The sequence below is a fragment of the Scyliorhinus torazame genome, chromosome 1 (assembly GCF_047496885.1).
Source record: "Scyliorhinus torazame isolate Kashiwa2021f chromosome 1, sScyTor2.1, whole genome shotgun sequence".
Classification (NCBI taxonomy): Eukaryota; Metazoa; Chordata; class Chondrichthyes; order Carcharhiniformes; family Scyliorhinidae; genus Scyliorhinus; species Scyliorhinus torazame.
In genome coordinates, this window is record NC_092707.1 from 21,147,351 (window position 1) to 21,291,529 (window position 144,179).

At 50.2% G+C, this 144,179-nt stretch overlaps 2 protein-coding genes across 2 annotated transcripts; both read left to right on the forward strand.

Annotated features, from left to right (window-relative positions):
- The first annotated feature begins 778 nt into the window (after positions 1-778).
- LOC140429328 (uncharacterized) lies at positions 779-72,896 on the forward strand. The gene is made up of 5 exons (XM_072516177.1): positions 779-849; positions 31,468-31,571; positions 42,330-42,431; positions 45,148-45,903; positions 71,685-72,896. Exons 3-5 carry the CDS (start codon positions 42,378-42,380, stop codon positions 72,141-72,143), a joined length of 1,269 nt encoding a protein of 422 aa, XP_072372278.1. The 5' UTR covers positions 779-849; positions 31,468-31,571; positions 42,330-42,377; the 3' UTR covers positions 72,144-72,896.
- A 26,058-nt stretch (positions 72,897-98,954) lies between these two features.
- On the forward strand, positions 98,955-106,250 carry sdf2l1 (stromal cell-derived factor 2-like 1). The gene is made up of 3 exons (XM_072475282.1): positions 98,955-99,189; positions 104,938-105,134; positions 105,669-106,250. The coding sequence occupies exons 1-3, from the start codon at positions 99,009-99,011 to the stop codon at positions 105,945-105,947; spliced, it is 657 nt and encodes a 218-aa protein (XP_072331383.1). The 5' UTR covers positions 98,955-99,008; the 3' UTR covers positions 105,948-106,250.
- The last annotated feature ends 37,929 nt before the right edge of the window (positions 106,251-144,179 follow it).

Below are 144,179 nucleotides of genomic sequence, written 5' to 3' on the forward strand. Positions count from 1 at the left end.
TCCTTTCCACTGGGGAGGTCCACAGAATGGAGGGGGGGTTCCAGCCAGGTCCTGTGTCCCTTTTGTGGGGATTCTCTCTGTCCATTGGGAGTGGTGCATCTTTGTCCATGGATGTTGATGGGGTGGTGGTGGTTGGGGTGGGGGGTGGGGGGGGGGGCAATGGCGGGTACTTGTTTCAATTTTATTCTTGTTAGATTGGGGCACCCTGATCTCCTGAAGGCTGGCGTCCTTTAGAGCGTTGTGATCCAGCATTTCTTGAACTAAGTTTCTGAAAATATGGCGGGAAAATCCGGCATTGGAGCCGACGTGGGCGATGCTTTCCCTGCCTGAGTTGACACTTTGTTATAAAAGCGGAAAATTCCACCCCACGTTTTTCCCTATCATCGACTTAGCCAAGATCAGTGTTTGGACCTGCGATCTCCTTTGTCTGCGTGGCCCAATTCAATGCTAGACCGTTAGACCAACAACCTATGTTGTGACGATGGAAAGGGGCAGAGAAGGATTAAGATTGATTGCAATGGCACGAATGCAGGACTCAAGAGAGCCATATTCATGGAAACACTTGATTGATGAAGTTAGAGGTTGAAGGGAGTCACAATGTGTAAAATACCTGTTGATTTGAGTTCTAATTGTGATGCAATTTAACACTGGTGATTTGACGGATTGGTCATAATGCTATGACATCAGCTGATGCCATTTTTGGATTTTGATTGGGTGGTTTGTTAGGCATGTTTTGTGTTGAAGAATCTCCAATGCGAAACGAATGACCTGTATCTGGTTTACACCGATCACCTGATCCTCCTTCTGTCTTGGGGTTGGCTGACTATGACATCATAAGAACCGAAAAAGGTAAGGAGAGGAAGAACTTGCATTGATATAGAACCTTTCACGTCCTCCGTGTTCCAAAGCATCCCACAACCCATGGATTACTCTAGAATTGTTGCCGCTGTTGTTATCGAGGCAAATGCAAGCTATACTCAGCAAGGTCCCAAACAGCAAATTAAATGGATAACAAGATAAACTGTTTTGGTGGCATTGGTTGAGATAACTGTTTGCCATTGCACCAGTAGGAACACGCTTGTATTTTCCCAATAAGCGTTATGGAACCTTATGTCCATCTGAACAGGCGAGTGAAGATCACAGCTTAACGTATCATCCTTGAGATGACACCTCCAACAATGCAGCATTCCCTGCCCTGGACTTGGATTTGTTTATTGTCACGTGTACCGAGGTACAGTGAAAAGTATTTTTCTGCGAGCAGCTCAACAGATCATTAAGTACATGTAAAGAAAAGGAAATAAAAGAAAATACATAATAGGGCAACACAGGGTACACAATGTAACTACATAAACACCGGCATCGGGTGAAGCATACAGGGGTGTAGTGTTAATGAGGTCAGTCCATAAGAGGGTCATTTAGGAGTCTGGTAACAGCGGGGAAGAAGTTGTTTTTGAGTCTGTTCGTGCGTGTTCTCAGACTTTTGTATCTCCTGCCCGATGGAAGAAGTTGGAAGAGTGAGTAAGCCGGGCGGGAGGGGTCTTTGATTATGCTGCCCGCTTTCCCCAGGCAGCGGGAGGTGTAGATGGAGTCAATGGATAGGAGGCAGATTTGCATGATAGACTGGGCTGTGTTCACGACTCTCTGAAGTTTCTGCGATCCTGGGCCGAGCAGTTGCCATACCAGGCTGTGATGCAGCCGGATAGGATGCTTTCTATGGTGCATCTGTAAAAGTTGGTCAGTGTTAATGTGGACATGCTGAATTTCCTTAGTTTCCTGAGGAAGTATAGGCGCTGTTTGCTTTCTTGGTGGTAGCGTCGGCGTGGGTGGACCAGGACAGATTTTTGGAGATGTGCACCCCTAGGAATTTGAAACTGCTAACCATCTCTACCTCGGCCCACTTGATGCTGACAGGGGTGTGCACAGTACTTTGCTTCCTGAAGTCAATGTCCAGCTCTTTAGTTTTGCTGGCATTGAGGGAGAGATTGTTGTCGCTGCACCACTCCACTAGGTTCTCTATCTCTAACTAAACGCTGAAGGATTTAAATTTCCCACCGTAGTTTCTAAACGGAGGCACTTTTGTTTCGGGGACTGTAACTCCGAGGGGAGAGAGTCCCACCTTCCGGTTCGATCTTCAGGAAGGCGTTCAATTAAGAACCCACCTGCGGAACGGTCATCCAGTTAGGGACAGGGAGAGGGGTAGGTTGAAGAAGCAGAAGAGTGATTCAGTGCACTCTATTGAGAGGGTGGCCAGCAACCATCGCTGTGGCTGCACTAAGAGTGCTGCTGAGAGGGATGACACAGAAGAGAGTTGAGTGAAATGGATGTGAGACAAGGTTGAACGCAGCAGCGGTTATTTCTCCACCCCGCGGTATCCGTGACAGCAGTCTCCAAGACATTCTCCTGCAAAGGCCACGAGTGACCTCAGTCTTGTTCTGTCACATACAGATGCTCAGATTGCTTGTCACTTCTGATTTGTTATGTTGTAGGTGTAACATAAGCGGCTTCCTTGTGGTGCACTTGACAAAGGAAGGTTCAGACGTGGAGATAACTTCAACACGTTTATTAAACTATTTACACTTCTATTACTCGGGTTCGACACTACTGCTAATCCTACTATAGCTACCCAGACTGACTAACCAGTTGCTGCAATCCACGTGGTGGGAGTGATATTGAATCAACCCTGTGTCTGTACTCACTGACTGTCTCCACTGGAACAAGGCAGACCATGTGTGTGGTGTCCTTTATATATGGGTTGGTATATGGGTTGGTGTAATGCCCTCCTGTGGTGGTGTCACCCCTGCGTGTATCGTGAATGTCCATTGGTCATGTCCTATCTAACTGATCTATTGGTTGAGTGTGTGTGTGATGTTTCTGGTGCTCCTTTTAGTGTCTAGCTAGCCTACATGTATTTACATTGATAAACATCACCACATCCCCCCCTTTTTTATATGTTACATATTTTCTGCACACTTTGAGAAAATTGAACAAAAAACAGGTAGATAGGTTAAGGTATATACAAGTCATGGAACAGTGATTAAACAATAAGTCCAAATCATTCGTGTGAGCCTAAAAACCATCAATCATCATGGTCAAATGTCTCTCTTGGTTATGAACGCCATCAACGTCCCTGTGCCACAGGAACCAAGAAGTGGTCAAATCACTTCGCTGTCTGATTTGGAGTCCCTTTCTTTTTCGATGTTTATGATGGTGGTGTCGGATGGCATCTTGTAGCTGATAAGGTGTTGACGTTGAAGAGGTACCATCAACAGTATCATTCGAGGTCATGGATGTGCCATATGTTGAAGTTGGATAAGACTGTACATACTGGTTCTGGCCACGTGCTGTGCAGGAAGGGTGATCCTGCTGAGAACCGTTGAAGCTTGTCGAATTGGAAACAGAATTGCTGCTCGCATAAATACCTGGTGATTGTGTGAAATTAGAACCTTGCATCTGATAGGAATATGCTGTCTGGCCAGGCTGGGGTGCAGCAAATCCTGGGCTGTAACTAAGGCATCCAGTCTGTAGTGCAGATTGTGCTTGCGGTAGTTCTCCTTCGGTCTTGATTCCATTAGTGGGCAATCCGTAGTGCTGGCCTGTTTGAGAATATGCTGCATAGACTGCTGGATGCTGCATGCGTGAATACTGGGTTTGTCCAGCATGAGCTGTCATTGGCTGCACTGCTGGTGTGGAAAAAGTGTGTGGATATAGCTGTGGTGAATATTGGTGTATTCCTCTTGGACGGTAGCCGCTGCTTGTTATTACTGACCCAGTGTGATTGTTAAGTGATCCATCTTCTGTCATTGTGGCATCTGCTGTCACCCTGAGCATGCCATCACTGAGGTTGCGGCACTCCCTGTCTGGAGTAAAGTCCGGCTTACGTGAATCAGAGACGGCGTTTGGTTGCTCCCCATCTGGAGTCTGGTCTGTTTTAACTGAGTCAGTGTTGGTTTGTTGATGCTCCCCGTCCGGAGTCTTAGCAGGTTCACTGGAGTCAGCTGAGATTTCTTGAAGCTGCACGTCTGGAGTTGGAACATGCAGGAATGCATTGACTTGTGGAGAGGTTCGAGCGAATGAGGGTGGAAATATCGTGGTGTCACCGGAGTCACCAGTGGTCTCACAGTGGTCGTCGAGTGCCTCTGTACACCAGCTGAGGTCTGTCACTTTGCACATCTTGCATGGGAAGTGGGATGCCGTCGTCACTCGTCTCACATACCGTGGGTAGATCCTCAGTAGCTGCTTGTTGTTCACTTGGGTTGGGTAAATTGTCAGAGTCTTCATCTGGTGGTGCAACCAATGTGGGTGGACTGTCATTGTCTTGCTGTTGTCCTTCATTTGGGCTTGGACTGTCATCGTCGCTTTGTTCTTCACTGTAGCATGATAGACCGTCATGGTCGTCCTGCTGTGCACTGCAGCATGGTAGACTCGTAGTCTTCTTGCTGTTTACTTGAGCATGGCAGACTTGCATCATCTGCCGCTAGTTGGTCAGAGGAGGTTGCTAGACCCTCATGGTTTTGTTCCTGCAAGGACTGCACGCCAGAGTCTTGCGTTGCTTCTATCGTGGAGTCTGTCCACGAGCTCGCTGCGGAGGCTTGTGACACTGGAATCACGTCTTGTGTGTGCAAGGACTGCGCTCTGGAGTCTTGCGTTTCTGCAATTGTGGAGTCTGTCCACAAGCTCGCTGTGGAGGCTTGTGACACTGGAGTCACTTCTTGTTCATGCAAGGACTGCGGTGTGGAGTCTTGCGTGTCTTCTTTCGTAGAGTCGGGAACCCTGAGCGGTGCTTGGACCATGCTCTGTGTGGCAGCAGGCCACTCTCTGTGGGCTTCTACCGCTCTCTGTCTCTTGGTTTCAGGCCGCAGCATAATCCTGCACTCAGGGGTCGGGATGTCATATCTGCTGGGCTGAAGATCCTCAAATCCGAAGAACTCGTCGTCGGGATCGTCAATGTGCAATACGTCTAGTTGCGGATCGGATTTGGTACTGGGGTAGCCTCCCAAAGTGAAAGGTTCATCTGAGTCATTGTCTTCTAGGGCCATATCATTACTGTTTGCGTCGGAGCTGGCATTGGGCTCGCGAGGTTCAGAGAAAATGTAAAGGTCGGTATCGAAGTATTCAAGGTCGGAATCATCGGTTTAGGCGTAGGTAACTGCTTGTTTCAGGGTTCTTCGCAGGTTAATTTCATTTCCTGGTTCAATTTGAGGCATTGGGCTGTCATTCCAGGTGAAGGAAGGTTGTTTTACGGCTTTAAAAGATTTTTTCTTTGATTTGGGATGTTTCCCTTTTAAATGGGCGTTGTCCGGGGCGGGGCCTCTGACGCCATGAGGCATGTGACATCATACGTAGGAAGCATTTGCACATGCACAAATCGCTGTTCCTGTACTGGGGGCTGTTTTCGTGATTGCGCATGCGTGGCGTCTCGCAAGTGCAGTCCCTTTAGAAAGATGGCCGCCGATCAAAACTGTTCTCTGCTCCGGGATCTCGGCCTCGAGGTGAGTACCGGCGCTTCTCTTACCTTTTCTTGCTGGTTGGAGTGTGTTTTCCTCACAGTATTTGACAAATTTGTCCAGGACTGCCTGGAAGTCACTCCTGTTTTGCCCTTTGGAGAACTTGAATTTTTACAAGATTTCTTCTGCTCTGGCACCGGCGATGGTGAGGAGAAGCTCTGTCTTTTCAGCATCGGCCACGTCTTCTAGTTCGGCTGCTACCAGGAAGATTTCAAACATTTGCCGGAATACCCGCCAGTTTTCGCGGAGATCACTGTGGCACTGGAGCTGCTGCGGAAGCCGGATCTCGAACATCTTGCCTGGGTATTGTTGCTGGTTGTCACTGTACGCTGAGGTCTGGCTATCTGGATTGAAACAGTTCACTCTGGTACCATGATTTGTTATGTTGTAGGTGTAACATAAGCGGCTTCCTTTTGGTGCACTTGACAAAGGAAGGTTCAGACGTGGAGATAACTTCAACATGTTTATTAAACTATTTACACTTCTATTACTCGGGTTCGACACTACTGCTAATCCTACTATAGCTACCCAGACTGACTAACCAGTTGCTGCAATCCACGTGGTGGGTGTAATATTGAATCAACCCTGTGTCTGTACTCAATGACTGTCTCCACTGTAAAGAGGCAGACCATGTGTGTGGTGTCCTTTATATATGGGTTGGTGTAATGCCCTCTTGTGGTGGTGTCACCTCTGTGTGTATCGTGAATGTCCATTGGTCATGTCCTATCTAACTGATCTATTGGTTCAGTGTGTGTGTGTGTGATGTTTCTGGTGCTCCCTCTAGTGTCTAGCTAGCCTACATGTATTTACATTGATGCACATCACCACAACTTTCATGCTGCTCGGGTCTCCCGCTGGGCGCTCAGCTCTCAAGCACTGACCGATTGCAGCCACTGAGTGGAATTTAATCTCTCCCTCAGGTCTGGAGGAAAGGGCATTTAATTGGAAGAGTTAGAATCATAGAATCCCTCGAGTGCAGAAGGAGGAAATTCGGCCCATCGAGTCTGCACCAGCCCTTGGAAAGAGCACACTACTTAAGCTCACGCCTCGACCCTATCCCCGTAACCCAGTAACCCCACCTAATCTTTTTGACACTAAGGGCAATTTATCATGGCCAATCCACCTAACCTGCACATCTTTAGACTGTGGGAGGAAACCGGAGTGCCCGGAGGAAACCCACGCAGGCACGGGGAGAACGCGCAGACTCCGCACAGACTGTGACCCGAGGCCGGAATTGAACCCGGGTCCCTGGAGCTGGGAGGCAGCAGTGCTAACCACTGTGCCACTGTGCCACCCCATGTGGGTGGGAACCCCACCGTCTTCCCACCCCTGCCCCCATTAAGCCTGGGGCCGGGCATGTTGACGGCCTTCCCACCCCAGTGCCAAATGATGCCCACAGCTGGGCACCAAATGCGCGCTTGAGGGCCTCATCCCTCTGCAGCAGGGAGGACATGTCGCCAGGTAGGGACCACAATTAAATCCTATTGGGTTGTCTTGCAGACTCTCGAGTTGGGTCCCTTACTCAAAGGTACTCAGTGCCTTATCTTTTTTTAAAAAAATGTTTTTATTAAGAATTTTTCAATAACAATATTTTCTACCTTACAAACAAACCCCCCCCCCCACCGTAACAAATAAAAGAAAAACGAACTCGCGTGGCAAGTCATGAACATGGCAAGTCAAAACGATACAAAACTTTGTACAGTGGATTCTTCCCGTGCATGTCAGTTTCCGGATCCTACCATGTGTTTTCTTGTTCAAATGCCCCCCAGAAACACCCCCCCCCCCCCAACCGATGCGCCCCCCCCCCCTCCCCCCCGGGTTGCTATTGCTGCTGTCCGACCTTCCTCTAACGCTCCGCGAGATAGTCTAGGAACGGTTGCCACCGCCTGTAGAACCCCTGCGCAGACCCTCTCAAGGCGAACTTAATCCTCTCCAACTTTAGGAACCCAGCCATATCATTTATCCAGGCCTCCACGCTGGGGGGCTTCGCCTCCTTCCACATTAGCAAGATCCTTCGCCGGGCTACTAGGGACGCAAAGGCCAGAATGCCGGCCTCTTTCGCCTCCTGCACTCCCGGCTCGTCCACTACTCCAAATATTGCTAGCCCCCAGCTTGGCTTGACCCGGGCTTTCACCACCTTAGATATTGTTCCCGCCACTCCCCTCCAGAACCACTCCAGTGCCGGACATGACCAAAACATATGGACATGGCTCGCCGGACTTCCTGAGCACCTCCCACCTCAGTGCCTTATCAAGGGACACTGCATTGGGAAGGGGGGGGATGCCGGTGAGAGCCGTACTACTGCCCTTTCTTCTGATTACTCCCACGCTCCCCACACCCCTACCCCACCTTCACTCACCTGTGGCCTGGGTCCCTCACTGATCCAGGTCACTGCACCACTGGCAGCTACCCCCACTCCCCCTCAGGTGCTGGAGTTGCAAGACCCCGATCGGCTAGCGGTTCTCGGGGGTGTGGTGGGATTTCCACCTCCGGGGGTCTTGTTCCCAGGGAAAGCTCATTGCTGGCCACTTAAATGCCCAACTGGCACTTAATACGCCCAGTCTGTTCCAAAGTCAGCGGCTCGAGGCTCTCAGTGGCGTTCCAGGCTGGCGGATGAGACCTCCATAGCCTGGGTTAAATTTTTCCCGCAAGGCCGGCCCGGTGGCGCAGTGGTTAGCACTGCTGCCTCACGGCGCCGAGGACCCGGGTTCGATCCCAGCCCTGTGGGTCCTGTGAACCTGGTAAGATTCCATTGTTCAGGCTGATGATTGAATCACGGCCAAGAGGGTTGCCTGCAGCACACACAAGCAGTCTTCGGGAAAAGTGAGGGGAGGCAGGGAGACGTGGAACATGAACATAGAATTTAGAACATTCAGTGCAGAAGGAGGCCATTCGGCTCATTGAGTCTGCACGCCCCTCTTCCATCCTATCCCCACAACCCAAAAACCCCTCCTAACCTTTTTGGTCACTAAGGGCAATTTATCATGGCCAATCTACCTAACCTGCACGTCTTTGAACTGTGGGAGGAAACCGGAGCACCCGGAGGAAACCCACGCAGACACGGGGAGAACGTGCAGACTCCGCACAGACAGTGTCCCAGCGGGGATTCGAACCTGGGACCCTGGCGCTGTGAAGCCACAGTGCTAGCCACTTGTGCTACCGTGCTGCCCTGGAATGACTGTCCAATGACTGTTTTACCAACTTTTCAGGCTCCTCCTGGCTCCGAACCAGCCTCCAGCGGCCCGGGAAAAATTCCGTCCCAAAATACCAGCCTCTGTCACGCGCGGAAGTCTCGGGAGTGGAGCTTGAACCCACACGTTTCTGACTGGGGAAGTGAGTGTTTGGCCAATCCAAGGGAAGGTTAAAGATTCTGCTGCTCCGTCATCCATGTCTGCATTTTAGCATCTGACCTACCACCGTGCAACCTGGAATCTTTTGCCCCCCCACTGGAGGTGAGGATGGAAGATGGTGTCAGGACTGATACCGGCCTCCGATGAAATCTTGCTGGCTCCAGATGGGCCTGCCACCATGCAGCCTGCACAACTGCAAAAACCAAAGAGAAAACGCTGGAAAATCTCCGCAGGTCTGGCAGCATCTGTAGGAAGAGAAAAGAGGCAACGTTTCGAGTCCAGATGGCCCTTTTGCGTGGGCTGCATGTCAGCTGAAAAGAGTGGGGGTGGTCCCTCGATGGTTGCCGACAGCCACCACCCTTCCCTTGCTGACAGCCACCACCCGTGAGACCTCCCGTCGCCCCCACCAGCACTTCCCTTTTTCCTGAGTCGCTCCGCGATCCAGGGACTCTTGTGTCCGCAGCCTCCTCCGTGACACTGCCGAGTGCAGTGACTGTCAGCGTCTGATTGGCTGGCCAGAACACGGCAGGCAGGAAATCATCTTCTGGGGTCCTGTATCTGCTGTCCACTTCGCTGCCTGATGGGCAGAAGGTATGGAAGGTGTTGTGTTATGCTTCTTCATGTAGCATAAGCTGCTTCCTTGATGTACACTCTGACAAAGGAAGGTTCAGACTTGGAGATAGGTTTAACACATTTATTGAACAGTTAACAATTCTCCGACTTGAGTTCGACTCTCCTGCTGATCTTGCTATAGTAACTCAGTCTAACTAACCAGTCTGCTCTAATTCATGCAGTGGGTGTGATGCTTCCGATCTGCCCCTGTCTCTCTGAGTGTCGCCTATGGAAAGAGAAAGAGCATGTGTGCCCTGTCCTTTTATATGGGTTGCCCCCTTGTGGTAGTGTCACCTCTGGGTGACTTGACTGCCCATTGCTCGTGTCCTATTCTATGTGTTCATTAGCTGTATGTCTGCATGTCATGATGTCTTTGGTGCTCCCTCTAGTGTTTACTTAGTTGTAGTGTATTTACATTAACCCCTTGAGTATTTACAGTGATGCATATCACCACAGAAGGTATGGATGGGGGGGTGGGGGGCCTTCCTCCTCAGGGTCAGCCCAGGTGCCTCGTGATTTCTTCAGGCAGATCTCCAGCGAGGATGGAAGATTCCGCCCATCTGTCGTCTGGGAATGTATAATAATCCAGTTCTGATCTAATAATATACTTTACATTGGAAATTTAAATGTGAGGGGTGCGATCTTCCCAAAAGGGAACAAAGTCCCCGAGCGAGTGCATTTAGCCACCTGTTTTCTGGCACTTGCAAGACCGAGAAACACATGGCTCATCAACGTGACTCGCTTTGAATCATGGGCCTGAACAGGGAACCCGCGGCCAAGGCCACACAGCGGGGAGCTCTGCCCGCCGGAACTCCCCGTTGTAGCGAGAGAGCGGGATGCCATTCCCGATCTCCGAGGCCCCGAAAAGAATCCCCAACTTGGCACCTTAGCAGTGCCAACCTAGCACCACCTCTGCCAGCTGGCAGTGCCACCTGGGCACCTTGGCAGTGCCAGACTGGCATCCAGGTGGCAATGTCAGGGCACCGATCTGTGGGAATCGTAGATTTGCCCCGGGGGGGGGGGGGGGGGGGGGGGGTTGGGACGCGGGATTCCGGGGGGTGGCAGCGGGCGGTGATCGAGCGGTTTGGGGGCCTATTTGTGGGGGGGTAGCTTCTCGAGCCTAGAGGAATTGGAAGAGGCGTATGAGCTGCCCAGCGGGAATGTGTTCGGGGGGGGGGGGGGCCGTGAACCCTGTCCACATGTTTAGGGCTTGTCCGAAGCTGGAGGGACTCTTGCGGGGGTTCGCTGACGTTACGTCTGAGGTGCTGAGGGCGAAGGTTGTTCCGAGCCCAGAAGTGTCGATTTTTGGCGTGTCGGAAGACCTGGGAGGGCGGACGAGAGAGGCCGGCACCTTGGCCTTTGCCTCCCTGAAAGCACGGAGACGGATCTTGTTGGAATGGAGGGACTCGGGATCACCAAAACCGGGGGTGTAGGTGAGCGACCTCGTGGAATTCCTTAAACTGGGAAAAATCAAGTTTGCCTTGAGAGAGTCTGTGGGGGAGGTGGGGGGGGGGGGGGGGGGGGGGTTGTCTGGAGATGGAAGCCGTTTATTGACTTCTTCAAAGATAGTTAAGGCGTCCGCAGTGGATGGGGTGGATGGAGGGGAACGGCAGGGAGGGTGGGGCGGTGGGGTGTTATTTATTGGCTACGCGACTTCCTGTTTGTCCCCTTATTCTTGGCTTTGGTTGTGTTTCATGTATACATTTAAGAATGCCTCAATAAAAATATATATTTTTTAAAAACGGGGCGGGATTCACTCCGACCCCCGGCGATTCTCCGACCCGGCCGGGGGGGGTCGGAGAATCCCACCCCAGGTGTGTTGAAATAAGTCACGCACAAATTAATTATTTTCCCAACAACATTTTCACACTATAGTGTTTTCTCTTGCAAGTGTGCACAATTAGAATTAATTGTGACCGTCCCTGCATTACATTCACCAATATTCGTGTGGGGGAAGTCCCCATACTTGCCACACCCCGATCATGATGGCACGAGGCACTTTGCTAGATTGCAATACATTTATCCACAAATTGATAAGCCTAAAGCATAAGGTTTGATGCTTGTCCTCGTATTCCATCTTCCATCGTCCCACTCTACCCACCCTGTATATGTAACCCTGTTTGAAAGAGTAGAGGGAAATCGCTTCCTGACAGGGTTTGCTTATACTCACTGCTCCACCAGTTTTCCCTTGCCACTGCACCAGAGGGTGCGGGGTATGGTAGCGCAGGGATTTGACATAGAATTCCTGTTGATGTTACATCATGAATTGAGAATGATGGTCTATGGGCGGCACTTGTCCATTCATGATGTCACAAGGAGTTCTACACAACACCACTGCCCCCAAGCTGCCTCTTGCCAGCAATATATCATGGCAGTGAAGACAATAGTGAAGTAAGTCTGCACGAGTATTTTGTTTTAATCCTTTGAAAAGAGTCAGAGGATCATTCAGCAGAAACAGTGTTTGAGCCTTTGGAATGCAATCTAGGCTAACATGCTGAGTAAGTCCAGAGGGCAGAAGTGCTTGCTGCCGTGCCTGAAGCATCTTTCCATTTACTGGGCGCTATTCTCTGGAATTCCACACACCCCTCCCTTGCCTGCCCTCCAAATCTTTACAACTCCCTTATTTCCTTCAAGAACCCATTTCTCTCTCCCAGCTTTTGACTGTGCCTCCTAATCGTCTTGGAATTTACAGTGCAGAAGGAGGCCATTCGGCCCATCGGCTCTGCACCAGCCCTTGGAAAGAGCACCCTACCCAAGCCCACACCTCCACCCTATCCCCGTAACCCAGTAACCCCACCTAAGCTTTTTGGACTCTAAGGGGCAATTTAACACGGCCAATCCACCTAACCTGCACATCTTTGGACTGTGGGAGGAAACCGGAGCACCCGGAGGAAACCCACGCAGACACGGGGAGAACGTGCAGACTCCGCACAGACAGTGACCCAAGCCGGGACTCGAACCTGGGACGCTGGAGCTGTGAAGCAACTGTGCTAACCACTGTGCTACCGTGCCTTTTGTGGCCTTGGCACCTGTTGTCGCTACTCTTATCTGTGAAGTACCTCGGAACATTCTGGAAGTTAAAGGTGTTATCTAAGCCATTGTGTTTTTGTTGTAGTCGTAGTTGCTATCCCTACAGTTGAGATGGACCGTGGATCTCCATAAATATTATAGCTCATGTATCTCCTTCTTACTCCAGCTATAACACTTGGTTTCTAGTCAGATTTATAGCTCTTTCTGAGGCTCTACAACAAAATAAGTAAACAGATTCAAAAATTACCTTTCTGGCAACAACCCCCAGCCGCGGACAGTTGCAATGATACTTTGCGAAGAGCAAATCAAATTGCTATTTATTTGCAAAAGAGCCTTGTGGACTATTTCAGCCACGCACCCGGAATGGCAAGCAGCATTCCTTACTAATCCGACAGGCAGCTTACATCTTGCCCAGGGGGAGTGCCCACCGTATTGGACTCCTAGATGTCCATTTAATATTACTTGTCAGGAACTGCCGGTGGCGGTATGTAAGGGAAAGATGTACATGAGGTGCCTCCCGTCAGGGTACTCCAATTTTAGCCCTCTTCACCCAGATTCGAAGAGGTATTTTTGTTTAAAATCCCACTTTTGTGAGGGCCACGAAGAATCCAGCACGAGTTTCAAGGATACAAAGAAATAACATTTATTTACAATAACATATATATACACAACAGCAGCAGCAACTTCGCTTGCTGCTCACTGCTTCCTGCTGGTTCCAAACTGGCCAGCTTTATTCATACAGGGAGTCTGCTGATGATTTCTCCGCCCCCCCTCATTGGGGAAGCTCATGCTCCCACAGGATTGTGGGATTGTCATTAGTCCCCAGCCAATGGTAAGCAGGCAGGTTATAACATCCCTCCCCACCCAAAGTCCAAGGAATCCACCGAAGACCCTGGCGAAGGAGGGCGTCGGACTCTTTTTGCCGCAGGCCGGACACCATTTGCACGAGGCGCTGGATCGGGCGGCGTGTAACGAGACGGAGACCGGTGCTTCCGCGATGAACGGCGTAACGGTTGTACATCCACGGCCCGTGGGCCCGAGGATTCCCCCTCTGCTGCATCCTGTGCCTCCATCTCTGAGTCAGAGTCTGCTGCCTCTGTCATCTCGGGTCTCTATCTCCACGGGGCTCTGTAACGACCGGCGCAGGCTTTGAGTGAGGCACCAGAGGAAGATTGTGAGGACTACTTTCCATTGTCTCTGGTCTCTGCGGCTGTAGAAATGAGCTCCGGGGGTGGGGAATCTTTGGAAGGGATAGTCTTTTGGACCGAACGTGGTCTACATGTTTGCGCTGGAGACAACCCTGGGCTTGCACCTGGTAAGATATAGGGCCCGTTTGGCAAAAGATTACGCCAGGGACCCACTGGGCACCACCAGCAAAATTCCGAACGAACACTGGGTCACCGGGCGCAAACTGCCGAATTGGCCGATGCCGAGAAAAACCCTGTCCCTGCCGTTCTTGTGTGCGGCGTACTTTTGCGCCAATGTCCGGGAAAACCATACTAAGGCGGGTGCGAAGTCTCCGGCCCATTAGGAGTTCTGCGCGAGCTACCCCAGTCACCGCATGGTGGGTGGTCCTATACGAAAACAAAAAGCGAGCCAGTCTCGTGTCCATTGATCCGGAAGACTGCTTCTTTAGGCCTCGTTTGAATGTCTACACTGCGCGCTCTGCCAACCCATTTGAAGCTGGGTGGCAAGGGGCAGTGCGGATATGGCGTATGCCGTTCATCTTCATGAACCTTGCAAACTCCTCACTGGTGAATGGAGTGCCATTATCCGTGACCAGCACCTCGGGGAGGCCATGCGTACTAAAAGACAAATGCATCTTCTCAATTGTTGCGCAGGATGTTGTGCCTAGCATCTTATGCACCTCTAGCTATTTAGACTGGGCGTCGATAAATAAAAGGGACATGGATCCTTGAAAAGGGCCGGCGAAATCCGCATGCAAGCGCGCCCAAGGCCGCCCTGGCCATTCCCAGTGATGTAGGGGTGCGGCCGGCGGAAGCTTCTGATGCTCCTGGCAAATGGAGCAGTTTTGGGCCACCTTCTCAATGTCGGCGTCGAGGCCTGGCCACCAAACATAACTCCGGGCCAACATTTTCATTTTGGTCACACCTGGATGCCCATTGTGCAAGTCTCTTAGTATCAGCTCCTGTTCTTTTTCCGGGACAATCACACGCGTCCCCCACAAGAGGATGCCGTCTTCCACGCTGAATTCTGACAGCTTGGAGGAAAATGCCCGCAACTCGCCTGGGAGCTGCCTATGCTGCCCACCATACAGGACTATGTTTCGAACCTTTGACAGAACTGGCTCTGTCTGGGTCCACTCACGGATCTGTGATGCTGTGACAGGCAAGGTGTCCATAGTATTTAGGGTTGGAACCACCTCACCGGTCGTGGGGGGTCGACATGGGGCCGATCGATAAAGGCAATCGGCTCAGTGCGTCGGCATTCGCTATCTGCGTTCCTGGTTTGTGCTCCAGAGAATACTCGTATGCAGAGAGCAACAAAGTCCAGCGCTGGATCCGTGCGGAAGCAATGGGCGGTATTGGCTTATCCTCTCTGAAGAGTCCCAGCAGGGGCTTATGATCAGTCACGATAGTGAAGTGGCGGCCATACACGTACTGGTGGAATTGTTTCACTGCAAAGACCACCGCCAGGCCCTCCTTCTCGATCTGCGCGTACTTTTTTTCCGCTGCAGTCAATGTGCGGGAGGCGAAAGCTATCGGCCGCTCGGCCCCGTTCTCCATCTTGTGGGACAGGACGGCCCCAATACCATACGGGGATGCATCAAATGTGACGAGCAAAGGCTTTCCAGGATCATAGTGGGTTAGTAACCCAGACGACGACAATTGTTGTTTTACCCGCCGGAAAGCGATTTCTTGCGGCTGACCCCAAACCCAGGTGTGATTTTTCTTTAGCAGCAGGTGTAAGGGGGCCAGCGTAGTTGCCAGATTGGGGAGGAACTTCCCGTAATAGTTTACGAGGCCGAGAAAAGAACGAAGATGCGAAGTGTCATTCGGGGCAGGGGCCTGTTGAATCGCGCGCACCTTCTCTGCGACGGGGTGCAAACCTTCGCGGTCCACCTGATAACCCAGGTAGACTACTTTCTTCGCCTGAAAGACGCATTTTGTGCGACGTAAACAGCCTCCAGCCGCCGAAAAGCGTCTAAGGACAGCCTCCAGATTTTCCAAATGTTCCTGCTCCGACGTCCCTGTGATCAAAACGTCATCTAAGTAGACAGCGACACGCGGTAAACCTCTCAAAATGCCCTCCATAACACATTGAAAAATAGCACAGGCAGACAGAGGATACGCCAAAGGGCAAACGTGTATATTCATACAGGCCCCGGTGTGTATTAATCGTTACATATGGTCGGGAGGCAGGGTCCAGCTGCAACTGCAGGTAGGCGTGACTCATATCTAATTTTGTGAACGAGAGTCCATCTGCAAGCTTTGCGTAGAGATCCTCTATGCGAGGCATTGGATATCGGTCGAGTCAGGAAGCCGTATTCACTGTAAGTTTATAGTCGCCGCAGAAGCGAACTGTGGCATCTGGCTTCATTACAGGTACAATTGGTGCTGCCCAGTCAGCGAAACGGACGGGCCTGGTAATACCCAAAGTCTCCAAACGAGTGAGCTCCCTTTCTACCTTCTCGAGCAAGGCATAAGGCACCGGGCGCGCCCGGAAATAGCGCGGCGTGGCTCCTGGTTCGACTTGGATACGGGCTACGGCCCCTTTTATTTTCCCCAAGCTGGGCTGGAATACACCTGGGTATCGTCCTAGCACCTCAGTCAACCGTCCAGAAACTGTTTGGAGGATGTGCTGCCACTGCAACCGCAAATGGCGCAACCAGTCCCGACCCAACAGGCTGGGTCCATGGCCGCGCACCATGATAAGTGGGAAACGTCCCTCCTGGCGTCCATAAACAACAGAGGTCATCGTAGTTCCTGCAATGTCCAATGGTTCCCCTGTATAGGTGGCCAACCTGGCCTGTGTGTCGGTTAATGTAAGGGTCTGTATACCCTGCTTGATGCGGTTGAATGTCCTCTGGGCGATCCCGGAGACCGCTGTGCCAGTGTCCAACTCCATCTCGAGCGGGTGACCATTGACCCGTACTGTCACCTTAATGGAGGCCACATGGGGAGCTGCCACACAATGCAGCTGCAGGCAGTCGTCCTCCATCTCCACGTCCTCAGGAGTAGTCGCCGCAGGTTCATCCACATGGAAGGTATGGCCCCTGGGCTGGTCCCAGTTTCGGTCGGAATGATGGCGCCTCTGGCGCCCCCAGGACCGGAGTCCGAGACGGGGTCAGCGCCTACAAGTCTGACATGGGCCTGGCTCCTCATCCATTGGTTCTGAAGAAGGCTCCCTTTGGGGAGGAATGTCTGACGGCCACTGGCGTCGATCCGGACATCGCCTCGCCCAAAGTACCGCACAAGTGCGGGGGGACGTTTTCAGACAGAAGGGGTTGCGCCCCAAGGCATGCACTTCCATTCCCTGTAGCTCCTGCACTCCTCGTTCTGCGCTCTCTCGGAACAATACTATTTGAATGGCCTGTTGAAAAGTCAATGTTTGTTCAGCTAACAACTTTCTCTGGGTGGCCGCATTGTTAATACCGCAAACCAAATGGTCGCGTAACATTTCTGACAAGGTCTCACCATAGTTACAGTACTCCGCAATCCTGCATAGCCTGGCTAGAAAGTCGGCAAGGGATTCTCCTGGGGTCCTCTCAGCTGTATTAAATCGGTAACGTTGGACTATCGTGGATGGGGTTGGTTTAAAATGTTGCCCCACTAAATTCACAAGTTCATCAAACGTTTTGGTGTCCGGCGCAGTTGGGTACGTAAGGCTCCTAATCACCCCAAACGTATGCGGGCTGCAGGCGGTGAGCAATATGACCACCTGGCGCTCGTTTTCGGTGATATTGTTTGCCCGGAAATAGTAACGCATCCGTTGTGTGTACTGGTTCCAGCTTTCCAGCGCAGCATCAAAAACATCCAAACGTCCGTACAGAGGCATGGTATAATAGAAAACAACTTCCAACCTGTATCCAACAAAAATCCAGGGAGGTGGCTTCAGCAGTGTAGACAGCTATTCACTTTAACCCTTGTCGCCAGTTTTGTGAGGGCCACGAAGAATCCAGCACGAGTTTCAAGGTTACAAAGAAATAACATTTATTTACAATAACATATATATACACAACAGCAGCAGCAACTTCGCTTGCTGCTTACTCCTTCCTGCTGGTTCCAAACTGGCCAGCTTTATTCATACAGGGAGTCTGCTAATGATTTCTCCGCCCCCCTCATTGGGGAAGCTCATACTCCCACAGGATTGTGGGTTTGTCATTAGTCCCCAGCCAATGGTAAGCAGGCAGGTTATAACACCCACCTGATCGATGGTATAAGGTGCCCACATAAGGGAAATGCCCAGAAAGACCAGGGCAAAGTTTGTTGGTGGAGTTGGAGGCTTCTCGGTGGAGAAAATGGTGGAGGCTGTGCCTGGGACTCCAGCCATTCTTTTAACGGCCGCGATGCTTGCCGGCATCTTAGTGGCAGAATTCAAGAAGCAATGGCAAGTTGTGGCCGGGGAATCTCCATAAGTCGATGGAAGATGCCCTGGCTCCCACTCGGTCGGTGTTGGATAAGACTGACGAGGCAGTAAAAGCACATGGCGCTGTGGTAAAGGGTGTGGAGCTGGCCTTTTCGAGGCATAGCAACCAGATGAGATGTCTCTGAGGCCGGTGTGAGTAAAGCACTGAAGGCCAAAGTTGGATGATTTGGAGAATTGTTCCGGGAGGCAGAATATTGAAATCGTGGGATTGCCAGGGGGAATGGAAGGCCCAAGTCCTGCAGAATATTTTTCCCAGATATTTGGGAGGATGGCCCGGGAGGGTGGATTCACACCTCCTGGATCAAGCCCACCGCACACTCCGACAGAAGCCCCGTCTCAATGAACCACAATGAGCTGTTATTGTGAAGCTCCACAGCTTCCAGGAAAAGGAATAGGTCTTCAAAATGGGCTAAGGATCATTGCGACTATAAATCAGGCTTTATCAAGATGTTGGTGCGGAACTAGCAAGGAAGTGGGCGGTGTTTAACCAGGCCAAAGCCGCCCTGTATAAGATTGGAGATCCATTTGGGGTGGTGTACCGTCGCGTGGCTCAGAGCGATCTGTGAGGCGAAAGACTATTTTGTTGGTGTGCAGGAGGAATTCTTTTCTAAAAAACATGGGCTGGGTGTTAGTTGATTGAGGTTGATGTGCGGTTTTCGGATGTCAGGGGTGAGCATGTGGATATGGGGAGTTGTTGGGGTCCCTTGTACATGTTCGCATTTCTGTGTTGGGTGGAATGAGTGTTTCAAAAATTGGATTTAGGTGGGGGGGGGGGGGGGGGGGCTTAATGTTATGGGGGGTTTTCTTCTTCGTGCTACACCAGAATCACAGAATCACAGAATTTACAATGGAGAAGGACTCAATGGGTCCTTGGAAAGGGTCCAGAGGATTTTCACAAGAATGATCCCTGGAATGAAGAGCTTGTCGTATGAGGAACGGTTGAGGACTCTGGGTCTGTACTCATTGGAGTTTAGAAGGATGAGGGGGGATCTTATTGAAACACAGGATACTGCGAGGCCTGGATAGAGTGGACGTGGAGAGGATATTTCCACTTGTAGGAAAAACTAGAACCAGAGGACATCTCATATTGAAGGGACGATCCTTTAAAACAGAGATGAGGAGGAATTTCTTCAGCCAGAGGGTGGTGAGTCTGTGGAACTCTTTGCCGCAGAAGGTTGCAGAGACCAAATCACTGAGTGTCTTTAAGACAGAGATAGATAGGTTCTTGATTAATAAGGGGATCAGGGATTAAGGGGGGAAGGCAGGAGAATGGGGATGAGAAAAATATCAGCCATGATTGAATGGCGGAGCAGACTCGATGGGCCGAGTGGCCTAATTCTGCTCCTATGTCTTATGTTCTTATGGAATCCAAATCAGGAATGGAGACGAGCAACCTGTTAATAAAATCCGTATCATCCCAAATTGGTGCATAGACATTAACCAGGACCACCGAAGTGCCCGCCAAAGACCCACTGACAATCACATGTCTGCCATTAGATCTTAGCGGCAGAAAATTGATCCCTTTTGTTGATCAGAATTGCTGTCCTCTTGTGCCCTACCGTCAAACGCCGAGTGAAATATTTGTCCCACCCACCACTTCCCCAACCTTGTCTGGTCCCTGACCCGCAAATGTGTCTCCAGCAGAAACACCACATCAGCACTAAAACTTTTAAGGTGATCATTCTTGTGAAAATCCTCTGGACCCTTTCCAAGGCCAGCGCATCCTTCCTTAGATACGGGGCCCAAAACTGCTCACAATACTCCAAATGGGGTCTGATCAGAGCCTTATACAGCCTCGGAAGTACATCCCTGAACTTGAAGATGTGTTTGATAGGGTGGAGCGTGGGTATCTCTTTGAGATTCTCGGGAGGTTTGGTTTGGGGTAAAAACTCATATTCCTTGATGTGTTTACTGTATAGGGCCCCATTGCTAGTGTTTGCAAAAGTGCCTTGAGCACGCACTATTCGCATCAGCTGACCTTGAGGGGTGATTTAAATTGTGTTCTGGATCCGAGTTCGGATCGATCCTGGCCCAAATACCCATCTGGTGTGGCAAAAGCATTGTTGGCCTTCTTGGAGCAGATGGGGTGATGCGACCATCAACTCACTCGAGACGGGAGTAAGAAGTAAACTGTGGCTTTAATCAACTTAGAACAGTGCCTGCCTGTGACTGATCCAATACTGAGAACCACCTACAGATCGACTGCTCTTTATACCTCCCTTCAAGTAGAGGAGCCATGGGTGGAGCCCATAGAGGCCCCAACATGTTCCCCTATGGATAATGCCATACAATGGCCCATAGGAGGAGCCCACAAGGGCAACAGCATAGCACAGATACAAATACAAGGGCAACAGCACATATACAAATACAATGGTGAATTATTGGCATAATACATTCACCATATTTACCCCCTGTTAAAAAAATGAAGTCCAGCGAGGGTGACGGGTTCATAAGTTCAGCCAGTCCGGCGCACGGACTGTGCGCTGTGATCGCCGAAGCTCTGGCGTTGTTGCTGGTCCGGGTGTCGAGCTCGTCCGTGCTGGCATCGGTAGTGAGGGCGCTTGTGCAGGTAGAGACATGGACTCCGGGAGCGTCTCTTCTGGAGCTTCATTCCTGTGGATCGGTGAAGGGGTGTGTGGTATTATAGGTATTACGGTACCTGATAGGCTGGAGCACCATTGTTGGAAACTGTATGCTTTCTATTGGTTAGGATGTATGGTAGCTCCGCCCTGCTAGGTGGGGTATAAGAGCCCGTGCCGCCCCAGCAGCCTTCATTCTGTACCTGAGCTGCTGGGGAAAACATCTAGCTTATTAAAGCCTTCAGTTGGACTACAACCTCGCTTTAGTGGTCATTGATGGTGCATCAATTTAATAAGCTAGTTTTTTAAGAAGAAAGGATGAAGCTCCGAATCAAGAGTGTCTGCAACTTAGCCCCCAAGCTCGAGGTTTCCCCCAGCAGCTCAGGTACAGAATGAAGGCTGCTGGGGCATGTAAGGTTAAGGATCTTTGCGGTCTGGAGGAATTTTCGGAGGTTGGTGTCGTGGTCCTGCTGGTCGTGGCCGCAGATGGTGACATTATCGAGATACGGGAATGTTGCCCGTAAACCGTACCGGTCAACCATTCGGTCTATCTCGTGCTGGAAAACCGAGACCCCGTTGGTGACACCGAAGGGAACCCTTAAGAAGTGGTAGCTCCGCCCATCTGCCTCGAGGGCAGTGTATTTGCGGTCACTAGTGCGGATAGGGAGCTGGTGGTAGGCAGACTTGAGATCCACCGTGGAGAAGACCTTATAATGCGCGATCCTGTTTACCAGGTCGGATATGCGGGGGAGGGGGTACGTGTCCAGCTGCGTAAACCTGTTGATGGTCTGACTGTAGTCGATGACCATCCTATGCTTCTCCCTGGTCTTTACCACCACTACTTGAGCTGTCCAAGGGCTGTTACTGGCTTCAATGATCCCTTCCCTCAGTCGCCTTTGGACCTCTGACCTAATAAACATCCGGTCCTGGGCAGTGTACCGTCTGCTCCTGGTGGCGACGGGTTTGCAATCCGGGGTGAGGTTCGCAAACAGCGAAGGCGGGTCGACCTTAAGGGTCACGAGGCTGCAGACTGTAAGGGGGGGTATAGGGCCGCCGAATTTGAAGGTTAGACTTTGGAGGTTACACTGGAAGTCTAAACCCAGGAGTTTAGCCGCGCAGAGGCAGGGAAGGACGTAGAGACAGAAATTTTTGAACTCCCGACCCTGGACTGTAAGGTTTGCTACACAAAACCCCTGTATCCCCACTGAGTGTGAACCGGAGGCCAGGGAGATTTTTTGATTAACGGGGTGGATGAGGAAAGAACTGCGCCTTACCGTGTCGGCGTGTATGAAGCTCTCCGTACTCCCAGAGTCGATTAGGCGGGACGTCACGTGCCCGTTGATGAATACGGTCATTGTAGCAGTTGAGACGGCAGCATGGTAGCATAGTGGATAGCACAAATGCTTCACAGCTCCAGGGTCCCAGGTTCGATTCCGGCTTGGCTCACTGACTGTGCGGAGTCTGCACATCCTCCCTGTGTGTGCGTGGGTTTCCTCCGGGTGCTCCAGTTTCCTCCCACAGTCCAAAGATGTGCAGGTTAGGTGGATTGGCCATGCTAAATTGCCCATAGTGTCCAAAATTGCCCTTAGTGTTGGGTGAGGTTACTGGGTTATGGGGATAGGGTGGAGGTGTGGACCTTGGGTAGGGTGCTCTTTCCAAGAGCCGGTGCAGACTCGATGGGCTGAATGGCCTCCTTCTGCACTGTAAATTCTATGAGAGTGTTCGAGGCCGGGACTGATCCAGGGTCACCGAGGCTAATCGCAGCAGTTAAGAGTTCTCTTCGGGCAGTGCGTGGTTAGCCGAGCTGAGGTCCTGGGGGTTCATCCAAGATGGTGGTTCCCATTGGTTGCAGATGGCTGGGGGTGCACAAAATGGCGGCGCCCATCCCTCCAACATGGCGTCCGCGGAACAAGATGGCGGCGCCCGGGGTCCGCACGTGGCCCTGGTATAGGAAGATGGCGGTGACCGCTAGCTGCACGGGGACCGTCGAGATGTTTGTGGTTGTGGTCCGCATTCGCCGCCGGAGACCACGGCAACCCGTAACAGCCTCCCCGAACAGGCGCCGGAATGTGGCGACTAGGGGCTTTTCACAGTAACTTAATTGAAGCCTACGTGTGACAATAAGCGATTTTCATTTCATTTCATTTCAACCGCACGGGCCTGACATACCCCCATGAAATGGCCCTTTTTGCCGCATCCCTTGCAGGTGGATGCGCGAGCCGGGCAGCGCTGGCGGGGGTGCTTGGCCTGCCTGCAAAAGTAGCAGCGGCGCCCCCCGGGGTTGGCAGGCCGCCTTGCAGCGCAGGCCTGTGGGGGGATGGCGGAAGTCTCGGGGTCGGCCGCGGAGGGGTTCCATGCTGCCCAGGGGGCTGCCACGTGGCCGGGAACGTAAGCGCGGGCGTTCCTGGATGCCACGTCCAGGGAGCCTGCAAGGGCCCGTGCCTCCCTGAGACCCAGAGTGTCTTTTTCTAGCTACCATACATCCTAACCAATAGAAAGCATACAGTTTCCACCAATGGTGCTCCGCTCTGGTATAAGAGCCCATGCCGCCCCAGCAGCCTTCATTCTGTACCTGAGCTGCTCGGGGAAACATCGAGCTTATTAAAGCCTTCAGTTGGACTACAACCTCGCTTTAGTGGTCATTGTTCGTGCATCAGGGAGATGGTGGGCGGGAGGGAGCGCGGGAGCCATAAAGGGGCGGGGTGGGATATGGTGGGGGGGGGGGGGGGGGCGGGGGTGGTGGTGTTGGTGGTGGAACCGGCGGGCGCCAGGTCCCGGAGGGAGACCGTATCCTGTCGGCCTATGGGGTGTTCGATATAAGCGTACTGGGGGTTGGAGTGTAGTAGCTGGACCCTCTCTACCAGAGGATCGGTCTTATGGCTCCTGACCTGTTTTCTGAGTAGTACTGGCCCCGGTGTCTTCAGCCAGGACGAAGCAAGACCCCTGAGGTGGATCCCCTAGGGAAAACAAATAGGCCGTCATGAGGGGTCTCTTTGTGGCCGTGCAAAGTAGGGACCTAATAGAGTGGAGCGCCTTGGGGAGGACCTCCGGCCAGTGAGAAACTGGGAGATTCCTGGACCGCAGGGTCAGTAGGATGGTCTTCCAGACCGTCACGTTCTCCCTCTCCACCTGCCCGTTTCCCCTGGGGTTATAATTGGTAGTCCGCTCGAGGCGATGCCCTTACTGAGCAGGTACTGACGCAGTTCGTCGCTCATGAACGATGAGCCCCGGTCACTGTGGACATAATTGGGGAAACCAAACAGAGTGAAGACACTATGTAGGGCTTTAATGACGGTGGACGTGGTCATGTCGGGGCACGGGATTGCAAAGGGGAAGCGGGAGAACTCATCAATAATGTTGAGGAAATGTGTATTGCGGTTATTGGAGGGGAGGGGCCCTTTGAAATCGATACTGAGGCGCTAGAAGTCGATAGAAGTGCGGTTTACACTCCGCACTGATCTGGCAGTCCCTGGTCATAGCTCTGACCTCCTCAGTGGAGTAGGTTGCGGGCCTTGATATAGTGGATAAGCCGGGTGACCCCCGGGTGGCAGAGGTCATCGTGGATAGCCGGTAGTCGGTCCTCTTGCGCGCTGGCGCATGTGCCACGGGACAGGGCATCTGGGGGCTCGTTGAGCTTCTCAGGAAGATGCACTATATCATAATTATAGGTGGAGAGTTTGATTCTCCACCTCAAGATCTTTTCGTTCTTGATTTTGCCCCGTTGCGTATTATCGAACATGAAGGTTACCGATAGTTGGTCGGTGACGAGGGTAAACCTCCTACCAGCGAGGTAGTGCCTCCAGTGCCGCACGGCTTCCACGATGGCTTGGGTTTCTTTTTTGACTGAGGAGTGCTGAATTTCGGAGGTGCTGAGGGTGCGCGAAAAAAACGCTACTGGTCTGCCTGCTTGATTGAGGGTAGCGGTGAGGGCGACCTCTGATGCATCGCACTCCACCTGGAAGGGGACGGACTCGTCCACCGCGCACATCGCGGCTTTGGCGATGTCCGCCTTGATGCAGCTGAAGGCCTGGCGGGTCTCAGTCGCCAGTGGGAAGATGGTGGCCTTGATTAGTGGGCGGGCTTTGTTCGCATGATTGGAGACCCACTGGGCATAATGTGAGAAGAACCCGAGACACCTCTTCAGGGCCTTGGGGCAGTGAGGGAGGGGGAGTTGCAGGAGGGGGCGCAGACGGTCAGGGTCGGGTCCTAGAACCCCGTTTTCCACGACGTAGCCGAGGATGGCTAGTCTGGTTGTGCGGAAAACGGATTTCTCCTTGTTGTAAGGGAGATTGAGGGTTTAGGCGGTTTGGAGAAATCGGTGGAGGTTGGCGTCGTGGTCCTGCTGATCATGGCCACAGATGGTGACATTGTCCAAGTACGGCAATGTGGCCCGCAGCCCGTACTGGTCCAACATTCGGTCCATTGTTCTTTGGAACACCGAAACCCCGTTCGTGACGCCAAAGGGGACCCGGAGGAAGTGGAAAAGGTGGCCGTCTGCCTCAAAAGCCGTGTCGTGGCGGTCCTCCGGGCGGATTGGGAGCTGGTGGTATGCAGACTTCAGATCCACCGTGGAGAACACCCGGTAGTGTGCGATCTGATTAACCATGTCTGCAATCTGGGGAAGGGGGTACGCATCAAGTTGTGTGTACCGGTTTATGGTTTGGCTGTAATCTATAACCATCCGGTGCTTTTCCCCGGTCTTGACGACCACCACCAGAGCTCTCCAGGGGCTACTGCTGGCCCCAATGACTCCCTCCCGCAAGAATCGCTGGACCTCGGACCTGATGAAAGCCCTGTCCTGTATGCTATACTGCCTGCGTCTGGTGGCGACTGGTTTGCAGTCAGTGGTGAGGTTTGCGAAGAGAGGGGGAGGGTCGACTTTTAGGGTCGCGAGGCTGCATACGGTGAGTGGGGGTACGGGCCCCCCGAACTTCAGGGTTAGGCTCCTGAGGTTGCATTGGAGACCTAGTCCCAATAGGAGAGGAGCGCAGAGGTCTGGGAGCGCATATAATTTAAAATTGGCGTACTCGGCGCCCTGCATCGCGAGGGTTGCGGTAGTGCACCCCCGGATTTGCACCGAGTGCGACCCAGAGGCGAGGGAGATGGTTTGGTGTGCCGGGCAAATTGGGAGCGAGCAGCGTCTTACCAAGTCCGGGTGAATGAAGCTCTCTGTGCTCCCGGAGTCGAAAAGCTAAATTGTCCTTAGTGTCCAAAATTGCCCTTAGTGTTGGGTGGGTTTACTGGGTAATGGGGATAGGGTGGAGGTGTGGGTTTGGGTAGGGTGCTCTTTCTACGAGCCGGTGCAGACTTGATGGGCCGAATGGCCTCCTTCAGCACTGTAAATTCTATGATATGATTTACACAGGTATTGACAATTTTGTAGTGGGTAGGTCTCCCCTCCCTTGGGTGAGGAGGTCAGGATATTTGGTGATTGTGATTTCACGTTTTGTGGATTTGATGCTGGAGACAGGTCCCTCACAACACCTGCCATGGAGATTGGATACGACGCAGTTGCCGGACAAAAGTTTGTCAGGGAATATATTCAACTTATTAAGAGTGAATCTATCTCACCTTCCATGTTAAGGTGGTCATCGGGGAGGAGATAATTTCCGACAAAGCACACATGGAAAGGTTTGTGAGGGTGGAGCATCAGAGGCTGGTGGACACCATCCTCGAGGTGGACCATCAGTACTCGCTTGCCCCCTACCCCGGAGTATATTGTGAGTAGGAAAAAGCTGCAGACGCCATTTGAATTACTATCAGCAGGTAAGACGGTGAGCCAACTAAGGTTTTCGAGGGGGCTTTTTATGAACACGGGGTGCAGGCCAGTTGCCTGTTAGCTCATCAGCTGGGGCGGCAGGCTGCTTACCGGGAGATTGTGCAGATAAAAGACTCGGGTGGCAGCTTGGTTTCTACCCTGTCTACGGTCAATGCGGCTTTTGAAACTTTCTATCTGTATCTCTATAGGTCAGAGTCCCCGGAGGAGTGTTCGGCCATGGGTTTTTTGGATGGGTTATCCTTCCCATTGTTGGAGAGGGAGAGTTGGGAGGAGTTGGAATCCCCTTTGGGCCCTGAGGCCGTTATGAATTGCATTAGGTTAATGCAGACGGGTAAAGCTCCCAGCCCAGATGGATTCCCCATTGAGTTTTAAAAGATGTTTGTAGGACTGTTGATCCCTTTAATATTAGATATGTTCAATGACTCCTTGTCCCGGGGTTCATCGCCCGTTACACTTGCGCAGGCCTCTATCTCCCTGATCCTGAAGAAGGATAAAGACCCCACGGAAGGTGAGCCATATTGACCTATTTCGCTTTTGAGTGCCGACATAAAATTACTCGCAAAAGTGCTGGTGCAACGTTTGGAGCCCTGGCCCCCCAGAGGTGATCTCAGAAAACCAGCCAGGCATCGTCAAGGTTCGGCAATTGCCGACCAATATACGTTGGCTGTTAAATATTGTCCTTTCCCCCTCTCAAGTTCCCGAACCGGAGGATGTTGTTTCCATGGTCGCTGAAAATGTGTTTGATAGGTTTTGGCCACTGCACTTTAGGAAGGATAGACTTGCCTTAGAGGGACTGCAGTGTAGCTTTAACTGAATGGTAGCTGAATTCTGTGAGTAAATTACAGGGAGAGATTGCAATTGGAATTTAGAAGGCTAAGAGGCGATTTGATCAAAGTTTCCAGGATATTTAGCAAAACAAACTGAGAAAAACGACTCGGTCGGTCGGGGAGTCTAGGACGAGGGGGCACCTTCTAAACATTAGAGCTGAATCTTTCAGGAATGAAATTAGGATCCACTACTACACATGTACAGGGTGGTAGAAGTTTGGAACTCTCATCCATAAATGACAATCTACATTATTAATTTTAAACCTGAAATTGATGGATTTTTGTGAACTATTAATATTAGCTATGGGGAAAAGGTGGGTATATGGAGTTGGGTCACAGAGCAGTTATAATCTCCTTGAATGTCAGCGCTGGCCCAAGGGTTAAATAGTTTCCTCCTGTTCCAATGCAGAATGGGTGATTGAAAATTGTCAGTGCGTGTTATTCTCCAGCTGGACAAAAAACAAAATGGCTGCCAATTCGCTACCACACATTGGTACTACTGCTCATGATTAATTACACCCCAACATGTATGATGCGACCATCAATTCACGCGAAACCAAGAGTAGAAGTAAACTGTGGCTTTAATCAACTAGAACAGTGCCTGCCTGCGATTGGTCTGCTAGTGAGAGCTGCCTACAGGGCTACTGCTCTTTATACCACCCTCAAGGGGTGGAGCCAGGGGCGGAGCCCACAAGGGCACCAACGTGATACATTACAGGTAATACCTTACAATGGACCATAGGTGGAGCCCACATGGGCAACAGCGTGATACCATGTCTGGATGAATGAAGCTCCCGGAGTCGAAGAGGCAGGGCGTTTCGTGTCCGTTTACCCGGACGGTCATCATAGAGCTCCGGAGGTGTTTGAGTCGCGACTTGTCCAGGGTGACCTCGCTGAGGTGCGGGTAGCCGGCATGGTCGGAGGTGCTGGGGTGGTCCCAAGATGGCTGCCCCCTTCGTTCACACGTGTCGGGCGGGGTTGCAGATGGTGGCCAAGATGGCGGCCCCAGTCGGTCGCACTTGTCGGCTGGTGAGGAAGATGGCGTACAAGATGGCGGCCCCCATGAGCCGCACGTGGTGGGCCGCGTTGGCGAGGATGGCCAAGATGGCGGCCCCCGTGAGTCGCCCACTTTGTGCGGGTTGGAAGATGGCTGCCCCCACGGACAACACGAGGCCGATGACGTGTCCGGGGCGGGGGGGGGGGGGGGGGGGGGGGGCGCGGAGGTGCGGAGCCGGCAGGCAAGCTGCTACACTGTGGGATCTGTGGGCCTGTGAGTCTGAGGGTCGGGCCTGCGATTTTGAGGGTTTGGGCCTGGCCAGGCCAACTTTAGCAAAATGTCCTTTTTCCGCAGTCGCTGCAGTTCGCATTGCGGGCCAGGCAGCGCTGCCTGGGGTGATGATGCTGGCCACAGAAATTGCAGGATAACCCCCCATGGTGGGCGGGCAGCCGTGCGGCATAGGCCTGAGGTACTCCTTAGTTGGGGGTCCACGAGGGGGTCGTGTGATCAGACGGGAATGCATTGAGGCTTTGGAACGCTACCTCTAGAGAGGAGGCTAACTTTACCATCTCTTCCAGGTCTAGGGCACCATTCTCGAGTAGGCGCTGTCTCACGTAGTTGGACCTGACTCCAGCCACGTAGGTGTCCTGGATAACGAGGTCCATATGTTGAGTGGCCGTAACGGCCTGGTAGTTGCAACTTTGCGGAAGAACTTCGCGTAAGTACTCTTCCAGCGATTCCCCGGGACGCTGGCGGCGAGTGGTGAGGAGATGCCGCGCGTATACCTCGTTCACGGGCCTTACATAGAGGCGCTCTAGCATCGCGAGGGCGTCTGCGTAAGTGGAGGCTTCCTCGAGTTGTACGGAGATTCGATGGCTCACCCGTGCGTGGAGGAGACTCAGCTTCTGTTCGTCGGTGACGGAAGGCGAGGAGGAGGCGGCGAGGTAGGCCTTGAAACAGCGGAGCCAGTGCGAAAAAATCCCTTTCGCCTCCGCGGCCTGCGGATCGAGTTCCAGTCGGTCAGGTTTGAGGGCCGATTCCATCGTGGTGTTGTGGTTGATTAAATTGATGCGACCATCAATTCACACGAAACCAAGAGTAGAAGTAAACTGTGGCTTTAGTCAACTAGAACAGTGCCTGCCTGTGACTGGTCTGCTAGTGAGAGCCGCCTACAGGGCTACTGCTCTTTATACCTCCCCTCAAGGGGTGGAGCCAGGGGCGGAACTCCCCACAAGGCACCAACATGATACATTACAGGTAATACCTTACAATGGTCCAGAGTGGAGCCCACATGGGCAACAGCGTGATACAGATATCTGCATGGTGAATGGTTACTGCAAAACGTTCACCACAATGTATGCTTGATAAGACACTAACACTATTCTCTTGGTTGTCTGTCTCCCACAATGCATTTTTGCGAAGGTCTGGACTGGAATCAAAGTTTAGAATCATAGAATCAGAGAATTTACAATGCAGAAGGAAGCCATTCAGCCCATCGAGTCTGCACCAGCTCTTGGAAAGAGCCCCCTACTTAAGCCTACAGCTCCACCCTATCCCCGTAACCCAGTAACCCCAGCTAATCTTATTTTTTGGACACTCAGGGCAATTGAGCATGCCCTATCCACCTAACCTGCACATCTTTGGACTGTGGGAGGAAACCGGAGCACCCGGAGGAAACCCACGCACACACGGGGAGAACGTGCAGACTCCGCACAGACAGTGACCCAAGCCGGGAATCGAACCTGGGACCCTGGAGCTGTGAAGCAACAGTGCTAACCAATGTGCTACTGTGCTGAATCAGAATCAGGATCACATCCACAATGGGTGTGACCAGTCCGTGCACGCCTAAACAGGTTTTGAACCTACTTAGACATGCACACCTAGGATCTACCAGCCTCCATCCCCAGGGAGGCTCTAACTGGATGCCGTTTAGCACTGGGCCACACTAACGTGGACCAGATGGAATTGCACCTGGGGTCCCCCAAGCCACTGGGGGTCTCCCGGTGGTCATGGACAGGGCAGGGTGATCCACTTGCTCTCCCCCTGGAACATGGGCCTTGGCACTGCCAGGCTGGCATGTTGGCACCGCCAGGGTGCCGAGGTGCCAGGAAGGCACTGCCAAGGTCAGCGCCTGAGGTGATCCTACCCATGAAAGGAGGGTGGAATGAAGGGTCATGGGGTGCAGGGATAGTATTAGGGACATATGGGTGGTTGGGTGTGTGAAGGGTGGGGGTCCTGAAAGTGGGTGGGCCTGTAAGGAGCATGGGGGGGGGCCTGAAGGGGGGCCTTCAGGGACCCCATAGCCTGGTGTCCTTAACTTGGGGAGTTGTGGGGTAATGCCCATGTGCTTGGGGGGGGGGGGGGTGGCGACATTGCCCATGGGTGGAGATGTGAGGGAACCTCAAGCTCACTGAGAGATCAGGCGCCTTTCAAATTAGCGCCCAAATCTCTCTCTGGAAAGCTGAGCTCCTCAGTGTACAAAACATGGCTATGTGCTGCGATGCCAGGAAACACGTGGCTAAACGGGCTTGCTATGGGACTTTATTACCATTTAGTTAATTCGTGCCCTTAGTGTGGGCTAAACCGGTGAGAAACTCCCCAGGGCCCCAAAAAGTGCTGTTTGATCGCAGTGGGGAACTCGGCGACAGAATTGACGGGGAATTCCCAGCAAAACCCGCTACAAATGACACTTTGGACGCGGGATTTACCGCCCAACCCGCTGCGGGTTTTTTGGCGGCGGAGGCGGCCCACCAGCGGGATCTACCTACCCCACCGCTGCCAATGGGATTTCCCGGTGACTACGGCCCTCGTCGCTGGAAAACCCGTGCGCCGGTGGGGGGGACGGAATATCCCACCGGTGTGAACAGCCGGTACATCGCGCCCAGAAACCTTCCCGTTAGATCGCGCCCTAGATGTTCAAAGTCTGTGCTCCCAAAACATGACGACTTTGGCTGTAGGAATAGAAGTGGCGACGGAAACGACCGCCTGACCGCTTCGCTGCTCTTCTTTGCTGCGTCAAACACTCAACATGCTCTTGGTAAGAAGGGAACTTTCATTTGTCTCAAAACAGCCAAGGTCCAAATCAGATCTCAAGCAAAAAACAAGTAATATGCAAACTCTTCATCCATAACAATGAACTGTACATGTTTATTGATTTGTTTTGTTGTATTTTGTTACAGAGATAACAAGATGAATGAGGCAGCCCTGTGTAGTGTCCTGTAGGCTCCTTCTTGCGTGATGCAGTGTCTGGTTTCACTGTCTCCACCTCACCAACACTTTCAAGGTAACGTGGGTGTGAAAGGAATTTCCTGCCCAGCACTTTAACCATTATGTGTTTTCCTTTTTTTTATGACTCTGCTCCACCGTTGTCGCCTAATTGTTCCTTCTCATCTTTTTTCCAAGAGCATCAAGGAGTTCCTAGGGAACTCCCTACGGAAGAACATAAGAACTAGGAGCAGGAGCAGGCCACCTGGCCCCTCGAGCCTGCTCCGCCATTCAGTGAGATCATGGCTGATCTTTTGTGGACTCAGCTCCACTTCCCGGCCCGAACACCATAACCCTTAATCCCTTTATTCTTCAAAAAACTATCTATCTTTCTCTTAAAAACATTGAATGAAGGAGCCTCTACTGCTTCACTGGGCAAGGAATTCCATAGATTCACAACCCTTTGGGTGAAGAAGTTCCTCCTCAACTCAGTCCTGAATCTACTTCCCCTTATTTTGAGGCTATGCCCCCTAGTTCTGCTTTCACCCGCCAGTGGAAACAACCTGCCCGCATCTATCCTATCTATTCCCTTCATAATTTTATATATTTCTATAAGATCCCCCTGCATCCTTCTAAATTCCAACGAGTACAGTCCCAGTCTACTCAACCTCTCCTCGTAATCCAATCCCTTCAGCTCTGGGATTAACCTAGTGAATCTCCTCTGCACACCCTCCAGTGCCAGTACGTCCTTTCTCAGGTAAGGAGACCAAAACTGAACACAATACTCCAGGTGTGGCCTCACCAACACCTTATACAATTGCAGCATAACCTCCCTAGTCTTTAACTCCATCCCTCTGGCAATGAAGGACACCCCTGTAAGAACACTCCCACCACACGGACAGCAGCGTTTGAAGAAGGCAGCTCACCACCACCTCCCTCTAGGGCGAAAAGCTGTGGGGATCACGAGACACAATTGACCCAGGCCCCATGGACCAACTTGGCAGCACCTGCTCATTAGAATGCTCATTCTGTGCGCGTCCAATACTAACTGTGCTGTCCACTGACTGCATGCGTCAACAAGGGGACAAATCGTCATTTAAAGCTAACCTATACTGCTTAAAGCAAGACTGCACTGCTTAAAGGGGAGGTATACTGTGGCTGGAGCAATGTGAGAACACGGGAGACAGAGCGCTCCGCGGTTTTCAGACGCTGCGTTGCAGGTTTGCCTAAGCAGTTAAGGTGATGGAATGGTGGAGAGATGTCCCGTATTCAGGGGGTGGGGCAGCAGACCCTTCCAGACACACACTCAGAAGGCCGGGGGAGCAGATAGCCGTGCCGGTTATGCCAGAAATCGAGCCCTGAGCCTTTTACCAGCCAGGCTACAGTAACTGAGGTCAACACCTGCATCGGAGTCTTCTTCTTGGGCAGTGCCTCAGCACGGAGGATGCTCCCACTCTGGGGAGGTGGGGCCTGCTGTGGCTGAATAATCCGATCCTGGATCTGCAGACTCTGCCACAGTTTGGACAGGTGGTGTTTGATGAGATGGGACACTCTCGATTCTTTGTTCACCTTCCACGGTTTACATTTGGCCTCCACGTGCCACTGTATTAGATTAGCCAAAGGCATAAGAAAGACCGACATGAAGGGAATGCACAAGAATGATTGATTAACGTTTGTATGCAATATGGCATGATCCCATTTCTACATTTGGTGTGGAATGTTTATTTCTGCACCTGGTTACTGGCATAACACTTCTTTGTGGACCGAAAGGGGCTGTCTAAGTTTCCTCCTTCAGTCGTCTTCCTTCTTCTCCTCTTCAAGTCTTTTGGTTTACCAAAGAAGTGGAATCTCTTGTTAAGAGGAAGAAGGAGGCCTATGTGAAGATGAGGTGTGAAGTTTCAGTTGGGGCGATGGATAGTTACAAGGTAGCGAGGAAGGATCTAAAGAGAGAGCTAAGACGAGCAAGGAGGGGACATGAGAAGTATTTGGCAGGTAGGATCAAGGAAAACCCAAAAGCTTTCTATAGGTATGTCAGGAATAAGCGAATGACTAGGGAAAGAGTAGGGCCAGTCAAGGACAGGGATGGGAAGTTGTGTGTGGAGTCTGAAGAGATAGGCGAGATACTGAATGAATATTTTTTGTCAGTATTCACTCAGGAAAAAGAGAATGTTGTGGAGGAGAATGCTGAGACCCAGGCTATTAGAATAGATGGCATTGAGGTACGTAGGGAAGAGGTGTTGGCAATTCTGGACAGGCTGAAAATAGATAAGTCCCCGGGGCCTGATGGGATTTATCCTAGGATTCTCTGTGAAGCCAGGGAAGAGATTGCTGAGCCTTTGGCTTTGATTTTTATGTCATCATTGGCTACAGGAATAGTGCCAGAGGACTGGAGGATAGCAAATGTGTTTCCTTTGTTCAAGAAGGGGAGTAGAGACAACCCCGGCAACTATAGACCGGTGAGCCTCACGTCTGTTGTGGGTAAAGTCTTGGAGGGGATTATAAGAGACAAGATTTATAATCATCTAGATAGGAATAATATGATTAGGTGTAGTCAACATGGCTTTTTGAAGGGTAGGTCATGCCTCACAAACCTTATCGAGTTCTTTGAGAAGGTGACTGAACAGGTAGACGAGGGTAGAGCAGTTGATGTGGTGTATATGGATTTCAGTAAAGCGTTTGATAAGGTTCCCCACGGTAGGCTATTGCAGAAAATACGGAGGCTGGGGATTGAGGGTGATTTAGGGATGTGGATCAGAAATTGGCTAGCTGAAAGAAGACAGAGGGCGGTGGTCGATGGGAAATGTTCAGAATGGAGTTCAGTTACAAGTGGCGTACCACAAGGATCTGTTCTGGGGCCGTTGCTGTTTGTCATTTTTATAAATGACCTAGAGGAGGGCGCAGAAGGGTGGGTGAGTAAATTTGCAGATGACACTAAAGTCGGTGGTGTTGTCGACAGTGCGGAAGGATGTTGCAGGTTACAGAGGGACATAGATAAGCTGCAGAGCTGGGATGAGAGGTGGCAAATGGAGTTTAATGTAGAGAAGTGTGAGGTGATTCACTTTGGAAGGAATAACAGGAATGCGGAATATTTGGCTAATGGTAAAATTCTTGGAAGTGTGGATGAGCAGAGGGATCTCGGTGTCCATGTACATAGATCCCTGAAAGTTGCCACCCAGGTTGATAGGGTTGTGAAGAAGGCCTATGGAGTATTGGCCTTTATTAGTAGAGGGATTGAGTTCCGGAGTCATGAGGTCATGTTGCAGCTGTATAAAACTCTGTTTTGGCCGCATTTGGAGTATTGCGTACAGTTCTGGTCACCTCATTATAGGAAGGACGTGGAAGCTTTGGAACGGGTGCAGAGGAGATTTACCAGGATGTTGCCTGGTATGGAGGGAAAATCTTATGAGGAAAGGCTGATGGACTTGAGGTTGTTTTCGTTAGAGAGAGGAAGGTTAAGAGGAGACTTAATAGAGGCATACAAAATGATCAGGGGGTTAGATAGGGTGGACAGTGAGAGCCTTCTCCCGCGGATGGAAACGGCTAGCACGAGGGGTCATAGCCTTAAACAGAGGGGTAATAGATATAGGACAGAGGTCAGAGGTAGCACGGTAGCATTGTGGATAGCACAATTGCTTCACAGCTCCAGGGTCCCAGGTTCGATTCCGGCTTGGGTCACTGTCTGTGCGGAGTCTGCACATCCTCCCCATGTGTGCGTGGGTTTCCTCCGGGTGCTCCGGTTTCCTGCCACAGACCAAAGATGTGCAGGTTAGGTGGATTGGCCAGGATAAATTGCCCTTAGTGTCCAAAATTGCCCTTAGTGTTGGGTGGGGTTACTGGGTTATGGGGATAGGGTGGAGGTGTTGAACATGGGTAGGGTGCTCTTTCCAAGAGCCGGTGCAGACTCGATGGGCCGAATGGCCTCCTTCTGCACTGTAAATTCTATGTTCTATGTTCTAAGTCGCTGTTCCTCAGCTGATTACCCTTTACCTGGTGCCAAGGGCTATCCCCATGTGATGGCGAGGCTACACGGCAGATTTAACTTGCAACCCACTCTGGCAGGTACTGAGGAACTCCTCCAGAGCAATCCAGGCAGTGATGTTTCAGCACACCAATGGCCTGCTCCGTCACATTTTGTGTGGCAGCATGGGTTTGATTGCATGCATCAACCTGGTTATGAGGAAGAGTATCGGATGTGGATGAGCATATTGGTAAGTAGTCCACGTAATCCAATTATCCTAAATAATAACCCAAGGTCGCGATTCTCTGGCCTCGTCGTGTTCGAGCGAGAGCGCGACGAGGCCGGTGGATAGCGGGAGAGGCCAAAAACGAGAATCACTCTGCCAAACCGTTTGCCCGCTCCCGTAGATACATAGAACATACAGTGCAGAAAGAGGCCATTTGGCCCATCAAGTCTGCACCGACCCACTTAAATCCTCATTTCCACCCTATCCCCGTGAACCAATAACCTCCCCCTAACCTTTTTGGTCACTAAGGGCAATTTAGAATGGCCAATCCACCTAACAGCACGTCTTTGGACTGTGGGAGGAAACTGGAGCACCCGGAGGAAACCCACGCAGACACGGGGAGAACGTGCAGACTCCGCACAGACAGTGACCCAAGCCGGGAATCTAACCGGGACCCAGGCGCTTTGAAGCCACAGTGCTAACCACTGTGCTACCGTGCCGCCCATAAGATGTGTGAAGAGATCAGTTCAGTCCATAAGAGGGTCATTTAGGAGTCTGATAACAGCAGGGAAGAAGCTGTTTTTGAGTCTGTCCGTGCGTGTTCTCAGACTTCTGTATCTCCTGCCCGATGGAAGAAGTTGGAAGAGTGAGTAAGCCGGGTGGGAGGGGTCTTTGATTATGCTGCCCGCTTTCCCCAGGCAGCGGGAGGTGTAGATGGAGTCAATGGATGGGAGGCAGGTTCGTGTGATGGACTGGGCGGTGTTCACGACTCTCTGAAGTTTCTTGCGGTCTTGGGCTGAGCAGTTGCCATGCCAGGCTGTGATGCAGCCACATAGGATGCTTTCTATGGTGCATTGTAAAAGTTAGTAAGAGTTAATGTGGATATGCCGAATTTCCTCAGTTTCCTCAGGAAGTATAGGAACTGTTGAGCTTTCTTGGTGGTAGCGTCGACGTGGGTGGACCAGGACAGATTTTTGGTGATGTGCACCCCTAGGAATTTGAAACTGCTAACCATCTCCACCTCGGCCCCGTTGATGCTGACAGGGGTGTGTACAGTCCTTTGCTTCCTGAAGTCAATGACCAGCTCTTTAGTTTTGCTGACATTGAGGGAGAGATTGTTGTTGTTACATCACTCCACCAATTCCTCTAACTCCCTCCTGTACTCTGACTATTTGTTATTTGATATCCGGCCCACTACAGTTGTATCATCAGCAAACCTGTAGATGGATTCAGGATCTCGCTGTAGTGTGGCGAGAAACCAATTATCACCACTCACGCCCTATTTCCATATAATTAGCGGTAGTGACCCCATATCCAATAGCCTGTGTGATTTAATCAGCCTCCCAATAAGTGGGCATGTTGGAGCTGGAAGGGTTTCTGTGGGGAGGCGAGGCGGTGAATAACCATCTTTGCTCACAAGCAAAGAGCCCGGGGGCGCTGGCTTTATGCTGCCCCAGTGCTCGGCGGGGGTACCTTTGGGTGGGGTGGGCCGCCATGGCCCGCCGGGGGGGGGGGGGGGGGCAACCATGCGCGGCTCCACCATGCCAACCCCTGGATCGTGTGTACCCATTCTGGGGGCATCCCTTCTCCCTGCCAATCTGCCCACCGACTGCTGAGGCCTCTGGCCGTGTAGCTGAAGGCTATTGTTGAATTGGCAGTCGTGGTTAAGTTAGCACTTCACTCATCCTGAGTGGATCCCCGTGGGTGGGCGGGCCATGTAGCATGTGGGAGTCATTGCCTAGCATACAATCAGAATGTGATGCCTGAACACTGCGGGCCCTGCGGGCCAGAGGGCGCCGGTGCATCTTTCAGCGGCAAATGCACAACCGTGCCTCTCTGCCCCTTATGCTGACCCCAAGATGCGGCCTCATCAGAGGGGTGGAACTCAAGGGCCATCATTCCCACTCCATGGGACGGGTCCAGGTTGGCACACAGTGGCCCTCTCCTCCCGCTCGGTGCCCATTTGGCCCTGAGTTTCATCTCGGGACAGAGGGGCAGCTGGTTTGAGCCCCGGCTGCCCCTGCATCATCTGGCTCTGCCAGCCCTGGTTTCCCATGGCCCGCACCACCATGTCGATGCCCTCGGCGATGTTCCTCAGTGACTGGGACCTTCTCTGCAGCCCCTTGGCAATGCCCACCTGCAACTGGGATAAGCTCCGAAGGGGCTGGTTTAGCACAGTGGGCCAAACAGCTGGCTTGTAAAGCAGAACAAGGCTAGCAGCGCGGGTTCAATTCCCGTCCTGGCCTCCCCGAACAGGCGCCGGAATGTGGCGACTAGGGGCATTTCACAGTAACTTCATTTGAAGCCTACTTGTGACAATAAGCGATTTTCATTTCACAGCGGCCATTCCCATCTGAGAGCGGGTCAGGCCCCGCAGAACCTCATTAAGGTCGGCCTGGTATTGGGTCACGTCCTCCAGCGAGTCGGACATTCCGCCGGGGCCCTTAGTCATGGGCGTTACCAATTGCGCCACGCCTTGGACACCTCCACTAATGCTGCCGACTTTGAGCACCAGGCCCTCCACTGCGGTAGCCAGCCCAGCAGTGTTGGCCTCAGTGCCACACATTGCTGGCGGCACCTCCTGCGCCTGTAGCCTCTGGAACTCCTTCAATTGGCTAGGGACCTGCTGGAATGTCACTGACATCTCCCTCTGAATGTCCTGACCATACCCTAACATCTCCATCAGCTCCGGGATAGCCTGGTCTATAGGCTCAGCATCAGGCTGGGGCCCAGCTGACCCCTGGGATCCAGCAGATCTCTGACTGCTGTCTCGCCTGGGGGTTCTTGCCTCCACCTGTCGGGCATCAGCAACTGTGCGGTGCCCACCAGATGGTGGCCCAGATGTCTGACCACTGATGCCGCGCACCGAGGTGCGCGTCTCTGCGCTGGTGGCGGGTGGGGATGACAGCTGTGGTTCATTGATTGTGGCTTCCTCGGAGTTCTCCTCCGAGGTGGTCTCATGGGAGGCAGGGGAGGGGGCCACCCTGGATGGGCCGGTGCCATCGGCTGGAGGACCCGTGGGAGAATGGACATGTGGTAATTGGGAGCGATGGGTCAATCAAGCTGGCAATAACAACTCATGTGGGACAGGTCTTCCGTGTGGGGCCCGCTGGATCCTCACCTCTGCGGCGTGCGCTGACCTCTGCTCTGTCCTCGGCCACCCCCATAACCTCCAGCACCCGTTCCTCGAATGTGGTGAGAATTCTAATGCCCGTCACCCCTCCGCCAATCTCCCGGCGATTGTTGGAGAGCTTTTCCGGCGGAGACACAGGGAGGGCATCGTTAGCTGCACGTGTGGTAGGGGGAAGTGGTGAAGGAAGGATTGGGGGGGGGGTGGGGGGGGGGGGGTTGAAGGGAGAGGGTGGTGAAGGAAGGGTTGGGGGCACATGGAGGGTTGGGGGGGATGCTCGCGTGGGGGTGGAAAGGTCTTGGAGGAGGAGACTTTGGTGTCATCTCACCTGTGCTGCGGTGTAGCTCGTTGACCTTCTTGTGGCACTGGAGGCTGGTCCTCCTGGGCACGCTGCCCGAGCTGAGGCACTGACTGCCCTTTGGCTCCCTCCGGGACCCTCGGGGGAACAGGACAACCCTCCTGGCCTCGACCGCAAACAGAGCAAGGGAAATAAAGATGGCTACCAACAGAGGATAGTTGCCCCATTATCCTGGTGCTAGTATCTCTCCTCCCCTCCCTTAATAAAAACAGAAATTGCTGGTAAAACTCACAGCGAGTCTGGCAGCATCTGTGGAAAGAGGAAGAGTTCATGAGTGGAACTTTCCAGTCCCGCTAGCAGCGGGAAGCTTGGCGAGCAGGGGACGTTTGTTTGGTGGGCAGCGAAAACTCAGTTTCCTGACGGCAGGATAAACTTTAGCAATTGTGTTCTTGGGACTTCAAAGGTGGGTTAAAAGTGGGTCAAACTTCCTGATGAACAGTATCTGGAAGCCCTTTTGCCTGCAGTGGCGTATCATACATGCTTATTAAAAGGTCACCTCACTGGAATAAAGTTGCTCCTCCCATGTTAAGTGAGAAATTAGAACATTCACATTCACGACTGCACATAAGAGGTGTGCTCCTGGCAAGGACAGCTCCTTCCATGATTAACAGAGAGTTGTCCTAGAACATAGAACATACAGTGCAGAAGGAGGCTATTTGGCCCATCAAGTCTGCACCGACCCACTTAAGTCCGCACTTCCACACTATCCCCATAACCCAAAAACCCCTCCTCACCTTTTTGGTCACTAAGGGCAATTTATCATGGCCAGTCCACCTAACCTGCACATCTTTGGACTGTGGGAGGAATCCGGAGCACTCGGAGGAAACCCACGCAGACACGGGGAGAACGTGCAGACTCCGCACAGACAGTGACCCGGCGGGGAATCGAACCTGGGACCCTGGCGCTGTGAAACCACAGTGCTATCCACTTGTGCTACCATGCTGCCCAGAGTCTCTGTAGATGCCAGCCTATCCTTGAGACTGGTTTGTCGCAGGGCAAGTTGCATGGATGATGACGAAGGAAGGGAGGAAGGGTTAGCGGGAAGGTTGGGGCAGTGGCCAGGTAAAGGTGGAAGGGATAGTACAGGCTGTCCAGCTACCCTTTAAATAATGGCGGCCTGGCTTTCGACCCCATGCGGGAACGCCGAAAATTGGCGAGCTCCTCGCGAATGTTCACGCAATGAGCTGAAAAGCACAAGTTTGTGCATGATCAGCCATCGGCCCCAGAGCGGAAACCACTTTCACCTTTCTGCCCACCACCCGAAGCTAGACTCCAGAATAAAAGATTCTGGCCAACGTTCCCACTCTTTTTTGGAACTGAAGTGGGGTAGAAGACATTCTGGATTTGAAATGTTGGGCGCGATTGAATGGCCCCGACGCGCCCAGCTCGCTGACGCGATGAGGCCGTTAAACCCTCGCGAGATTTGTGATGCTCGCGCGCGAGATCCAGATATACATATTAAAGTGGACCAATGGTGAGCCACGGTTATCATCTCAGCATAAGTAAATTGTCCTGGATTTGGCAAAAAGTATGGACAGACAGTCACTCAGATGGGACGTATTATTCAAAACATCTTCTCCCTATCTTATTGATATTGTGTGTTACTATTTTGCACTAAACAGGGTTTCTGAATCAGCAGCTCATCCGGATCACTGTATCACTACAAAAATCAGCCTCCAAACTCCTTGGTGCGTGACTCACCTTCGGACCCCCACCCCCCCCCCCCCCCCCCCACCCCCCACCCAAAGCTGTAAGACTCAGGTCAGGAGTGCGATGGAATGCTCACCACTCTCCCAGATAGGCGGGGTTCCAATAACACTCGAGAAGCTTGACACGACACAGGACATGATTCACTTGATTGGTACCTCTGTCACTGGAATGAATATCCATGTTCTCCATCACCAGCATACAGTGGCTCCAGTATGTGCGACGTACAGGCTACAGCAACATAGGAGTGGCAAGATTTCAATGAGAGTATTGTTCCCCCTGCAGTTTTTACCACGGGAAAGGGACGACAGGTTGGCGCAGTGGTCAGCACTGCTGCCTCACTGCGCCGAGGACCCGGGTTCGATCCCGGCCCCCGGGTCACTGTCCGTGTGCGGTTTGCGCATTCTCCCAGTGTCTGCGCGGGTCTCACCCCCACAACCCAAAGATGTGCAGGGTAGGTAGATTGGCCACGCTAAAGTGCCTCTTAATTGGAAAAAAATAATTGGGCACTTTAAATTTAGAAAGAAGATTTTACCACGAGAAGGACAGGAATGGTGTGGAAACATCATCATCCCTAAGCTCCTCCCCACTTTTCACATCACCCTGACATGGCCAAATATTGCTGTACCTTCACTGTTTCTGCGTCAATGTCTGAAATTCTATATCTCAAAGTATTCTTTCATAGAATTTACAGTGCAGAAGGAGGCCATTCAGCCCATCGAGTCTACACTGGCTCTTTGAAAGAGCACCCTACCCAAGCCCACTCCTCCACCCTATCCCCATAACCCAGTAACCCCACCCAACACTAAGGGCAATTTTGAACACTAAGGGTAATTTAGCATGGCCAATCCACCTAACCTGCACATCTTTGAACTGTGGGAGCACCCGGGGAGAACGTGCAGACTCTGCACAGACAGTGACCCAAGCCGGGAAACGAACCTGGGACCCTGGAGCTGTGAAGCAATTGTGCTAACCACTGTGCTACCATGTTGCCCTGTGGGAGCCCCGTCATCGCACGATCTACAGAAGAATGACCACCACCTTCTCAGGGCAACTGCAGATGGAGAGTAAATAAAAGCAAAATCCTGCGGGTGCTGGCAATCCGAAACAAAGACAGAAAATGCTGGGAAAACTCCGCAGGTCTGGCAGCATCCGCGGAGAGGGTAACGGAGTTAACGTCTCGAGTCCGCGTGACTCTTCTTCGCCTCTGAAGAGATCCGAGCGGACTCGAAATGTTAACTCGGCTTCCCTCTCCGCAGACGTTGCCAGACCCGGGGCGTTTTTCCAGAATTTTCCGTTTGTGTTTCCGAGGGACAGTGAAGGTCGGACCTCGGTTGTCACCGGCCACAATCAATTGACAGACCGAATAAAATTGAAAAAAAAAGCTGTTGATCCTAGAGCTCATTCCTCACGGTACGCCAGCGGAAACCCTGATCATTATTCTTATTCACATTCCAGGTAAACTGTTAGCCAAACGTTGGCCGCAACAGTCTCGTCAGGGAAGGAATGTCAGGATATGGCCCCTACTTTGCTGATGATGAAGAATCATCGGAAGATAAAGTAAGCACAACTAGAAAGCTGGAGGGAGCGGATTTTCACTGGCCCTGCTGGGCAGTAACAGGGTGGGCCGGTCCCCTCCCTGAATGTCGAGTGCATTCGTTCACTTCCCCGTTCCCGCTCCTTGTTCAGCTGACACTGGCCTACATCGCACGCTGACTGGCCCATTGGGGGATAACTGGGCAGAGTGCGCACTGTGGACACGCTGCCCGGTTTTATCTGGGGCAGCCAGGAAGGGCGAGAACAGGAAGTTCAAAATTATTTGTGAGGAGGTCGGGAGGTGGCTGGAATTTTGCCAAACCTTGTCAGGGTGTCAGGTTCGGACTGAAGACCGACGCGTGTCTCTCCAGATGCACAGTTGAGTTTTCAGACCAGACTTTGCGCCTCACTCTGGCAGGGTGGAGCCAGGCCGTCTCCACAGAGATCGGGGTGCCAGCTTCAAAGGCCGCCTTGACCTGCACTGCGGCTAATCTCCCTCCAACCGTCCCCCACGGGACACGGAGGACTCCCCTTACAAGTATCTGGGCAATCCCCCCCCCCCCGCTTACAGGCATCAACCCTCGGCTACTAACAAACTTTTTTTTAACAGATTAAAAAAGTAAATTTAGTGCGCCCAATTATTTTTTTTCCAATTAAGGGGCAATTTAGTGTGGCCAATCCACCTAAGCCTGCACATCGTTTCGGGTTGTGGGGGTGAGACCCACGCAGACACGGGGAGAATGTGCAAACTCCACACAGACAGTGACCCAGGGCCGGGATCGAACCCAGGTCCTCGGCGTCATGCTGCCCCCCGCCCCCCTCCAACAAACATCCCCCCCCCCTTCCCCATGGGACCCTCCAGAGGGCCCACCGCAGGCATTGCCAAACTGGCTCTGTTTTGGACACAGGTTGACACTACTGTGAGCGCTGAGGCAGTGGCAACCTGTGCCAGGTGAGCATGTCCCTCTCTCCCCAGGGACTATACTTACCTTGACGCCCCTGGCACGTCCCCCTCGGCTGAATCCTGTTTTATATAGCTATTGTATACCTCGCTGACGTGACGTCGGTGAGGTATGATTACTCGATGAGGCGGAATCGTGGCTTGAAAGCCCTTTCATAATATTGAAATGCATAAAAATATATTGAAATGACACGGGAAGCTTGTTACAGCACTGGCGAAGGGCGGGAAAAATGGGGAAATTGGATTTCTCTGGCGAGAATCTCGTTTCCCGACTCTCACGGGATTTCGGGCCTGAGTCGCCGATCATGCTAATGGCGAACGTGGCTCACAATCGCCTCTCGTGGTCTTTGGGTTTCCACAGTAATAATCAATAATCAGCGAACCTCTCTGGTGTTCCTACCCCACCAGGGGCATGGTCAAAGTTCTCAGGCCTCACAATGGACACCTCCTCCCACTAAACACATCAGCCTACCAGCATGCTCTGCTGATTGGCTCCCGGTGAGCTAAAATCCACCTGGAATGTTATGGAACAATGTTATTTTTAATACGCAATGTACCCATTCCGATGTGATGCTATTAAATATGAAATTTGGAAAATTGCTTGAATCCTGAAGCGGAAGCTTATTTTTGTGGCCATGTTGCTAATATTGTGCCAAGGATCGCGGCTTCCACTAATGTTTTGCTTGAGGCCCACTCTGTGGAATGATGATAAACATTGTAGCAGAGAGTGTGGGGTCTTGCATCCACGACTGGGGTCCTACACCCGGTGTGCTCTTGACCTAATTGTGCTGTTGTCAGCAGCTACCAAGTGGAGGCCAGGCAATCCTCCAGAGAAAGGTGCACAGTCAATTCTTTTTGGCCACTCGGGGAATCACAGGGTATGGGAATAGTGTGCGGTGGAGATGGGAGATCGGCCATTTTGAATGTGGAGCAGACTCAAGGGGCAAAATGGCCGACTCCTTCTCCTGTTTCTTCCATTCCTTTGTTCTATTTAACCGCTGCTCTCTCGCATGCTGCTGGGAGGCTGGAGTAACCATGCCTTCCTGTAGTAGTGCTTTTCTGGAGAGGCACTCATTAAGAAATAAGAGTAGAAAATTACTGGAAAACGCTCAACTGGTCAGGCAGCCTTTAAGGCCAGTGACATTTAAGGCTGACCCTGTTTCTCTCTCCACAGATGCTGTCTAACCTTCTGAGTGTTTACTAGCATATCTGTCCTTTATTTCCCCCCCGATTTCCAGCACCCGCAATATTTTACTTCAGCACCATACCTCAGTTTGGTGAACACCTCACTGCTGGCAGGCCGTGAATGGTGGCCTAGAGGCCTATGGAGCGGTTGGTTTATTGTGAGACACGTTAGAAAAGAAAAAGTAAAGTACCAATTCATTTTTTTTCCAAGTAAGGGGCAGTTTAGTGTGGCCAATCCACCACATCTTTGGGTTGTGGGGGTGAGACCCGCGCAGACACGAGGAGAATGTGAAGACTCCACACGGACAGTGACCCGGGGCCGAGATCGAACCCGAGACCTCGGCGCCGTGAGGCAGCCACCCCGTGCCGCCCTTTTGTTGAGAAACACGAATTAAATTAGACAGCCATAGAATGGATAGCATTATTATCATGCATCTGTTTTTGCTGCTAATTACATGCCTGGATTTTACAGCAACAACTTCCTTCTTTTAGTTAGGAACATGTTCATTGATCCAAAATGATATTTATGGTTATTCTCAATGAATTTGATACTACAGGGCTATTCCCTGCTGGGAATAAATTTGTGCCTTTCAGATTTCACATTTTGGATCTGCAAACACCGGTGGAAATGAAGGAATCAAGTCATCCGAAAATCCCGACGAGTCCAAATCCAATGCCACTTCGGCATTTTCATCCTCGTTTCACACAAATGAAGATGCTGCATCTTTTGCCACCCTCAGTGATCAAGCTGACCACCATTCCGAAAGACACGGGCCTGACAACAGGTTAAAAGTCCAAGGGGCCGAAATGGCCTCCAAAGCCGGCACAGAGTCGTCCGCAGCGTCCTGCGAAGACCTGGTGATCGTCTTGGAGGAGAGCAAATTCTTAAAGGTGCTGGAGGACGTCGTGAAAGAATTGGTCGAAAAGCTGGTGACGGAGAAGATATCGAGCAGAGGCTCCGCTGGCTCCCGCGGTCAGTCGTCAGCCGCCCGCTCCAAGGGAAGTAACGGGGTGGATATTAAGAGGAGTTTTGAGAAAAAAGTTAAATGTCATTCTGATTCACGGAGGGTAACCTTGGACCCTGATCTGCCGAAGCGTCTGCAGCGCAGCAATCTGGACGACGAGAATTTAACATCGCCGTCGAGAAGTTCGAAGACGCCTTCCGAATCGGCTCAAGGCAAAGCAGCGCAGCCCAAGCCGAAAGCCAACAAGGACAACGGCTCCGGGGTCAAAGCCGCTTCGGCCAGCAAAGCAAAAAAAGGTGGAGCTGAACCGAACGTCCCACCAGAACCCAAAAAAATCATCCACCAAGTGTGCTATTTCAAGAGCAAATCATCCGCAGCAAGGAAGGTAGGTCCGCTTTTTAGTCATTTGCACTTAAAAATAAATTGGCCACGCGGGTTACTCTAAAATCTTGACAGGCCGAAGAAAGGGCGTTGCCTGACTGGCCAAACCGAGGTTATTTGGGTGCGTGGCGACATCGGGTAAGAAGAAGATAGAAATAGGGATAGGCCATGAAAATGGCTTATTGTCACAAGTAGGCTTCAAATGAAGTTACTGTGAAAAGCCCCTAGTCACCACATTCCGGCGCCTGTTCGGGGAGGCTGTTACGGGAATTGAACCGTTCTGCTGGCCTGCTTTCAAAGCCAGCGATTTAGCCCTGTGCTAAACAGCCCCATGCAGTCCCTGGAACCTGTTCCATGTTTGAATTCATGGCTGATCTGCATGCTAACTTCTAATTCACTTAATTCCCGTAGCTAGCAAAGATCTGCGATTAATTGAGCAAGCATCGGCTGCAACCATTGTGCTTTAGCTGTGATGTTACTCCGTTTGTTGATGGATATCACACAAAAGGGCAGCACGTTAGCACAGTGGTTAGCACAATTGCTTCGCAGTGCAGGGTCCCAGGTTCGATTCCCGACTTGGATCACTGTCTGTGCGGAGCCTGCACGTCCTCCCCGTGTGTGCGTGGGTTTCCTCCGGGTGCTCCGGTTTCCTCCCACAGTCCAAAGATGTGCAGGTGAGGTGGATTGGTCACGATAAATTATCCCTTAGTGTCCAAAATTGCCCTTGGTGTTGGGTGGGGTTACTGGGTTATGGGGATAGGCTGGAGGTGTGGGCTTGGGTAGGGTGCTCTTTCCAAGAGCCGGTGCAGACTCGATGGGCCGAATGGCCTCTTTCTGCACTGTAAATTCTATGAATTTGATGAAAAGGGATATAGGAAAGCTTGGAATGAGCAATCCTCGCACTCCCAATGTTCAGTTTGTTCAGCCCTGGACTGAGCCCAACTGAGTTAATTTACTGAGGGAAGGTTCTGTTTAGCCACCTCTTAAGATTTTACAGGGCAGTGCGTAGCCCCTTGTAAAGTAATAATCTTTATTGTCACAAGTAGGCTTACATTAACACTACAATGAAGTTACTGTGAAAAGCCCCTAGTCACCACATTCCGGCGCCTGTTCGGGTACACGGAGGGAGAATTCGGAATGTCCAATTCACCCAACAGCACGTCTTTCGGTCTTGTGGGAGGAAACCGGAGCACCCGGAGGAAACCCACGCAGACACGGGGAGAACGGGCAGACTCCGCACAGACAGTGACCCAAGCCGGGAATCGAACCTGGGACCCTGGAGCCGGGAAGCAACAGTGCTAACCACTGTGCTACCGTGCTGCCACTCAATAGTGGCAATGTGAATCATTTTCAAACAGTCACCTAACTCTTAGCCACACTATAAAACTAACAAAAGGGAAGGTTCACTTCACAGTAATTCAATTGATGCTGGATGTGATGACGCTCACGAGGACCGCGGGATATCGTTGATTGGTCTCCATGAGGACCTCATAGAATTCGGGTTCCCGTGGTGAACGGGCGCAGGCCCGCACAGCTGAGGCTCCTCGGGGGGACCTTTAAATATAGCTCCCAGACCCAGGCTGGCAGTTCCCAATCTGGGAATTATGACATTGGATTATACTTTCAGATGCAAATTGTGGCGCTCACAATTAATTGTAATTCTGACAATGTGGCATGAAAAACAATCAAGTTCTAATTTTAGTTAAATAATTAGATACAACCGTATAAAATTTATTGAAATTGTTTAACTTGACAGCTGTGACTCACCTGGTTGTGGAGGCTGTTAGAACCAGAGCAATGCCAATTTTAATCATATTAAATGGCTGTTTGCCAGCTCTAAAGTGAAAAGCATTTCACATTCACGTATCTCAGTAATTCACTCAATAATAATAATCTCTATTCGTCTCACAAGTAGGATTACAATAACACTGCAATGAAGTTACTGTGAAAATCCCCAAGTCGCCACATTCTGGTGCCTGTTCGGGTTCAGATGTGTGGTAATGCATTTTGGTAATGCATTTTGGAAGGTCTAATGCAGGTAGGGAAAATACAGTGAATGGTAGAACCCTCAAGAGTATTGAAAGTCAGAGAGATCTAGGTGTACAGGTCCACAGGTCACTGAAAGGGGCAACACAGGTGGAGAAGGTAGTCAAGAAGGCATACGGCATGCTTGCCTTCATTGGCCGGGGCATTGAGTATAAGAATTGGCAGGTCATGTTGCAGATGTATAGAACCTTAGTTAGGCCACACTTGGAGTATAGTGTTCAATTCTGGCCGCAACATTACCAGAAGGATGTGGAGGCTTAAGAGAGGGTGCAGACGAGATTTACCAGAATGTTGTCTGGTATGGAGGGCATTAGCTATGAGGAGCGGTTGAATAAACTCGGTTTGTTCTCACTGGAACGACAGAGGTTGAGGGGCGACCTGATAGAGGTCTACAGAATTATGAGGGGCATAGACAGAGTGGATAGTCAGAGGCTTTACCCCAGGGTAGAGGGGTCAATTACTAGGGGGCATAGGTTTAAGGTGCGAGGGGCAAGGTTTAGAGTAGATGTACGGGGCAAGTTTTTTACACTGAGGGTAGTGGGTGCCTGGAACTCGCTGCCGGAGGAGGTGGTGGAAGCAGGGACAATAGTGACATTTAAGGGGCATCTTGCCAAATACATGAATAGGATGGGAATAGAGGGATACGGACCCACGAAGTGTAGAAGATTGTAGTTTAGTCGGGCAGCATGGTCGGCACGGGCTTGGAGGGCCGAAGGGCCTGTTCCTGTGCTGTGCTTTTCTTTGTTCTTTGTTCTTTGTACACAGTGGGAGAATTCAAAATGTCCAAATCACCTAACAAGCACGTCTTTAGGGACTTGTGGGAGGAAACCGGAGCACCCGGAGGAAACCTAGGCAGATATGGGGAGAAGGCGCAGACTCCGCACAGACAGTAGTGGCCCATGCCGGGAATCGAACCCGGGTCCCTGGCGCTGTGAAACAACAGTGCTAAACACTGTGCTACCATGCCAAAACTTCAAGCATGTGAGGATTTTTTCCCCTCAACAGTTTTATCCCCTCCCTCTCTTCATTGAAGCATTGACTCCTTGCCGCTGAGGTACGGCACTTCACACAAGTGGTCATCATTCACATGTGAGTCTTGACAGGCAATCTCTCTGACCACAGCGAATGCTTCATCCCAGTCTCGCACTTTCCAATAAGAATCAATAGACGGATGTTGGTATTCAGGAACTAGGCTGTTCATTTCCCCTTCTTCCTAACTCAGAGGCACTTAGGCCGACTCTCCAATGCACCAACTGTAATGGTGAAGGTTAATGTCAGAAAACGTTACAGAAATTTCATTTCCTACCAACTGCACCACCAGCCTAAGAGACTGCTCAATTCACCGCACCTACTGATAACCTCCATCAATCACGATTCATGGGCGAGATTCTCCGATATTGAGGCCAAGTGTTCACGCTGTCGTGAACGCCGTTGCGTTTCATGGCGGTGCGAACAGGGCCTGGGCACGACCTATTCTGGCCCCCACAGGGGGCCAGCACGGCGCTGGAGTGGTTGACACCGCTCCAGCCTCGCTGCGCCAACCCGCGCATGTGCAGTTGGGCCACGCCATCCTGCGCATGAGCGGGGAACTTCTTACGTGCGCCGGCCCTGACCCAACATGGGGTCGGTGTTCAGGGGCCGGCCACGCCAGGAGGTAGGTCCAGGGGGGGGGAGAGACCGGCCCGCCGATCGGTGGGCCCCGATCGCGGGTCAGACCCCATCGGAGGCCCCTCCCGGTGAAGGAATCCTCCTCCCCCCCCCTCCCCCCACAGGCCGCCCCCCCAGCTTTCCCGCAGAGTTCCCGCCGGCAGCAACCAGGGCTGAACGGCGCCGGCGGGACTGTCATTTTTGATCGTTTGCGGCGATTCTCCGAGCGGCCCGGCGCGATTGCCGCACCGCTGGTTTCGGGGGGGGGGGAGAATCGCGTGCGGGTGTCGGGGCGGCGAGGCACGACACACGCGGCGCCCCGGCGATTCTCCCACCCTGTGGGGTGGGGGGGGGGGGGGGAGAATACCGCCCCATACCTTACATTCATATGCTGCACATTTCGACTGCTGCAATTCTCCGATCCACCTATTCCTTCTGATCTTCTGATCACAATTCGCTTTTTTTGCACACACATTATCAGTTATTCAACCATGACAGTCACACCACCCAAACAGATTACATTGCACTAGATGCTGACAGATTGTTTCCCCTTGTGGGAGAGTCTAGGACCAGAGGGCATAATCTCAGACGAAGGGGGTTGCCCATTTCAGACAGAGATGAGGAGGAATTTCTTCTCTCAGAGGGGATGAGTCTATGGAATTCGATACCGCAGAGAGCTGGAGAGGCTGGGTCGCTAAGAATGTTCAAGGCTGAGATAGACAGATTTTTAATCAGTGAGGGAATCAAGGGTTATGGGGACAAAGCGGGAAAGTGGAGTTGGGGATTATCGCATCAGACCGGTCATGATCTCATTGGCTGGTTGAGCAAACTCGATGGGCTGAATGGCCTACGTCTGCTCCTACATCTTTTTAGAAAAATATTTTTATTCGTTTTTAAGCATTTAAAATCATTACCAACCAACACCCCAATAACTCAAAGCATAGCACCCCCCAATCCCGACACCCCCGCAAGGTAAACTTAACCTTTTCCAAACACAGGGGCCGGGACTCTCCGCTATCCGGCGGGACGGGCCGTACCAGTGCCGAGGAGTGGCGTGAACCACTCCGGCGTCGGGCTGCCCGGAAGGTGCGGAATCCTCCGCACCTTCAGGGGCTAGGCCGGCGACGGTGGGGTTGGCGCTGAAGGGCCTCCGCCGGCCGGCGCGAGTTGGCGCATGCGCGGGAGCGCCAGCATGTTCTGGCGTGATTCCAGCGCATGCGCAGGGGGGTTCTTCTCCGCACTGGTCATGGTGGACCGTTCCAGCGGCCAGCGCAGAGGGAAAGAGTGCCCCCACGGCACAGGCCCGCCTGCAAATCAGTTTGCCAGATCCCCTTATTTGATTTACATCAGCGGGACTGGCCAAAAACAGGCGGCCACTCGGCCCATCGCGGAGCGGAGGATCGCTGGGGGGGAGCCACTGCCAACGGCCCCCGACTGGCGGGACACGATTCCCGCCCCCGCCGAAAAACCGACGCTGGAGAATCCGGCAGCCGGCGTCGGGGTGGGATTCATGCCGTCCCCCGGCGATTCTCCGGCCCTGCGGTGGGGGGGGGGGGGTCGGAGAATCCCGCCCAGGAACTCTATCAGGGGCGGAATTCTCTGCAATCAGCGCAATGTCCGCCGACCGGCGCCAAAAACGGCACGAATCAGTCCGGCATCGCGCCGCCCCAAAGGTGCGGAATCCTCCGCATCTTGAGCGGCCGAGACCTAACCTTGAGGGGCTGATTTCCGCCCCGCCAGCTGGCGGGAAAGGCCTTTGGTGCCCCGCCAGCTGGCGCGAAACTAACTTTGCCGGGCGGCGCATGCGCAGGAGCGTCAGCGGCCGCTCACGGCATCCCTGGGCCTGCGCAGTGGAGGGGGTCTCTTCCGCCTCTGCCATGGTGGAGACCGTGGCGAATGCGGAAGGAAAAGAGTGCCCCCACGGCACAGGTCCGCCCGCGGATCGGCGGGCCCCGATCGCGGGCCAGGCCACCGTGGGGGCACCCCCGGGGCCAGATCGCCCCGCGCCCCCCCCAGGACCCCGGAGCCCGCCCGCGCCGCCTTGTCCCGCTGGTAAGAGAGGTGGTTTAATCCATGCCGGCGGGACAGGCATTCCAGCAGCGGGACTTCGGCCCGTCCGGGCCGGAGAATCGCAGGGCGGGGGCGGGGGGGGGCCCGCCAACCGGCGCGGCGCGATTCCTGCCCCCGCCGAATATCTGGTGCCGGAGAATTCGGCAACCGGCGGGGGCGGGATTCACGCCAGCCCCCGGCGATTCTCCGACCCGGCGGGGGGTCGGAGAATCCCGCCCCGGGTCCCCAAGCCACACTGAGGCACGGAGCGGGAAGGCTGACCTCCACCCCAGCAGGACCTGCCTATGAGCAATCAGCGAAGTGAAGGCTAAAGAGTCTGCCCCCCCCACTACCGTCTGTAGCTCCGGCTAGTCCGACACCCCAAATATGGCCCCCAGGGGACTGGGCTCCAAATCCATGCGCAAGATCGCCGACATGGTGCTGAAAAACGACACCCCAAATTTCTCCAACTTCGGACAGGACCAGAACGTATGTACATGGTTGGCTGGGCCACCCCCAAACCGCTCACAAGCACCTCCATCCCCTCAGACAACCGGCTTATCCTCGACCACGCAGCTGCGTCCTGTTCATCACCTTTAATTGTATCAACCCCAGCCTTGCACAGAAGGTCGAGGCATTTACATTCCGCAACACCACAATCCCTTCTCCAATGCCACCCCCAGCTCCTCCTCCCACTTGGCCCTGACCCCCTCCAGCGACACCATATCCTCCTCCAAAATCTTCCCATAAATCGAGATGAACCCCCCTCCCCCGAACCTCATCACCGCCAACAACCCCTTCAACAACGAGGAGGGAGGTGTCACCGGAAATGTCGGGAAAACCTTCCTTGTGAAGTCCCGCACCTGTATATACCTAAAGGCCCCCCCCCCGCAGAACCCCAAACTTCTCCATCAACTCCTCTGAACTCACAAACTGCCCTTCTTAAAATCCATCCTTCATTTCCATCATCCCCCATCGCTCCTCCCATCCCCGGAACCTAGCATCCAGTCTCACTGGCTCAAATACATCCTCCGCCATCGACGGTGAAATCGCGTTCGGCGCCGGGCGGAGAATCCAGTTTCATGCACGGAATCGGGATCGGAGGCGGTTCGGCGATTCTCCGCCCCCCCGAAAAGCTTCGTACTCAGGGAGTACGCCGCGCACAGTATCCACCACCGGAAACCAGGGGCGAAATTCTCCCCAAAAGGCGCGATGTCCGCCGACTGGCGCCCAAAACGGCGCCAATCAGATGGGCATCGCGCCGCCCCAAAGGTGCGGAATGCTCCGCATCTTTGGGGGCCGAGCCCCAACATTCAGGGGCTAGGCCGGCGCCGGAGGAATTTCTGCCCCGCCAGCTGGCGGAAACGGCCTTTGTTGCCCTGCCAGCTGGCGCGGAAATGACATCTCCGGGCGGCGCATGCGCGGGAGCGTCAGCGGCCGCTGACAGTTTCCCGCGCATGCGCAGTGGGGAGAGTCTCTTCTGCCTCCGCCATGGTGGAGACCGTAGCAGAGGCGGAAGGGAAAGAGTGCCCCCACGGCACATGCCCGCCCGCGGATCAGTGGGCCCCGATCGCGGGCCAGGCCACCGTGGGGGCACCCCCCCGGGGCCAGATCGCCCCGCGCCCCCCCCAGGACCCCGGAGCCCTCCCGCGCCGCCTTGGCCCGCCGGTAAATAGGTACTTTCATTTACGCCGGCGGGACAGGCAATTTATCGGCGGGACTTCGGCCCATTCGAGCCGGAGAATTGAGCGGGGGGGGCCCGCCAACCGGCGCGGACCGATTCCCGCCCCCGCCGAATATCCGGTACCGGAGACTTCGGCAACCAGCGGGGGCAGTATTCACGGCGGCCAACGGCCATTCTCCGACCCGCTGGGGGGTCGGAGAATGACGCCTCTTAGGCCTGCCCTGCTATTCTCCGCCCCCGACTGGCCGAATTCCCGACGGTCTGGATCTAATCTGATCCTGCCGTGCACATGCGCAGCCTCTGACCCAGAAGTGCGGGGGTCCATATCCGCAGCTGGAGCTGCGAGCTCTACGACAGCTGTCTCCTACCCCCTGCAGGGCTGTGAATCTCTGGCCTTTGGACGCCAGTTTTTCTGGCATAAAAGACCACAGTATTCACGACGGGCGTGGGGACATAGTCCCTGAAATGGAGAATCCAGCCCATGAATCTCTGGAACCAGCATCAGCTTCAACCCCGCCCCTGACTTAAAATGCTGCTGAAATTACCTCCATATCTTCAGCATGGCTACCACCACGGGACTACCCGAGTATTCTCCTGGGGCAAATGGGAGTGTTACCATTGCCAGCGCCTGGAACCCCACCTCCTACAAGAGCCTGCTTCTATCCTCACCCACATTGCATCCAGGTCCCTCCCCCAGCCCCACACCTTCTCTAGTAATACCTCAGATGTGGAAGAGCCAAACCCCCTGATTGTCACCCTCTCTGAAGCAACGTCTTCCAAATCCTCGTCACCTTTCCCTCCCATACAATCAACAAAATCAACCATTCCACCCCCATAAAAAACACCTTTGGCAAAAAAGCCAGTAAGCACTGGAATAAAAATGAAAACCATGGCAACATATTCACCTTTACCGCTGGCACACGGTCTGCCAATGACAGAGGGATGTTGTCCTACCTCAACAAACCTGTTTGGACCCTACCCAGCAGGTTTGTAAAATTCAATTTATCGGGCCAGGCCCAGTCCCGAGCCACCTGCACCCCAGGTGCCATAAGTGAGTAATGCCACAGAAAACGGCAATTCCCCCCAAGCCAGCTCCCGCCCCCCCGGAGAGGAAACCAAAAACCACTCGCTCTTCTCCAAATTCAATTTGAATCCCGAAAAAGCCCCACATCGCCAGAGCAGCCCCATTATATCCCCCACCATGGGACACGGGTTAGAAATATACCACAAAAGGTCATCAGTATACAGGGACACCTTATGCTCCACCCTCCCCTCCCTCACTATCCCCCTCACCTTATCCGAGTATCCCAGCGCAATGGACATGGGCTCTATCACCAGCTCAAACAAAAGGGGAGTCATGGGATATCCCAATGCAGCTGAAAATGTCCCAAGTTCACCTCATTAGTCTGAACACTCGCCTTCAGTTCCTTATATAACAAGTTGGCTCATGACACAAACTTAGGCCCAATCCCAAACCGCGCCAACACTCCACGACGGCATGGTGGCTCAATGGTTAGCACCACGTCTCACAGTTCCAGGGTCCCGGGTTCGATTTCCGCTTTGAGTTACTGTCTATGCGGAGTCTGCATGTTCTCCCTGTGTTGGCGTGGGTTTCCTCCCACAGTCCAAAGATGTGCGGGTTAGGTGGATTGGCTGTACTAAATTGCCCCTTAGTGTCCAAAAAGGTTAGGTGCAGTTACTGGGTTACGGGGATAGGGCTGGTGCAGACTTGATGTGCCAAATGGCCTCCTTCTGCGCTGTGAATTCTATGAAACAAATAACTCCACTCTTCTCAAACGTCTTCTCTGCATCCAGTGCCACCATCACCTCCAGCTCACCCCCTTCTGATGGGGAGAGGACCACGTTTAACAAGCAGTGCATATTCAAGGACAACTGCCTACCCTTTACAAACCCCGTCTGATCCTCCCCAATCTCTTACGGGAGGCACTCCTCCAACCTAAGAGCCAACATTTTGGCAAGAATCTTGGCATCCACATTTGACAGGGATATTGGCCAATACAACCCACACTTTAAAGAACCAAGAACAAAGAAAAGTACACCACAGGAACAGGCCCTTTGGCCCTCCAAGCCTGCGCCGACCATGTTGCCCGTCACACCTAAAACTTTCTACACTTCCGGGGTCCATATCCCTCTATTCCCATCCTATTTATGTATTTGTCAAGATACCCCTTAAACGTCACTGTCGTACCTGCTTCCACCGCCTCCTCCGGCAGCGAGTTCCAGGCACCCACTACCCTCTTTGCAAAAAGCTTCCCTTGCACATCTCCTCTGAACTTTGCCCCTCGCACCTTAAACCTAGTACTTTAGAGAACTTTAGATGGGTCCATTTTTGTCCAATGTGTGCAGGAGGGTTTCCTGACACAGTATGTAGATAGGCCAACGAGAGGCGAGGCCATATTGGATTTGGTACTGGGTAATGAACCAGGACAGGTGTTAGATTTGGAGGTAGGTGAGCACTTTGGTGATAGTGACCATAATTCGATTACGTTTACTTTAGTGATGGAAAGGGATAGGTATATACCGCAGGGCAAGAGTTCTATCTGGGGGAAAGGCAATTATGATGCGATGAGGCATGACTTAGGATGCATCGGATGGAGAGGAAAACTGCAGGGGATGGGCACAATGGAAATGTGGAGCTTGTTCAAGGAACAGCTACTGCGTGTCCTTGATAAGTATGTACCTGTCAGGCAGGGAGGAAGTGGTCGAGCAAGGGAACCGTGGTTTACTAAAGCAGTCGAAACACTTGTCAAGAGGAAGAAGGAGGCTCATGTAAAGATGAGACATGAAGGTTCAGTTAGGGCGCTCGAGAGTTACAAGTTAGCTAGGAAGGACCTCAAGAGAGAGCTAAGAAGAGCCAGGAGGGGACATGAGAAGTCTTTGGCAGGTAGGATCAAGGATAACCCTAAAGCTTTCTATAGATATGTCAGGAATAAAAGAATGACTAGGGTAAGAGTAGGGCCAGTCAAGGACAGTAGTGGGAAGTTGTGCTTGGAGTCCGAGGAGATAGGAGAGGTGCTAAATGAATATTTTTCGTCAGTATTCACACAGGAAAAAGACAATGTTGTCGAGGGGAATACTGAAAATCAGGCTACGAGACTAGAAGGGCTTGAGGTTCATAAGGAGGAGGTGTTCACAATTCTGGAAAGTGTGAAAATAGATAAGTCCTCTGGGCCGGATGGGATTTATCCTAGGATTCTCTGGGAAGCTTGGGAGGAGATTGCTGAGCCTTTGTCTACAGGAATAGTGCCAGAAGACTGGAGGATAGCAAATGTTGTCCCCTTGTTCAAGAAGGGGAGTAGAGACAACGCCGGTAACTATAGACCAGTGAGCCTTACTTCTGTTGTGGGCAAAATCTTGGAAATGTTTATAAGAGTTAGGGTGTATAATCATCTGGAAAGGAATAATTTGATTAGAGATAGTCAACACGGTTTTGTGAAGGGTAGGTCGTGCCTCACAAACCTTATTGAGTTCTTTGAGAAGGTGACCAAACAGGTGGATGAGGGTAAAGCAGTTGATGTGGTGTATATGGATTTCAGTAAAGCGTTTGATAAGGTTCCCCACGGTAGGCTACTGCAGAAAATAGGGAAGCATGGGATTCAGGGTGATTTAGCAGTTTGGATCAGAAATTGGCTAGCTGGAAGAAGACAAAGGGTGGTGGTTGATGGGGAGTGTTCAGACTGGAGTCCAGTTACTAGTGGTGTGCCACAAGGATCTGTTTTGGGGCCACTGCTGTTTGCCATTTTTATAAATGACCTGGAGGAGGGAGTAGAAGGATGGGTGAGTAAATTTGCAGATGACACTAAAGTCGGTGGAGTTGTGGACAGCGCGGGAGGATGTTACAAGTTACAGAGGGACATAGATAAGCTGCAGCGCTGAGACGTGGCAAATGGAGTTTAAAGCAGAAAAGTATGAGGTGATTCATTTTGGAAGGAATAACAGGAAGACAGAGTAAGATTCTTGGTAGTGTGGATGAGCAGAGAGAACAAAGATCAAAGAACAAAGAAAATTACAGCACAAGAACAGGCCCTTCGGCCCTCCCAGCCGGCGCCGATCCAGATCCTTTATCTAAACCTGTCATCTATTTTCCAAGGATCTACTTCCCTCTGTTCCCCGCCCGTTCATATATCTGTCTAGATGCATCTTAAATGATGCTATTATGCCCGCCTCTACCACCTCCGCTGGCAAAGCGTTCCAGGCACCCACCACCCTCTGCGTAAAAAACCTTCCACGCACATCTCCCTTAAATTTTCCCCCTCTCACCTTGAAATCGTGAGTCCTTGAAATTGACACCCCCACTCTTGGAAAAAGCTTGTTGCTATCCACCCTGTCCATACCTCTCATAATTTTGTAGACCTCAATCAGGTCCCCCCTCAACCTCCGTCTTTCCAACGAAAACAATCCTAATCTACTCAACCTTTCTTCATAGCTAGCACCCTCCATACCAGGCAACATCCTGGTGAACCTCCTCTGCACCCTCTCTAAAGCATCCACATCCTTCTGGTAATGTGGCGACCAGAACTGCATGCAGTATTCCAAACGTGGCCGAACCAAAATCCTATACAACTTGAACATGACCTGGCAACTCTTGTACTCAATACCCCGTATGCTGTATGCCTTCTTGACCACTCTATCGACCTGCGTTGCCACCTTCAGGGTACAATGGACCTGAACTCCCAGATCCATCTGTACATCAATTTTCCCCAGGACTCTTCCATTGACCGTATAGTCCGCTCTTGAATTAGATCTTCCAAAATGCATCACCTCGCATTTGCCTAGATTGAACTCCATCTGCCCTTTCTCTGCCAACTCTCCACTCTATTTATATTTTGCTGTGTTCTCTGACAGTCCTCCTCACTATCTGCAACTCCACCAATCTTAGTATCATCTGCAAACTTGCTAATCAGACCACCTATACCTTCGTCCAGATCATTTATGTATATCACAAACAACAGTGGTCCGAGCACGGATCCCTGTGGAACACCACTCGGCACCTTTCTCCATTTTGAGACACTCCTTTCCACCACTACTCTCTGTCTCCTGTTGCCCAGCCAGTTCTTTATCCATCTAGCTAGTACACCCTGAACCCCATACGACTTCACTTTTTCCATCAACCTGCCATGGGAATCTTTATCAAACACCTTACTGAAGTCCATGTATATGACATATACAGCCCTTCCCTCATCAATTAACGTTGTCACTTCCTCAAAGAATTCTATTAGGTTTGTAAGACATGACCTTCCCTGCACAAAACCATGCTGCCTATCACTGATAAGTCTATTTTCTTCCAAATGTGAATACATCCTATCTCTCAGTATCTTCTCCAACAGTTTGCCTACCACTGACGTCAAGCTCACAGGTCTATAATTCCCTAGATTATCCCTGCTACCCTTCTTAAACAAAGGGACAACATTAGCAATTCTCTAGTCCTCCGGGACCTCACCCGTGCTCAAGAATGCTGCAAAGATATCTGTTAAGGCCCCAGCTATTTCTTTCCTCGCTTCCCTCAGTAACCTGGGATTGATCCCATCCGGACCTGGGGACTTATCCACCTTAATGCCTTTTAGAACACCCAAAACTTCCCCCTTCCTTATACCGACTTGACCTAGAGTATTTAAACATCCATCCCTAGCCTCAACATCCGTCATGTCCCTCTCCTTGGTGAATACCGATGCAAAGTACTCATTAAGAATCTCACCCATTTCCTCTGACTCCACGCATAAATTCCCTCTTTTGTCTTTGAGTGGGCCAATCCTTTCTTTAGTTACCCTCTTGCTCCTTATATACGAATAAAAGGCTTTGGGATTTTCCTTAACCCTGTTAGCCAAAGATATTTCATGACCCCTTTTAGCTCTCTTTATTGCGCGTTTGAGATTTGTCCTACTTTCCCGATATTCCTCCAAAGCTTCATCAGGTTTAAGTCATCTACATTTTATTTGCTTCCTTTTTCATCTTAGCTAGTCTCACAATTCCACCCGTCATCCATGGTTCCCTAATCTTGCCATTTCTATCCCTCATTTTCACAGGGACATGTCTGTCCTGCACTCTAATCAACCTTTCCTGAAAAGACTCCCACATTTCAAATGTGGATTTACCCTTAAAGAGCTGCTGCCAATCCACATTCCCTAGCTCCTGCCGAATTTTGTTATACTTGGCCTTTTCCCAATTTAGCACTCTTTCTTTAGGACCACTCTCGCCTTTGTCCATGAGTATTCTAAAACTTACGGAATTGTGATCGCTATTCCCAAAGTAATCACCGACTGAAACTTCAACCACCTGGCCAGGATCATTCCCCAATACCAGGTCCAGTATGGCCCCTTCCCGAGTTGGACTATTTACATACTGCTCAAAAAAACTCTCCTGGATGCTCCTTACAAATTCTGCTCCATCTACGCCTCCAACACTACATGAGTCCCATTCAATGTTGGGGAAGTTAAAATCTCCCATCACGACCACCCTATTGCTCCTACATTTTTCTATAGTCTGTCTACATATTTGTACCTTTACTTCACACTTGCTTTTGGGAGGCCTGTAGTAAAGTCCCAACAATGTTAGTGCACCCTTCCTATTTCTTAGCTCTACCCATATTGCCTCAGTGCTCGAATCCTCTATCGTGTCCTCCTTAATCATAGCTGTGATATCATCTCTGACCAGTAATGCAACTCCTCCACCCCTTTTACCTCCCTCTCTATCCCTCCTGAAGCATCTATACCCTGGGATATTTAGTTGCCAGTCTTGCCCTTCCCTCAACCAAGTCTCCGTAATACCAATAACATCATATTCCCAGGTACTAATTCAAGCCCTAAGTTCATCTGCCTTACCTGCTACACTTCTCGCATTGAAACAAATGCACCTCAGACCACCTGTCCCTTTGCGTTTATCATCTCTTCCCTGTCTACTCTTCCCCTTAGTCACAATGAGTTTATTATCTAGTACCTTACTGGCTTTAGTTGCTGCCTCTTTACTGACCTCTAACTTCCTAATCTGGTCCCCATCCCCATGCCACATAGTTTAAAACCTCCCCAACAGTGTTAGCAAAAGCACCCCCAAGAACATTGGTTCCAGTCCTGCCCAGGTGTAGACCATCCGATTTGTAATGGCCCCACCGCCCCCAGAACTGGTTCCAATGTCCCAAAATCTGAACACCTCCCTTCTGCACCATCTCTCAAGCCACGTATTCATTCTGACTATTCTTGAATTTCTACTCTGACTGTCTCGTGGCACTGGTAGCAATACTGAGATTACTACCTTTGAAGTCCTACTTTTTAACTTATCTCCTAACTCCCTAAATTCTGATTGTCGGACCTCATCCTGTTTTTTACCTATATCGTTGGTGCCTATATGCACCACGACAACTGGCTGTTCACCCTCCCCCTTCAGTATGTCCTGCAGCCGATCTGAGACATCCCTGACCCGTTCACCCGGGAGGCAACATACCATTCGGGAGTCTTGTTTTCGACCACAGAAACGCCTGTCCACTCCCCTTACGATTGAATCCCCTATGACATTAGCCCTGCCAGTCTTTTTCCCGCCCTTCTGTGCAGCAGAGCCAGCCATGGTGCCATGAGCCTGGCTACTACTGCCTTCCCCTGGTGAGTCATCTCCCCCAACAGTATCCAAAACGGTATACCTGTATTGGAGGAAGATGACCGCAGGGGACACCTGCACTGCCTTCCTGCTCTTTCTCTGCCTATGGTCACCCATTCCCTGTCTCCCTCACCACCCCTAATCTGCGGTGTGACCAACTCACTGAACGTGCTATCCACGACCTCCTCAGCATCGCGGATGCTCCAAAGTGAGTCCATCCGCAGCTCCAGAGCCGTCATGCGGTCTAACAGGAGCTGCAGCTGGACACACTTCCCGCACATGAAGGAGTCAGGGGCATCGGCTGCGTCCCTGAACTCCCACATTGAGCACGAGGAGCATAACACGGATCTGGGATCTCCTGCCATTTTTACACTTTACCTTAACTGATTACAAATATAATATCAAATAATGAATAAGTGAAAGGAATAAGGATTTTACTTACCAATCACAATACTTACCAACCCACAAAGAGTTAAATTTCTTCCAGCTACTTACCTTCCCGACAGACCCCTGGCCACTGCTCCCGCCAAAAATCTTAAGGCCGCTTCTTCTGCAAGGTACGTTATTAAAGGGTAAACTTACCTTCCCGACAGACCCCTGGCCACTGCTCCCGCCGAAAATCTGAAGCTATAACTTGCGGATAAAAAAATAAGAAAAGAGAGAGCTTACCTGATATTCACTCACCCCCTTAGGTTAGAGGAGGTGGAAGGGTGGGAGACACTACAAGTGTAGTGTCTCGGGTTTAGCAACCGCCCAACTTAAATAGAGGTAAAAATCAAACACTTAAGCACCTACCTGATTCCCAAGCTGCACTCCGGCTCCCTCTCTCTCTCCTGCTCCCGGAAATGAAGGCCGCTGGAACCTGGGGGCAAGTTTAAACACCTACCTGAATCCCAAGCTGCACTCGCTGCGCTCCGGCTCCCTCTCTCTCTCCCGCTCCCGGAAATGAAGGCCGCTGGAACCTGGGGGCAAGTTTAAACACCTAACAGAATCCCAAGCTGCACTCACTTCGCTCAGGCTCCCTCTCTCTCCCCCGCTCCAGGAAATGAAGGCCGCTGGAACCTGGGGGCAAGTTTAAACACCTACCTGAATCCCAAGCTGCACTCGCTGCGCTCCGGTTCCCTCTCTCTCTCCCTCTCCCGAAAATGAAGGCTGCTGGCACCTGGGGGCAAGTTTAAACACCTACCTGAATGTACATAGATCCTACCATGTACATAGATCCCTGAAAGTTTCCACCCAGTTTGAGAGAGTTGTTAAGAAGGCGTACGGTGTGTTAGCTTTTATTGGTAGAGGGATTGAGTTTCGGAGCCATGAGGTCATGTTGTCGCTGCACAAAACTCTGGTGCGGCTGCACTTGGAGTATTGCGTGCAGTTCTGGTCGCCGCATTATAGAAAGGATGTGGAAGCATTGGAAAGGGTGCAGAGGAGATTTACCAGAATGTTGCCTGGTATGGAGGGAAGATCTTATGAGGGAAGGCTGAGGGACTTGAGGCTGTTTTCGTTAGAGAGAAGAAGGTTAAGAGGTGACTTAATTGAGGCATACAATACGATCAGAGGATTAGTTAGGGTGGACAATGAGAGCCTTTTTCCTCGGATGGTGATGTCTGGCACGAGGGGACATAGCTTTAAATTGAGGGGAGGTAGATATAAGACAGATGTCAGAGGTAGGTTCTTTACTCAGAGTGTAGTAAGGGCATGGAATGCCCTGCCTGCAACAGTAGTGGACTCGCCAACACTAAGGGCATTCAAATGGTCATTGGATAGACATATGGATGATAAGGGAATAGTGTAGATCGGCTTTAGAGTGATTTCACAGGTCGGCGCAACATCGAGGGCTGAAGGGCCTGTACTGCGCTGTAATGTTCTATGTTCTATTTCCTTTGACCACATTTATGGCAACCTTGCGGCTGACACTTGTAGCCCTCCGGAGAGGCTTCCCTGGTACCTCTAGGTTTATCCAGCTATCTTTTGACGTGCCCGAATGCCCTGGCTGCACGCAGAGTTGGTGGTGGGTGAGGCACGTGGGAGCCTTCGCTGGGATTTCTGGCTTTCTTATTTGCGTGTGTGTGTGTCCCCCGCAGCCGGAGAACACACCTGTCGATCATCCCTTGGAGTTCTTGGGTCTCTTTCTCGCCGATCTCCGAGGATGGTGCTAAATCTATCACCCTTTTAAGATCTAGAGTGGGTTCTGCCAAAAATTTATTTTGTACTGTGACATTATTGATCCCCCCACGCTACCTGGTCATGTAGCATTTCGGTCAGGGTTGGGCCAAACTCGCAATATTCAGCCAGCTTCCTTAATCTCGCCAGGAATTCTGTCATGGGTTTCCCAAAGGTTCTCCCAGCCATACTGAATGGACAAAGCTGGAGGATTACGGATACCTTTGGGTCGTAATGGTTCTTTCCTAGATCCACAAACTCCTCAAACGTTTTAGTATCAGGGGCTGCAGGATAAGTTAAACACTTAACAATGTTGAACATCGGGGCCCCACATGTTGTCAAGAGCATTACTTTGTGTCTGTCATCCCCTTCTATGCCATTGAAGTGGAAGAGGTCGCACATGCGCTCGGCATACAGGGGCCGGTCCTCCACATCTGCATCATAAGGCTCGAGCCTCCCAAACAAGGGCATTTCCAGTTTTCCATTTTGCTTTGTTTCTGACTGGAGTTGTCATCGGGGAGTTTTGAAAAGGCTGCTCAGAATCCCGTGTCTGGTCCTCGTCGCCAATGTGATAATTCGGAGGGGCAGAGAGAACGGCCAGACTGGTTTATTTTAAACTGAAAATAAAGCAGCTACCGCGACGCACAAAAGTAACGTCCCGGCCCAGGACTATCGGGAACTGCCGGCCCAGGACTAGGAGCTACATTTAAAGGTCCCACTAACATGGGAACTTGTATTCTATGAAGTCCATGGGGAGATCAAACAACGATCCCCGTGGTCCTCGTGAGGGATAATGGAGGCTAGTGCTATATCTGAGCCCTAGGGCAGGAGAAGGCACAGAGAAGACAGGCTTGAGGGGAATGCACCAAAACTTTAAGTTTATTTTATTTATTCACAAAATGTGCTTGTTGCTGGTAAGACCAGCATTTATTGCCCCTTCCTAATTGCCATTGATAAGGTGATGGTGATTGGCCTCCCTGAACCACATGGATTATAGCTTTTCATAGCTGTTTTGATACAATTGAGTGACTTGCTGGGCCATCACGGTAGCACAGTGGTTAGCACTGTTGCTTCACAGGGCCAGGGTCCCAGGTTCGATTCCCGGCTTGGGTCACTGTCTGTGCGGAGTCTGCTCGTTCTCCCGTGTCTGCGTGGGTTTCCTCCGGGTGCTCCCACAGTCCAAAGATGTGCGGGTGAGGTGGATTGGCCATGCTAAATTTCCCTTAGTGTCCAAAAAGGTTGGACAGGTTTCTAGGGATAGGGTGGAGGTGTGGGCTTAGGTAGGGTGCTCTTTATAAGGGCCGGTGCAGGCTCGATGGGCTGAATGGCCTCCTTCTGCACTGCAAATTCTATGATTCTATGATCAGTAGTCCAGGATTTTGGCTTTCTGGTCCTGTTATATAACTACTGTGCTACTGTGTTACTGATCGAGGTGTTAAGATTCAGAACAGAGGTAAAAAAAAACAACATAAGTGTACTTTACCTGAATGCCCGTAGTATTCGGAATAAGGTAAATGAGTTGATGGCGCAAATCATCGTGAATGACTATGATTTAGTGGCCATTACTGAAACATGGTTAAAGGATGGTCATGACTGGGAGTTAAATATCCGAGGGTATCAAACTATTCGGAAGGACAGAGTGGATGGTAGGGGAGGTGGTGTAGCTCTGTTAATTAAGGATGACATCCGAGCAATAGTAAGGGATGACATCGGTGCTATGGAGGATAAGGTTGAATCCATTTGGGTGGAAATCAGGAATAGTAAGGCGAAAAAGTCACTGATAGGAGTAGTCTATAGGCCACCAAATAGTAACATTATGGTGGGGCAGGCAATAAACAAAGAAATAACTATGCATGTAGAAATGGTACAGCTGTTATCATGGGGGATTTTAATCTACATGTTGATTGGTTTAACCAGGTCGGTCAAGGCAGCCTTGAGGAGGAGTTTATAGAATGTATCCGCGATAGTTTCCTAGAACAGTATGTAATGGAATCTACGAGGGAACAAGCGGTCCTAGATCTGGTCCTGTGTAATGAGACAGGATTGATTCAGGATCTCATAGTTAGGGATCCTCTCGGAAGGAGCGATCACAATATGGTGGAATTTAAAATACAGATGGAGGGTGAGAAGGTAAAATCAAACACTAGTGTTTTGTGCTTAAACAAAGGAGATTACAATGGGATGAGAGAAGAACTAGCTAAGGTAGACTGGGAGCAAAGACTTTATGGTGAAACTGTTGAGGAATAGTGGAGAACCTTCCAAGCGATTTTTCACAGTGCTCAGCAAAGGTTTATACCAACAAAAAGGAAGCACGGTAGAAGGAGGGAATATCAACCGTGGATATCTAAGGAAATAAGGGAGAGTATCAAATTGAAGGAAAAAGCATAAAAGTAGCAAAGATTAGTGGGAGACTAGAGGACTGGGAAATCTTTAGGGGGCAACAGAAAGCTACTAAAAAGCTATAAAGAAGAGTAAGATAGATTATGAGAGTAAACTTGCTCAGAATATAAAAACAGATAGTAAAAGTTTCTACAAATATATAAAACAAAAAAGAGTGGCTAAAGTAAATATTGGTCCTTTAGAGGATGAGAAGGGAGATTTAATAATGGGGGATGAGGAAATGGCTGAGGAACTGAACAGGTTTTTTGGGTCGGTCTTCACAGTGGAAGACACAAATAACATGCCAGTGACTGATGGAAATGAGGCGATGACAGGTGAGGACCTTGAGAGGATTGTTATCAATAAGGAGGTAGTGATGGGCAAGCTAATGGGGCTAAAGGTAGACAAGTCTCCTGGCCCTTTTGGAATGCATCCCAGAGTGCTAAAAGAGATGGCTAGGGAAATTGCAAATACACTAGTGATAATTTACCAAAATTCACTAGGCCCTGGGGTGGTCCCGGCGGATTGGAAATTAGCAAACGTGACACCACTGATTAAAGGCAGAAAGCGGGTAATTATAGGCCAGTGAGCTTAACTTCGGTCGTAGGGAAGATGCTGGAATCTATCATCAAGGAAGAAATAGCGAGGCATCTGGATGGAAATTGTCCCATTGGGCAGACACAGCATGGGTTCATAAAGGGCAGGTCGTGCCTAACTAATTTAGTGGAATTTTTTGAGGACATTACCAGTGCGGTAGATAACGGGGAGCCAATGGATGTGGTATATCTGGATTTCCAGAAAGCCTTTGACAAGGTGCCACACAAAAGGTTGCTGCATAAGATAAAGATGCATGGCATTAAGGGTAAAGTAGTAGCATGGATAGAGGATTGGTTAATTAATAGAAAGCAAAGAGTGGGGATTAATGGGTGTTTTTCTGGTTGGCAATCAGTAGCTAGTGGTGTCCCTCAGGGATCAGTGTTGGGCCCACAATTGTTCACAATTTCCATAGATGATTTGGAGTTGGGGACCAAGGGCAATGTGTCCAAGTTTGCAGACAACACTAAGATGAGTAGTAAAGCAAAAAGTGCAGAGGATACTGGAAGTCTGCAGAGGGATTTGGATAGGCTAAGTGAATGGGCTAGGGTCTGCCAGATGGAATACAATGTTGACAAATGTGAGGTTATCCATTTTGGTAGGAATAACAGCAAAAGGGATTATTATTTGAATGATAAAATATTAAAACATGCTGCTGTGCAGAGAGACCTGGGTGTGCTAGTGCATGAGTCGCAAAAAGTTGGTTTACAGGTGCAACAGGTGATTAAGAAGGCAAATGGAATTTTGTCCTTCATTGCTAGAGGGATGGAGTTTAAGACTAGGGAGGCTATGCTGCAATTGTATAAGGTGTTAGTGAGGCCACACCTGGAGTATTGTGTTCAGTTTTGGTCTCCTTACTTGAGAAAGGATGTACTGGCACTGGAGGGTGTGCAGAGGAGATTCGCTAGGTTAATCCCAGAGCTGAAGGGGTTGGATTACGAGGAGAGGTTAAGTAGACTGGGACTGTACTCGTTGGAATTTCGAAGGATGAGGGGGGATCTTATAGAAACATATAAAATTATGAAGGGAATAGATAGGATAGATGCAGGCAGGTTGTTTCCACTGGCGGGTGAAAGCAGAACTAGGGAGCATAGCCTCAAAATAAGGGGAAGTAGATTTAAGACTGAGTTTCGGAGGAACTTCTTCACCCAAAGGGTTGTGAATCTCTGGAATTCTTTGCCCAGTGAAGCAGTAGAGGCTCCTTCATTAAATGTTTTTAAGATAAAGATAGATAGTTTTTTGAAGAATAAAGGGATTAAGGGTTATAGTGTTCGGGCCGGAAAGTGGAGCTGAGTCCACAAAAGATCAGCCATGATCTCATTGAATGGTGGAGCAGGCTCGAGGGGCCAGGTGGCCTACTCCTGCTCCTAGTTCTTATGTTCTTATATATGACAATATGGCATGAAGTGATTTATATATTGGGCTTGCAATGTTTATTTTCTGGTGGCTTTTACTTGTCATAGATTATCATAGAATTTACAGTGCCGAAGGAGGCCATTCGGCCCATCGCGTCTGCACCGGCTCTTGGAAAGAGCACCGTACCGAAGGTCAACACTTCCACCCTATCCCCATAACCCAGTAACCCCACCCAACATTAAGGGCAATTTTGGACACTAAGGGCAATTTATCACGGCCAATCCACCTAACCTGCACATCTTTGGACTGTGGGAGGAAACCGGAGCACCCGGAGGAAACCCACACACACACGGGGAGGATGTGCAGACTCCGCACAGACAGTGACCCAAGCCGGAATCGAACCTGGGACCCTGGTGCTGTGAAGCAATTGTGCTATCCACAATGCTACCGTGCTGCCCACAAATATCTGTGCCCACAATCAAATATTGTGTATTTATTTAAAAATCATTTAGAGTACCCAATTAATTTTTTCCAATTAAAGTCAATTTAGCGTGGCCAATCTACCTACCTTCCTTGTATATTTATGACCATGTTCACTGTGATGGTGAGTGACAGATGGAAGATAGGGTGTGGAAGGTGAATGGACATTTTGGTTCCTGTTCACAGTTTTTCACAGGCAATCCGGTCAGAAAGAGGCTGACTCCTCCTATTGTCTCCCTCCTCCAGGCGCTCCTGGCTGAATAGTGGGTGGCAAGACCTGTTCATCCCTTACCCGCAAATCTTGACAGCTGCTCCGCAGAGGACTCTCGGGGTCCAGCGAGTGGAACAGTCGTTTCAGCACACTGATGGTCTGTCTGCTCAATCAAATTATGGTTAGGATTACAGATGGGATGTATTCATTGGAGTTCAGAAGAGTTTTATTTTTACTTGTTCATGAGACGCGGGCATCGCAGGCTGTGCCAACATTTGTTGCCCATCCCTAATTGCCCTTGAGGGGGCAGTTAAACGTCAGCCACATTGCTGTGGGTTTGGAGACACAAGGACGGCAAATTTACTTCCCATTAGTGAACCAGATGGGTTTTTACGACAATCGATAATGGTTTCCATGGTCATCATTAGACTTAATTCCAGATTTATTGAATTCAAATTTCACCATCTGCAGTAGCGGGATTTGAACCCTGGTCCCCAGAGCAGTACCCTGAGTCGCTGGTTTACTAGTCCAGTGACAGTACCACTATGCCACCGTCTCCCTCAATGAGGAAATCTCATAGAAACCTACAAGTTTCTAACAGATTTAGACAGGGTAGATTCAGAAAGAATGTGCGCGATGGTGGGGGAGTCCAGAACTGGCGGTCATCGTTTGAGGATAAGGGGTAAACCTTTTAGGCCTGAGGCGAGGAGAATTTTCTTCACCCATAGACCATAGAATTTACAGTGCAGAAGGAGGCCATTCGGCCCATCTAGTCTGCCCCGGCCCTTGGTAAGAGCACCCTCCACCCTATCCCCATAACCCAGTAACTCCACCTAACCTTTTTGGAAACTGAGGGCAATTTAGCATCGCCAATCCACCTAACCTGTACATCTTTGGACTGTGGGAGGAAACCGGAGCACCCGGAGGAAACCCACGCACACACGGGGAGGAAGTGCAGACTCCACAGAGTCACCCGAGGCCGGAATTTCTTAACCAGAGAGTGGTGAATCTGTGGAATTCGCTACCACAGAAAGTAGCTGAGGACAAAACATTGTATAATTTCAAGACGGAATTAGATACAGCTCTTGGGGCTGAAGGGATCGAGGGATATGGGGGGAAGGCGGGATCAGGGTATTGAACTTGATGATCAGCCATGATCATAATGAATGGCGGAGCGGGCTCGAAGGGCCGAATTGCCTCCTCCTGCTTCTATTTTCGAGGTTTCTATGTGTGACAACATGTATGAACACCATGCAGGGAGGGTGCAGTGGAGTCATCAGCCGTAAGGTCGGCTATGTTGTCTAGTAATCGTGCTTTGGTAATGCAAATGAAGTTGGCACAGAGAACAACTGCAGAATGAAGGTGTACTGTTTCTTGCATACTATACAGACAATGCATACCGTACATAGGGAAGGAAGGAGAGACTGCAGAATATAATGTTACAGTTACAGCAAGGTGTAGAGAAAAGGTCAACTTAATACGAGGTAGGTCCATTCAAAAGTCTGATGACAGTAGGGAAGAAGCTGTTCTTGAGTCGGTTGGTACGTGATCTCGAACTTTGGTATCTTTTTCCTGACGGAAGAAGGTGGAAGAGACTATGTCCGGGGTGCGTGGGGTCCTTAATTATGCTGGCTGCCTTTCTGAGGCAGCGGGAATTATAGATAGAATCAATGGATGGGAGGCTGGTTTGCGTGATGGACTGGGCTACATTCACGACCTTTTGTAGTTTCCTGCGGTCTTGGGCAGAGCAGGATCCATACCAAGCTGTGATACAACCAGAAAGAATGCTTTCTATGGAGCATCTGTAAAGGTTGGTGAGAGTCGACGCAGACATGCCAAATTTCCTTAGTCTTCTGAGAAAGTAGAGTCGTTGGTGGGCTTTCTTAACTATAATGTCGGCATGGGGGGACCAAGACAGGCTGTTGGTGATCTGGACACCTAAAAACGTGAAGCTCTGAACCCTTTCTACTTCGTTCCCATTGATGTAGACAGGGGCATGTACTCCAATACGCTTCCTGAAGTCGATGGTAATCTCCTTCGTTTTGTTGACATTGAGGGAGAGATTATTGTCATCGCACCAGTTCACCAGATTCTCTATCTCATTCCTGTACTCTGTCTCGTCATTGTTTGAAATCTGACCCACTACGGTGGTATCATCAGCAAATTAGCAAACAAACACATTGAGGGAATAGATTGGTGCAATGCAATGCGATGCCTGCTAATCAAAGTTCCATTGGTATGGGAACCATAACCATAAGATTAGACCTACTTTGGTCAAGGCGGGTGGCGGGGGTGGGGGGGGGGGGGGGGGTGGGGGGGGGGGGGTGGGGGGGGGGGGAGGGGGGGGGATTTCGGGGAGGGGGTTAGGGGAGTTGGGTGGGTCAGCAATCACTTCATTTAAAGCATTCTGATAATCTGGAAACCCCCCCTCGGTAAGGGTATTAATATCTTCCAGAAAAAAGGCAAGGATAAGGAATTAACATACAGATCCAGTTGATTGGCAGAACAGCTTAGGGGGTTGTATCATCTACTCCTCTTCCCATTTATCCGTGATTGCGTAGCCCTTAAGAAGCCCGGGTGATGTTGAACATTGCGGGTGCACAGGCATCTCCACTGTCCAGGAGTTGCGAAGGGAGCATGTGAGGAATCAATGATGTACTTATGCGCCCGTTCCCAAAGGTAAGGACGAACACATCAAGACAGAATCCTGGCAGTAATAGGGACAATCTCAAATTCGAGACTCACTAATGTGGCCAAAATATGAACTCTTCCCCAGGGCCCTGGACTGCCAGGGTCACATAATCACGCATTTTTAGGGGCCGCATAGAAATGGTTGGCACCAACTGTTCTAACATAGGAGCATAGGAATTAGGAGCAGAAGTAGGCAATTCAGCCCTTCGATCCCGCTCCGCCATTCAATCAGATCATGGCCGATCTCTTCCTGGTCACAAATCCACCTCCCTGCACATTCCCCATATCCCTTTAACCTGTTTTTTCCAATCAAAAATATATCCATCTCCTTCTTGAAACCATTTAATGACCCAGATTCCACTGCACTATGGGGCAGCGAGTTCCACAAATTCACCAGAAGTAGTTCCTCCTCATCTCAGTTCTAAATCTATCGCCTCTCAACCTATATCTGTGACCCCACATTCTAGATTGCCCCACAAGAGGAAATATTTGGTCTATGTTGACTTCATCAATCCCTTTTAGCATTTTATATACCTCCATCAGATCCCCTCTCTTCCTTCTAAACTCCAGTGAGCATAAGCCCAAACTGTTTAATTTCTCCTCATACGTCAACCCTGCGATGCCCGGAATCAACCTGGTGAACCTCCTCTGAATTGCTTCCAATGCCACTGCATCCTCCATCGAATAAGGAGACCAAAACTGGACACAATACTCCAGACGTGGTCTCACCAACACCCTATACAATTGCAACAACACTCCTCGACTTTTATACTTCAGCAATAAGTGCTAACATTCCAATTACCTTGTTCTGAGAACCATTTACTCCAATTTAAGCGTTGCGATTGTTATTGTTGACACTGATGAAGCCTTTTTCTGTGCACAGAACTCCAGGAGAGAAAAGGGACCCTTTCATAAAGATGACACCTGTAAAATCATCTGCAGAACTTACATGCGTCCCCACCCAGACGACGTGAAGGAGCAGAACATGAAAATTGCCAACTCACTCTTTGCGGCCACATTCTCGCTCTTTATGAGAAAAATCAGAAAACAAGAGTCACTCTCAGAAAAAATAGGAATTGCTCTGTGTGGCCCGCGACAGTGTTTTGAAGAGTGCAGTTCTGAGGACAAGATGGAAATTGTTCAGTTCGAAAGCCCCGAGCCCACCGCTCAGAGCAGGAGGAGCACCGCTAGATCTGGCTCGGTCTTTCCGAAACTGTGCTCGGATCATAGTTCAAAATGGAGCAGTGGCAGCCAGCAATCTTCAGTCTGTTTTAAGCATTGTGCAGATGCCAGTACAAATGTCCGATCGAGAGCAAGATTCACTGTTCTTCCAAAATTATGATTTTGGCTACATATTTAAACATCGAGTACCGAATTCCTCTCTCTCTCTCCCTTACTAAAAATAGACAAATTGTGCCACAGTGTAATGTGAAAATGTTCTTTTGAGCTTCGAGAGAGTGATAGGAAAACACGGAGAGTGGGGGAGGAAGAAAGGAAAACTGTTCATGTATTTTATTATTTTGGTGAATAATAATAGTGTGTTCCTTTCTTTTATTTTGATAACTGTTATTTAACTTTTTGGCCTTAATTGTCACAGCCTAGCATCTTGAGTGAAGCAGTCTGGGAGGAAAAGTGGTCATGCAGATGCATTCATTTTGCCAGATGTCCCAGTGTTGGCAGTGCCCATTGTGAGGGACTCTTAAAAGACAAACAATTCCCAATTGGTCTGTGAAAGGACGCCTTTGGGATGTTGAAAACGGATTAATTACACGAAAACCGCCTGGGTCTGACCCCTCTGTGAGATGGGACGGTTACACCTTTTGGTTAAACAGGTTGATTAACAGCTTTGAGAGCATGTCTGTTCGGCATGTCCAAAGCAGGTAACTCAAGTTATTCCAGCTGGCAATTTAAAAATAGCATTCCTCCTCCCTTTCCTCCTTCCCTTCCGTCAGCTCCAGTTCAATTCCTGTTCTGGACGGGCTCCCGGAGTGTCAGAGTCGATTTTTATCTCGACCAATGGCTTCAGTAATTCTACCATTAGAACGATTAAATGAAAACTTTATTGAAAAGAAGCTTCAGCTGGTGCCTTCTTGTTTCTTCCCCTTCTTCCCCCCCCCCCCTCCTCCCCCCCAACATCCCCCCCAGCCCCTCTGTAGCCAATCTTTTTATCCGCTGGCAAAAGTGTCTCAAGTAATTTCTGTGATCCCTTTCTTTCCTGTAATTGGTAATGTAATTCCTAGCACTTCTATCTTTCTGACTTGCTTTTTACCTACAGTTCTAACCCTAATAAAAAGAAAATTTCTGTTTTTAACAATTGAGGCCGACATCAAGTCACATCAAGTTCATTTGAAATTCCTTGCAGGGCTAGTGGAAAATTAAAATTCAGGGTAATCCAGGAAGAATGTGATGTGGATAAGAAACTGATTTCAAAAGAATAGACAGTCAACAGGCCTGGGAGAGTATGGAAGTGGTCAGTGCTTCCACTTCTGTTTCTTATCAAGCTAAAATGAGCAAGTTTACAAAACTAGTTGCAAGCTAATTACCTTTGCAGATGACGTGAGAATACAGTACATTTAAGGTTCTGCAGAAGTGCATGGATCCATTTGTGTCTTTTGTACCATGCTGAATTATTTTAGCTCCCGTTTTTCTGATTGTTTTAGCAAACAAAACTCCCTATGTCTCGAAAAATGCACCTACCCTGACTGTGTGATCTGGTAAGCTCTCTGCAATGTTCCTGAGACAACCATGTTGTAAAACCTGTCTCTTAATTATTTTATGATGTGGAGATGCCGGCGTTGGACTGGGGTGGGCACAGTAAGAAAGAAGTCTTACAACACCAGGTTAAAGTCCAACAGGTTTATTTGGAATCACTAGCTTTCGGAGCGCAGCTCCTTCCTCAGGTGAGTGAAGAGGTAGGTTACACAAACACAGCATATATAGACAAAACTAATGATGCAAGATGATACTTTGAATGCGGGTCTTTGTAGGTAATTAAGTCTTTACAGGTCCAGACTGCGACTGGAGAGAGGGATATTCACAGGTTAAAGAGGTGTGAATAGTCTCAAGCCAGGACAGTTGGTAGGATTTCACAAGCCCAGGCCAGATGGTGGGGGGTTAAATGTAGTTAAATGTAATGAGAAATGAATCCAAGATCCCGGTTGAGGCCGTACTCATGAGTGCGGAACGTGGCTATCAGTTTCTGCTCGGCGATTCTGCGTTGTCATACACCCTGAAGGCCGCCTTGGAGAACGCTTGCCCGAAGATCAGAGGCTGAATGCCCTTGACTGCTAAAGTGCTCCCCGACTGAAAGGGAACATTCCTGCCTGGTGATTGTCATGCGATGTCCGTTCATTCGTTGCCGCAGCGGCTGCATGGTCTCGCCAATGTACCACGCTTCGGGACATCCTTTCCTGCAGCGTATAAGGTAGGCAACATTGGCCGAGTTGCACAAGTATGTACCGCGAACCTGGTGGGTGGTGTTCTCACGTGTAATGGTGGTATCCATGTTGATGATCTGGCACGTCTTGCAGTGGTTGCTATGGCAGGATTGTGTGGTGTCGCGGTCGTTATTCTTCTGAAGGCTGTGTAGTTTGCTGCAAAAAATGGTCTATTTCAGGTTGCGTCGTGATTTGAAGGCAAGTAGTGGGGGTGTGGGAATGACCTTGGCAAGATGGTTGTCTTCATCGATGACGTGTTGAAGGCTCCGAAGAAGAAGTCATAGTTTCTCCACTCCGGGGAAGTACTGGATGACGAAGGGTACTCTTTTAAAAAATAAATTTAGAGTACCCAATTCATGTTTTCCAATTAAGGGGCAATTTAGCGTGGCCAATCCACCTACCCTGCACAACTTTGGGTTGTGGGGGTGAAACCCACGCAAACACGGGGAAAATGTGCAAACTACACATGGACAGTGACCCAGAGCCGAGATCGAACCTGAGACCTCAGCGCCGTGAGGCAACAATGCTAACCACTGCGCCACCATGCTGCCCTCGACGCAGGGTAGTCTGGCGGTTGTGACCGTGTTTGTCTTCTGAGGAGGTCGGTGCGGTTTTTTGCAGTAACACGTTGGATCTGTCGATCGATGAGTCGAGCGCCATATCCAGTTCTTAGGAGGGCATCTTTCAGCGTCTGTAGATGTCTGTTACGTTCCTCCTCGTTTGAGCAGATCCTGTGTATATGGAGAGCTTGTCCATAGGGGATGGCTTCTTTAATGTGTTTAGGGTGGAAGCTGGAGAAGTGGAGCATCGTGAGGTTATCTGTGGGCTTGATGTAAAGTGAAGTGCTGAGGAGACCGTCCTTGATGGAAATGCGTGTGTCCAAGAATGCAACCGATTCTGAAGAGTAGTCCATGGTGAGTCTGATCGTTGGATGGAACTTATTAATGTCATCGTGTAGTCGTTTCAGTGATTCTTCGCTGTGGGTCCAAAGGAAAAAAATGTCATCGATGTATCTGGTGTATAGCGTCGGTTGACGCAAATTATTTTAGTTATCGGTCTCATTCTTTGTTTTTGTAGGAACTCTCTTGCTCTTCTGCATCATGCCTTCTTTTAACTTAAAAAGTATTTTGCAGATTTATTTAACAAAAATTGACCAAGTAAATAAATACCAATCATGCAACTGTTAAATACTTAAAGCAGAAACTCTTCTACTTAACTCCCAAATTGAGGAAATATTACGGTCACCAAGATAAGAAAGAACTTGAATTTATATTGCACTCTATCATATCCTTGTAACATCCCAAAGTGTTTTACAATCAGTGTTTTACATTTGAGAGTCAATCTCTGTCGTTGATATGCAAAATAACCCAATCGTGTGTAGCAAGGTTCCACATATGCAAATGAATTCATCATGTTTTGTTCTGTGTTTTTGTTAGCATTGGATGAGAAAGAATGTTGGTCAGGGCACAGAGATAACCTATTGTCCTTCTCCAAATAGTATGTGCAATTGTTTATATCCAAATGATGGAGATGACATCCAAAAGGTATTGCCTCCAACAGTACTCTATGAGGAGGTGGTGGCATAGTGGTATTGTCACTGGACCTGTAATCTAGCGACCCAGAGTACTCTGGGGTCCCAGGTTCAAATCCCACCACTGACTCTTATCTAGGGCAATGAGGGATGGGCAATAAATGCTGGCACTGCCTGTGATGCCAATGTGTCCAATGAATAAAAAAAATATATCACTTAGTACTGCATCCAAATGTTAGCCTTAATTATGTCCTCAAGTCAATAAGTACTTTATATTACACAATATTCTGTGTTTCTTACTATAATAATAATCTTTATTAGTGTCACAAGTAGGCTTACACTGTAATGAAGTTACTGTGAAAAGCCTGTTCGGGTACACGGAGGGAGAATTCAGAATGTCCAATTCACCGAATAAGCACGTCTTTCGGGACATTACTAATGAAGCCCGTTACTAATCAAAACTTTTCTTGGAGGTGCCAAACTGAATTTTGTTCATGCCCTCAGAGTATATAGTATATATAGTATATAGCACAAAAATCTGTATATACAGCACAGAAATAAACCATTGAATCTACACAGTCAGTGCTGATTTTCATATTCCACACGAGTTTCAAATTGAGTGGTTCCTTCTCAGCGATTTCTGAATTAATTCCTTCAGAAATGTTCAAACAGTTTCACAGACTCAAATAGAACAGTCCTGGTAAAGAGGTAATGAAATGTTATGGATCTTAAATAATTAGTGGCTCGATATAAAAACAGAGCAAACTGGACCAATCGCGCAGAATTCTTTCAGTTCAAAATTTTCTCAAGTCTGCAACTGACGCACCAAGAAACTTTATATTGGACTAGTCATCAAGAGACCCAGGGGAATGTTCTGGGGACATGGGTTCAAATCCAACCATGGCAGATGGTGACATTTGAATTCAATAAAAATCTGGGATTAAAAGTCTAAAGATGGTCATGATACCATTGTCGATTGTCAAAAACCTCCCATCTGGTTCACTAATGTCCTTTAGGGAAGGAAATCCGCCATCCTTACCTGGTCAGGCTTATATGGGACTCCAGTCCTACAGCAATGTGGATTAAATGTGGCCTAGCAAACCATTCAGTTGTATCAAACTGCTAGAACATTGTGCCTAATTGGGAGAGATGTCCCACAGACCAGTCAGCCAACAGCCAGAATCAAACACAGATAATGTCCCAGACACCACCATCACCATTGCTGGGTATGTCTAGTCCCACCGGCAGGGCAGAGTAAGCAGAGGTGACAATACAATGGTATAGTAATCGAGAGGGAGTTAACCTGGGAGTCGGCAACATTGACTCTGGACCCATGACGTTTCATGGCATCAGGTTCAACATGGTCAAGGAAAGGTCTTATTAATCACCATGTTAACTGCACCCTGCGCCCCCCACCACTCAGCTGATGAATCACCTCCATGTTGAACAACCCTTGGAAGAAGAACCGAGGAAGGCAAAGGCACAGAATGTACTCAGGGTTGGCCTCTTCAATGTCCATCACCAAGAGTGACTCAGCAGTGTTGTGTTTGGCCTTCGATGTCTTGCAAAGGAATCCACCAAACATCTTGACTTGTCCAAATCAGGAATTTTATTGAATCACACGTGGTAAGATAGTGATCTGTTATAGAGCAAGTTATCATGGAGTTTCTTTGTACTCCTCTGGAACTATGCCTAGTACGACTGTTCACCTGTATGTCTTACCACCATCTCCTCCAACCATCCGGTGATGGCCGATGTGCCCCCACTTATATTGGAGCCCCTGGTCACATGACCACTGTCTTGAGACCGCATGGCGTGTCTGCACCGCCACCTACTGGTTGGAGGTCGCACACCATCCATCTGTGATATTGCTTGCAGTCATATCACCACAAGTAGCATGACTGCTGACTGGACTGGTTGAGTGCTGAAGGACATAACTGCTAGTCTGGGTCAGCAGCACGTGGTGAGGGAACCAACAAGAGGCAAAAACATACTTAACCTCATCTTCACCATATGTCTGCCTCAGATTGGTATCAGTAGGAGTGATCATTGAGCAGCTGTTGTGGAGACAACGGCCCATCTCCACATTGAGGATACCCTCCGTCATATTGTGTACTACGACCACCAATTTGAACAGATCTCGCAACTCAAGACTGGGCATCCATGAGGGACTGTGCAGAATTGTAATCAAACACAATCTGTAACCTCATGGCCTGGCATATCCCCTAACTCTAGCATTTCCCTGAAGCCAGGGGATCACTCCTGGTTCCGTGACAAGTACAGGAAGACATGCCAGGAGCAGCACCAAGCATGCCTAAAAATGAGGTGTCAACGTGGTGAAGCTACAGCACAGGATTCCTTGCACACAAAACAGCAGAAGCACCAAGTGATAGACTGAGCTCAGCAATCCCACAACAAATGGATCCGATTCACGCTCTGCATTCCTACCACATCCAGTCATAAATGGAGGTGGACAATTGAACAACTGTTTGGAGGGGGAGGCTCCACAAATACCCCTATCCTCGATGAAGGGTCTGCCCAGCACATCAGAGCAAAAGATATGGCTGAAGCATCTGCAAAGATTTTCAGGCAGAACTGTTGAGTGTATGATCCATCTCGGCCTCCTCTGGAGGTCCCCAGCTACACAAAAGCCAGTTTGATTAATTCCACACAATATCAAGAAACAGCTGAAGGCACTGGATACCGCAAAGGCTCTGGGCCCTGACAATATTCCGGCAATAGTACTGCAGACTTGTGCTCCAGAGCTTTCCGCACCCCTAGCCAAGCTGTTCCAGTACACCTACAACACTGGCATCCACCCGGAAATGTGGAAAATTGCCCAGGTAAGTCTGTACAAAAAAAAAAGCAGGACAAATCCAACCCAGCCAATGGCCGCTTCATCAGTCTATTTTTCAGCAACAGCAAAATGAGGGGAGGAGTCATCAACAGCATTATCAAGCAGAACTTTCTGAGCAATAACCTGCTCACGGATGCTCAGTTTGGGTTTTGCCAAGGTCACTCAGCTCCTGACCTCATTACAGCCTTGGTTCAAACATGGTCGAATCGAAAGAGCTGAATTCCAGAGGTGAGGTGGGAGTGGCTGCCCTGGACGTCAAGGCAGCATTTGATCACGAATGGCATCAAGGGGCCTTAGCTAAACTGGAGTCAATGGAAATCAGGGGAAAACTCTCCGCTGGAGGGAGCCATACCTGGACAAAAGGAAGATGGTTGTGCTTGTTGGAAGTCAATCAGCTCAGCTCCAGGACATCAGGAGTTCCACGTGGTAGTGTCCTAGGTCCAACCATTGTCAGCTGCTTCATCCATGGCCTTCCTCCTATCATAAGGTCAGGAGTGGGGATGCTCGCTGATGATTGTACAATGTTCAGCACCATTCATAACTCCCCAGACAGTGAAGCAGTCCATGTCCAAATGCAACAAGAAACCAGGAAAATATCCAGGCGTCGGCTAACAAGTGGCAAATAATATTTGTGCCACACAAGTGCCAGACAATGGCCATCTACAACAAGATAAGTTCTAACCATCATCCCGTGACATTCAATGGTATTACCATAGCTGAATACCCCACTATTAACATCCTGGGGGTTACCATTGACCAGAAACTGAACTGGACTAGCCATATTAAGGCTGTGGTTACCAGAACAGGTCAAAGGCTAGGTATCATATGGCGGGTAACTCACCTCCTGACTCCCCAACGCCTTTCCACCATCTACATGGCACAAGTCAGGAGGGTGATGGAATACTCTCCACTTGCCTGGATGAGTGCAGCTCCAACAACACTCAAGAAGCTCAACACCACCCAGAACAAAGCAGCCTGCTTGATTGGAACTCCTTCCACAAGCATTCACTCCCTCCAACATCGATGAACAGTGTCAGCACTATGTACCATCTACAAGATGCACTGCAGGAAGTCACCAAAGTCCCTTAGACAGCACCTTCCAAACGCGCAACCACTACCAGATACCTGGGAGCACAACCACCTGGAGATTCCCCTCCAAGTCACTCACCACCCTGACTTGGAAATATATCACCGTTCCTTCGCTGTGGGGTCAAAATCCTGGAATTCCCTCTCTAACAGCACTGTGAGTGTACCTATAGCTCAGGGACTGCAGCGGTTCAAGAAGGCAGCTCGCAACCAATTCTCAAGGGCAACTAGATGGGAAATAAATGCTGGCCTAGCCAGCAATGCCCACAACCCATACAATGAATTGAAAAAAATCATCTCCGTTTCAGGACATCATTGCAGAAGTTCCTCTGGATAATGTCCTCGGCATAACCATCTTCAGTTGCTTCTTCACTGACTTTCCTTCCATCATAAGGTCAATTATGAGGATGTGCGCTAATGACTGCACAATGTTCAGCACCATTCACGACTCCTCAGATGCTAAAGCAGTCCATGTCCAAATGCAGCAAGACCTGGACAATATCCAGGCTTGGGCTGACAAGCGGCAAGAACCATTCGCATCACACAAGTGCCAGAGAGAGAATCTAAACATTGCCCGTTGTCATTCTATGGCATGACCATCACTGAATCCCCCACAATCAACATCCTGGGGGTTACCATTGAGTAGAAACTGAACAGGACGAGACATAAAAACTGGGGATAGAAGCTGGGGTCAGAGGCTCGGAAATTTGCCGTGAGGAATTCACCCCTTGACTCACCAAAGCCTCTCTGCCAGGACAAGCGCAGAAACCTTGAAAACAAAACAAAAAAATCTGCGCGAGTACGAAGTCCTGAGGCCCGTTGTAATTCCTGAACTCCAAACTTCGATTATAACCAATGTTTTATTCCCCCCCTTTTCCTTTTCTTTGGGAGTTCATTACACCTTTTAACCCTTGGAAGAAAGAAGGATTTATTCAGTGAAGGTTCCTTTACGCTGTTCTTACACCTCCTTCACAAGAACTTAACATCAGAAACTAATAGCTAATTTCATACTATACATATTACCTTTTTCATTATCACAAAACCACGCTGCCTCTCACTAATTCGTCCATTTGCTTCCAAATGGGAGTCGATCCTCTCTCTCTCGAAGAATTCTCTCCTGTAATTTCCCTACCACTGAAGTAAAGTTCACCGGCCTGTAGTTCCCTGGATTATCCTTGCTACCCTTCTTAAACAAAGGAACAACATTGGCTATTCTCCAGTCCTCCGGGACATCACCTGAAGACAGTGAGGATCCAAAGATTTCTGTCAAGGCCTCAGCAATTTCCTCTCCAGCCTCCTTCAGTATTCTGGGGTAGATCCCATCAGGCCCTGGGGACTTATCTACCTTAATATTTTTTAAGACGCCCAACACCTCGTCTTTTTGGATCTCAATGTGACCCAGGCTATCTACACACCCTTCTCCAGACTCAACATCTACCAATTCCTTCTCTTTGGTGAATACTGATGCAAAGTATTCATTTAGTACCTCGCCCATTTTCTCTGGCTCCACACATAGATTCCCTTGCCTATCCTTCAGTGGGCCAACCCTTTCCCTGGTGACCCTCTTGCTTTTTATATACATGTAAAAAGCCTTGGGATTTTCCTTAACCCTATTTGCCAATGACTTTTCGTGACCCCTTCTAGCCCTCCTGACTCCTTGCTTAAGTTCCTTCCTACTTTCCTTATATTCCACACAGGCTTCATCTGTTCCCAGCCTTTTAGCCCTGACAAATGCCTTCTTTTTCTTTTTGACGAGGCCTACAATATCTCCCGTTATCCAAGGTTCCTGAAAATTGCCGTATTTATCCTTCTTCCTCACAGGAACATGCCAGTCCTGAATTCCTTTCAACTGACATTTGAAAGCCTCCCACATGTCAGATGTTGATTTGCCCTCAAACATCCACCCCCAATCTAGGTTCTTCAGTTCCCGCCTAATATTGTTATAATTAGCCTCCCCCCAATTTAGCACATTCACCCTAGGACCACTCTTATCCTTGTCCACCAGCACTTTAAAACTTACTGAATTGTTTTCACTGTTCCCGAAATGCTCCCCTACTGAAACTTCTATCACCTGGCTGGGCTCATTCCCCAATACCAGGTTCAGTACCTCCCCTTCCCTAGTTGGTCTGTCTACATATTGTTTTAAGAAGCCCTCCTGGATGCTCCTTACAAACTCTGCCCCGTCTAAACCCCTGGCACTAAGTGAGTCCCAGTCAATATTGGGGAAGTTGAAGTCTCCCATCACCACAACCCTGTATTTTTACTCTTCTCCAAAATCTGTCTACCTATCTGCTCCTGTATCTCCTGTTGGCTGTTGGGAGGCCTGTAGTAAACCCCCAACATTGTGACTGCACCCTTCTTATTCCTGATCTCTACCCATATAGCCTCACTGCCCTCTGAGGTGTCCTCCCGTAGTACAGCTGTGATATCCTCCCTAACCAGTAGCGCAACTCCTCCACCCCTTTTACATCCCCCTCTATCCCGCCTGAAACATCTAAATCCTGGAACGTTTAGCTGCCAATCCTGCCCTTCCCTTAACCAGGTCTCTGTAATGGCAACAACATCATAGTTCCAAGTACTAATCCAAGCTCTAAGTTCATCTGCCTTACCCGCAATACTTCTTGCATTAAAACATATGCACTTCAGGCCACCAGACCCACTGTGTTCAGCAACTTCTCCCTGTCTGCTCTGCCTCAGAGCCACACTGTCCCTATTCCCTAGTTCTCCCTCAATGCTCTCACCTTCTGACCTATTGCTCCCGTGCCCACCCCCCTGCCATACTAGTTTAAACCCTCCCGTGTGACACTAGCAATGACGAATGGGAACCGGGAGTACTCGTCAACCACGTTCAAGGAGTACGTGTTGCGGTCAGTGGAGGGGAGGGGGCCTTTGAAGTCCATACTGAGGCGTTCAAAGGGGCGGGAAGCCTTTATCAGGTGCACTTCCTCTGGCCGGTAGAAGTGCAGTTTGCACTCCGCGCAGATTTGGCAGTCCTTGGTGGCTGTCCTGACCTCCTCGATGGAGTAGGGCAGGTTGCACATCTTGATAAAGTGGCAAAAGCGAGTGACCCCCGGTGGCAGAGGTCCTCGTGGAGGGCGCGTAGGCGGTCCACTTGTGCGTTGGCACATGTGCCGCGGGACAAGGCATCAGGAGGCTCGTTTAGCTTCCCGGGACGATACAAGATCTCGTAGTTGTAGGTGGAGAGTTCGATCCTCCACCGCAAGGTCTTATCGTTCTTTATCTTGCCCCGCTGTGCATTATCGAACATGAAGGCAACCGACCATTGGTCAGTGAGGAGAGTGAATCTCCTGCCGGCCAGGTAGTGCCTCCAATGTCGCACAGCTTCTACTATGGCCTGGGCCTCCTTTTCGACTGAGGAGTGGCGGATTTTGGAAGCATGGTGGGTACGTGAGAAGAAGGCCACGGGTCTGCCCGCTTGGTTGAGGGTGGCCGCCAGAGCTACGTCAGACGCGTCACTCTCGACCTGTTTGGGGAGGGATTCGTCGATGGCGCGCATCGTGGCCTTTGCAATGTCTGCTTTGATGCGGCTGAAGGCCTGGCGGGCCTCTATCGACAGGGGAAAAGCTGTGGATTGGATCAGGGGACGGGCCTTGTCCGCATAGAATATAGAATATGCAGTGCAGAAGGAGGCCATTCAGCCCATCGAGTCTGCACCGACCCACTTAAGCCCGCACTTCCACCTTATCCGCGTAACCCAATAACTCCTAACCTTTTTGGTCACTAAGGGCAATTTATCATGGCCAATCCACCTAACCTGCACGTCTTTGGTCTGTGGGAGGAAACCCACGTAGACACGGGGAGAACGTGCAGACTCCGCACAGGCAGTGACCCAGCGGGGAATCGAACCTGGGACCCTGGTGCTGTGAAGTCACAGTGCTATCCACTTGTGCTACCGTACTGCCCGGTTGGGGACCCAATGAGCATAGTAAGAGAAAAACCCTCGACAGCGCTTCAGGGCCTTGGAGCAGTGAGGGATGCAGGTGGATGCGTGGGCCGGGCAGCGCTGCCAGGGGTGCTTGGCCTGCCAGCAAAAGTAGCAGCAGGGTCCCCTGGGGTTGCCAGGCCGCCTTGCAGCACAAGCTTGTGGGGGGATAGGGGATGTTTCGGAGTCAGCTGCAGAGGGGTTCCACGCTGCCCAGGGGGCTGCCGTGCGGCCGGGAACGTAAGCGCGGGCGTTTCTGGAGGCCACATCCAGGGAGCCTGCAAGGGCCCGTGCCTCCTTGAGACCTGGAGTGTCTTTTTCCAGCAATCGCTGGCGGATTTGGGACGACAGCATACCTGCCACGAAAGCGTCCCGGATCAAGAGCTCTGTATGTTCGCTCGCCGAAACTTGCAGGCAGCTGCAGTTTCTCCCCAACACCAGGAGTGCACGGTAGAATTCTTCCAGCAATTCCCCAGGGATTTGTCGCCTCGTTGCTAGCAGATGCAACCGAAAGTACTCGGACCTCCTCCTATTTGTGGCCACACTCGCCATCGGGACCTCATACAACAGCCTAACCCACCTGACAAACCCCTCCCCAAACCCGAACCTCTTCAGCACCTCCCACAGATACCTCCACTCTACCCTATCGAAGGCTTTCTCAGCGTCCATCGCCGCCACTATCTCCGCCTCCCCCTCCCTCGCCGGTATCATGATAACGTTCAAAAGCCTCCGCACATTCGCGTTCAACTGTCTCCCCTTCACAAACCCCGTCTGGTCTTCATGGATGATCTGCGGCACACAATCTAATCCTCGTGGCTAAGACCTTCGCCAGCACCTTGGCATCTACATTTAACAAGGAAATCGGTCTGTAAGACCCACATTGCAGGGGATCATTGTCCCGCTTCAGGATCAAGGAGATCAGTGCCTGGGACATCGTCGGGGGTAAAGCCCCCCCTCCCTTGCCTCATTGAAGGTCCTAACTAACAGCGGGCCCAACAGGTCCATATATTTTTAATAGAACTCGACCGGGAAACCGTCCGGCCCCGGTGCCTTCCCCGCCTGCATGCTTCCTATCCCTTTGATCAGCTCCTCCAGCCCAATCGAGGCCCCCAGTCCCGCCACCAGTCCCTCTTCTACCTTTGGAAACCTCAATTGGTCCAGGAAACGGCCTATCCCTCCCTCCTCCCGTGGGGGCTCGGATTGGTACAATTCCTCATAGAAGTCCCTGAAGACCCCATTGATGCTAACCCCACTCCGCACCACGCTCCCTCCCCTGTCCTTAACTCCCCCGATCTCCCTAGCTGCGTCCCGCTTCCGAAGCTGATGCGCCAGCATCCGGCTTGCCTTTTCCCCATACTCGTAGACCGCCCCCTGGGCCTTCCTCCACTGCACCTCCGCCTTCCTGGTGGTCACCAGGTCGAATTCGGCCTGGAGGCTGCGCCTCTTCCTCAACAATCCTTCCTCAGGTTCTTCCGCATAACTCCTGTCTACCTTCACCATCTCCCCCACCAGCCTCTCCCTCTCCCCCCCGCTCCCTCCACTCCTTGTGGGCCCTGATGGAGATCAGCTCTCCCCTCACCACCGCCTTCAGTGCCTCCCATACCATCCCCACTCGGACCTCCCCATTGTCGTTGGTCTCCAAGTACCTCTCTATACTTCCTCGGACCCGCTCGCTCACCTCCTCGTCCGCCAACAGCCCCACCTCCAAGCGCCACAGCGGGCGCTGGTCCCTCTCCTCCCCCATCTCCAAGTCCACCCAATGCGGGGCGTGGTCCGAAATGGCCATTGTCGAATACTCGGTATCCTCTCCTCTCGCTATCAGCACCCTACTCAAAATGAAAAAGTCGATTCAAGAATAAGCCTTATGGACATGTGAGAAGAATGAAAATTCCCTAGCCCCCGGCCTTGCAAATCTCCAAGGGTCCACCCCTCCCATTTGGTCCATAAATCCCCTCAACACTCTAGCCGCCGCCGGCTTCCTACCCGTCCTAGACCTGGAGCGATCCAGTGCAGGATCCAACACCGTGTTAAAGTCTCCCCCCATTATCAGGCCCCCCACTTCCAAGTCTGGGATCCGACCCAACATACGCCGCATAAAACCCGCATCGTCCCAGTTCGGAGCATACACATTGAACAGTACCACCCTCTCTCCCTGCAACTTACCACTTACCATTATGTACCTACCGCCATTATCTGCCACAATGCTCAACGCCTCGAATAACACCTTCTTTCCCACCAAGATCGCCACCCCTCGATTTTTGGCATCTAGCCCCGACTGAAACACCTGACCTACCCACCCTTTCCTCAGTCTTACCTGGTCTGCCACCTTCAGGTGTGTCTCCTGGAGCATAACCACATCTGCCTTGAGCCCCTTCAGGTGCGCGAACACGCGGGCCCGCTTAACCGGCCCATTCAGTCCCCTTACATTCCAGGTTATCAGCCGGATCAGGGGGCTATCCGCCCCCCTCCCCCGCCGACTAGCCATGACCCCTCCTCGGCCAGCCACGCGCCCGCACCCCACACCCAGCCCGTTCCCCACAGCGGCATACCCCCGTCTCGACCCACCCCACTCGCTCCAGCTCCTCCTTGATCTTAGCAGCAGCAACTCGATTCCCCCCCCCCCGGCTAGGACCCATCCTAGCTGGTTTACTCCCCCCATTGCACTTCCGCAAGGTCAGCTGACTCCTGCTGACCCCGGCCACTCCCGCCTCCCCTTCGACTCCTCCCATTGTGTGGCACACCCTCCTCTCCCGCTCCCCATTCACAGGCTCTCCCCCTCCATTCTAAGCGCGGGAAACAATCCTCGCTTCCCCGCCCCCCCCCCCCCCAGTCTTCGGCGCGGGAAGAAATCCCGCGCTCTCCACCTACCAGGCCCCGCCACCAACCAAAACAGTGCCCAACACGCCCCATCCACCCTCCCCAACCCGAAAGAGAAAAACACAGAGAAAAAGAAACCCAAAACAATGCAAAGGCCCCCCCCCCCGAACCAAAAATAGGCATATCATATCCACCGCAGTCCCCAATCGCCCATCCCGACCCTCAGTCTGTGTCCAGCTTCTCGGCCTGAACAAAGGCCCACGCCTCCTCCGGAGACTCAAAATAATGGTGCCGGTCCTTGTAGGTAACCCACAGTCGTGCCAGCTGCAACATGCCAAACTTCACCCCCTTCCTGTGCAGCACCGCCTTCGCTCGATTGTACCTGGCCCTCCTCTTCGCCACCTCCGCACTCCAGTCCTGATATATCCGAACCTCCGCGTTCTCCCACCTGCCGCTCCTCTCCTTCTTGGCCCACCTGAGCACACACACCCGATCGACGAACCGATGGAACCGCACCAGCACCGCCCGCGGAGACACGTTAGCCTTGGGCCTCCTCGCCAACACTCTATGGGCCCCTTCCAGCTCCAGGGGCCCCTGGAAGGACCCCGCTCCCATCAGCGAGTTTAACATGGTGACCACATAGGCCCCCACGTCCGGCCCCTCCAGCCTCTCCGGGAGGCCCAGAATCCGCAGATTCTTCCGCCTCGACCGATTCTCCATCTCCTCGAACCGCTCCTGCCATTTCTTGTGGAGCGCCTCGTGCGCCTCCACCTTGACCGCCAGGACTAAGATCTCGTCCTCATTGTCAGAGATCTTTTGTTGAGCCTCTCGGATCGCCACCCCCTGGGTCGTCTGTGTCTCCAGCAGCTTATCAATAGAAGCCTTCATCGGCTCTAGCAGGTCCGTTTTAATCTCTCTGAGGCAGTGCTGGATACCCTCCTGTTGCTCCTCCGCCCACTGCCTCCACGCTGCCTGGTCTCCGCCCGCCGCCATTTTGTCCTTCTTCCCTCCCTTCTTCTGGTCCACCACCACCTTTTTTGTCACCCCGCTCCTAGTTAAAGCCATATACTGACGGGGAGCTATTATTAACTCCTTCCCACACCGGGAAACATCGAAAAAGTGCCCTTGGGGGCCCTGAAAAGAGCCCAAAAGTCCGTTTTTGCGGGAGCCACCGAATGTGCGACTTAGCTCCGCATAGCCGCAACCGGAAGTCTCAAGAAGGAATCCTTTTGGCAGTGTTCGCTTCACCAATCTGCCCCAAAATGTCTGTGGAAACTCCTGAAAAAGGTCTAAGAGTCCGTTCCAGACGGGAGCTGCCGAATGCGCGACCTACTCCTCCATGGCCGCCACCGGAAGCCTCGTCCCCGCTTCTTCAGTGGCCTTGGTGCGATCTTTTCACAGTTGTTCCCTCTGCTGTTAGAATTCACCTTTGATAAAGGCCCTCAGGTCAGTTTGCAGCTTTAAGCTTGCCCTTCCCCTGCCTGCATGCTGGAAGAGGCCCTGTTTATCCTGTTGCAGCCAAATCTTTTACTGTTTCTGCCGGGTCTGGTAGCCAAAAGACATAACATTCCTGGGGGACACTGTCAGGGGAATGTTGCAGTCTTCTTGCCACACCGGGAAATGTCAAACAAATGCCGTGGGGGCCCTGTAAAAGAGCCCAAAAGTCCGTTCCAAGCGGGAGCTACCGAATATGCGACCTAGCTCTGCATAGCCGCACCCGGAAGTCTGGAGCACCTATCTCGTAGCGAGCGTTGACTTAAGACTTACGATCTCTCGGCGGCCGTTGGACCGGTCACGGTCAATGTTGGTTCGCGTTGCTGGGTGACCCGGTCAAGAAGAAGAGGGACGATTTGAACTTGGGGGCTTAGCTTTATAGTCCCCAGGGGCTTCCCACCTTTCGGGGCGGACCCTGTACCTGGTTCTAGGTGATTGGACTTTGTTCCAATCGCTTGGTTCGATTTCTCCAATACTGGAGCGGTTCCCTGATCGATGGGCGGTCTTGAGGTGTCCGTTAACCGCTTTTGTGTTGGCTCCTGCTGGCGCCGGGGAGTCTGGCTTAGTTTTGTTTGTCCCAAATGTTGCTATTGTTCTCGGGGGTTGCTTATTAGTATGTAGATGGTTGCTACATTATTATGCAGATGGCTGCTAGTATCGATGCTGTGTGGCCTTTGCAGAGTTAAATACACAGCAAACTAGCACCTGTTGGTTTTTGCCTGTGTTGGTGCCGTTCGCTATTTTAAATCGGGACTTGGCCAACTCAGGTGGCTACACACCCTCCTTGTGATCCTAACGCGAAGCGTGAAGGATCACATAACTGCGTTGCTTTCCATTCCCTGACACAGCGAGCACTCTTCGATGGCCTCTACACTGACCATAACTATGCAAGAAAATTTTAACTGTCATTCTGAGGGGCGCTATGTCAAACAGGGACATGCATTACAAAACAAGAAACTGGGAACCTCTAACTATCCTTAATAAACTACACTCACTCAAATATTTCATCACATTAACTTCCTAAACCATACAAACAAAATCATAGCAGTATTATACACATTTTCCTGGCTTGGCAGTCAAGCTCAGGATTGTACAATTGCTCATGAACATTTCTTTATTTACAACAAAACGCAAACGAATGCTCTTTATTATAGATCGCGGGGGTCGGGGGTCTGGTTGTATCCGAAAATAGGGGATCTTATTCTATATACCGGGGTGCGAGCGCGGTAGGCTCTCCTTCTCCATTTTCTCAGACGAATAGTCTGCACGATGCAGCAGAGTATCGCCAATACTAGTAGGGATTCTATCAGGTAGGACAGGGAGTACCAGGTTATAAACCTGTCACACCAGGATGGTGTGGTGTCGCTTGTGACCGGGCTCTGGGTTCTGTGGGGAAGTGAATCATTAACGGCTGGGGGGCTTGAGGTCAGGGGGTTCGTGTTCACGCGCAACCAAATTATAATGATGAGCCACGCGGAGGATGTCCTCATGGTTCTTCTTCTTTCACTTCTCTTCTCTTCTCTTCTCTTCTCCGGTCCTGGAGCTTCTGGAGTTCTGTGTGATCAAGCATAGTGTCTGTTACTACCTTGTGTTAATATCTCATACGATAGCCTGTCTGTCCTTTAGTGCCAATTACTCCCTTTATAATTGGTCACTTAGTGTGACTCCCTCATTTCTTTTCAAAAACCGAATTTCAGGACAAGACACACATGCAGATAATGAACCAGTGCGAGCCGTCTCGCAGGCTGTGCGGTTTACCATCCCAATGTTTCAGGATGTAAATAGCAGAGGGTTGGCAACCTAAGGGTTACCTGAAACAAAACAAAACGTTTTGAACCAAATTTACCGAAATGAGGTGCGTATGGGCCGCGACGGGTAAGAGTTGGATGGAGTCCCCGGGTAGGACGGCGACCAATGCCGTGTGTGCCCTACCCGAGCGTAGCTGACCAGAGGGGGGGTTCCCAGGCAGGGCGGGTCCCAATGCCGTTTCTCCACTGCCTGAGCAACCGACAAGAACGGACAAGAAATGTAGTCATCGTGGGGGGCTGCCGTATTGGTTCCTTCCTCGAACCAGAAGAGCAGTTATGAACGGGGGTCTGTGTTTCCGTCAACAGACGAGTTCCACTGAACTGGCTTCTGGGACATTTACAAGTCTCTGTGGACAAACTAGTTCCGCTGAACTAGCGTCTGGCCAAACTAGTTTCTCTGACTGCCAGTGGGCGGGGGGCCGTGGAAAAGTTTGGGGATAGTAGGGAGGCATGCTGTGGCTATTGTCTGAGTCACAGTCGCTGTCGCTGCTGCTGCAGTCTGTGGGCGTTCCGGGGCAGAGTGTATATTTCGGGGGTGGAGTCGAGGTTGAGTCCGTGACTGGGCTGGACGTGTTGGGGGAGGGTAGGGTTACGTTGGCTGTGGGCGGGGCGTGGTCTGCTGCATCGAGCATGACGTGATGTGCGTGGTTAGACTGTGTTCCATATGCCTTCAGCTGGTTGATATGGAACCACGCAGTCTTTCCGTTGGGATACTTTATTTTGTAGACGGAAGGGCTTACTTTGTCCGCAATGGAGTACGGACCCGAGTACTTTGGTGACAGGAATGTGCTGGGGTTGTATACGGAGAGCATGACTTGCTGTCCTACACTGAACTCAGTCGCATGCACTGTTTTATCGAAACAAGCCTTGCTCTGTTTCTTTCTTGTGCCAATTTCACTGCGGCTGCTAGCTGAGCCGTTTTAACATTCGCCACCAATTGCTCTACTGCTTTCTCGTGTGTGAGGGCCATCACTTCGGGGCTGGTCAAGTCTAAGCCTAATAAAAATTCTGTGCATTTCATGGGGTGTCCGGTCATGAGGGTGTGTGGGGTATACCCTGTAGAAGTTGAAACTGTATTTCGCAAAACCATCAGCGCAAAAGGGAGGGCTGAGTCCCAAGTGGTGTTGTTTTGCTGGACCATTTTTCTGAGGGTGGATTTTAGGGTCCGATTCATGCGCTCCACGATACCACTTGACTGGGGGTGGTATGCAATGTGGAATTTTTGGGTATTGCCAAATATCGTGAGGACGTTCTTCATGACACGTCCCGTAAAACGGGAACTTTGGTCGGATTCAATGCTGCGGGGGAGTCCCCATCTCGTAAAGATGTGGTGGTTTAAAATCTTGGCTGTGGTCTTTGCCGTGTTAGTTCTGGATGGGAATGCTTCCACCCATTTGGTAAACATGTCTATCACCACGAGTACATATTTGTAACCATTCCTACAAGGGGGCAATGGTCCTATAAAATCAATCTGGAGGTTAGTCCAGGGGCCATTAACGGGTCGGGTGTGACTGAGTTGAGCTTTTTTTGAGTATCTGTCCGGATTATTCTGGGCACAGATAAGGCAATTCTCAATGCAGTGATTTACATTGTCCTTTAAACTCGGCCACCAACAGAGCTGCCTGAGGTGGGCTGTAGTGGGATCGATTCCCTGATGTCCATGACCGTCATGGAATAAACAAATCAGTTGATTCCTGTCCTGTTCAGGAACCACATAAAGGGTGTCTTTTAACACCACACCGTCATGTGTGGTCAGTGCATTTCTTAACCTATCATAGGGGGCTGGATAGTTTCCTTTCAAAATCTCCTTGAGATTGCTGTCCTGCTTCTGGGCCTGCACTAAATCCTCAATCTTAGTCTGTGAGACCTGAACTGCATTCACTGGTGCGCTTTCGGGGGGTGTCCAAAAATATCCATGCCTGGAACCTGCTTTAGCCAGTGCGTCGGCTTTTACATTTCCAGGGGGGTTGGAACGATGGTGACTACGAACTTTGACTATCCCAAAAGTCCATTTCTGTGCTCTCTCTAAAATGTGATGGAGCAATAGGGCTGAAGGGAGGGGTTTTCCGTCTGCGGAAACAAATCCTCTTGCTTTCCACAGGGGTAGGAATTCTGTAAGGCTGTTGCAGACATAGAGGCTGTCCGAGTATATGTCTGCTGGGCTGGGGAAGGAATCTGGGTGTTCCACTATGTATGCGATGGCCGCAAGTTCTGCCGCCTGCACGCCTAAGTGTCCTAAAAGTTTTCTTGCTATTTCTTCTAGGGCGCGTCCCTGCGCATCCTCGACATAAATACCGCATCCTGTTATGCGCTTCCCTTCTAATATTGTGGAAATCCATCCACATATATCTTTATGTGCTCGCACGTGTCTGTGTGCTTGGGGCTCTGGGTTGAACTGCCGATCTTTCTGGGGGGTGTTTTAGCAATAAAGGGGCCTGTGTTGTGGTGTGGAGAGATAATTTCACATTTATGGGGGGTTCCGGTGTACTGTAAGTTGTCGGCTAAAATAGTGTGGGTCTTTGTCCTTTTAACAGTGATGTCCCATCCCTGCAAAAGAAGGGTCCATCTAGCTGCTCTAATCTGACTGACTGTACCGTCCTTGAGTCATCCGTCCAGTAAAAGTTGGGTGGGGGTGTGTTCGGTGAGAATGGTGATGGGGTTCAGTCTGGTAATGTACGAAAAATACTGTACTGCCCAGAATACTGTGAACAGGTGCCTTTCACAGGCTTAAAATCCCTGCTCCACAGCATCTCAAACTCTGGAGGCGTAAGCCACGGGCCTTAACTGTTCGTGCCGTTCCTGAAGGAGCACGGCCGAAAGGGTGCGGTCTGTGCTTGCTACCTCTATCGCGTAAGGAGAAAGCGGGTCTGGAACTTTGTAGTGCGGGGGCTGCTATGAGTGCTTGCTTCAACGCATCCACAGCATCCGTATGTGGAAGCCATTCCCAGGGGGCTCCTTTAGGAGGTCTGAGAGGGGCGCTGCCTTGCTGGCGAAACCGTCAATGTGGTTTCGGCAGTAGCCAACCAGTCCTAAAAACGACCGGAGGGCTGAAACGTTCTGGGGAAGGGGCAATTTAGCAATCGAGTCAATTCTTTTGTGCTCGATCTCGCGTTTACCGTGTGTGATAATTGTACCCAAATATATCACCTTATCTTCCAAAATCTGGGCCTTTTTGGGGTTAACTTTACAACCAATTGAGTGTAAGAGTTCCAGGAGTTCAGACAGAAGCTCAATGTGCTCTTCCTTAGTGTCTGTTTGCAGTAGTATGTCGTCTACGTACTGGACCAGACATTCAGGGTGAGAAAATGTGGCTAAACCATTTGCCAGCTGTCGGTGGAAAATGGAGGGGGAGTTGTGGAATCCTTGTGGAAGGCATGTCCACGTGTACTGCTGTCCTTTAAAGGTGAAGGCAAATTTGTACTGGCACGCCTTTGCCAATGGAATGGACCAGAATCCATTACTGATGTACAAAATCGTGAAGAATCGGGAATTGAGTCCCTGCTTGAGCATGGTCTCGGGACTTGTGGCGACTGTGGGGGCTGCTGCGGGGGTGATTTTGTTGAGTTCCCGGTAATCGATGGTCAGTCGCCATGATCCATCGGGCTTTCTCACTGGCCAAATCGGGGCATTATTAGTGGAGGCTACTGATCTAAGTACGCCCTACTCTAATAAGCTTTCGATTACTTTTGCGATTTCTCCCTCTGCCTCTTGGGGAAATCCATACTGTTTTTGGGGTCTAGGGTCAGGTCCTGTGATTTGTACAGAACCAGCCATCCGGCCACAGTCGTGTTTGTGGGTCGCGAATGCTGTCCTGTTTTTCTGGAAAACTGCCCTAACCTGCTTGTCCGTGCTAAGCGTCGTCGGCTTAAACCAAAATTCGCCTACGGCGCTAATTTTGTTGCCGTATTCCCTATTGTGAGCATTGCGGGGGCTCTTGCAGACTTTGCCATTTTCCAGACACACTGGTTGACTGGATCAAATGATAGATTGTGGGAATTCATGAAGTCTATTCTCAGAATGTGTTCTGCTGTGTGGGGCAGGTCAACTAAAACTATGGGGTGCTTGGTGGTGATGTTGCCGATTTGAATGGGTAGGGGCTGTGATGTGTCCCTGCTGTGAGTGACCTGTAAAGCCGCTGAGCGTGATAGTGGCTGTAGTGGGCCACGTGTCCTTTTGGAACATGGTGGAGGAATTTATTGTGGTGCGGGACCCTCCTGTGTCCCAGAGAAACTCGATGGGCTGTCCCCGTATTTTCGCTTCGACTACCGGTCGTCTGGACACTTCCCAAAGGGTGTCGCAGACCCAACTGGGGGAGCCCGAACACCGTCAGTCCGTTCCGGTCAGGTCCGTCTGATCTGAACGGGTGCTCACACTATGAGTGGGCCCTGTCTTATTCCTACTTAAAGTGCCCGTCTGCTGGGCTCTCTGTGGCTTTCGTGGGGCATTGCATTCCCTTGCTAAGTGTCCCAATTGTCCACAGTTGTAACACTCCTGTGACTTTTGTGGGGGGCTGTTCTTTCCTTCATTTACCCATGCGGGGTTCTGGTGTGTTTTAACTGCCTGTATATCTGCATCGGCCTGCTTTTCTTTGGGATTTTTAACTGCGGGTTTGTTTTGTACAGACTGCTCCCAGGCACGGGACAAACTTTTCACTACCCATTTTTCATTATGAGCCTCCTCTGAGGGATCATAATTCACTCATGCTTTCTGTCCTGTTCCTGTGGCATGGGAGATAAGGGTGCGGGTCCATTTGGCCATGTTGTCTGGGGACAAATGGGCGCGGTCTAAGTCTCCAAAAACTGCTGCAAAGTGGATCAACAGGCGTCCAGCAAACGTTGTGGGGTGCTCGGTTTTCTTTTGCCTGCATTTATTGAGGCCATCGATGGGGTCACCCCGGTTATACCCGATCGAGTCTAGGACCGCGGTATGTATTTCTGCAAGGGTGCCTCCTCCTACATTCTGTGGGTCGGGAAGGGCTGCTATGACCGAAGGGTCTAAACTTAAAACTGTGAGCTGTACATGCTCTCGCTCATCCAGGCCGTACATGGTCGCCTGCTGCTTTACTCTGGCAAAGAAATGGTGGGCGTCTGAGGCGGGGAGGAACGGTTTGATTTTATCACACGTGTCCCGTATTTGGGTCACTGTTAAGGGGGTGATATACAAAAACCCCGTATCGTCCGATGTGGCTGTGCGGTGGGTGGTTACTGGGTTCATTGGAGCCTGAACTATCTGCTCTGTGGGGGGTTGGGGTGCTTTCCTCTTTTGGGGCTTTCCCTGCGCACATGTTCCGTGAACATATCTCTGCGCTGTTTCATTTAACTCTTCCCAATCAGGGCCGTCTTCCTCATCAAATTTTGCTCCAAACGTTTCCTGGAATCCTTTTTGGACTGAAAGCAGCGATTGCAGCTCTGCAATCTGCTTCCGGCACTTTGCGTGGTCTAGTGAGCTTTGTCTTTGCTCCGTGGTGGCAGCATGGAGTGCTTTTAACGCTGTCTTCTGCAATGTCTCTACCCGCTTTTCGGTTTCCTCTCGTACCAGGACTGCACGTTGCGTGTCATGATAGGCCTTTTCATACTGAGACTGGAAGCTGCTTAAGTGCGCCAGACAAGACTGGTGAGCCCACTTGGCATCATCCATCTCTCCGTCTTTTGCTACCAACTTCCTCCTCAACTCTAAGTTCTCTCGTTCTACCTCACTTAGATCATAGAATTTACAGTGCAGAAGGAGGCCATTTGGCCCATCGAGTCTGCACCGGCTCTTGGAAAGAGCACCCCACCCAAGGTCAACACCTCCATCCTATCCCCATAACTCAGTAACCCCACCCAACACCAAGGGCAATTTTGAACACTAAGGGCAATTTATCATGGCCAATCCACCTAACCTGCACATCTTTGGACTGTGGGAGGAAACCGGAGCACCCGGAGGAAACCCACGCCCACACGGGGAGGATGTGCAGACTCCGCACAGACAGTGACCCAAGCCGGAATCAAACCTGGGACCCTGGAGCTGTGAAGCAATTGTGCTATCCATAATGCTACCGTGCTGCCCCAAACTTACATTGACCTTACTCATTCGATGTATGCTTCTACCTCTTTCCGGAGCGTCCTAACGACCTCCTCTTTGCCTCGCAACTGTGCCAAGCAGGGCACGATTGCCATCGGCTTGCGAGCTTTCCCTAAGCTCTTCTTGTGAATCTTGCTCAGGTTCTCCCACCAAGTATGTCCTATACTCCCGGGACCTGTTTCCTCGTTGTTACAGAATTCGCTCCAAAGGGGCCATCCTTTCCCTTTGAGGTACTTCCTGATTTCTTCTTCCCATACGGGACACTGTCCTACTCTACTGCTGCTGGTCGCTGTGACCGCAAATTCCTCTGGGTTCATGAGGTGTTGCATTGCCTGCATTGCCATCTTTCTTGTCCGAATGCTTCTTTTAAATTTGGAACAGGGGAGCTAAGGCGGTGCTGTAAATACGGGTACGGTTTTCGCTAATTTCCGAAATAAAAACTCCCGACAGTTTTGTCGCAACAAAAAATCTATCAGTTTACCTTATAGCCCTGTTAGTTACGCATGCATACACACACTTCCGAATTATGAGATTGGTCAGAACTGTTTGAACACTTGTGGTTTTCTGTTCCCAATTGGATCTCTAATTCAAATTTTTGGGTTCTCCCGGAGTGGCTAAGCCACTTCTAGTTCGGGTCCGTTCAGAATGTCGCCAGTAATATGTTGCTAACTTTTGGTTGGTTCACTTGGCTCTGTTTTATAACCTTTGCTCTCGAGTCGCCAGGTATCTTTATGATACCGCCACAAGGTTCAAGTTCAAGTAATGACCAATAACTCAAGACACCGATTAGTAAGATTTAAATCAAAGCACATTTATTATACACAGTAATCGCTACTCATGCACAAATTCTACGTCTAAGCTACTTCTATAACTAACAGGCCTGTAATTAACTTGGAACTGGCCCACCAGGTCAGGGGAACAAATGGCCTTTCGTTCGGGTTCCGAGTTTGCAGGATTCGAAGTTGGTACGGATTGATAGCTAGGGGCGCCTATCTCGTAGCGAGCGTTGACTTAAGACTTACGATCTCTCGGCGGCCATTGGACCGGTCACGGTCAATGTTGGTACGCGTTGCAGGGTGACCCGGTCAAGAAGAAGAGGGACGATTTGAACTTGGGGGCTTAACCTTATGGTCCCCAGGGGCTTCCCGCCTTTCGGGGCGGACCCTGTACCTGGTTCTATGTGATTGGACTTCGTTCCAATCGCTTGGTTCGATTTCTCCAATACTGGAGCGGTTCCCTGATCGATGGGTGGTCTTGAGGTGTCCGTTAACCTCTTTTGTGTTGGCTACTGCTGGCGCCGGGGAGTCTGGCTTAGTTTTGTTTGTCCCAAATGTTGCTATTGTTCCCGGGGATTGCTTATTAGTATGTAGATGGTTGCTACATTATTATGCAGATGGCTGCTAGTATCGATGCTGTCTGGGCCTTTGCAGAGTTAAATACACAGCAAACTTGCACCTGCTGGTTTCTGCCTGTGTTGGCTGAATTTCCCTTCAGCCTTTGCCGTTCGCCATTTTAAATCGGGACTTGGCCAACTCAGGTGGCTACAGTAGCGCGTACCTGGAACTCGCTGCCTGGAGGAGGTGGTGGAAGCAGGGACGATAGTGACGTTTAAGGGGCATCTTGACAAATACATGAATAGGATGGGAATAGAGGGATACGGACCCCGGAAGTGTCGAGGATTTTAGTTTAGACGGGCAGCATGGTCGGCTTGGAGGGCCGAAGGACTTGTTCCTGTGCTGTACTTTTCTTTGTTCTTTGTCTCCCTGCGGCCTCTGGTGTACCGCTGCTCGGTATTCCGGTTATTGGCTTGTAGCTTCTTGTCTGAGGGGGTGCTTTTCCCCGTGCTACCATGCTGCCCACAAAAATGTGGAGAATGTAGGAATAGTTTATGAGTAGACTAGGACTATACTCATTGGAATTTAGAAGAATGAGGAGGGATCTTATAGAAATATATGGAATAGTTATGATAGAAGTAGTGAGTTTGTTTTCATTGGCGGGTGAAACTAGAACTAATGGACAGAGCCTCATAATAAGGGGGAGCAGATTTAGGGCTGAGTTGAGGAGATATTTCTTCACTTCTTGTAGAGCTGCGGAATTCCTTGCTCAGTGAAGTAGTTGATCGTACCTCGTTAAATGTTTTTAAGGCAAAGATAGGGTCGCGAAGGTCGGCTGGCGTGGGTCGCGAAGGTCGGCTGGCGTGGGTCGCGAAGGTCGACTGGCGTGGGTCGCGAAGGTCGGTTGGCATGGGTCGCGAAGGTCGGCTGCCGTTGATCGCGAAGGTCGGCTGGTGTGGGTCGCGAAGGTCGGTTGGCGTGGGTCGCGAAGGTCGGTTGGCGTGGGTCGCGAAGGTCGGCTGGCGTGGGTCATGAAGGTCGGCTGGCGTGGGTCGCGAAGGTCGGCTGGCGTGGGTCGCGAAGGTCGGCTGCCGTGGATCGCGAAGGTCGGTTGGCGTGGGTCGCGAAGGTCGGTTGGCGTGGGTCGCGAAGTTCGGTTGGCGTGGGTCGCGAAGGTCGGTTGGCGTGGGTCGCGAAGGTCGGTTGGCGTGGGTCGCGAAGGTCGGTTGGCGTGGGTCGCGAAGGTCGGCTGGCGTGGGTCGCGAAGGTCAGCTGCCGTGGGTCGCGAAGGTCGGCTGGCGTGGGTCGCGAAGGTTGGCCGGTTGGTAAAAATCGGTCCCCAGAAAAAAAGTTTGAAAAAGTGTGTCAGGAGGGTCAATCTAGAAACTCCCTGACAACCTGGTACCTGGTCAAAACTCTCAGACCATTGGTCTCGTTCTTGGCCTATGATCGGCCGCCCCAAACCTAACATCCAATAGAAAGAGTCGACGTGCCGCCAAAGCGTGGCTCGCGACGATTTGAGTGACGGCGGCCGGGGGGGGCGGGGCAGCGCCTCCCGGCGCCCCCGCCAATCAACGAAGAGGGCCACGACCGAAGCGCCGCCCTGCCCGTCCCCGATTGGGTGATACGAGGCTGAGCGACGTGCGGGGTCGGCCAATGGAAGCAACGCGCGTCGTCAGCGCCGCGGCAGATGGACCATTCAGCGAGGAGCTGGGGGTTGCAGTGTCGCTGGCAGCCCGCGATTGGCCGCGGCGCCCGCGGGGGCGGGGCTGGGCTGGGGTGGTCAGCGCGCGCCGCGGGCACAGGCCGCCGCTGACGGGCGGTTGGGCGCGCGGTGATGCTGCTGACGGCGGCGGTCCCAGCTCGGAGCTCCGCGCTGGCGCGCCTCCTTCTCTGCGCGCTGCTCGGCTGCTCGGCCGCCACCGACCTGCAGTACGTGACCTGCGGCTCCGTGGTCAAGCTGTTCAACGGCCGCCACAACGTCCGCTTGCACTCGCACGACGTGAAGTACGGCTCGGGTAAGTGCAGGCCGGCTGGCTACCCGCCCCGCGCTCGCCCCTGTGGCCTCAGCCGCGAAGCCCCCCGCGGTCGAACAGCTCCCACCTCAGAGGGCTGATTCTCAAGGGGAGGCATGACAGATGGTGGTTTGTTAATACTCTGTGGAAATGGGTTCAAATAGCAACTGGCAGATTCAGTTAATAAATGAGGAATCGGAACCCCCGGCTGATCCGCCAATGCCCCCCCCTTTTTCAGGGGAGGAAATCTGCCGTCCTTGCCCAGTCTGGCCTACGTTGTGACCCCTGACCCACAGCAGCCCGGCTGCATCCAAAACTGGCTTGGCGGCAGGAGGCGGAGGGTGATGGCCGAAGGTTTCTGTCACCGGAAGCCTGTGTCCGGCGGTGTTCCGCAGGGATTGCTGCCGGGCCCCTTGCTGTTTGTGCTGCACGGGATGGGAATGGGGGGGGGGGGGGGGTCGATCAGTAAGTTTGCAGATGACACGAAAATTGTTGGTGTGGTAAGTAGCCAGGAGGAAAGCCTTCGATTGCAGGATGATGTTGACGGGTTAGTCAGATGGGCAGGACAGTGGCAAATACAGTTTAACCCTGAAAGGTGTGGGGTGATGCATTTTGGAAGGACTAACGAGGCAATGAACTGCAGGACGCCAGGAAGTGCAGAGGAGTGAAGGTAGACAGGGCAGGTAAGGTGGCTAAGGAGGCATATGGGATACTTATTCGCTGAAGCATAGAATATAAGAGCAGGGAGGTTATGATGGAGCTCTATGAAACACTGGTTAGGCCAGCGCAAGAGTACTTACTGTGTGCAGTTCTGGTCACCGCCCGACAAGAAGGAAGTGATTGCACTAGAAAGGGCACTAGAGGAGATTCACCAGGATGTAATAATAATCACTTATTGTCGCAAGTAGGCTCCAATGAAGTTACTGTGAAAATCCCCTAGTCGCCACATTCCGACGCCTGTTTGGGAGGCCGGTACGGGAATTGGACCCGCGCTGCTGGCATTGTTCTGTATTACAAGCCAGCTGTTTAGCCCACTGTGCTAAATCAGCCCCTGATGTTGCCTGGGCTGGAGCATTTCAGCTATGAAGAGAGGCTGGGGTTGCTTTCCTTAGAACAGAGAAGGCTGAGGGGTGACCTGATTGAGGTGTACAAAATTAGGGGCTGGTTTAGCACAGTGGGCTAAACAGCTGGCTTGTCATGGGGAGGGCAGCATGGTAGCACATGTGGCTAGCACTGTGGCTTCACAGCACCAGGGTCCCAGGTTTGATTCCCCGCTGGGTCACTGTCTGTGCGGAGTCTGCACGTTCTCCCCGTGTCTGCGAGGGTTTCCTCCGGGTGCTCCAGTTTCCTCCCACAGTCCAAAGACGTGCAGGTTAGATGGATTGCCCGTGCTAAATTGCCCATAGTGTTCAAAAAAAGGGGGGGTTGTTGGGTTATGGGGAGAGGGTGGAAGTGAGGGCTTTAGTGGGTCGGTGCAGACTTGATGGGCCAAATGGCCTCCTTCTGCACTGTATGTTCTATGTAACAAGAACAAAGAAAAGCACAGGAACAGGCCCTTCGGCCCTCCAAGCCTGCGCCTATGCTGCCCGTCTAAACTAAAATCTACACTTCTGGGGTCCGTATCACTCTATTCCCATCCTTTCATGTATTTGTCAAGATGCCCCTTAAACGTCTCTATCGTCCCTGCTTCAACCACCTCCTCCGGCAGCGAGTTCCAGGCACTCACTACCCTCTTGTCTAAAAAAACTTGCCTCGCACCTACGAACCAATGCCCCCTAGTAATTGACCCCTCTACCTTGGGAAAAAGTCTCTGACTATTCCCTCTGTCTATTCCCCTCGTACTTTTGTAGACCTCTATCAGGTCGCCCCTCAACCTCCTTTGTTCCAGTGAGAACAAACCAAGTTTATTCAACCTCTCATCACAGCTAATGCCCTCCATACCAGGCAACATCCTGGTAAATCTCTTCTGCACCCTCCAATCAGAAAAGCGCCCTTCCATTGCTACTCTCTGCGTCCTATGATCAAGCCAGTTCTGCATTTGTCTTGCCAGCTCATCCCTGATCCCGTGTGACTTCACCTTTTGTACCAGTCTGCCATGATGGACCTTGTCAAAGGCCTTACTGAAGTCCATTTAGACAACATCCACTGCCCTACTTGCATCAACCATCTTTGTGACCTCCTCGAAAACTCTTATCAAGTGAGTGAGACACGACCTCCCCTTCACAAAACCGTGCTGCCTCTCGCTAATGCAGCAGCAGCGCAGGTTCAATTCCCGTACCAGCCTCCCCGAACAGGCGCCGAAATGTGGCGACTGGGGGCTTTTCACAGTAATTTCATTGAAGCCAGTTGTAACAATAAGCGATAATTATTATTAAATTATGAGGGACATGGATAAGGTGGATAGGCAGGAACATTTCCCCTTAGTTGAAGGGGGCCAATAACAGGGAGGTATAGATTTATGGTAATTGGCAGGAAGGTTGGAGGCGATTTGAGGAAAGAAACTTCCCACCCAGGGGGTGGTGGGAATCTGGACTTCGATGCCTGAAAGGGTGGTAGAGGTGGGATCCCTCACAACATTGAAGAAGCATTTAATGAGCGTTGGAAACCCTATAGCTGTGGACCAAGTGCCGGAAAATGGGTTAGATGGATGCTTCATGGCACAAACACGATGGGCCGAAGGATCTGTTTCTGTGTTGTAAAACTCTTTGACTTTGATGACTGACACGGTGCCAATTCTAGAAGTTGACGATATGGGGTCAGAAGTTCAGCTCAGAAATAAATGGAACCCCCTGATTGTAACCTTCCTGAGACAGTGAGCAGGGCTGGGGCTAAAGCCTTCCTACGGTGGAGGTGGTGAAAATTTCTACTTGTAGATATTGCATAAACAGTTCGATGAAGCAGTGCAGGAGGTGGTTATGAGTTTGCGTGTTTATGCAGCTCCAGAAGTAATTTAAAAAACCATTTGCTCATGCATGAACAATACTGGGCAGACTAGCAATTATTGCCCATCCCTAATGGTCCTTGAAGGTGATGGTGGGTTGCCTTATTAAGCTGTTGCAGTCCATGCAGCCTAAAAAAGGTGTTTATTATAAAATTGCATGGTTAATGAACTCCAAGGATGAGTTTTACTGATAATCCAGCGATTGGGGTATAATTTGTTCATTTTGGATTTTAAAGCAAGGAATCAAATGGTGCAGCTGGCAAGCAAGGGAGTTCAAGACGTGAATGAAGGAACACTATGTCCTTGCTGGAACAATCTGTTCTCTTGCTGCAGGGTGACTGAATTTATTCCAGAATTCTGTGTACTGATTCGAATCAAAAATATCAAAGAAAGTGGTGGGTCCAAGCAAGAACCGCCACTTGGGTAGAATTTTTCTGATGGATGCCATACGATAAGAATTTGACAATGGTTGATAGCATATTTAAGATAATCAGAAAGAAAGAATCATTGCAAGGCTGTTTGTTTAAGTTGGATGGGGTGACCCTTGTTTTGAATTTGCTCATTTACAATATCCAAATTGGGTGACAAAATGCAAGAAGCTATTAAACCTGCAGTATCGGTGTGTAATTGGCAAATAAACGTCAATGCGGGCAAGTGTGAGACCATTCCTTTTTGTAGGAGGGATAGAATTGTAAAGCGTAAAATTGTGTTAAAAGATTTGGTCTCCGTATTGCAAAATTGATTCCGATTCTGGATGGGGGATGATGATTACAAGGGTTAGTTGTAGCAGACAAGATTGAACAGTCCTTGTGCTCCTTTCCCTAGATAAGCGAAGGCTCTAGAGTCTGAAAGACATCCTTATAATGGCATATAGGGTAGACAGAGAGAAGATGTTTCCGCTTGTGAGGGAGACAAAAGGGGTCCATAAAATGGAAAATTGAATAAGGCAGTCAGGAGAAATATATTTGCCCGGAAAGTGTTTAGAATGTGGACGGAACCTGCACCTTGAACAACCGTTCCTTGCAGGGTAAGTGGATATGTTGAACAGACTGCTAAAGCAGTTGGTAGATTAGTAGTCAGCTGGCACCTTTAAAAAAAAAAAAAAATGAAGCTGTTCAAAAAGGCTTTTAAGAATTAGAGGAATAATTACTACTGAGTTTAAATAAATAAAATAAATAACCTTTATTGTCACAAGTAGGCTTACATTAACACTGCAATGAAATTACTGTGAAAAGCTCTAGTCGCCACATTCCGGCGCCTATTTGGGTACACAGAGGGAGAATTCTTAGCTGGTATGGGAATTGAACCCGCGCTGCTGGCCTTGTTCTGCATCGCAAATCAGCAGTCTAGCCCACTGAGCTAAACCAGCCCAAAACCGTTTTTTGAGGGGGTTGGCAGGTATTAAAGTAGGAATCAAGTGAGACTGATAACAGGTGTGAAGTCCATGGTACAATAACGGGACATTGTTTGCCCATTGAGCCTTTTATCACTCCAGAGTTTACATTAGCATGTGTACAGAGCTGTGTTTCTTGGAGTAGACGTTGCTGCAAATGTTTTTTCTCTTGCTTGTGCTATCTTTGGCCATAGTTTTTTTGCGTCTTCCTCTTTTTGTTTCGGGTGCGTGTGTAGTCATTTGAATAAGAGCTTCCTGGTAGTGCGAGTAAAATGAAGCATCCAACTTGTTCAGAGATGAAATTGAATCCAAGTTTTATTTTCAGATTTTACAGTCTTTTCAGCTAAAAGCCTCTGCAAACTCGTAGTTTAATTAAATGTGTGTAAGCTTTGCAAGATTTGATTCCAGGTTTCACGTAGAGATACGGGATGTGATGTGATTTTTAATTTAAAACCTGTGTTTGGAGAGGGGCTTTTCTTTTAGCCTTCTATTGCTATTGGCGACTGGAGAAATACATTCTTTTTTTAGTTTACATAGCCTGATGCTGAAATGCTACTAAAATGTGGAGTGACTCTATTACTGATCAATTTACCATATTACTGAATATTGCATTTAAAAATATTTTTAATATCTCTGTAACACTTACCTGACTGCCTTTTGCCCATGGCACAATGTACCACACCTTTCTTGGAAACCCAAAGACCCCAGAAACTCCTCCTGTTTCTTTCTGACCCTCCAGGCTCCTGTCGTCCCAGGATCCTTCTTAAACAAGCCTTGTGATTACCTGTAAGGTTTTACTTTATCCCTGACTCCAATATACCAACCGCCTGTAACATTCCCACTGCTTTTATTTTATATTGCCAACCAGAGCTTTCGCATCCCATCCACCATATGTGTCCTATCCTCTTTGCCTGCCTGTGAAATATTGACCATGGGTGAATTTTCCATTCCAGCTGCTTCTAAGGTCTTCACGGTGTTGTTGCAGGTTTAATTTTACACAAAGGAGGTAGGGGAATGGCACTAGGCAAATGCTCTTTCAAGAGAGCCAGCACAAACATGATGGGCTGAATGGCCTCCTCTTGTGCTTTAACCACTTTGTGCTTCATAGACTAAGTATGTTAAGACCAGGAGGAAGATTATTGGATTTGGTCTTTGGCACGTGCTAAATTAGAAGAGTGTGAATATTGGGTGAAGAAAGTATTGAGTTTGGCTAATGTTTGCATCCTTTTCTCTCCACCTGACCCCTTTTTTCAAGCTTTTGAGACTGAGTGACTCACTTCACATATTGAATAACGACAATCAAAGTTGCCACAATTTCTATTTTTTAACATATTTATAGTGTAGTAATTGTTTCCTAGCTTTTCGAAGCTGCAATGAAATAATTTACATGGTATAATCACGCTTTCCTTCTCAAAAGGAAGTGGTCAGCAGTCTGTGACTGGGGTGGACACACCTGACGACAGTAACAGCTACTGGACAGTGAGAGGGAAGCCCGGCCAGGTTTGTCAGCGAGGAATACCGATCAAATGTGGCCAGTCAGTACGGCTGACACATGTCAACACTGGAAGAAACCTACACAGTCATCACTTTGTGTCACCACTCTCTGGAAACCAGGTATATTGATTTAAGAAGTCCAATACAGCTGTGGTTCAGTGGTTCGCATGTAGGTCACGGCAGCTGAAACTATTGCATTGGTTATAAATAATGTTTATTTTGCATAAAGCACTTGTTTGGTAAAAGACTAGCCATAATTTGCCCTCTGTTCCCAATGTAGCGTACTTCTGAAAATTGAGTTTGGATGGCTGGTTCACTTACATGGAATAATCACTCTTTCCTTCTCAAAAGGAAGTGGTCAGCAGGGGCTGGTTTAGCACAGTGGGCTAAATGGCTGACTTGCAATGCAGAACAATGCCACCAGCGCGGATTCAATTCCCCTACTGGCCCCCCAGAACAAGCGCCGGAATGTGGCGACCAGGGGCTTTTCACAGTAACTTCATTGAAGCCTACTTGTGACAATAAGCAATTATTATTATTAACTTGCCTTCATTAATGCAGTTTTTAAAAAAAAATATTGAATTTAGATTTCACCACCTGCTTTCCTAGAAAAGAATTGGTTGTGTGCTAATCCTGTACTATTTTAACATGTAGGAAGTAAGTGCTTTTGGTGACAGTGGAGAAGGAGATGACTTGGATGTTTGGATCGTGCAATGCAGCGGGACCAGTTGGGAGCGAGATGATGATGTACGCTTCAAGCATGCAGGCACCCAAGTCTTTCTAACAATAACTGGAGAACAATATGGCCATCCAATCCGAGGCCAGCTTGAGGTCCATGGCACATTCAGCCCCACTGCCAACAACTACTGGACTGTAATGGAGGGCGTCTTTATCAAACCCAGTGCCGAGCCATTGAAACACGATGAGCTATAGCTTTACTTTAATAAGACTGTGTGCGGGGAAGTAAGGAGGCCAGTAAGAAATATTGTGACATTGTGTGTGTTTTACAAGTTACTTCATTCCGTCTAAAGTCATAGTTTGTGAAGTAAAAGCAAGGTTGTACTTTTTTCTATACTTGTTCAAATTTCTAAAGAAATGGGAATATATTTAAAACAAAGTTTGTGTGTTAGTGTAAGGATGCACATGTTCTAGTGAATTTACTTTTTGCTTTAATTTTCAGTATAAAAAGTTATGAACTTGGAAAAATCAGGTATTGGAAATAAAGTTTCAAAGTCATCAATCTGTATCTCAATTGTTTTAATAATCCTGAGAGTTGCAAAGCTAATTTGGTTTTTACCTTTGGCTCTTTGCTTTTATTTGTCCTTTGATGTGGTGGCTTCCTGAGCAAAATGGAATTCACTTGCAGAAGACGAGGCACCGGCAGCACTTCCCATTTTAGCTGCTGCCAGAACTTAATGTCACTTGCTAAATTCTACATATAGTGCCTCTCCCCACAGACTGGCTGTTCAGCAGTGTAAGTTTATAATAATCTTTATTGTCACAAGTAGGCTTATATCAACACTGCAATGAAGTTACAGCAAAAATCCCCTAGTCGCCACATTCCGGCGCCTGTTCGGGTACACTGAGGGAGAGTTCAGAATGTCCAAGTTACTTAACAGCATGTCTTTCGGGACTTATGGGAGGAACCCGGAGGAAACCCACGCAGACACAGGGAGAACGTTCAGACTCCATACAGACAGTGACCCAAGCCAGGAATCGAATCTGGGGCCCTGGAGCTGTGAAGCAACAGTGCTAATCACTGTGCTACCGTGCCCTCATTGGGCACCAAAAACAAGATCAACACCCATTTTATTAGCAGCAGTCCAGATGAAAGCAGTTGTCCTTCCATTTTCAGCCCTCCGTTTCTAATTGCTGCTGTAGACCTCTGGTTCAAACCATGTAGGTAGTATTCGTGGCACAGAAACGGCGTAAAAGGTTTATGCCAGTGTGTTGTGCACCATCTGAACCTCCTCTCATCCTTCATATGAGCCAATCAGCATATCTTTATATTCCTTCCTCCCTTGTGTGTCTATGCATTTTCCTGTTAAATGTATCTGCTGTTTGCCTCGCGTCCTAGTAGCAAGTCCTGGATCCCTTGTTGGATTTGATCATGACTATATATTTGTGGTTGGGATTTGGAATTTATGCACGAGAGGTCGTCTTCATGCAAGCAAAAGATTACATTGCTACATTAATCTGCTCATGTTGCACAAATCATCTGTGATTCGACCAGCAGATTCAAATTGATTGATCCAGTTGATTGATCCAGTTTAGTTAAGAGTCACTGAGGAACGGTTAAAATTAAATTTTTATTTGCCTGCTGTTTCCCAGTGCTTTGAATTTGTGCCAAGCTACTTTATTTCCATATGTAGTTCCTTCAGCTGACTCATGTCCCGCTAGTGGTGTTATTAACCATTTGGCTGGAAAGTACAAACCCCCCCCCACCCCACTTGTATCAACATTTTAAAAGAAAGAGTAAATCTGCTTGACTTGTTGCTTCAGTGACTACATCACCTGATGTGGCCTCGTGCTTACAAACCAGGGAGATTGGATGTCTACTCTGTGCTGAGTCATCTTATTGGGACAGTAGTTGCGATGTAGCAATTGGCATCAGTGTTGTCGGTCTAGAAAGGAGTTGTGCGTTGGGATAGATGTCCTACCTTGATGCCTTCCACAGTCAAATAAGCCACCACTTCCAATTCCAACTGTGGAACAGTTCTCTGATGTGAGACGGCCTTTCAAAATAAAAAGCGGTTCCCCATGGCATGTGTATCGCCACCCCCCAACCACCCCCTCCACCCTCGCACCCCCATCACCAGCCCACACCCACCTTCCACCCCCCCAACATGCCTTTCCATCATGCGTTGTCTTGCAGGATCTCTTAGCGGTGAGGCGGGCCCCTCTTGAGTCCCCAGATCCCAACCCCAAATAGATAGCAGTGACAAAGAGTACACAGACAACAATGGGAGCCCTCAACCTGCAGCCGAGATGCCCCAGAGCACGGGGGATGATACACATCTCGACATTGCTGTCTACAACACCCTGCATCATCCCAGCAGCACCCGCCTTGGTTGGGCATGTTAGTGAAGAGGCTCCTGAGACACAATCTGGTGCACACCACATGTTCTGCAGTACAGCAGGTGGAGGTAGGAACCCCTGAGGGCGCGGGCGGCCTGACCCCAGGGACGAGCTGCTGTCCAGACGGGTTTTGGGCTTTTGGAACGGGTGATCTCATCGATATTAGAGATGCAGACACTGAGCCAAGGACTGCATGAGGGGGTGTCAGCTACCATCCAGGGCCTGCAGGTGCAATTAGAGAGTCCAATCACTTGCAGGAGTTGGTGCCGACCATGTGTGCCACCCAGGCCAGCACTGCACGGATGGCATCTGCAGTGGAGACCTTGGACGAAAGTTTCGGCCATGGGTCAAGATGTCTCAGGTAGCCAAAGCCCAGGACAGGGCTGCCCTGTCACAGGCAGCCATGTACCAGGGCCACCAGGACACAGCGGGCCTTGGCTGAGGGCGTTGGTGGCATTGCCCGCGCTCTGGCTGATGTGGCACAGACCCAGAGGGAGGTGGTGCAGTCACTGGCTGATGTCGCACAGACCCAGAAGGCGGTGGCACAGTCACAGTGTGATGTGGCACAGTCCCAGAGGGAGGTGGCACACTCCTGGTTGGATTCCGAAGTCCATTGTAAGTGGTGAAAGTCAGACATGGTAGCATGGTACATACCCCTGTGCCTGACCAGGTCCACCGGGCTACACGGTGGCTCGTTCTGCACTGCAGACCCTGCCACCGCATGTCCCCCTTCTACCCCTGGCTGTTCTGCCCTCTGCACTCCTGGCACTGTTGGTGCCCGGCGCCTTGGGGACCTCTGGTTCTGGTGCCTGTCCCAGCTGCCAGGCTGGCGCTACTCATGCCAAGGTGTGCTCCGCTTCCCCTGTCCCTCCTGCAGGGGCTACTGTGGACGTTGCCTTTGGATGGACTGTATGCTGGCAGGTGGGGGTGGGGGGATGGAGGGTGTGGACGGGTTGGTGTACCCATATGGCTGGTGTTACTCTGCACACCCACGGGCTACGGTGGGTGGTCAGTGGGGTGCACAGCAAGATGGCTGCCTTGCAGGCCGTGGCAATGGTGGTCCGTGCCTGGGCGCCCCAGTCCCATGGGGGTCACACCAGCCCATACCTTGGTCCCCCCCCCCCCCCCCCCCCCCTGCGGCCTGGCAGAGGCCCCACACCCAAACAGCCCACCGTCATGCCTCTGCATGTCCTACGGTCTCTACCACGGCCCCTGTTTCCTGATTTTTGAAACCACAAGTAAAACACTCCATCGGTAATTCCGAAGGTGGAGCATCGCGGAGGCCCTGGAGAATTCTGGGCCAGACCTGTGAATAATATGCGAACGCCGTTTACTGTACATATAGAGTAGAACACATTGGCACCGCTGTCAAGGCACCGGAGCTGGCGGCCGCCACGATTTTGGCTTCACGACCAATTCTCCGCCCAATCGCCTCTCCCGATTTGGTTGTCGATCAAAGGAGAATCCGATCCATGGAAATTGAGATTTCTGATCCAATGTTGCAGCCTCTGAAAGGGATCGATGACATGTAAACAGGGCAAACAGAAATGTGACTCTTCGACCAATCTGATTAAAGAATGTTCACTGAGCCAGAATGTAAACGAGGAAGCATAAATTGGATTTAAAACATACACTATTAGCAAATAAAGGAGGGAAAGAAAGATTGGATAAAGAGGCAAAATATAAATTAATTTTTAGTGCCAGAGAGGTAGTAACAACAATTGATGTCCATAAGACCATAAGACATAGGAGTGGAAGTAAGGCCATTCGGCCCATCGAGTCCACTCCACCATTCAATCATGGCTGATTTCAACTCCATTTACCCGCTCTCTCTCCATAGCCCTTAATTCCTCGAGAAATCAAGAATTTATCAACTTCTGTCTTAAAGACACTCAACGTCCCGGCCTCCACCGCCCTCTGTGGCAATGAATTCCACAGACCCACCACTCTCTGGATGAAGAAATTTCTCCTCATCTCTGTTCTAAAGTGACTCCCTTTTATTCTAAGGCTGTGCCCCCGGGTCCTAGTCACTCCTGTTAGTGGAAACAACTTCCCTACATCCACCCTATTTAAGCCATTCATTATCTTGTAAGTTTCTATTAGATCTCCCCTCAACCTCCTAAACTCCAATGAATATAATCCCAGGATCCTCAGACGTTCATAGTATGTTAGGCCTACCATTCCTGGGATCATCCGTGTGAATCTCCGCTGGACCCGCTCTAGTGCCAGTATGTCCTTCCTGAGGTGTGGGGCCCAAAATTGCTCACAGTATTCTAAATGGGGCCTAACTAATGCTTTATAAAGCTTCAGAAGTACATCCCTGCTTTTATATTCCAAGCCTCTTGAGATGAATGACAACATTGCATTTGCTTTCTTAATTACGGACTCAACCTGCAAGTTTACCTTTAGAGAATCCTGGACTAGGACTCCCAAGTCCCTTTGCACTTCAGCATTATGAATTTTGTCACCGTTTAGAAAATAGTCCACGCCTCTATTCTTTTTTCCAAAGTGCAAGACCTTGCACTTGCCCACGTTGAATTTCATCAGCCATTTCTTGGACCACTCTCCTAAACTGTCTAAATCTTTCTGAAGCCTCCCAACCTCCTCCATACTACCTGCCCCTCCACCTATCTTTGTATCATCGGCAAACTTAGCCAGAATACCCTCAGTCCCGTCATCTAGATCGTTAATATATAAAGAGAACAGCTGTGGCCCCAACACTGATCCCTGCGGGACACCACTCGTCACCGGTTGCCATTCCGAAAAAGAACCTTTTATCCCAACTCTCTGCCTTCTGCCTGACAGCCAATCGTCAATCCATGTTAGTTCCTTGCCTCGAATACCATGGGCCCTTATTTTACTCAGCAGTCTCCCGTGAGGCACCTTATCAAAGGCCTTTTGGAAGTCAAGATAGATAACATCCATTGGCTCTCCTTGGTCGAACCTATTTGTTATCTCTTCAAAGAACTCTAACAGGTTTGTCAGGCACGACCTCCCCTTACTAAATCCATGCTGACTTGTCCTAATCTGATCCTGCACTTCCAAGAATTTAGAAATCTCATCCTTAACAATGGATTCTAGAATCTTGCCAACAACCGAGGTTAGGCTAATTGGCCTATAATTTTCCATCTTTTTCCTTGTTCCCTTCTTGAACAGGGGGGTTACAACAGCGATTTTCCAATCCTCTGGTACTTTCCCTGACTCCAGTGACTTTTGAAACATCATCACCAACACCTCCACTATTTCTTCAGCTATCTCCTTTAGAACTCTAGGATGTAGCCCATCTGGGCCTGGAGATTTATCAATTTTTAGACCTCTTAGTTTCTCTAGCACTTTCTCCTTTGTGATGGCTACCATATTCAACTCTGTTCCCTGACTCTCCGGAATTGTTGGGATATTACTCATGTCTTCTACTGTGAAGACTGACGCAAAGTACTTATTCAGTTCCTCGGCTATTTCCTTGTCCCCCATCACAAAATTACCAGCGTCATTTTGGAGCGGCCCAATGTCAACTTTTGCCTCCCGTTTGTTTTTAATGTATTTAAAGAAACTTTTACTATCATTCCTAATGTTACTGGCTAGCCTACCTTCAAATTTGATCCTCTCTTTCCTTATCTCTCTCCTTGTTATCCTCTGTTTGTTTTTGTAGCCTTCCCAATCTTCTGACTTCCCACTACTCTTTGCCACATTATAGGCTTTCTCTTTTGCTTTGATGCATTCCCTAACTTCCTTTGTCAGCCATGGCTGCCTAATCCCCCCTCTGATAACCTTTCTTTTCTTTGGGATGAACCTCTGTACTGTGTCCTCAATTACTCCCAGAAACTCCTACCATTGCTGTTCTACTGTCTTTCCCACTAGGCTCTGCTCCCAGTCGATTTTCGTCAGTTCCTCCCTCATGCCCCTGTAGTTACCTTTATTTAACTGTAACACCTTTACATCTGATTCTACCTTCTTTCTTTCAAATTGGAGATTGAATTCGACCATATTATGATCACTGCCTCCTAAGTGCTCCGTTACTTTAAGATCTTTAATCAAGTCTGGCTCATTACATAACACTAAGTCCAGAATGGCCTGTTCCCTCGTGGGCTCCATCACAAGCTGTTCCAAAAAGCCCTCCTGTAAACATTCAATGAATTCCCTTTCCTTGGGTCCACTGGCAGTATTATTTACCCAGTCCACCTGCATATTAAAGTCCCCCATGATCACTGGGACCTTGCCTTTCTGACATGCACTTTCTATTTCGTGGTGCATCTTGTGCCCCTGGTCCTGACCACTGTTAGGAGGCCTGTACATAACTCCCATTATGGTTATTTTGCCTTTGTGGTTCCTCAACTCTACCCACAGACTCCACATCATCCGACCCCATGTCGTTTAGTGCTATTGATTTAATTTCATTCCTAATTAACAAGGCAACCCCGCCCCCTCTGCCCACCTCTCTGTCTTTTCGATAGGTTGTGAATCCCTGGATGTTTAAATGCCAGCCCTGAACCCCCTGCAACCATGTCTCTGTGATGCCTACCACATCATACCTGCCAGTCACAATCTGGGCCACAAGCTCATCTACCTTGTTCCGTACACTGCGCGCATTTAAATATAGCACCTTTAATTCTCTATTGACCGTCCCTTTTTGTTTTCTTAGTGTGGTGGACCTTGGTTTACTGAGCCTTTCCATACACTGTGTCATATTTTGTGGGACTATTGTAACCTCTCCTGAGTTCTGTCTTTTCGTGCTTTTTTGTATTCCTAAGCAGCTACGCTTCCCACTGATTACTTCACGTCTTAGTTCCCTGACTTTCCCTTCCCCCCCCAATCTTTAGTTTAAAGTCCTATTGACCACCCTATTTACTCTTTTCGCCAGAACACTGGTCCCAGCTCGGTTCAGGTGGCGACCATCCCAACGGTATAGGTCCCCCCTGTCCCAAAACTGATGCCAGTGTCCCATGAAAAGGAACCCCTCATTCCCACACCACTCTTTCAGCCACGTGTTAACTTCCCTTATTCTTGCCTCCCAATGCCAATTTGCACGTGGCTCGGGCAGTAATCCGGAGATTATGACCCTTGAGGACCTGTTTTTTAATTTGAATCCTAGCTCTTTATAATCTCTAAACAGGTCCTCTTTCCTAGACTTGCCTATGTTGTTGGTACCGACATGGACCACAACAACTGGATCCTCCCCCTCCCTCTCCAATATCCTTTCAAGCCGGTCAGAGATGTCCTGCACCCTAGCACCGGGCAGGCAACATACCATGCGGGACACTTTATCCTGCTCACAAAGGATACTATCTATCCCCCTGATAATAGAATCCCCTACAACTACAACTTGCCTATTTACTCCCTCCCCTTGAATGGCCTGCTGATCCATGGTGCCTTGGTCAGCTGACTCATCCTTCCTGCAGCCCTGTTCGCCATTCACACAGGGAGCAAGTGCCTCACACCTGTTGGACAGGGTCAAGGGCTGAGGCTCCTGAGTTCCTGACTGCTGGTTCCCTTTACCTGCCTGACTTGCAGTCACACCCTGCTGTCCCTGGCCACTAGCAGGATTTAAACTACTTACTCTGACAGGTGTGACTGCCTCCTGAAACACAGTGTCCAGGTAAGTCTCCCCCTCCCGGATGTGCCTCAGTGTTTGAAGCTCAGACTCCAGCTCATCAACTCTGAGCCGGAGTTTAATGTCACGTGCCATTAAAAATTCATTCATCTAAATGCAACTACCCTATCTTGCTGTGCTGGGTGGCTAAGTGCAGAATCTTCACACTTGCATTGAAATCAGTGTTGGGTCTCAGTGAGTTACTGTTGGGCAACCAGTGGCGGAGCACAAAAGCTCATAGCAATTTCCATGGCTGGAATTCTCCATTTGGAAGACCTGGGGCTGGATTCTCCGCCGGCGGAGTGCTCCGTTTTTCCGGCAGCCCGGGCGGGTTTCCCGACAGCTCGGCTGCCCCACAGTGGGAAACCCCATTGACCGGCCGACGTAACGGAGCATCCTGCCGTCGGGGTGAACCTAAAATGTGGCGCAGCGGGGTAGAGAATCAAGCCCTTGGTTTTGGAAATTGGTGTTCCTGCCCGGACTGAATAGCGTGCGATTTGTGTTTCCGTTGGGGGGCGCTACTCTGAGTCAGGACATGCAAATGGGCCATCACTCTGCCGCCACAAATTCCTTGCAATTCCTGGCCCAGTGGGTGCTGTAAGCGCTGAGGCCGGAATTAACACCAAAGAGCCTGGCAGCTGGAGTGTTTTTAAGTCCTTCATAAACCACACGCTCACTGCAGGCAGGCAGATGGCTCAGAGAAGACCTGCCCCCCCCCCCCCCCCCCCCCCCCCCCCGAGATCGGGAGCCCGAGGTGGACCCACAGCTTAATGCCAGTGTGGACAGGAGGGACATCCTCTTCTCCAGGATGGGCCGCAGACTCAAGCCTGCCCCCCATAACAGTGCCTAGGAGGTGGTGGCCGAGGCAGTCAGTGCTGCCAGCCTCACCAAGAGGAGACAGCTGGTGATCCTGAGGGGTGAGGGTCACTGGTGAGGCCTCTGCCCTGAGACGGGCAGAGAACCAGGCAGGGCTCCAAAGGCCATGGTGCAGGTGTCCTTTGTTTAGGGTGATCTGAGCTAATCCCCTGCTCCCTCTGAGTGGGGCAGCACTTCTGAGGAGTGCCAACACCTGGCCAGCCCCTGATACAGCTTGGCCATGCCCATCCCCTTGATACAGATATGGTATGAGGGTTTCTAGAGGGGCGGCCTGAGTGGGCTCCCAAATGACCAGGGGCTCTCTGTGCATTCACAGGTCAATGATCAGTCAGCTGTGTGAGCAGCCAGACGCCTATGAGTAGCACCAGAGGGGTGCATTTAAAATGCGTGCAGTAGACAAAACAAAGTAAATGAGCTTGTTGCGCAAATTGAAATTGGTGGGTATGATGTTGTGGGCATCACAGAGATGTGGCTGCAAGGGGATCAAGGCTGGGATCTAAATATCCAAGATATGTGTTGTATCGAAAGGACAGGCAGATGGGCCGAAAGGACAGGCAGATGGGCCGAAAGGACAGGCAGATGGGCAGAAGGGACAGGGCTGCATTGTTAGTAAGGAATGAAGTTAAATCGACAGAAAGAAGTGATGTAGGGGTGGGAAGCGTAGAATCTGTGGGTAGAGTTGAGGAATCGCAAGAAAAAAGACCCTGATGGGAGTTACGTACAGGCCCCTAGCAGTAGTCAGGATGTGGGGTAGAAAATAAATCAGGAGATAGAAAAGGCAGAGAAGAAAGGCAATATTACAATAATAATGGGGGCTTCAATATGCAGGTGGACTGGGAAAATCAGGTTGGTAACTGTCATGATATTCAAGAGAACATCACAGCACATAAACACATACATAATGATAGACAGAGCAACGGACCAATTAGCACACATAACACTTCAGCCAATCACTGACAAGAGCATACACAGTACAAAACAAGAAACATGACACTTCCTGGGCAGTCCATTAGGAGACGGCACAGGGCAAGGACCTCAAAGCCAGACACTCACACAGTCACCACGTGCTGAGTACCAAGTTTGTTGTATAAATAGTTGAACAGAATAAAACTGCGTTGTACCAATCGCAACCGTGTTGGTTCGTCTGTATATCAGAGCACCCAACACTTCATGGTACCAGAAGTGAATCAAAACCTACCCACAAATCTGCCATCCTGTGCCATGGACACCGTCAACACACCGCAGCCGTTGCAAGTCGCTGGGAACCTGGGCATCAATTGGACACTCTTCAAGCAGCGCTTCGAGCTCTTTATGGAAGCCAACGAAAAACAGGGCGCTTCGGACAAAAGGAAGATTGCCATCATCACCACCACAGGTCAGCACGCCATCCATGTATACAACTCCCTGGTGTTCACGGAAGGCGAGGACAAATCTAAGTATGACACGGTCCTCCTCAAGCTCGACCAACACTTCAACGTTGAAGTCAACGAGAGCTTTGAGAGGTATGTCTTCCAGCAGCGCCTGCAAGGTAAGGATGAGCTCTTTCAGTCCTTCCTGACGCATCTCCACATACTCGCGCAGTCCTGCGGTTACGACACCACCTCAGAGTCCATGATCCGGGACTAGATCATTTTTGGGGTTGCCTCCGGCAGCCTGCGCCAGCAGCTTCTAAAAATAAAAGGCCTGACCTTAGCATCTGCAGTTGAAGCCTGTGTCCTGCATGAGAACGCGACTAGCCGCTATGCCCAATTTCAGGCAACCAAATCGGCGCAGAGGGGGTCCTACGTGACCGGATCGGAGAGCCAGGCGACCCACGAGGCTGAACAGGTCCAGGCGATCGAGTTTCTCCCGGCCCGCGGCCCGGACGAGGGCGGCCGTTTTGCGCTCCAAAACCTACGACAACACTGAGGGACGTGCTGCGCAGGCGCGCCCAACGCAAGACCAAACTGCGCACGCGCAGTGGCATAATGAACGACATGACGTCACGACGTGTGGCAACTGTGGAGCTGCACATTTAAAAGGGCAATGTCCCGCAAAAACCTGACAATGCCTACGCTGTGGCAAGGTGGGCCACTACGCTGCTTACTGTCGAGCGGCTCAACCTGTTGATCTCCCCCATCTCAGACAACCTCGCAGGAACGTGCGGACCATCCAGCCTCCACATTACGACATCCAGACCGATGACACAGATGACCAAGACGCCTTCCGGATTGCGGTCATTGATGGGAACCGGGTCAACACAATCAATCCGGGCGATGAATGGTGTGCCACCCTGACGGTCAACCCGAATTCGTCGCCCACCTACTAGACTGGACTTAAGAGACTGTTTACACGTTGAACTCTTGCAACCACTGTTTTAACAGGTCTATGTTTTTCTCGTTACAGGCATTCGTTTTATCGTTCCACATTTCCACGTTGTTTTCTTTTTGTTATGGTACAACCTCGTTAGCATGACACACCCGACATCGCCCCTTGTATATAGTTAAGTCCCATGTACATGCTGTAAATATTACGCGCACACACATTTAGCTGCACTCAGGCCACATTTCTATTTATAACCACGTAGGCACATAATCTTGTAAAAAAGGGGGGATGTCATGATATTCAAGAGAACATCACAGCACATAAACACATACATAATGATAGACAGAGCAATGGACCAATTCGCACACATAACACGACAGCCAATCACAGACAAGAGCATACACAGTACAAAACAAGAAACACGACACTTCCTGGGCAGTCCATTAGGAGACGGCACAGGGCAAGGACCTCAAAGCCAGACACTCACACAGTCACCAAGTGCTGAGTACCAAGTTTGTTGTATAAATAGTTGAACAGAATAAAACTGCGTTGTACCAATCGCAACCGTGTTGGTTCGTCTGTATATCAGAGCACCCAACACTTCAGTAACGGACCCCAAGAAAAGGAATTTGTGGAATGTCTACAAGATGGCTTTTTGGAGCAGCTTGCGGTAGAGCCCACAAGGGAATACGCAATACTGGATTTGGTGATATGTAATGAGGCAGACTTGATTGGGGAACTTAAGGTGAAGGAACCCTTAGGGGTCAGTGGCCACAATATGATGGAATTCACACTGCAGTTTGAGAGGCAGAAGCTGGAATCAGATGTAATGGTTTTAAAATTGAATAAAGGTAACTACAAAGACAAGAAGGAGGAACTGGCCAGAGTTGATTGGAAAAGGAGCCTAGCACGGAAGACAGTGGAACGGCAATTGCAGAAGTTTTTGTGGGTTACTCAGGAGACACAACAGAAATTCATCTCAAGGAGGAAGAAATGTGCCAAGAGGAGGCCAAGACAACCATGGCTGCCAAGGGAAGTCAAGGACAACATAAAAGTAAAAGAAAACGCATAGTATGTGGCGAGGATCAGTGGGAAGCTAGAGGATTGGGAAGCCTTTAAAAGCAAGCAGAGGACAACTAAAAAGGCAATAAGGGGGAGAAGATGAAATATGAGTGTAGGCTAGCTAGTAATATTAAAGAAAATAGGAAGAGTTTCTTTTGATATATAAAAGGTAAGAGGAGAGACAAAAATAGACATTGGACCACTGGAAAACAAGGCTGGAGAAGTAATAATGGAGAACAAAGAAATGGCAGAGGAACTGAATAGTTACTTTGCACCAGTCTTCACGGTGGAAGACACCAGTGTGATACCAGAACTTCAAGAGCCAGGGGGCAGAGATGAGTGTAGTGGATATCATTGAGGAGCAGGTGCTGGGAAAACTGAAAGTTCTGAAGATGGATAAATGACCTGGACCGGATGGACTACACCCCAGGGTTCTGAAGGAGATAGCTGCAGAGATTGTGAAGGCATTGGTGATGATCTTTCAGGAATTACTGGAGGCAGGAAGGGTCCCAGAGGACCGGAAAGTGTCTAATGTAATACCCTGTTTAAGAAGGGAGGGAGGCAGAAGACAGGAAATTCTAGACCAGTTAGCCTGACTTAATAATAATAATTTGTATTAGTGGCATAAGTAGGCTTACATTAAAAATAATCTTTATTATTGTCACAAGTAGGCTTACATTAACACTGCAGTGAAGTTACTGTGAAAAGCCCCATGTCACCGAACAAGCACGTCTTTGGACTGTGGGAGGAAACCGGAGCACCCGGAGGAAACCCACGCAGACACGGGGAGAACGTGCAGACTCCGCACAGACAGTGACCCAAGCTGGGAATCGAACCCGGGTCCCTGGTGCTGTGAAGTAACAGTGCTAACCACTGTGCTACTGTGCCTCCCATGACTTCAGTTGTTGGTGAAATTTTAGAGGCTAATATTAAAGATGAGATTATGGAGTACTTGGAAGTGCATGGTAAAATGTGACTGAGATAGCACGGCTTCGTCAAGGGGAGGTCATGACTGACAAATCTGTTAGAATTTTTTGAGGAGGGAACGAGGAAGTTAGACAAAGGAGAACCAGTGGACGTGATCTATTTGGATTTCCAGAAGGCCTTTGACGAGGTGCTGTACAGGAGGCTGCTAAATAAGATAAGAGCCAATCGTGTTAGCAACAAGGTACTGGCATGAATAGAGGATTGGCTGACTGGCAGAAGGCAGAGAGTGGGGATAAAGGGGTCTTTTTCAGGATGGCAGCCGGTGACTAGTGATGTCCCTCAGGGGTCGGTGTTGGGACCACAGCTATTCACAATATACATTGATGATCTGGAAGAAGGAACTGAGGGCATTTTTGCTAAGTTTGCAGATGATACAAAGATATGTAGAGGGACCGGTAGTATTGAGGAAGCAGGGGGGCTGCAAAAGGACCTGGACAGAATAGGAGAGTGGACATAAATGCTAACATTGCATTTGCCTTCTTCACTGCCAACGGAACCTGCATGTTAACCTTAAGAGAATCCTGAACTAGGACTCTGAGTCCCTTTGCGCTTCTGATTTACGAAGCCCTTTCCCATTTAGAAAATAGTCTATGCTTCTATTATTCCTACCAAAGAAGAGTCCTAGTTCAGGATTCTCTTAAGGTTAATGTGCAGGTTCAGTTGGCAGTGAGGAAGGATAATGCAATGTTAGCATTTATGTTGAGAGGGCTAGAATACAAGACCAGGGATGTACTTCTGAGGCTACATAAGGCTCTGGCCAGATCCCATTTTGAGTATTGTGAGTAGTTTTGGGCCACGTATCTAAGGAAGGATGTTCTGGCCTTGGAAAGGGTCCAGAGGAGGTTCACAAGAATGATCCCTGGAATGAAGGGCTTGTCATATGAGGAGCGGTTGAGGACGCTGGGTCTGTACTCGATGGAGTTTAGAAGGATGCGGGGGAATCTTATTGAAACTTACAGGATACTGCGAGGCCTGGATGGAGTGGACGTGGAGAGGATGTTTCCACTTGTAGGAGAAACTAGAACCTGTGGCCACAGCCTCAGACTGGTGGGACGATCCTTTAAAACACAGATGAGGAGGAATTTCTTCAGCCAGAGGGTGGTGATTCTGGGGAACTCATTGCCGCAGAAGGCTGTGGAGTCCAAGTCACTGAGTGTCTTTAAGACAGAGATAGATAGGTTCTTGATTAATAAGGGGACCAGGGGTAATGGAGATGAGAAACATATCAGCCATGATTGAATGGCGGAGCAGACCCGATGGGCCGAATGACCTAATCTGCCCCTATGTCTTATAGTCTAAAACACATACTGGAGCAATGGTGGTCTGAGCCAGGCCATCCCCATGCTGAGGGGTAGGCCCCAGTTCCATGGACTAGGTACCAAGTCATTCCCTGCTACTTCCCCCAGCCTGTTCAGCCAGCCCCACCCCCCCTCCAGCAAACATGCCAATCTTTGAGGCTTTATTGGATTTTTTTAGACTCCCCCTCCACAGCCATGGCACCCAGTACCCACTTGTAAATACTGGCACCAATTTATGCCCGCGTGACCTAATAAGAGGGGCGGAGCATTGCAGGGTGGGATGGAGCACAACATTTCCAAGCCGCTAATGATCTTAAAATCGATGTACCTGACGGTTTTGCATGGATCCTCTGCCAGCTAGGGACTCCTGGAGCATGGTGTTGGAATTGGTGCCGGGGGCAAAATGTATTTTTGCCATTGCGCCCGATTCTCTGCCCGGTTGCGATACTCGCTTCCCGCATCGCAAAGTGGAGAATCCAGCCCCACATTTAACTGGGCACATGTCTCTGGAAGCTGCTGTCCAATTTCCTCTATAATGGGGGTATCGTAGAATCTTAGAATTTACAGTACAGAAGGAAGCCATTCGGCCCACCGAGGCTGCACCAGCCCTTGGAAAGGGCACCCTAGCTAAGCCCAGACCTCCACCTTATCCCCGTAACCCAGTAACCCCACCTACCTATGTGTTGATAGCCGCAAAATTACACTCAGCAAACTAAAATCCATTTAGAAATCTGGCCACTTCCGAAAAGCTTCTCTGATTTATAATTGGAACTGCCTATGTAAACGTGTCACGCTGTAATTACACCCACCTGCCAGTGACGGTGCTTCAAGTAACGCGGTGATTGCTGATGAATTCAACCTTCATAAGTTGGCTTCATTTTTCATAATTTAGTTTCATAGAACATAGAAAAATACAGCACAGAACAGGCCCTTCGGCCCACGATGTTGTGCCGAACCTTTGTCCTAGATTAATCATAGATTATCATTGAATTTACAGTGCAGAAGGAGGCCATTCGGCCCATTGAGTCTGCACCGGCTCTTGGAAAGAGCACCCTACCCAAAGTCAACACCTCCACCCTAAGGGCAATTTTGGACATTAAGGGCAATTTATCATGGCCAATCCACCTAACCTGCACATCTTTGGACTGTGGGAGGAAACCGGAGCACCCGGAGGAAACCCACGCAGACACGGGGAGGATGTGCAGACTCCACACAGACAGTGACCCAAGCCGGAATCGAACCTGGGACCCTGGAGCTGTGAAGCAATTGTGCTATCCACAATGCTACCGTGCTGCCCTTAAGAACAAATAAATCTACACGATATCATTTTACCGTAATCCATGTACCTATCCAATAGCTGCTTGAAGGTCCCTAATGTTTCCGACTCAACTACTTCCACAGGCAGTGCATTCCATGCCCCCACTACTCTCTGGGTAAAGAACCTACCTCTGACATCCCCCCTATATCTTCCACCATTCACTTTAAATTTATGTCCCCTTGTAATGGTTTGTTCCACCCGGGGAAAAAGTCTCTGACTGTCTACTCTATCTATTCCCCTGATCATCTTATAAACCTCGATCAAGTCGCCCCTCATCCTTCTCCGTTCTAATGAGAAAAGGCCTAGCACCCTCAACCTTTCCTCGTAAGACCTACTCTCCATTCCAGGGAACATCCTGGTAAATCTCCTTTGCACCTTTTCCAAAGCTTCCACATCCTTCCTAAAATGAGGCGACCAGAACTGTACACAGTATTCCAAATGTGGCCTTACCAAAGTTTTGTACAGCTGCATCATCACCTCTCGGTTCTTAAATTCAATCCCTCTGTTAATGAACGCTAGCACACCATAGGTCTTCTTCACAGCTCTATCCACTTGAGTGGCAACTTTCAAAGATGTATGAACATAGACCCCAAGATCTCTCTGCTCCTCCACATTGCCAAGAACTCTACCGTTAACCCTGTATTCCGCATTCATATTTGTCCTTCCAAAATGGACAACCTCACACTTTTCAGGGTTAAACTCCATCTGCCACTTCTCAGCCCAGCTCTGCATCCTATCTATGTCGCTTTGCAGCCGACAACAGCCCTCCTCACTATCCACAACTCCACCAATCTTCGTATTGTCTGCAAATTTACTGACCCACCCTTCAACTCCCTCATCCAAGTCATTAATGAAAATCACAAACAGCAGAGGACCCAGAACTGATCCCTGCGGTACGCCACTGGTAGCTGGGATCCAGGCTGAATATTCGCCATCTTCCACCACTCTCTGACTTCTATCGGTTAGCCAGTTCGTTATCCAACTGGCCAAATTTCCCACTATCCCATGCCTCCTTACTTTCTGCAGAAGTCTACCATGGGGAACCTTATCAAATGCCTTACTAAAATCCATGTACACTACATCCACTGCTTCACCTTCATCCACATGCTTGGTCACCTCCTCAAAGAATTCAATAAGACTTGTAAGGCAAGACCTACCCCTCACAAATCCGTGCTGACTATCCCTAATCAAGCAGTGTCTTTCCAGATGCTCAGAAATCCTATCCTTCAGTACCCTTTCCATGACTTTGCCTACCACCGAAGTAAGACTAACTGGCCTGTAATTCCCAGGGTTATCGCTATTCCCTTTTTTGAACAGGGGCACGACATTCGCCACTCTCCAATCCCCTGGTTCCACCCCTGTTGACAGTGAGGAAGAAAAGATCATTGCCAACGGCTCTGCAATTTCATCTCTTGCTTCCCATAGAATCCTTGGATATATCCCGTCAGGCCCGGGGGACTTGTCTATCCTCAAGTTTTTCAAAATGCCCAACACATCTTCCTTCCTAACAAGTATTTCCTCGAACTTACCAGTCTGTTTCACACTGTCCTCTCCAACAGTATGGCCCCTCTCATTTGTAAATACAGAAGAAAAGTACTCGTTCAAGACCTCTCCTATCTCTTCAGACTCCATACACAATCTCCCGCTACTGTCCTTGATCGGACCTACCCTCGCTCTAGTCATTCTCATATTTCTCACATATGTGTAAAAGGCCTTGGGGTTGTCCTTGATCGTACCCGCCAAAGATTGTTCATGCCCTCTATTAGCTCTCCTAATCCCTTTCTTCAGTTCCCTCCTGACTATCTTGTATCCCTCCAACGCCCTGTCTGAACCTTGTTTCCTCAGCCTTACATAAGTCTCCTTTTTCCTCTTAACAAGACATTCAACCTCTCTTGTCAACCATGGTTCCCTCACTCGACCATCTCTTCCCTGCCTGACAGGGACATACATATCAAGGACACGTAGTACCTGTTCCTTGAACAAGTTCCACATTTCACTTGTGTCCTTCCCTGACAGCTTATGTTCCCAACTTATGCACTTCAATTCTTGTCTGACAACATCGTATTTACCCTTCCCCCAATTGTAAACCTTGCCCTGTTCCACGCACCTATCCCTCTCCATTACTAAAGTGAAAGTCACAGAATTGTGGTCACTATCTCCAAAATGCTCCCCCACTAACAAATCTATCACTTGCCCTGGTTCATTACCAAGTACTAAATCCAATATTGCCCCTCCTCTGGTCGGACAATCTACATACTGTGTTAGAAAAGCTTCCTGGACACACTGCACAAACACCACCCCATCCAAACTATTTGATCGAAAGACTTTCCACTCAATGTTTGGGAAGTTAAAGTCACCCATGACTACTACCCTGTGACTTCTGCACCTTTCCAAAATCTGTTTCCCAATCTGTTCCTCCACATCTCTGCTACTATTGGGGGTCCTATAGAAACCTCCTAACAAGGTGACTGCTCCATTCCTATTTCTGACTTCAACCCATACTGCCTCAGTAGGCTGATACTCCTCGAACTGCCTTTCTGCAGCTGTTATACTATCTCTAATTAACAATGCCACCCCCCCACCTCTTTTATCACCCGCCCTAATCTTATTGAAACATCTATAACCAGGGACCTCCAACAACCATTTCTGCCCCTCTTCTATCCAAGTTCCGTGATGGCCACCACATCGTAGTCCCAAGTACCGATCCATGCCTTAAGTTCACCCACCTTATTCCTGATGCTTCTTGCGTTGAAGTATACACACTTCAACCCATCTCCGTGCCTGCAAGTCCTCTCCTTTGTCAGTGATCCCTTCCCCACTGCCTCATTACACTCTTTGGCGTCCTGAATATCGGCTACCTTAGTTCCTTTTGGCAGGCTCATTGACACCTGCTTTGCACAACTGACAATTCTGGGGTCCCTAAAAGCTGCTTTATTGGCTTTGAAGACTTTGGTGCTGCAGGTTTGCAACCGCCTGGGGTGGCAGAGTGGCACAGGGGTAACACTGCTGCCTCACAGCGCCAGGGACCTGGGTACAAATCCGGCCTTGCGTTACTGGCTGTGCGGAGCCTGCACGTCCTCCCCGTGTGTGCGTGGGTTTCCTCCGGGTGCTCCGGTTTCCTCCCACGATCCAAAGATGTGCAGGTTTGGTGGATTGGCCATGATCAATTGTCCCTTAGGGTCCACAGATGTGCCGGTTGGGTGAGGTTCCGACGTTAGGACCAGGGACTAGGCCTAGGTAGGGTGCTCTTTCAGAGGGTCAGTGCAGACTCGATGGGCCGAATGGCCTCTTTCTGCACTGCAGGAATCCTATGATTTCCTGAAAATTCTCACGTGTTTGACTGATGTGGGAAAATAGATGGTTTAGAAATGGTTGGAGTGTAGTAATATATCAATGCATAAATTTAAAAAGGTGTATGTTATGACCGTGATGTTTGCAGAAACATCTTCAAAAGAAATTTAACTCTGATAGTTTCAAAGATTCTTTTATTGATTGCGATACATAGTCGAAGACTGGATTGCCATCAGGGTTCTTTTCTCATGACAGAACCTATGGTAGTTAGTGGTCATGTTACTGGGTCAACTGTGTAGCAACTAGATAAACGGCAGAGCGAATGAACATTCAAATCCCACCAGGACACATTCTCAGAGTAAAGGGATGATCCTTTAAAAGAGGAGGAATTTCTTCAGCCAGAGGGTGGTGATTCTGTGGAACTCTTTGCCGCAGAAGGCTGTGGAGGCCAAATCACTGAGTGAGTTTAAGACAGAGATAGATAGGTTCTTGATCAAGAAGGGGATCAGGGGTTATGGGGAGAAGGCAGGAGGATGGGGATGAGAAACATATCAGCCATGATTGAATGGGGAAGCAGACTCGATGGGCCGAGTGGCCTAATTCTGCTCCTATGTCTTATGGTCTTATGGTCTTAACAATGGCGTGACCATGAAACCACCGTTGGTTGTCGGTTAAAAACCCATCCGGTTTGCTAAGTTTCTATTAGGAGGGAAGGAAATCTGCCGTTCTTATCCAGTCTGGCCTACACGTGACTCCACACCCGCAGCAATGTGGTTAACTTTTAACTACCCTCTGTCGCCATCTACTCAGTTCGAGGGACATTGGGGATGGACAGTAAATGTTGGCTGTGCCAGCACCGCCCATATCACATGAAAGAATATTTTATAAAATGGAAAAAGGAATACACAACTGGTCCTGGGTCCACAAACCATGGAAATTCCTGGCATTCCTTACCATCCTCTTCCGAACTTGAATCTGGCTGAACCCTGCTCAATCTGACAAGTGTCCTTGGTCTAGACACCTCAAGTCAAGCATCTTGGAACTTTGCCTTGTAACTGATATAAATATCAAATTTTAATAGTTCTAGCGTGTAACCATTACTGTGTGCTGAGGCTGACAGGCAAATAGCACCAATCCTGACCTTCCTCTAGTATAAATTGATGCACATCAACACTCCTGTATGTGGTATTCATGAATAACTGGGAAGCGTTTAAAAAATATATCAACGGTTTTATGGTGATAAATGTCCCATTTATATGAAAAATGAAAATCGCTTATTGTCACAAGTAGGCTTCAATGAAGTTACTGTGAAAAGCCCCTAGTTGCCACATTCCGGCGCCTGTTCAGGGAGGCTGGTACAGGAATCCGAACCGTGCTGCTGGCCTGCTTAGTCTGCTTTAAAAGCCAGCGATTTAGCCCAGTGTGCTAAACCAGCCCCAGAGACATGGGTCTCTGTCCAAAATAAATCTCTGCAATTTTCATCAAATTTATCAATTCCCAGTCACAGAACCATTGCTTCTTGGAACAATGCCACGATTTAGCTAAAAAACAGAAAGTTCTGGAAACACTCCAGGTCAGGCAGCATTTGTGGAGAGCGAAGCAGTTAGCTGTTTCGGGTCAATGACCTGTCATCAGAACTGGGTCAGAGATGGTGGATGGGGCTGTAAAAGTTGAGTTTTAGCAGACATGTGATCAAACATGCAAAGGGAAACTGATCGCAATGAGGGTGAACAGGCCAAAGACACAAACAAAAGTTCTGTTGGAGAGAATGTGGTGATATGCCTGGTGTGCAACCTCCAACCAGCAGGTGGCGGTGCAGACACACCATGCGGTCTCTAGACCAAGGTTATGTGACCTGTGACTCCGATATAAGGGGAGACACATCCGGCCACCTCGAGTAGAAGATTGAGAAGATAATAAAACATACATGTGAATGGTTAGTGTTAGGTGCAAGTTCCAGAGGAGTAATTAACAGACTCCATGATAACTTGCTCTGTAACAGATTGCTATCTTGCCACACGAGACTCAATAAAAGATTCTGGTTTCGACAAGTCGAGGTGTTTGGTGGATTCCTTCGTAAAGTACAAAGAACCAAATACAACAGAAAAGAGCAGAACTTCTTCAAGGTGGGCTTTTCTGCAAGTGATTAGGCAGCAGGTTAAATGAGCGAAATACTGCAGATACTATAAATCTGAAAAGCAGAAAATGCGGAGAACACTCAGCATAAGAAGGACCAAGGGATTGATTAAGAAGGGGAAAATAAAGCATGAGAGTAAGTTTGCAGGGAACATAAAAACTGACTAAAAGTTTCTATCGGTACGTGAAAAGAAAAAGACTGGCGAAGACAAATGTAGGTCGCCTACAGTCAGAAACAATGGAATATATAATAGAGGACAAAGAAATAATAGAGGATAAAGAAATCCCTCTGTGTACCCGAACAGGTGCCGGAGTGTGGCGACTAAGGGATTTTCACAGTAACTTCATTGCAGTGTTAATGTAAGCCTACCTGTGACACTACTAAAAGATTATTATTAATGGTAATACTTTCTGCGCAGAACATGCCCAGCCCAAAATAGTAATTCTGCCCTCGTGTTCTGGCCCACCTGGAAATACTGCTCTGGGATCCTGGGGAGGCCAGATGGACGCACTGTAGACTCAGGGATAGAATTAACTTGGGTGCTGCCAGATAAATGGGCTCCTTAAGTAGCACTTTCATTCTGTTACCTTGCTTTAGCATTCACCAACAACTCCCTGTTTACAAGCCTGTCAAATAAGTTATTTATCCTCCAATTTTATCCGAACCCATTTATGCAGCATAGAATATTTAAATCATAAATCTAATTTGCCCTGTGTTTACTTCCATGGGCTTTTGCTCTTATTTTTCCTCCACATAGTGGTTGTTTTTGCAATAAACATTACAAGGCCAGAGCCAATATGCTCGTTTACCTGTCAAGCCCGTTCCTTGTTGTTATAATTAACGTGACAAGTGGTTAAATATTAATGAGTTTAATGCTTAAGTGTAACTTCAAGTATCAGCATTGGGTTGATTTTGTTTGCAAAGCTGCATTTAAAATGAGGAAAACAGACAAACAACGGATAGAGGTTGTTATTAATTTCTTAAAAAAGAAAATGCCACAATTTAGAAAAAATGAAAGTAAATCCCGCTTGCATGTCCTAATCTGCATATTTATTGTTGGCATAAAACTCCAATGTACTTATCTGCTGAAGAGTCCAATGTAAACTCCACCATTTTCCGCTCTGTGGAATGAATTCTCTTCCCTGGCCAGAGTTACCCATTCTGGGCAGCACAGTAGCACAGTGGTTAGCACTGTTGCTTCACAGCGCCATGGTCCCAGATTCGATTCCCAGCTTGGGTCACTGTCTGTGCGGAGTCTGCACGTTCTCCCCGTGTCGGCATGGGATTCCTCCGGGTGCTCCAGTTTCCTCCTATAAGTCGCGAAAAAGACGCGCTGTTAGGTGAATTGGACATTCTGAATTCTCCCTCTATGCATCCATTCAGGCGCCGGAATGTGGCGACGAGGGGCTTTTCACAGTAACTTCATTGCAGTGTTAATGTAAGCCTACTTGTGACAATAAAGATTATCAAAATTTTTTAAAAAGTGCTCCTGCCAGCGGATAATCGCTACTGGTTTCCGCTGGCCCCAGCAGTGGGGCCCGGTATGCAAGTCTCTCTCCTTTACCATGCTAATTTATGCATAGGGAGTGCTTGCAGGATTCCATAGGAATTTTGGTATTTGGCCAACATTTTGAGAGGGCGGCTCGATCGTCCCCTCCACCATGGGAATAACAGGTCACCCCACCACAGCACTCAAGCATGAGTGTGACCCGATCGCCCCTCCCAAGACCCACCTAGCCCCCACTGCACCCCCCCATCAAACTCCCAACAGCGAGCCCTATCAAGAGACCCCCACCAGTCACCCCTGCCTGAAAGCTGAAGAGCAGTCCAGGCAGTAGAATGAAAAAGCACTGCATTTTCACTTACCCTTCCCTAACATCTGCTGCCTCAGACAAAAGTGTTTAAGGCAGCAGCTGTTACAGGTGTCAGAGACATCCTGGAAAGCAAAATACACATGAAAGGACTTCAAATTCCTTGACAGCCTTTGAAATGCAAATCTTCCATTCAATTTCACACAGAAATACATTGTACAAGCCAATGATTGACAGTTTAATTGGTCCAGACGCAGCTGCTTTGGGAGTCTGTTTATTTATCTTCCCCTTCACCTTGAATGCATCTTAAGTACTCTCTATTGATGCTAACCACATTGTTTGTAACACTCTTGCCATGATTGACAGCTCCTCACCGCATCAGAAGCAGATAAGTGCTTTCACCTCCTTTCCCTCAGCCAGCTCTCCAACTTTCAGGCAGGGGTGCCTGATGGAGGTCTCTGATGGGGCGTTCGATGGGGATTTCTGATGGGGGTCTCTGATGGAGGACTTTAATGCGGATGACGGATGGGGGGATTCTGATGGGTGGGCTGGGGGGCGTGGTGGGGGGTTCAGTGAGAGGGATTGGGTAATCCGCATGCATGCGTGCTGTGGGGTGGAACTCATTATTCCTATGGTGGGGGAGGATGCCCCTACTTGTCAGCGGGGACCAAGCTTTTGGTCAAAATGTCCTAATATGTGACACAGTGCCAAATTCTATTTTGCACTAGGAAGGCGGGAGAGGAGATTCACCAGGCTGTTGCCGAGGCTGAATGAAGTGTTTCGGCTATGAAGTGAGGCTGGATGGGGAGGGTTGTTTTCCTTGGAGCAGAGGAGGTTGAGGGGCGACCTGATTGTGGTGTACAAAACTATAAAGGTCATAGGAAGGGTAGATAGGAAGAAACTTTCCTCCTAAGTAGAGGGGTCAATAACGATGGGCACAGACTTAAGGCGAGGGACAGGAGATTTAGAGGGGATTTGAAGAAAACCTTATCACCCAGAGGTTGGTAGGAATCTGGAACTCGCTGCCGGGAAGTGTGGTGGAGGCGGGAACACTCACATATAAAAACAAAATTCCAATTAAGGGGCAATTTAGTGCGGTCAATCCACCTACCCTGCGCATCTTTGGGTCGTGGGGGTGAGACACGGGGAGAATGTGCAAACTCCACACAGACAGTGATCCGGAGCAGGGATCAAACCCAGGGCCTTGGCGGCGTGAGCAGCAGGGCAGAACCCTCACATTTACAAAGCATTCAGATGAGCATCTGAAATGCTATCGTATACAAGGCTACTGTGGTGACTCGAGCCATACACTCGAAGTTTCCAATAGTTAACAAAGGCGTTTATTGATGAAAGACAAAGGCTTTTAAGTAGCAAGGCACAGAATACTTCAACACTTCGGCTACTGGGTCCACACTGCCCGGGGTCCTGCTCCCCAGAGCACCGTGCAAACCCCCGATTGGCTGGGGTTCGCGCTCTCACGTGCAATTGGCCCCATGCCAGTCATGTGATCTGTGGAGCCCACCCATTAAAAAGGGCTGACCTATCACATTGGCTCCCCCCCCCCTTTGCTTAACTCCCTTATTGCCACCATCCCAAAAATTATATACAGAAGTTACAAATGTTAACAGCGATAGCAGGGGAAAGAGAGTCCATAAAAAGTCCAATTGGTCCAGAGACCTCCCGGTCCTCTCGCACCTCCGTAGCCCTGCCACAGGCGTGGCATTCTTTTGGATGATCGAGTGATCAACAGTCGATGCCACCTCAGGAGTCACCACTTCAACGACAGGCAGTCGGGCCTCACTGGCCTCGTCAAGAACTGCAGTTGAACATCCTTGGCTGGTTAGAGTTACAGGAGAGTTCATAATGCTGGCTGGACTTGTCGACTCCAAGTTGGGGGTTGCCGCCCCCTCAACTCCTCAAGTGCCTGACATGTTTTCTGACGGTTTTTCCGTTAATGTTGACCACATGGGGCATCGGTCCTGACTGGGCAACAACCCGTCCTTCTAACCAGGGTGAAACTGAAGCAGACTTATGGCCTAAAACCGGATCTCCCTCCCGGAATGACCTGTCGCCCCCTCTGCTCAAACTGCTGACTCTGCTGGGAGGCCTCATGTGCCTCCACCCTTCCTGCCAAATTTGGAACACAAGATCCAATCGGGTTCTCGACTGAAGGTCCATGAGCAGCTCAGCTGGTGCGACCCCCATGGTTGAATGAGGGGTTGAGTTGTACAGAACAAAAAATTAGCCAACATCTGCCGAAGTGGCTTAACGGTGTTCTTCAAACTTTTTTTCTGGGGACCCATTTTTACCAACCGGCCAACCTTCGGGACCCAACCCGGCCGACCTGCGCGACCCACCATTTTCTCTTACCTTGTTTGCTGCTGACAAAAATGGAGGAAATGGTTTGGGGTCCCTTTGGCCCTCGTACACACTCCTCCAATGGAACTTGTTGGATGAAGGTGAAGCCTTCCGGTGTCGGAAAGTATGGAGTCTCCATCTGTCCAAAGTTCTGCATTTTTTTCCTGTAAAATGTTATCAAATAAACCCCCCCAACTTGTAAAAAACAATAAAATGAATAAAATAAAAATTAAATGACTAAAATCAATGAATAAAACCCTCCCGAACTTGTAAAACAAAAAACTGCGACCGTTTAAAAAAGAAAGTGGCCGCACTGCACATGCGTGCCCGATCATTGGCGCGCATGCGCATAGTTTTGCGCATGTGCGGCGACGATCTGGAACGCATGTGCAGTGCGGCCGCATTTTATTTACATGTTCGCGGCCATTTTGAAGACCGCTTGCCGCTGGCGTTATTAACAGCCGGCTGCTGCGGCAGATTTGCGCGATCGGGAGCGCCGCGACGGATGGCTCAGCGACCCTCCCGACACCCGCCCGCGACCCACCCACGGGTCGCGCCCCCGAGGTTGACAATGCCTGGTTCAACAGGTTGATTTTTCATGGTATTCTTGAAAGTTTGAAGGGCCCGCTCAGTCAGACCTGGGTGGTGAGGAGCTGTCCTTGTGTGTCGCACAAAAACCTGGAAATCATCGGCGGGGATCCATTGTCCGAAACAATTGATTCGGGAAGCCCATGAATGGCCAACACTCAGCACAAGACTGTCGAAGTAGTAGTCTCCATCTCTTGAACTGATAGCCACTTAGAGTGGTTATCTACCAGTAGCAAAACCATCTTGCCCTTAAACGGGCCTGCATGATCAATGTTGACCCTAGTCCATGGCCAGTACGGCCAGTCCTAAGGTTGAAAGGTGGTGGAAGGTGGCAAAGATTGCTGCATTTGGCAAAGGTGGTACCGTTGTACTATTTCTTCAACGGCTTTATCATTGCCTGGCCACCAGATAGAGCTGCGCGCCAGCATCTAGATCTTTGTCTGGCCTGCCCGATGTAGCTCTTGAAGGGGGGGCTTCCCTGGCCTGAGGTGGGACGACCACCATGATGCCCATAAAATCACGCCGTCTTCACATGTCAACTCATCCTGATGAATGAAGTCGGGACTCAATTCCAGCCAGACTGTATCATTTGTTTGACCTTTGAAAGAATAGGGTCTCCTTGGGTCAAGCTGTGCCCCGTGGACACTGGCTGAGTGTCTTGGAAGAATGATCTTGTGTTGCGGCAGGTGGCTCAATCCATCCCCATTATCAAATTGGGTTCCAGGTCAGTGCTGAACAGCATAGCATAGAGGAGAATTGAGGGCCTTGGGTTGAAATGTTCTTGAACCAATTTCACCATCTGGTGAAAAGTCTTTGAGTTGGGTACCTCTGGGGACATGAGGGGCGCGATTCTCCGACCCCCCACCGGGTCGGAGAATCGCCGGGGCTGGCGTGAATCCCGCCCCTGCCGTGTTACGAATTCTCCGCCACCAGAGATTCGGCGTGGGCGGAAATCGCGCCGCGCCAGTCAGCGGGAATCGCGGCGGTCGGCGGTCCCAGCCCCGGCGATTCTCCGGCCCGCGATGGGCCGAAGTCCCGCCGCTGTCAACCCTCGCCAGCCGGCGTGGATTAAACCACCTACCTTACCGGTGGGACAAGGCGGCGCGGGAAGGCTTCGGGGTCCTGGGGGGGGCGCGGGCGATCTGGCCCCGGGGGGTGACCCCACGGTGGCCTGGCCCACGATCGGGGCCCACCGATCCGCGGGCGGGCCTGTGCCGTGCGGGCACTCTTTTTCGTCCGCCTTCGCCATGGACTTCACTATGGCGGATGCGGAAGAGAACCCCTCCCCTGCGCATGCGCGGGGATGCCGTGAGCGACCGCTGACGCTCCTGCGCATGCGTCGCCCGGCGAAGACCTCTCGGCGCCGGCTGGCGTGGCGCCAAAGGACTTTCCTGACGGTCGGCGGAGCGGAAACCACTCCAGCACGGGGCTAGCCCCTCAAGGTGAGGGATTGGCATTCTCCGCACCTTTGGGGCGGCCCGATGCGGGAGTGATCCGTGCCGTTTTTGGCCCCGGGTAGCGGATATCGCGCCAGTTTGCGGAGAATCCCGCCCAAGGTGTGGGATTCGCCCGCAACCGGCGGGGCGGGCCGTACTGGCGCCAAAGAGTGGCGTGAACCACTCCGGCGTCGGGCCGCCCGGGAGGTGCGGAATCCTCAGCGTGGTCTGCCGCATGCGCAGGGAGTTTCTTCTCTGCGCCGGCCATCGCGGAGCCTTACACAGTCCGACGCGGAGGGAAAGAGTCGGTGGGCCGTGATCATGGGCCAGGCCACCGTGGGGCCCCCGCCCGGGTCGGATCGCCCCGCGCCCCCCTGAGGACTCCGCAAGCCGCCTCCCCAAGCCAGGTCTCGCCGGTATGGACCTTGTCTAATCCACGCCGGCGGGACTGGCCGAAAACGGGCGGCCGCTTGGCCCATCGGGGTCCAGAGCATCGCTGGGGGGGCCCCACGGCGCGGCGTTATTCCCGCCCCCGCCCAAAAACCAGCGCCGGAGAATTCGGCAGCCGCTGCAAGGAGGCGGGGCGGGATTCACGCCCCCTGGCAATTCTCCGACCCTGCCGGGGGGGTGGGGGGGGGGGGGGTGGGGGGGGGTCGGAGAATCCCCCCGAGGTTCCAAATCAATATGTATGTTCGGGGTCTGCAAACTATCAGAAGTATCACTTTCTGCTTGTCCTGACCTGTGATCCCGTTCACAGTAAACATAAACAGAGCCGGTTGATATACTGACTCCTATCCTCAACCACATGGTCAGATGGGTCCTGTTCCCCAATGAGAGATGTTTCGTCTCACTGTTTAAATGATTCCGACCCACGCGGGACCTTCTCTAACTCATGACTGTCGATGCGATGAAAAACTTATACCTTATCGCCAACCTCGTGGCCCGAGTCACACACTGCAAGCTTCCAGTCGTTAACAAAGGGATTTATTGATGAAAGGCAAAGGCTGGGCTTGCCGTGCTCCCGTGCGATTGGCCCAGAGCTGGTCATATGGTCCACAAGCCCACCCCCTGAAAGGGGCCGCTTTACCACAGCTACGGGCCAACTTCTGGAAAATGGGACTAGAATAGATATGTGCTTCCTGGCTGGCACAGACTCGATGGGCCGAAGGATCTCTTTCTGTGCTGTTAAGTTTTATGACTCTAAGCCTCGAGATGCTTTAACCATATTAAAGGTGTTGTATAAATGCGAGTTATTATTGAGGAGGACGATCAGGAAGCACTGCTGGATGCGGGCGCAACAATTAAGACTCTGACGAACCGGGTTGAAAGGTTCAAGAGGGCAATTTGATCAGTGTACAGGGAATGGTGCAATCACCGGTCTGAGCCAATAGAAGGGAATGAAAGCTGACTTAACAGCTTAGACAACCTTCTCATCCTTCGCCAATGCAATGAGGAAGACCACAGAGACAGTGAGGTTGTTCTACCGAAGAAAGGACATACTTGCCACAGAGGGAGTGCAGTGAAGGTTTATCAGACTGATTCCGGGGATGGCAGGATTGTCGTATGAGGACAGATTGGGTCAACTGGGCCTGTATTCACTGGGATTTAGAAGAATGAGGGGGATCGCATTGAAACTTACAAACTTTTGACTGGACAGACTGGATGCAGGGATGATGTTTCCTCTGGCTGGCGGGGGGGGGGGGGGGGTGTCTAGAACAAGGGGTCACAGTCTCAGGATACAGGGTCAGCCATTGAGGACTGAGATGAGGAGAAACCTCTTCACTCAGAGGGTGGTAAACCTGTGGAATTTTCTACCACTGAGGCTGCAGAGTCCAATCAGTGAATATATTTAAGAAGGAAACAGATACATTTCTAGACTCGAAAGGTGTCAAGGGATCTGGGGAGAGTGTGGGAGTATGATCATAAACCCATAGAATCCCTACAGTGCGGAATGAGACCACCCAGCCCATCGAGTCTGCACCGACCTTCCAACAGAGCAGCCCACCCAGGCTCACTCCCCCATCCTATCCCTGCAACCCCACCTAACCTGCACGTCTTTGGACTGTGGGAGGAAACCGGAGCACCCGGAGGAAACCCACGCAGACACGAGGAGGACGTGCAAACTCCACACAGTCAGTCACCGAGGCCGGAATTGAACCTGGCGCTGTGAGGCAGCGGTGCTAGCCGCTGTGCTCCCGTGCTGCCCCATTTCATCTGGTCATTTCAGGCCAAGAACAGGGAAGGACAACAGGCAATCTTACCTGATTGCATCAGTCAACCTGTTTGGTTTTGACAACAATTTGACAACTTTGTGCTCATTTTACAAAGGGCAACACCCTGTCATGTAGTGATGTCACATATCAGTGCTTTTCAAACTTTTTTTCCCGGGATCAAATTTTGCCAACCGGTCCACCTTCGCACCACAGGCCTCGTTTACTTACCTTTAATGTGAAAGGGGAGCCTGCTTGGTCCTCACGATCTCACTCCAATCAGGTTCACAGGAGGAGAGGGCAATGTCCATATCAGGTACAAGATTCAGCCAGTTCCTTTGTGCCGTCTTCATCTTTGTGAGAATGGAAAATCCAACCTTGCACATACAGGTCATCATGAAGGGCAATAGCAACAAAATGCTTGTTTTACTCAGCACTGGTTCGTCCTGGAAGCTCTCTTGCCTCGCTCACCAGCAGCTTGAAAATGGAAGCTCTCCTCCGTGATTTGGTGGCAAACGCGTCCAGGGCACTTGACATCGAGGGTATGTACAGGGTGCGTGGCCTGCTCACTGCTGCCTCTTACATCAAGAATACTGCACTCTCATTTAAACGGCGGCAGCGGCTGCCTTTCTCAATTATAATGCTGGTAGCGGCCGCTGGGCACCTCCCCCACGATACGGACCACCGCGGGAACGCTGCCACCGATCGCTCTGCATCCCTCCCGACACCCACCCCAGACCCACTCGCGGGTCATGACCCACACTTCGAAAAACCCTGCCATGCGTCACTGGGCCTAAGTCCGAACTGTGATTGATCTGTAGCTGCATGAGGGCATTTAACACTGAGCAAGTGATGGACAAGCCTTATGAGTTACCACTGCGACTTTTACAGTGTTCATAGAGTCTCACTATTTATGTTAATAAAGTGATGCCTCTGTACTCTTTGTCATCTGAACACTACATTTGAGTCAGCAAATGAAGGTTCCTGCCAGTCCACAAGGTGGCAGCAAACCTACACTTTTGATTTTTCCAGCACCGTGGCACATTCACCAGCTTCTGCCTCAAAACATTGTTGTTAAGTTTCTGAAGGGAACATGGCACCTTGCAGGGAAATGCTGCCGGACTTTCTATCCTGAGGGGACATTATTGTTTTTTTCCCAATGGAAATGATGTCCGAGCGATGTGGGGAGCTCAAATTAAATTGCTTTGAGTTTGGGATTGGCAGCAAACGTTATCCGCGGAGTCCGTCATTGGAAAAGGCATGATTAGAACCACTAATGCCCATCTTTCGCAGGTTTTAATATTTGCAGATGCCCCAATAACCTAACTGGTAAGCGCGCTGCCAAATAAGAAATATACCTTCACTGTTGCTGAGAACACAAGACATTTTTTTGTGAAAGTTTGCCATCTTGCAGTCACCAGGGTAATTCGCAGGAATACGAAATGTGAAAGAGTGCTGCCTGGTTGGCAAGTATACTCTGCAACACGAGTGGTATTTGCCGTCACCAGGTCACTGCTGTTGCTATCTGGAGGATGCACTGCAGGGACCCGCCTCGGCTTCTTAGCCAGCACCTTCCAAAAATCATGGCCAGTTGTGAAAAATGGGTCCCGGGAAAAAGAATGTTTGAGAAACACTGATTTAAATAACGCTCTGCCATCTGTTTCTACGTCCAAAGTGTATAAATTCAGATTTATCCACCCTACACTGCGTCTGCCATGTGTTTGCCCACTCGCTCAACTTGACCAAATCACCTTAAAGCCTCTTAACAGCCTCCTCACCACTCACAGTCCCACCAAGTAATGTGTCATCAGCAAACTGAGAAATATTACATTTGGTTCCCTCATCCAAATCATTGATGTACAGTGTGAAGAGCTGGGGTCCAAGAACTGATCCCTGCAGAGGACCCCACTAGTCACCGACGATCGCTTGGAAAAGACCCATTTGTTCCTCCTCTCTGTTTACTACCTGCTAATCAATTCTCAATCCATGTCGGTTTATGGCCCCCAATCCCAGTGCCTTTAATTTTTCACACTAACCTCTTCTGTGAGACTTTATCAAAAAACGTGCTCAAAACCCAAATACACCACATCCACTGGTTCACCCTTATCTATTCTACTAGCTACATCCTCAAAAAAAACCCTGTAGGTTTTTAAAACATGATTTCTCTTTCATAAATCCTTGTTGGTTTTGTCTAATCCTGTTGATATTTTCTAAGTGGCTTGTTGTCACGTCCTTTACAATAGACTCGAGCATTTTCCCTACAGCTGAAGTTGGGCTACTTGGTCTGTAATTTCCTGTTTATTTCTTTCTCCTTTTTTAGATAGCGGGGTTTCATTTTCCACCTTCCAATCTGCCAGGACTGTTCCAGAATCTCCAGAATTTTGGAAGATGACAACCGACTGTTTCCATGGTCACCTGCCCCCTTAGGGCAGCATGGTAGCACAGGTGACTAGCACTGGGGCTTCACAACGCCAGGGTCCCAGGTTCAATTCCCTGCTGGGTCACTGGCTGTGCGGAGTCTGCACGTGCTCCCCATGTCTGCGTGGGTTTCCTCTGGGTGCTCCGGTTTCCTCCCACAGTCCAAAGACGTGCAGGTTAGGTGTATTGTCCATGCTAAATTGCCCGTAGTGTCCAAAAGGTGAGGAGGGGTTATTGGGTTACGGGGATAGGATGGAAGTGAGGGCTTAAATGGGTCGGTGCAGACTCGATGGGCCGAATGGCCTCCTTCTGCACTGTATGTTCTATGTTCCTCCAGTACTCTGGGATATAGATTAGCAGGCCCTGGGGATTGGTCGACTTTCAGTCACACCAATTTCTCTAGAACTGTTTTTTTTAGTAATAATAATTTCCTGCAATTCCTCCTTCTCACTAGACCCCTGGTTCCCTAGCATTTCCGGGAAATTTTTTGCGTCTTCCTGCGTGAAGACAGAACCGAAGTAGTTGTTCAATTGCTCTGCCGTTTCCTTGTTCTCCACCATAATTTCTGTTTCCGACTGCAAGGGGCCGACATTTGTCTTCGCTAATCTTTTTATTTTTACATACTTATAGAAGCTTATGTGTTCCATTTTTTTTTATTGCTTGCAAGTTTACCCTCATACTCTATTTTTCCCCCTCGTAATCAATCTCTTGGTTCGTCTTTTTCTGAATTGTTTCCAATCCTTAGGCTTGCTACTTTTATACAACTCCTCTTTGGATCCAATACTATCCTCAATTTATTTTGTTTGCCATGGCTGGGCCACTTTTCTTGTTGTGTAACTGTGCCAGAAAGTCCTGTACAACTATTGCAATCTATACTTGTGTTCCTTAAGTATTAGTCATTGCCTATCCACCGTCAAGGCTTTTAATGAAGTTTCCCAATCTGTCTTAGCCAATTCTCAATGCAAACCATCATTGTTTATTTTGTTTAGATTTAAGACCCTTGTTTCAGATCATCTTCTACGGAATGCCTGCCTTCATTGAACCGGATTGAGTATAAAAACTGGCAAGTCATGCTACAGTTGTATAGAACCTTGGTAAAGCCGCACTTGGAATATTGCGCACAGTTCTGGTCACCACACTACCAGAAGAATGTGGAGGCTTTGGAGAGGGTGCAGAGGAGGTTTACCAGGATGTTGCCTGGCCTGGAGGGTGTTAGTTATGCTGAAAGGCTGAATAGACTCGGACTGCTTTCATTAGAACGATGGAGGTTGAGAGGTGACCTGATAGAGGTCTACAAGATTATGAGGGGCATGGATAGAGTGGATGGGCAGGCACTCTTTCCCAGGGTGGAGGTGCCGGTCACCAGGGGGGGATTAATTTAAGGTTGGTGGGGCAAAGTTTAGATGAGACGTGCGAGGCAGATTTTTTACACAGAGGGTGGTGAGTGCCTGGAATGCATTGCCAGGGCAGGTTGTGGAAACATATACATTAACAGTGTTCAAAAGACATCTTGACAAATATATGGATAGGATGGGTATAGAGGGATACGGTACAAGGAAGTGCTGAGGGTTTTGGCCAAGGTTGGTATCATGACCGGTACAGGCTTGGAGGGCCGAAGGGCCTGTTCCTATGCTGTATTGATTTTTGTTCTTTGCTCTTCATTTCCCATCGTCATGAAGAATTCCATCATGTTATGATCACTGTTCCCTAATGAATCCTGCACAACAAGATTATTAATTAACCGCTTCTCATTGCATAATTCCAACTCTGGGGTTCCCTAGTTGGTTTTTCGACATACCGGCCTAAAGAACTAAGTCACACACACACCAGGAATTCATCCGCCAACTTATTGTTGATAATTTTGTTTTTGTCCAAGATATATGTGAATTAAAGTCACCCATGATTATTGTAGCACCTTTGTTACATGCATCTTTAACTTCCTGATTAATGCCACCCCTGTCTTACCACTACTGTTTGGAGGCCTATAGACAACTCCCACTGATGTTTTCCGCACCTTGTTGCTTCTTAGCTCCACCCAGACTGATTCTACATCTAGATTTTTGGAGCCAATGTCCTCTTTCATTATTGCACTGATTTCCTCCTTAACTAACAACACAACCTCCTTTCCCTTTTTGCCTGACCTTCTAAATATTGAATACCGTTGGATATTCAGTTCCCAGCCTTGGTCACCCTGCAGCCATGTCTCCGCAATTGCAATCATATCGTAATTTATATCAATCTGCGCTGTTAATTCATCTACCACATTGCGAATGCTCTGTGAATTTACATACAGTACCTTTAGACTTGTCTTTTTAACATTTTTACACATAGTGTTTGGTACTTTGGCCCTATTTACAACTAGCCCTTGGTTCCTCTTCCATTTTTGCTTTCTATTTTTCTGTATTTCATTTCTATCTTTGTTTTCCTCTCAAGTCTCTCTGTTCAGATTCCCAGCCTCCTGTCACTCTGGTTTAAACCCTCCACAACTGCATTGGCAAATACCCCCGTGAAGACATTGGTCCTGACCTTTCTGGGGTGCCAGCAGTCCAGCTGGTACAAGTCCCGGGCGGGATTCCCCGAGCCCCGTGCCTGGCCGGAGAATCGCCACAACCGCACCACGCCGGCGCGCGATTCTCTGAGGAGCGGAGAATCGCCGCCATTTGCGCCGTCGCGTTTGGCGCGGCGCCGGTCGTGGGCCGGGCCGCCGATTCTCCGGCCTTGATGGGCCGAGTGGCCGCGCGGAAACGGCAGAGTCCCGCCGTTGCCATCCACACCTGCTCGCAGCCGGCGGGAACTCTGCGCGCAGGTTCGGGGGGGGTGTCCTGTTTGGGGGGGGGGGGGGGAGGCCTCCGATGAGGTCTGGCCCGCGATCGGGGCCCACCGATCGGCGGGCTGGCCTCTCCAGCCCTGGCCCTATTTTGTTATGCGGCCGGCCCCCTACCCCATGTTGCGTCGGGGCCGGCGCGTTGAGGAAGTCCTCCGGTTGGCGCAGTGCTACTGCGCATGCGCGGGTTGGCGCGGTGCCCAGTTGGCGCTGGGAAGGGAGGCTGGAGCGGCGTGAACCGCTCCAGTGCCATGCTGACTCCCTGTGGGGGCCAGAATCGGTAATCCCCGTGCCCGTTTCGCACCGTCGTGAAATGTGACGGCGTTCACGACGGCGCGGACACTCTGCTTCCATTTCAGAGAATCCCGCCCCTCATCTTCCCCAGAAGCAGCCGCATTGCATCAGGAATCCAAATCCCTCCCTCCAACACCATCTGTCCAGACATACATTTATTGGGATTATTCTCGTATCCCTGCTCTTACTAGGCTTGGCACTGGGTGTAATCCTGGGATTACTACCTTTGAGGTCCTGCTTTTTCTTTTAATTCCTAGATCCCTATATCCTAATTTCAGGACCTTATCCCTCTTAACGATGACATTGGGGCCGATGTGGACCACAACCTCTGACTGTTCACCCTGTAGAATGTCCTGCAGTTGCTCAGCAACATCCTTGACCCTGGCACCAGGGAGGCAACATACTATCCTGCTGTCACGTCTGTGGTCACAGAAATGTCTACCTGTTCCCCTTGCAATCTAATCCCCCATCGTTGTTGCTCTCCCCACTCTTTTTCCTCCACCCCTGTGCCACTGAGCCACTCTTGGTGCCACGGGCCTGGCTCTTGCCGCATTCCCCTGAGAACCACCCCACGTCCCCCCCCCCAACAGAATCCCAAAGAGAACATCTGTTAGAGAGGGAGATGGGCTAGGGGACCCCTGCACTACCTGCCGAATGTGCTTTTGTTCTGTCTGGCGGTCACCTATTCCCTTTCTGCTTGTGCACACTTTACCTGCGGTGTGCCCACCTCACTGTACGGGCTATCCATGAAGATCTCATCCTTGCGAATGCCCCACAGTGAGTCCAGTTGCTGCTCCAACTCTGAAACCCCGATTTCAAGTTGCTGCTGTTGGAGACACCTTCTGCACACCTGGTCTCCCTGGACACAGGAAGTGTCTCTGATTTCCCACATTGCACAAGAGGAGCATTCCGCATGGCCAAGTTGCCCTGCCATGACTTACCCTTGAATTACTCCCTTTATTTTTACTTCATCTAGTTTAGTGATTAAGGACAGTAAGCATACTCACCAGGTCCTACTTATCATGGCTGCCACTCTTTGGCCTGCGGAAAAATAGAAAAGGAAAGGATAACCTTATTCCCTCCTCACCGAACTCCCTCAGTCACCAAACTCCACTCCAGCACTCTCCTGCAGCCCAAAGCCACACTCCATATACTTACCAGACAGGGGAGCTGTCCCTACATTTACCCAGGCCTGTTCTAAATTAGTTGATTTCTAGTTAGGATTGCAGCCTTTTCCATTGTTCCTGGGAGAGACGTAAGAAGATCAATTGGTAGAAGGTGTACATGTGAGGACATTATAAAGGAACTAAAGACCTGTGCTTCTACAGTTCCTTTCAGGATCTCAGGATGTCCCAAAGCATTTAAAGTCAACATACCTTTTGAAGTGCATTCACTCTTATAAGTTAGAAAATCTGACTGCCAATTTGACCACAGCAAGCTCCCACAAACAGTAGTGCGATGATGACCGGATAGTTTGTCTTTGTGATATTGGTCGGTGGTCGAATGTTAGCTGAGACACAGGGGACAACTCCTCTGCCCTCCTGCGAAACAGTGTCATGGGATATAAATATCAATAGCATATAAATACAAGTCTTCCTCTTTTCGTTTGCCATATCCCGATGGGGACGTTGGGGGTTGGGAGGGGGGGGGGGGGGGGGGAGTGGGGTGGGGGGGGGGTCTGTGGTGGGTGGGGGAGGAGTCTCCTTTGTTGGTTTCTGTGTGAAATTAATTTGGTCAGATTCATTTCAGTTTGCATCACAAAACCTCCCCAATTCAACCCAAAATGGTAATCTTTCTGAACGGCCACAGGATTGGGTCTGGGGCGGCAAATATTTGGTATTTGGGCTGAAGCAAAGTGCTGGATCTAAGATGGGAGTTCTTCAGATTAACCAGTCATCTGGCAGCACGGTAGCATGGTGGTCAGCACAATTGCTTCACAGCTCCAGGGTCCCAGGTTCGATTCCCTGCTGGGTCACTGTCTGTGCGGAGTCTGCACGTTCTCCCCGTGTGTGCATGGGTTTCCTCCGGGTGCTCTGGTTTCCTCCCACAGTCCAAAGATGTGCAGGTTAGGTGGATTGGCCGTGCTAAATTGACTTTAGTGTCCAAAATTGCCCTTAGTGTTGGGTGGGGTTACTGGGTTATGGGGATAGGGTGGAGGTGTGGGCTTGGGTAGGATGCGCTTTCAAAGAGCCGGTGCAGACACGATGGGCTGAATGGCCTCCTTCTGCACTGTAAATTCTATGATTTTGTTATGCTGTGGGATCTTGCCCTGCACAAATTGACTGCCGTGCTTCCTACGCTGCTGAAGTGGCTAGACTTCAAAGAGCGTTTTGGGATCATAGGTGGTTACAAAAGACGCTATAAGTAACAAGTTCTCATTTAAAAAAAATGGAAAACCTGCACTCAGAAGTTGTAGGAACATAGGAGCAGGAGGTGGCCATTCGGCCCCTCGAGTCTGCTCCACCATTTAACTAGGTCGAGGCAGATCTCTACCTCCACACCATTTTCCTGCATTATCCCCGTACCCCTCAATACCATTGGTATCTGGAAATCTGTCGGCCTCTGTCTTGAACACACTCAATGACTGAGTCCCACAGCCCTCTGTGGTAGGGAATTCCGAAGATTCACCATCCTCTGAGTTTTGTGTTCGGTTATCTTGTCCAGCAATGATTCGACAGAACTGTTGGTGACTATGTCAGAACAATGTTTTATTTATGTGCATGTGGTTAAGTAATGATACGAATCTTATACAGACCAAATTATGACAGAGTTTCTCTCGACTCTCCTGGAACTAGATTATGTGCCACTGTCCTTGTGTACGCCTTACAACCTTCAGGTGTTGGCCGGATGTCACCTGACTGATACCTTGCGCCACCTGCTGGTGGGAGGTGACACAGCTGAGAACATGTTGTATTATCGACAGGCATATCACCGCACTGAGTGAAGAGATTCCTCCTCAGTGTCCCCTGGTTCTAGACCCCCCCCCCCCCCCCCCCCCTCCACCTCCCCTACTCCACCTCCACCTCCCCCACAGCCAGGGGAAAACATCCTTCCTGCATCTACCCCGTCAGGCTCTGTAAGAATTTGGTACCCTTCAGTGAGATCGCCTCTTGTTCTTCCATACTCCAGAGCATACAGGCCCCGTCTCCTCGATTTCTCTGCCGAGGACAACCTCGCCACAGAAAGGATCAGTCTGGTGAAGCTTCACTGCACTCCCTCCATGGCAAGTAAATATCAATATAATTAAAATTTATATGTATTATATTAAGATATGAATTATAATTTATA

What these genes read in the sequence shown, in the direction of transcription:
- sdf2l1 (XM_072475282.1), top strand. Translation starts at nt 99,009, where the DNA reads ATGCTGCTGACGGCGGCGGTCCCAGCTCGGAGCTCCGCGCTGGCGCGC. An exon ending in CGACGTGAAGTACGGCTCGG is followed by an intron (nt 99,190 to 104,937) that starts GTAAGTGCAGGC and finishes CCTTCTCAAAAG; the next exon opens with GAAGTGGTCAGCAGTCTGTG. An exon ending in CACCACTCTCTGGAAACCAG is followed by an intron (nt 105,135 to 105,668) that starts GTATATTGATTT and finishes TTTAACATGTAG; the next exon opens with GAAGTAAGTGCTTTTGGTGA.
- LOC140429328 (XM_072516177.1), top strand. Translation starts at nt 42,378, where the DNA reads ATGTCAGGATATGGCCCCTACTTTGCTGATGATGAAGAATCATCGGAA. An exon ending in AAGAATCATCGGAAGATAAA is followed by an intron (nt 42,432 to 45,147) that starts GTAAGCACAACT and finishes TGTGCCTTTCAG; the next exon opens with ATTTCACATTTTGGATCTGC. An exon ending in AATCATCCGCAGCAAGGAAG is followed by an intron (nt 45,904 to 71,684) that starts GTAGGTCCGCTT and finishes TTCTGTGCACAG; the next exon opens with AACTCCAGGAGAGAAAAGGG.